Source organism: Saccostrea cucullata, unplaced genomic scaffold (assembly GCF_032062105.1).
Source record: "Saccostrea cucullata isolate Sc308-1 unplaced genomic scaffold, CSIRO_AGI_Scuc_v1 ctg1382, whole genome shotgun sequence".
Lineage (NCBI taxonomy): Eukaryota > Metazoa > Mollusca > Bivalvia > Ostreida > Ostreidae > Saccostrea > Saccostrea cuccullata.
In genome coordinates, this window is record NW_026931734.1 from 342,801 (window position 1) to 486,979 (window position 144,179).

Here is a 144,179-nt window from a genome sequence, read left to right on the forward strand (position 1 = left end):
ACAAATGATAGCTTAAAAATACTTACTTGAAGGACGAAGAGTGAAACATTCTTTATTTTCCTCAAGTCAGATTTCTGGAACAGGCTGAGACTTAACCATTCTTTGAAACTTTTTAAATCTCTATATATGCATCGAAATCATTTGAATTGGGAGGAACAAGACGAAGTCACGTGATAAAAAACAGAATGTTAATTGGTCAAGGCACAGGTAAACGCTTTTTGTTCGTCTCAATAATTAATGAAGTTAGTAAAAGTATTTTTAAGTTAATCAAGTTTTACTATTTTAGTTCATTTATTCGAAAATCTTTAGTAGTCTGAAACATTAAATGATATGAAAAACGTCTAGACTCCTTACTTATAAACCCAGTGCGAAGACGCTGTAATAAAAGACATGAAAAACGGAATATGATATCTTTGCTTTGTAAAGAAAGCGACGGGAGAAAATAATAGACATTTGATTAAATTAAATAAATACACCAATGCTTCACTAGGGTCTTTCGCTGGCTTTTATCCATCACGGTGGTATTCTCTTCTAAAACGGCGCGCTAATTTTCGTTTAAGGACGGGTTGAAGCGATGAGTAAATTGTATCAGTTATCCCCCCGTTGCGATAATTGTACAGCAAACTGAAAAAGGGAGAAAAAGTGCATTCATGACTCTGATATGAAAGCGGGGACATGGTTCCATGTGTCTTATAAAACGAGTTTCTGTAATGCAGGTGAGCAGCAGGAAGGAGAACACGTAAGGGCACTCTATCTCAATAAAACTTTCAATTTATTAAGTTATACGCTAATTATCTCGTGTTCTCCAGGGTTTACCAAAGTGATCAATATCAATTTCAATACTATAATTTAAAAGATATATCATCAACTTTGATTACCCATCATTCCATGCCACTCCCCTCTCAGCACGTGACTAGAGGGAGATGTGCACGCGCGTCGCTATGAATATTTTATTTCTGTGATTATGTTGTGATCTAACATGTAATAATTAATCAGTTCATGGCTTCCGCACATGTCCATAGCTATTTCTTGTTTGCGTTGACACCAAGCGGACAGCGGGAATCTTTTAAAAAGCCTCCCACCCCATCTGCCAAAGCCGCGCAGAGCTAAAGGATGACAAATATGTGATCTTTTTATTGCATCTGAAGCAAGCTAATGAAGTAGGGGTCATATCAGTTGAATGTAGATACATGTAACTTTGCATCAGTTAATGCGTTTGCATCGTTAGATTCAGTGCATATTGTTCAATATTAATTTTTAAAAAGTGAAAATCATGAATAGAGATCAATCTCAGAATTTATTTAACAGGAATACCTTAACGGTAGAAAAATTTGGATTTTTATATTTATAAACTTTTACAAATGTTATTTTTAAGTAATATTTATTAATTTTATTGCAAATATTGATGGGGGGAGTCAGAGTGCATCAGCTTTGAAATCCTCCTTTTGTAGAAAACTACCTGCGAGGGGTGATTGATTTAGCGGTGGTAGTCATGCAGATAACAAACAGGAATCAAAATCAAAAGTACATAGAAACAATAACAATTTAGAGTGGACAGACACGGTTCTCTAAAAACATCAGAGGTCGAATCAGGTGCCATGGGATAAGCCTTTCCCGGTCACACCCACCTTGTGCTCCTTTTAAGGATCGTAAAAATGGGAAAATCCGTAGATAATTCGGTGAAAAAAAAAGTTTCTCAGGTTGTATGAATAAATTAGTCAACATCTGACATAACGATACATTCTTTTTGCTGGCAATGTCATACCCGTAGTATCAACCACAGAACCTGTGAAATGATTGCTAATCAACGAGACTGTTAATAACATTTTCTTAAATTTCAATTTTAAAATACTTCTCTATACCATCAGAATGTTTTTACGAAATACTTTGCAAATATACCAATGACGAGGTTAATGAATTTACGAGTTTCATTTTTATTGAAAAAGCAGTTGCCTATGATCCCAAAAAGCCTGGCCTGTCGGCAGGGGATGCTCACTCCTCCGTGGCACCTAATCTCATCTCTGATGTTTTAAAGGTACGCGTTTGCTCTCCTCCTATTTTGTATTGTTTTATGGACTTTTGAGCTTGAATACGGTTCGTCAAAATATTTCATTCTTAATTTCTAAAAGTTACTTTGAGTTTTAAAGAATCCTCATCTAAATTACACTTCCTCCCCAGTGTAGTGTAACACAGCACTTCTAAAGGTTATCCTTCACTGCTGCCCTTAGTGAGGAGTAAAAATGAGGCTAAGTAGAACATTCACTGGAACCTGCTATGTAATTTTTTTTGTAATGTTTGGACTTAGGTATAAGACTGGCTATTTAAATTCATTTTAACTGTTGGGAATTTAAAAAATATTTAAAATTGACATAATAATAGAACTTCCTGCGTGGCAAGGGAGCTATGAAAAAAATTGAATTGCTACTTGAGGATTTAAATTTAAAATATAAATGAAAGTATGAGCCTAAGAAGCACAGACAATGTTGTTACATGTTTTTGTCGGTGTTGCTGTTGTTTTTTGTACCATTACATATTGGTCGTGTTATCTAATTCCTTTTTTTTACATCTCTGAATTACTAAAGACAGAAAAATAAATGTTTTTATATTGCCCTATAAATTCCATACACTAGTATTTGATATATTCAATCCAATCTGAGAAAGTGTCAACGTCTTCTCTCATATATTGTCTGTTGCCTGGTGAAAACATCCGCAGGATTTTTAACATTTTTGAAACTATGACATAAGTTGAAGGACTGAGGTTCCCTAAATTTTGGCTTTCTTAAAATAAAATCAAATTCATTTAAGGTCTTCAGGCGTTCGATTTTAGGTTTTGTAGAATATTTTGTAATTAAAAGGCTTGGTGGCAATAGTTGATGAATATTTGATAGAATTCAAACGGATGGAAAAAAAGAAAACACTCGCTGTGACCTTCAACTCGAGATTTAGATATATCGACGAAGTATTGACAATTTACAATGGTAATTTCCATTCTTATGTCGATACGATATATCCTAAGATAAACTTTATTTAAAGTCAATATGCTAGTTAAAAAATAACAAAAGCTCTAATGAGCTTTTGACTAACCTTGTTACTAGTAATATATATACATAACAGTAAAACAATGAAAATGTCTTTACACCTTTACAGACACGTGAGCTTGAGATAAAAGATACCACCGAGTGTGACATCTTTTTTCAAAATCGAATATTTTGATATTTTACTTGAAAAGACTTTAATAGTAATCTAACGACCAAGCTCTATGATTAATGTGGTGAATTTAACTTTTCTATCGTCAACTGCCCTTATTTATATAAAATTCATGTTTACTTGCTAAAAATTCATAGATCACTTGACTAGGTAACTATAAATACATTGGGTCATAATTCTTTATCGACTCTCGCTATAACCTCGATTCACGTATATTCACGCCAAATAATGAAATTTCACGAAAAAGATTTATTGTCTTCGAAATACTGATTTATGCATGTTTAGTTGACTGAAGAATATGTGTAAATAAATATCATAAATTTGATTGACAATTGATTAAAGGTTATAATTTAAAATGGTCTTTTTGTTATTACTTTAGAATTAATTTATATACGAACAAGAGCAATACACCTTCATCACCGCATACGCAGTTTGTATCTCTTACTTAATTTGATTTGATTTGATACGCAAAAGCATGCTCTACGTACGAACAATTTCTACAGCGATATTTATTGACAAACAAGTTGATTAAACAAGAATATCCACAGTCTCGTTTAAAGTCGTCATTTCGCACGTTCTAAATTCGATACAATGACCTTGTCAGCAAATGCAATTGATCATTGAGTCAAATGCTGACTGACATTTTTCATACTGTTTGTCCATTATTTATTCACTGAAATGAAGACGGATTTTTCCGTTATTTCCCGAACACGACAAGGAACACACGGCGGCAGTTACCGGTCGACAGGGAATGCTCATTCCTCCATGGCAGATGATCCCATCTCTGATGTTGTGGAGGTCCGTGTTTGTTCTCCTCCTAATTTGTTTAATAGACTTTTGATCTTGAATACTGTTCATTATCTCCATATGTTTCATAGACATAAGATATGGCGGAAAACATTGCTGAACCCTTTTGTGATTAAAAATACTAAAACTGTCAATTTCTTTTTTAGCCAATTGAGGTTAAAGTGTGGAAAATATTATTGTGCGAGTATACTGATTTATGTTCAAACTCCTTTCCTCATCAGTTTTTTTTCTAATATTACAGCCGAAATATGACAATAACTGTCGCAATAAGTGTAGGGATATTATACAAATTCCAACCACACCATAAGACTGAATCAGGAAACCCCTCAATCGCTTAGAATGGGAAACACATACAACGACTTTGGGTCATAACCTTTATAAATATACAGGGATAATGAGAAAACACGAACTTCATTTTTATGTATTTTGCAGGGCCTGTTGACATAAACTTACGTACCTGTCTCTTTGTGAGGAAAAGTTGACAAGTTATAGATTATCTTCGGAATAGAAAATATATTGCAAAAAAAAAATTAATTGGTAGCTCCTTGCTTCGGTAAATACGCTATTATTTGAAAATACAATTGATTTTAGTTTTACATGCAGAAATACGTACGTGTTCTTACTTTAAATTTTTCAATAAATGTTTTTTTTCCTATCTGTTTTAACTATGATTTAAAAAAATGTTATCTTCTGACGATTGATTTCAACAGGGTAAACTCTGTTATCGCAGACCTGATGAGGGCAATACCCATCTTTGCAAGTATTCACCATACAATATCGTGAGACTATGCGTGTTCAAAAGTCACATCTTTTCTGTTAATTCTTAGCGATGACCGATTAAACTGTCATCCTCGACATGCAGCTTTTATTTACGCGAAGTCAGAAGCGTGCACGGAGTTTTGTATTTGTGGTTGTACGCAGATACATGGCCGTCAAAATCAAATATTCATCCTGTATTGACGCATTAAATAGATAATAATGACTTTATTTGTAAACTCAATTATGTCTTTTCCGATTTACCGACCGGTTTCAATCAGTACTTGACAGTTCAGAAAAGAACGGGTTGTCCGCTGAGAAACTTGTGAAATACGATCGTCCGTCAGGCGAAGAGAAAAGGTAACACCGAAAGGTGCGAATACCCAAATAAATTTTTAATTCTTTAACGATAATTGAAAATCTTTCTTAACGTTTGGTGATTAAGATTAGGGATAAAGAAAGTACCCTAAAGTCGAAAGTAATCGACACTAATTACTGTTTATAGTAGTTTCAGTCTTCCCAAATAAAATCCGAAAACCGTATCGAATTTCATCAGTTACGTGCAAAAAAATGCAAAATTCATTATTAAGAGATTGAATAGGTTTGGCTTGTTTTTGCTTAGAGAACAATACACAGAGTTACACTGAAACATACTGTGGAATATATCAATAAAACTGACTTTATTTTCAACTAGTGTAAGAACAGCAATCAGTAAGTTAGTCTAGCATTGATATTCTACGTACTTCTACCAAACAGAGTAAGTTTATAGGTTTACGGTTCTTTTAAGTGAAATAAGATGCCGAGCAATTTAACAACTTCCTCTCGTCCATAGAATGACATGCTGCGATTTAGAACCATAAATAACACAAATTATTATTGACAAAGGATCTTGACATAGATATGTAGGGTATATGTTATCATGTCCCTTCCCCATGTTCCCTGGCACCAGATTTATTGCACGTTTGCGTAACATTATCTCTCGCCAATGCTACTCCCGACTGTTTGGTAATTTATATACGTATAAAATAAACGACAAAATGAATAATGTAAAAAAAGAGGGAACCAACAGAAACATATTTTATGTTATAAAATTATATCATTAACTCTACATTTTTGGAAGGAGGTTCTAATTTACTGCTTAAGATAGGTACAATGAACCAGTGTATCACAATCAAAGAAGACGGTACAGTTTGAGCTTTATTGTGCCCTAAAAATTTAATGTTATTAAAAAGTTATAAAATTGGCTTTAACAATAGTTGAGTAGATGAATATGATAAATCATTAAAGAATATGGCATGAAGAAGGGCCATTCTTAAAATATGACGTCATTAATTTGGTATATTTTTAAGTTTAATGCAGAAAAGCTTCAAAATGACTCGTTTTTTAGCTAATTTTCCTGTAGAAAATAGTGTCTGCCACCGTCGCCCGCTTTAATTTTTGGATATATTGTGCAAACTGCTATGAAAAATCACATATCTCAAAATCTTTCCGGGCCATTTCGGTGACAAATTAATGTTTTCTCATAAAAATTCCACTGAAAATTGATGTCTTCTGCAACTTTTTAAGAAAATACGGGAAAATGCACAAGTTAATGACGTCACAATTAGCATTCAGGAGGTCATATGAGAAAAAACATTTGTGTATTCTTACTGCAGAAAATTCCTATGATTCAGAAAGAATGAATTTTAATTTCTTATATCACTTAGATATTTTTGAAAAATATAGGGCATAATTTGTATTGAAACTGTACCTTCTTCTTTCTTTAATTGTTCAAAACAATGTCTGCCTAGTTTTGCAGAGGACTAGTTCTATTGCACATACAGCGTCACCTATTTTCATTGTTTTGTTTGCTTCACGTCCCTTCTAGAATTTTTCATTTATATTTGGGCGCCATCATTGCAGGTGAAAGAAAAAAAAATAATTTGAGGACATCGGCTTGGACGCTCTCATTCGAAAGCACATTCCTAACTCTCTCACTTAGGACAGCATCAATGGAGTTCCTGTCCCTGATTCTAGGACATGTCTGTTTATAACACTCCAGTTTCCTGTCTTATATGGTTTGATTCTTATTTCAACTTTTAAAATCATATTGCATATTATAAAGACTCTTTTAAAAACGTAAGTACAGTTATTCCAAAAATAAAAACTTTATTTCTTTGCTCTCACTCATTTTTTGTAATTTTTAGTTGTACAGTTTGCTAATGAGTTTTATGAAGAGACCTATACTTTACATTCGACAAGTGACATTAGCACTTAAGTAATTGGAGTTGGTCCATGTTTAAATTGTAAAAGTCAATCTTCGTTTGTAAAAGTAAATCTCTTCATAGAACTCCATTAATCGTACTCGGATCTTATTGCCTTCAGCCTAAATTTGTCTCTGATTTTAAAATATCTGTCTTGTGAATGTAGAAATTACTATAAAAGATAAATTGTTTTGTTAGATATATATGAAGATATGATATATATGATATATTTTTTTTTCTTCTCTAAAGAAATAAAATAATATAATTACTCTGATATGATTATAAAAATGGTTGTAATATATGTTATAATCTATGTCCAATCTGTTGTATATTGCATATGCGTTTGTTAAAAGTGTTGCAGGTCAATGTGAAGCGAAGTTTTCAATACATTATTTCCAGATCCTTTCTCCCTATCTCCCTGTCTCTCAATATTTCAACTCTATTTCTCTTCATATAAAAAATGTTCATTAATCAAAAAATTTTACTTCAAATATTTCTGAAATGCTATCAATATTTTTCCAAAACGATTAACGATATAAATTTGTTTATTTGTTTAGATTACGTGGTATTGCAAAAGAAGTATAAATAATTATTGCTTAAATCAACTGTATCTGCAGATGACCATCCTAGATTTTATCACCTTTTCCTCGTAAATCATCAATTATAAGGGGTTTTTTTATTTTCATTTCTTAATTAACACTTTAATATAAATCTGGAAAATATTTTTTTTTTAAACAGTAAGATGGCCCGTTCTTAAAAGTAACCAATTAAAAAAGAAAGTAATTGAAAATGCTTACAAAATAGTTAATGAATTCACTAAAATACAATTTTCTCAAAAGTTCATCATTTAAGGGAAAACTATCAATTCTCAAATATATGTATTTAAGGAAATTTGAATACTAGTAAGGACACCAATGAAGCATCTTTAATGTATTTTATTGACAAGTTCATTTCATAACATTTAGCCAAAAAAATATTTTTAAAAATTTATTCATGCCTCCGGAAAAAATTAAATGCTTTGTTTTATATTACTAGCCGTTATTAACATACCTAGTGTTGTATTCGTATGATGCAGAATTTTTTTTTTTAAAAACATCCTACTTGAAAAAGAAGGTTTTTGTTGTTGTTGTGGCTTTCAGTTCAACAAATGGATACATTTCTCGACGGTGCTTTTTTATCAATTAACAAAATTTATTTTTATATCTACGTTAATTCAATATATTCCTCTCAAAATAAAAGGACATCACAGCGTCTAATACATCTGTTTCATATTTATAGATGTTTTACTGGAAGAGTCGATAATGGTTATCTAACAACAAAACTTTCTTAAACGTGTTGACTTCAAATTTTCTATGGTCGTTTCCCTTTATAGTAGCAATATACCCGTATCATCTGGGAATGGAGTTTTTGTCTCTCAGTTTATTCAATACACAAGAAAATGCTCTATATACAAAGAATTTATAAAATTAAGCAAGATATTGACACACAAGTTAATGAGAGAATGAAATTATCGATTTCAATTTCAGTCATCATCATTTTGCACGTTCTATGGACGTTACAATAATATTTATGTATATAATAATATATATCATAATATATCAGCAAATACAATCCATCAATATGTCTAAGACTGACTGTTGGTTTCACACACTTATTCCTTTTGCTCACTCATGATAAGGAGCACACGGCGGTTGGGACCGGTCGACAGGGGATGCAACTGCTGATGTTTTAGAGGTCCGTGTTTGATCTGCTTCTGATCTGTATTGTATGAATGGACTTTTGAGCTTAAAAACTGTTCGTTAGGCCCTCGTTGGTAGCCTTCTCCAGATTGACTGAAAACGTGTCCGACTGAATCTTTTTTTTACATTCCGGAATAAATAATTTTTTTCCTTTTTATTCCTATTATTGCGTCAACAAATATATCAAAATTTCAGGAAAAAAGATTTCCCTACTTACCTTCCGACCCAATAATTTGATCCTGAATCTGAAGAGGTCATGAAAATATTCTTTTAAAGGTGGCCCTAATTAAACATCTAATTAGCTGCATTTACTCTTGTGTAATTGATATCATTGTCAACATAATACCATGAAATAATGTTTACCAATATTTTGAGATTCTGTGTTATTTTGCAATTTAGATTCTATATTGCATATAATGCTTAAAATTCATTCCATTTATCATGAATTTCGGGCGATTGGTACTCAAAGCATTATTGTCCAGAACTTGTGAGATCAACATTCTGTTCATGTTTAGCAGGTCTGAGCTGATTAAATCGGTCTGTGCAAATAATTACTTGCACACTGCAAGCTCTGTAACACGTCACGTTAATCACCACACGATCAGCGGCCATTGTCCGACAATGAGCTGCAGACAGACGGACATGTTCATGTCATCTTAAAGTTTCCTTGTACCTGTCAGGATGGCGCTGAAATTGTCAAGAGCCTAAGCGACGTGATTACTTCTCTTTGTTTCAGACGGAATATGATACTCGTAGGAAAGTGTCGAGGCCTGATATCTAAGGTAGCAATGTGTTTTCGAATTTATATTGATTCACTATTACAGTCACGGGCAGATTGCACCAAGGTGTGTCGGGAATACTGATTTTACATGTAACTGTCCGTGTGCTGACAGGTTCTGTTGTTTGATGTTCCAGTGAAAGGTTAACACCGATTGATCCAGCAAATCGATCGAAATATTTTAAATACCATGAATGATGTTTTGCAGTTTTTACTTTATGCTAACTAGATATTTATTTTCAGGGCAACAACAATTGAAATCCTGAAGACAGTTATTTTCAGAGAATATGTACAAGCAGTACCATAATGTTACAGACATGTGTCATTATAAGAAAATAAATATTCTTTCAACAGAAAATCGTTCTTCTGAGTATTAATGCAGTGAAAATGAATCTAGCGTTTTTGTATCATTTCAAGACAGATTATTCTCAGATGTCGTTTTCAATTGTCCCGCTTTCCATACTGTCTCTAGTTCTCACAAACATCTGTTTTATCTCAGTGGTCTAAGTATGGACACTGGCCATCCGTCTCTGGGAGATAATCTGATATAAAACGTTAGAGGCAATATTGATAGGACCATAGGAGATAAGCAATACCCCTCGTGAGAACGCCATACCCATGCAATAAGGCAAATTTCCTGGATATTGTCACCATAATTTACATATTAGGCCGTCATGCTGAAAAGTTTTTGTAGCCAAGTTGATTTTTTATTTCACTTAATTTAATATTTTACTGTATTGATTGATGATCGTTTTATTGAAGTGTGTCATTTTTGATGCAAACATAGCTGATAATATAACTTTATGGTCAATAGGTCATACTGTGTGGGTTCGTTTTACATTGTCATTGTTAGAAATGAACGAAATGTTTCCTCTTCGAATATTTACATTAGGACACTTATTTTAATCTATGCTATACGATATAACATAACTTTGGGCACTCTACGTTTTATAAACAGCAAAATTATATCACATCGTAGAACATAGCTTAAAATAAGCTTTAATCCTTCTAATTTAATTTCAGTGTAGACAATATTAATTTGATTTTGAAACACAAAGGAAAGAAGTCTTCGAACAATGATGGCAATTTTTTTTTGGGGGGGGGGAGGGGGGTGTGGAGTGGAGTGGGGGTCTCTTTTTTACCAGAACAGAATATAGTTGGTCAAACTGTCACATCAACTCCTTTTTATATGTATTTCCTTGTTATTTCGCAAAGTTTACTATCGCTTTCAGCGAAAAATGTTTATATAATGAATTGTACATTTTAGTTTATCAAGTTAAGAGGTATTAAAAAGCTTGATCAAGAAAAATATCCCTCCTTCTTCTAAATGTTATATGAATTTATTTTCAAGGAATATATATTTCTGTTATTCTTTAAGTGACCTTTGATCACAGAATAACAATCTAACAATGTTTCTGTTGCATTCGTTTAAAGCCAGTCACGCATGTACTTGATTGAACCTCTTTGTTGCTAAAAGTTGGGAAACATACAAGGTCTGAACATAATTTTGAAAGTGTCAGCTGTTGACTTTATCAAAAAAATATTTTCCGAAAGACATTTTTCATTACGTGGCAAAATAATAGTATTTAATTTTAATACCCGTGATTAAATTTTGAAATACAGTACGTTTTTCTTTATTATTAAAGAATACTAAAATGTGTTTTACAAATTAATTTATTATTTAAATCTCTTTCAGACAATTAGTGGCATATGTAAAATATTTTCTTACCATAAATAGCGAAGGAACGGAAAAGAAGACAAATTTATTATTTTTTACAATCTCTATATTTATCAACATATCAAACTGATATATTGTTTTCTTACTTTACATTCATTCTTTTGTCGATACGATATATCCCAGTGAGCTTGAAAGAAAAGATACGATAGAGTCTAATTCATCTGTTTCATTTTAGATATTTTACTTGAAAAAAGACGTTAATGGTAATTTAACAAGCTTTAATATAATAAACGCCTTGACTTTAACTTGTCTTTCGTCAACTTCCCTTACTTATACAGCAATATACCTTCATCACCTGCATACGGAGTTTATGTCTTTCAGTTGATTCGATGAGCATTAACATCCTCTATGAACAATTTTTAAAACTAGGTTAATCATTGACAAACAAGTTGGTGAAACAAGAATATCAGCAGATTTGTTTAACGTCATCATTTAGTCAGTTCTATGGTTGATACAATGTCCTTGTCAGCAAATACACTTTATTATTATGTCTATTGCTGACTGACTTTTATCATACTAACTGTAAGGCCATTATATATATACTGAGTTATCGACGAATAACAACATGACCGTAGTCACTCAAGTGAGTTTCACATCATCACTTAGGGCATTAAAATATTATGTGTCTTTATGATTATATCGCTTTTATAAAAAAAAAATTGTGCTCATTCATTTTTTATTTGCATAATTAATGCTAATTTATCAAAGATGAAATAACCCTAAAGCAGGGATTACTAGTTGAATTATTGTGTCAAACAACATAATTACAATAGTACTTAGTGATTAGTATTTTATTTGGCTGAATGGGCCACGGCCGCTTCTATGCAGGAGCGGAGGCATCAATATACTGCCTTTTGTAATGGCATCCTTAGAAAATGTGAACCCTTGGCACAGATGTCCACTGACTAGTCCATACTTAAAAAACATTTGTTAAAATGTTGAAAAGGAGTTCAATGAGCCTACTGGTAAGCCCAATATACGCATGCCTTGCGTGAACTGCTGATATGTAAGGTTGCTACAATCAGGCGGCCGTGACGAGGGGTCCCTTGTAATGATGCAGCTGGGCTTGAAAAATACAATCTGAAACGATAAAAAATACTCGGCAGGAAAAAGGAAAAGGAGAGACAAAAACTGTGAACAAATCTTCTGAGAAACCACACAAATGTGAAATATGTACGTCCAATTTATATTAAACTTTTAAGGTGTTTCCACCCTCACAATCTTAATGGTTCAAAGTACAAAAACTGGATTTATTTTCATTTAATATACTTCAAATTTTCAAATTATTGCAAAAATGTATAGATCACCATATTATTTAAGATGCGAAACATAATAAACAGAAGTGTATGTCAGCATTAAAAAAATCGCACATTTTTTGTAAACAGTGTTATGAAAAGTATGTAAAAACTGGTTAAAATACATAATTCTGATGCTGAATGTTCCTGAATACTAGTACTTCCTACTTATAAGATACTTTTGAATTGTGAATATCAGGGAAACTGGTTTACATTAGAAGTACAGTAAAGCAAATGCCTGAAAGAGGAGACCTTGGAATAGAAGGTGTTATTGCCCGTGTCAACATTTTATAAAGATTGAATAATTGATTAAATAAAGAAAATATGCATTTTTACAGTTCTTTTACTTGATAATATTTATCATTACACCTATTGTAAAGCATTCTTCTAAAAGATATTGTTCTATTAGGTATGAATTTAAATTGATTACAGTTTTTGCAAAAACCTATGACATCATAGGATGGTGGAATTACCTTAACACATAATTCTAGAAATCCTAGTCGACCTTTGTTTGATAGGGGTGGGAGAGTGGGTAAAAGTTTCAGCACAGACTGATGACGAATAAGTGACATGACGTCAGAGTTCCCTTGCTAGGTGCTACTAATAGAAATATATCCCCAAACTATCAATGGAATTGATAAATACCGTACAAATTGCCCAATGAACCCGATGCATTTTCGACCAAGCCAGACCACAAATATTTATTTCACTTTGATAAATAGATTTAAGCTTTAGTGGTTAAATCTCATTAATTCAGGCAAGTCTGAAAACTTATCGTTAAGGGAAAACAGTAAATATATTTACTGCGATATAGTTTTGTGTCCTTGAGAAATATATAAATATAAATATTCTATTATCTAAAGAAATTATATTTTTTTAACAAACAAATACAAAACTAGAAGTTTTATTTTATTAACAAACAAGTACAAAAATGTTTTTGAAATATCATTCACCTTACCCGTTCCATTTTTTCACCTCCATTTAACAGATTAACCCTAACCACACATTTCAAAATACATGTAGTAAGTTAAAAATATAAACTCGGATTCAGTAAATAAAACAAATAGAAGGTTCAATACACAAATTCAGAATTTTTTTTGTAGTCAGTGGAACAAATATTAGTATTTAAAAACAATAACTGTTCCTAGCTGTTTTAACCACAAAGATAAAAGAGGTATGCAATCACACAATTGATGTTAATGTCGAAGAAATACATGTATAACAATGTATATATTCCTCAAAAATCTTTTGAGGCACGTCTGGTTCTCCTTCACTGCGAACCTAATGACCTCTGACTAGTTCAAGAAAGACCACGTGATATAAATTTAAATATTTACACTAGCTGTGTTTTTCTGGTAAGCCAACTGTGAAATTGATTTGAATACCATTTTTGTGTATACTCATCCGAAGAAATATACACGGAGAAATGTATGCTAACTTGACGTCACAATGAGGCTAGCGCGCTTTGCCTACATGACAAGTCTGTGTGATTCACACACCAATATTTACATTTGCTGATGTCTTTCCTCATGCTAATAAAATGGAAATTCAATTTTCAATGACATGCAATTGGTCACATGATCAGACTCTCTTGAGTATGGAAAGCAAACTGCACGAGCCATTTGGAGAATTCCGATTGTGACGTCACATGACGTCGTAGATATGTTATGTTGCATTTCCAAAGCAAAGTCTAAATAATGCCTATATTTCTTTGTAACAGAACTAAAAACGTAAAATATAAATATAAGAAATAAAATATCATTTTTAGACTTTCATTGGGTATGACATGAAGTCGGTAAGTGATCAAATCTATTATAACGCCCTTAATTTTATTAACTCACACAAATCTTAAAAACATTCCTTGAATAACATTGGTAGGAATGGACTGCTTAAAGGAAAGTTCTGTTCCTACACTGATTTCTTTCACTAAACATAAGATAAATGAAAAATATACTCGGTATATAACTTTTAAGAGGTTAAGAAAAAAATTTAAAGAAATGTAAATGTTGCCAATACTCCAAATACAGTTTCAAAAATAATTCTTAAAGGGGTTCAGAGACGAGATATGAAATGTAATAACATGGAAAGCAAATCCTTACATTGAGAAGAAGATAGGCATACAAAAAATCCACAGAGAAACACAGCATAGCCTGCAAGAAAAAATGAAGAATTGTCTGTTGGTATCTGAAAAGAAACTAATGAACAAATGATTACTTAATTTGACAACAACAAATTTTACGATATAGTTATTGACTGTATTATTTTCACGAATTGTTATTATTATCTTGTGGTTATAATCTTTAGAAATACTGAATACTCGAGAATATAATTTTTTGCGAGCACATTGTCAAATATAAAGTAATTTACAATAGATAATACTCAGTACTGGTAATGGCATTTTCAAAAATGATACACTAAGTACGAAAAAATGTTATCATGTGGATAAAATGTAAGCATTTGTAACTCTTCTTTAATTTTCAACTGAAAATGCAAAGAAGACATGTCTATCTGATGAAGATGATATTGATTGAACTTGACTGCATGATACAGGTGATGACGCTTGTTGACCATGTTGGTTTCCATCTTGTCTGTATGCTTGGAATAACGGAGCGTTTCTATGATCTACTAATTCCTGCTTTAGTGAAATCTTACCAACAAATGAAAGATAAAATTATGTGTCTTACATATTCAGCGACACATTGTCTAAAAATCTTAAGGTAGATTCTGAATCCCGGAATATAGTTTCATTTTAGTGGTTCTCTTTCTCAGTAAATACTTATGGAATAAGAGAAACAACTCATCCTCAGAAAGCATAAAATACCATCTTCTTATAATATCAACAGGTGTGAGGATGTGGGTTACATAAATTACAAAATACTCCATCGGCTTTACTACGACTCTGCTTAAAATTTTTTGTAGTGAAATACTAACTTTTTTTCATTTTATTTAGAATTTGTCGATGAGAGAATCGTTAAATATGAAGGTGAAAAATTGACAATTAGGAGGGATGTTGGTGGTTTAGAGAATTACCACTTATTGGATTAACGATGATACAATCGAGACTACCATACATGAATTTCTCTAGAAGTTCTGTTTTTTCATCTCGATAATATGAGTACATCTTGCTCAATCCTCGTGACCAATTTAGAGTAGAAATACGTTGTATTCTCCTTGCAAAGTAGAGAAGAAATGTATTTAAGTTTTTGATACATTATTTTCAAACTAAATCACAATATTTCACGTTTTGTATGCACGAAACCCTATTAGTAATTGTCATTATCAGTCAAAGAGATACTTACCTGAATATCCAAGCACCACTAAAAATTCATGCACAGATTTAATAAAATAAAAGACCAGCTAATTAACATCTTTAGAATTATTTACATGTAAATATCTATTATCTAAATTGCGCGGCGGCAACAAAAGAAAACGTATAACCTTGGTATATTGCTAGTGTCAGTTTCCTTCTTGGTTTCACAATCGTTCTAACTCTAATTTTATTCAAACTTCAGCTAGTAGCTTTGTATTTTAGGTATCATTTTTATTACATTGTCCATTGTTTTAGATTGGTGTTATAATTAAAAATATATAACAAAAATAAGATTGAAAATGTATCAATATATAAAAATATAATTTTTTAAATATTTTGTTTTTAAAATGAAAATTTATTTTTGTTTTTCAGTTAGAAACAAAAATAACAATATCCAGTCCATATTGATTTTGACGATGATTATACAATAGTAGCATTACAATATCTTTAGTGTATAATTCATTCAAAATGTAAAGAGGATATTTATGACCTGTTGTGATTTTGTTTCCTAAAAAAAAATATAAGTATTTAGGTACTCCAATAATGAATGTTCTAAGTATTTCATTGGAGAATGTTATGAAACATTCTTTTAAAAATCAGCATAGGCCAGCATAGAGTTTAAGTTTAAAATAAACTTGTACATCGAATTATTTAGGACATAAGCGATCTCCATGTACCAATACACTATACAAGGGAACGGAGGGTAAAAAGGGGGAAAGTATAGAGAGATACACCCTCCCCGTTTTATCTCGGATTTAAATAACCAGAATTTTCCTTGCCATACCAAATAGCAGACAACTACAACTTTTTCTCTCATCTTTTTTAAAGTCATCATTTTGTTAGTTCTATGGTCGATACAATGACCTTGTCAGCAAATACAGTTTATCATAGAGTCAAATGTTGACTGACGTTTTTCTTACTAATTGTTAGTCCATTATTTATACACTGTATTGACTACGGATTTTTTCGTTATTTCCCGATAATGACAAGGAGCACACGGCGAGTGTGACCGGTCGGCAGGGGATGCTCACTCCTCCATGGCACCTGATCCCACCTCTAATGTTTTGGAGGTCTGTGTTTGCTCTGCTGCTGTTTCGTATTGTTTTATGGACTTTGATATTGAATACTGTTCGTTATGTCCATATATTTCATTCATTACTAACATTATAATATTATTTAGGCAGTTTTCAAACAAAAAAATGAAAATATAAATATAAAAGCAATTAGTTAATAAAATGAATGTGTCATGTTCGGCAAAAATATAATACTAAAGATTTCAAATGAAGTCATATCTCATTACGGATCTGATAAGCATTCAAGTAGGATGTTGCATCAAAACAATGATATTGTTTCGAGTATCTTTTGTCAAATTGTGAAAAACATTAAATTATACATTATTGCTACAGTAAATGTAATCAAATTTTCTTTGTAATAAACGTGATGACTTCAACTTTTCAATCGACAAATTCCCTCACTTATATATTTAGCAGTACATCCCTTTAACCTGCATATGACATTTATATCTCAGATGATACGCAACAGTATAATCTATGCACAAACAAGTTTTAAAAGCGAGACAAGCTATTCGTAAACAACATGAAGAAGCAACAATATCAACATTCTTTTTTATGATCATCATTTCGCAGGTTCTATGGTCGATACAATGACATAGTCAGCAAATGCAACCCATCATGTGTAGCAATTTACCCTATATTCCTGATGGTAGTACGCCTCTCTGTTGATTCGATACACAAGAGCATGCTCTACGTATAAACAATTTCTAAATCATTATTGAGAAACAAATGATGAAACAAGGATATCAAGAGTCTTCTTAAAGCCATCATTTCGCAACTCCTATCTTAGATACAAAGACTGTGTCCGAGACAAACAAATGTTGATATAATAATATCAAGAGTCTTCTAAAAGTCATCATTTTGCAACTCCTATCGTCGATACAAAAACTGTGTGCGATAGAACAATCTGTTGATAAGTCGAATGCTGTCTGACGTGATTCAAACTAATTGTTAGGCCATTAAACTGAATTGTCTACAGATTTCACCCGATCAAGACAAGGTGTAAACGGCGGCAGGGATGCTTACTCCTCCATGGCATCTAATCCAACCCCTGATGTTTTAGAGGTTCTGAAACAACAAGTACCAACTGGTGAAATCATTATAAGGTAAGGCTCTGGAAAATGCTATTATTTCATTTCAGCGGTTACAGATATAAGTAAGATGTCAAGATATCATACAGTCGTGACCGGATAACATTTTCAATTATAAATATTTTTAGGGTACCTGTAAAGTGCGAAACGAAATAGAAACGAAACGAAACGAACTGAAACGAAACGAAATCTGCCGAAACGAAACGAAATCTACCGAAACGAAACGAAACCTACCGAAACGAAACGAAATCAAGACGGAACGAAACGAAATCAAAACGAAACCTGCCGAAACGAAACGAAACAACACTATCAAAATGTTTTTTTAATCAAGGTACACGTATATAATTATAAATGTGTAACTACATGTGGACTTTTTTTTTTACTTCAAATAAAATTCATATACTTCAAGCACTTGTTAATATCAAATTTAATTACCGATAAATTATGCTCCTTTCTCAGTCTAATGATGCATTTACGTGTTTGCAAGCTGCAAATATGCACGAGCGTACTATGCATGTATAGTTTCAATATGTGCATTATTAAGTTTTATATCTTACTCTTATTTTCAGTCCTTATTTATCTAGATTCAACATATCTATCAAAATTGATGTGTTACATGTAAAGGCTCGTTTATGTACGGGTCGAAATAAAGTCACTGTACTGTTGTATTGCGAATGTCTTAAAACATAGGATAAACCAAAGACTTAGAGTATTTAGTATTCCATTCCAAAGTGTCAGGTTTTTTATACCCCCCGCTTGAAAAGCGGGAGGGTATATAGTATTCGTTAATTCCGTCCGTCCGTCCTTTTGTCTGTCCGTCCGTCCGTCTGTTACGCTTTGGGGTACCCATCTCTTATCCGCAACTCCTCTCATACCACTGAATGAAATTTGGTGAAACTTTCACAGAATCTTTATTACATGTTGCCATTGTGCACCTCCTATTTTACTTTTTGATCCAACACATATTCTGGTTTCCCATAGCAAAACGTGGACACTGCAATTATATTCATGTGGGAGGCGGGGGGTATCATTTAGTGAGCTCATTGCTCACAGTACCTCTAGTTTTGTTCAATTATACATGTAACTCCAACTGAAATCTTGTGTTTCCTTTCTACGTACATACGGTCCTGTTTTTATCGAGGTAATTTTGGAGGAAGAAAGGAGTGGTGTGCAATAAAGAGGCTTGACCATAGACGTCTTAAACTATTTAACTGACAAGTAAAAAGTCTCTCGAAGCGAACGATGTCATTTTTAAGTAGGTAAATTATTCAGTAAGATATTAAAAAAATATGACATAGGTGTCGGAAGCGGCGAGGAGGAGGGGTTAGCCTCCATCCCCACTTTCTTGCAAAGATATATATTACATAGGCATTGAAAACTGGAGTTTACCTTTTTGTTGGTTAAGCCCCCCCCCCCAATCTTTCAATTTCCTTCCGACGCATATGTAGGAACTTGAAGCGAAACAATCACCTGTGGTGCTTGAACTATATAAATTTCATATGAAGTAAAAAATAGACCATACAAACATTCTAAAAGTTTTGTTTCGTTTCGTTTCGGCAGGTTTCGTTTTGATTTAGTTTCGTTTCGTCTTGATTTCGTTTCGTTTCGGTAGGTTTCGTTTCGTTTCGGTAGATTTCGTTTCGTTTCGGCAGATTTCGTTTCGTTTCAGTTCGTTTCGTTTCGTTTCGTTTCTATTTCGTTTCGCACTTTACAGGTACCCATATTTTTAAGGATAATAGAGATGGATCGCGATTCTTTATTATGTTAAAGATAAAGGCGAAATACAATTTTATTATAAAATAATTACATCGAAACAATTAACGGAGTTATCGTCCCTTGAAAGTGCGTATTGTACTTGTATTGAAAATCTTATCACTTCTTTAAGTCTTGGCATACCGAGTGTATTAAAAATTAGAAATGTATTTATTGTCATAATATTTTCTTTAATTATTTAGCATTTAATAACAATATACCATAATTGCCTGTGTTCATTTGATTTCCTTAACACTATATTCATTTATCCCCCCCCCCCACGATATATTTAAGTCCGGGCTTTTGGACATAATGGACAGCAATTTTTTTTTTTAAAAAAAAAAGGTCTTCTTTAATTTACTTTTCTGGGTCATTTGCAACATTTTTGTTGTTGTTAAAAAGTATTTTGATTGTACGCTTTAGTTCTCTGAAGTTGAAATCAAAAACATGCATGCTTGAGTTTCTGATCGACAGTTTTTATGTAATATCAGTTGGAATTTCTATGAATACCAATTGCGACCATTATAGACAAAGCTATTTGGTCTGGGAATTCCAATTGATTGTTGGAAGATCAGGTCTCCAGAAACCCGCATGGATATTGTCAATCAGAAACTATAGCATGTTTTTCATATCACCTCATGAGTACGTCTATGTACAAACAATTTTTTTCACAAAATTTTGCAAATGACCAAAAACATTGTACATGTAAGTTAATTTTCGAGTTACACAGATATTTGTCTCATATTAGTGAATAAGTATCTAAAATTGGATAACAGCATACTTTTTTTATTTCAAAAGAGCTCTCCTTCTCTTTCATAGGAAAATTTAAAAAATATTAATTTGTCTTACACAATAGTGCGATCTTAATCTATGTGCATGAGCAGTCCAGAGCGTCCCCCACAGAAGATGATTATTATTCAATTCAATTCAATTTCTTTATTGATTCACCAAACATGTTGGCATACAACCATGTTACATATAAAAGACAAGTAATAAAATACATACATGCAAGTGTATGGATCAGTGAAGTCAACTATGCAGAGTATAACAACTTGAAGATTAAACATAATCATTATGCAAGCAGTATAATATGGACAGTGATGAGCTAATATATGCATTAAACATATATATTATAATTGTGCTTTATTTTTGGAACGCAATTCAAAACATTCATATAAAAATTCACACAGCCTTCTAGAATGAACTGCATTGTCAGGATTACATAATACTTTACAATGATTTTCTTTCAATATGTTATCGTTTAAATTACAGATGTTCAAAGAACAGTACTTTTTTCGCAAATCTATATATAAGGGACAGTCATATATGAAATGTATTTCACTTTCTACAATAGTTTTACAATAGTGACAAAAACGCGATTCTTTTGGGATACAAGGCTTTGAATATCTGCCTACTTCAATTTCCAAGGGATGTGCAGAAATTCTCAGTTTTGTTAATTTAGAACGTATAGCTTTATTTATTGGATATTTTAAGTAGTCTTGTAATTCATAATTCTTTCTAATTTGACTGAAAAATAATAATTTACCACATTTGGAGAATTCAATGTTCTGGAGTTGCAAATTAACATTTTTTATGTAAAAATTCTTCAAGCAGGTGCTGAATGTGTTATCAGTTATATCTAATGATGGAAGATTAAGTTTCTTTTTTAATTTTTCAATCTGACTTTGCCAATTATCCTTTACACCATTACTATATAAGTTGTCATCTTCTAAGGAAGCAGCAATAAGAATTTGATTTCTAGTGCTATTTTTATTCTTAACATTTTTTAGTCTCTTATAGTATTTAAACATTGAGATGATAGCTTTGCAACAAATAGGGACTGTTCCTAGCTCATATTTAATGGCTAAATTTGAAGCTTTTCTCTGTACACCCAAAATATCTTTAAATATCAAATGCTGTATCTTTTCAAAAGGTAGTTGATCACAATTGTTTATATTAATATTAAAGTCTGAAATCCATATTTCAGAACTATACAAAATGATAGGTTCAATAAGTGAAGTATATAATTTTAAAAGAGTTTTTACAGATAAGTTATTATGAAAAGGTAAAGAGCGTTTCATTGCATAAAAAGCTTTTCTTGCACGGTCAGCTAGTTGTTCAGCTGCATACTTAAGCTTACCATTATAAGTAAAAATAATTCCTAGATATTTATATTCATGTTCAAGATGAACTATTAAATGATTATAATAAAAACAATATTGAGTTGTGTCAATTTTCTTATTTGAGAAAATCATTGCTTTAGTTTTATCAGAGTTAACAGTCAATTTTGATTTTAGGCAATATTCTGAGAGACAGTCTAATGAGTTTTGGAGACCTTCTTTTGTAGTAGAGAGGAGAATTAGGTCATCTGCAAAGAATAAATGTCCAACTTCAATATTTTGTAATTCAGGAGGACTTGTGTTATAATTAATTAAGTGTGAGTAGAAGTCATCAATAAATATATTAAAAAGAATAGGGGAAAGATTATCTCCTTGTTTAACCCCACGTGTAGCTATAAAATGTTCACTATAGTAAGATTCATCTTTACAACAATATTTAGTATTTGAGTACATATTATTTATAATATTGTAAAATTTCCCACCTATGCCCTTTTGGTATAGTTTGTGTAACATTAAAGTACGATCAACTGTATCAAAGGCTTTAGTAAAATCCACAAAACATGCATAAATGTTTTGTTTCTTCCATTTTAAATATTTATTTATAAGGGTTTTTAAGATAAATATATTATCTGTGGTACGGTGGTTTCTTCTGAATCCAAATTGATAATTACTCAGTAGGTAATTTGTTTCCAAGTATGAATTTAGGCGGCATTGTATTATTATGATTGAATCAGCCAAATCATGCACTTTTTTCTGTTCCTCTTGCTTAGTTTTCTATGGATCTGTTAATATGAACATAATTTGTCCGTGTTCTTCTACAGGACTTAGTTATAAGGCACTATAAGTATTTGTGTAATCAAAACGGATATAAATTCAGTCTCACCACTCATTACAACAGAGTACTCCATTAGAAAGCTTCGGGAACTTTATCTACATATCGTTGGCTTATCAGGAGGTATGTTTGAACTAGTTTGTCTGTTATTTTGTATAACTATTGCTAAATTCACTATTATAAAGGAATGTGCATTTCATATTATCAACCGATGCACATTTTAGTCTCCGATTTCATTATCGGGTCAAGACTGGACTGATATTTTGGATATGATAAAGTAAGGAAGCAATTTAAAATGGTTTTATACCTATAGCAGAGCAAAACATGTTTGCGTTATGTTTGAGTTACTTTTTTCATGTTTATTGTCATTTATTTATTCACTTCCTATTTAGAATTACCTTTATTGGAGATACATGGATATTGAAAATTTAACATACTTTGTTTTGATATTCTTAAAGAATGAAGCCTATTTCAACTTTTGTTATATGATATAACATAACTTGGGCCCGGCAGTTTACGCTTGATCAACTGCGAAGTGGTTTATAAAGAAAAGCGTAAACTGCCCCAAGTTATGTTATATCGTATAACATAAGTTGAAGTAAGCTTCATTCTTTATAATTAAAATTCAGTGTAGACAATGAGGCTTTTTTTCCATTTTTACTCCAGAAAAAGGCTTCAAATTTAGCATATTTTGAAAATTAACGTCAAGCGGAGTAATACGTTTTTTACGTAACTCCTTGTGACTTAGACAAGTTATGTTATACAACATGGATTAAATCTTTTATCCAAACAAATGACGTGTTACAACTAAAATTTAATATTCGAAGAATAACACAAAAGTATCAAAACTGAGATAGTCCTTTTCCACATGTTCCAATACAATTTTTATAATTGTTATGTAATGCATTTATCATCTTTGAGTGCGCTTAATTTTCATCATTTAAGAATATAATTTATTTACATAAAGAAGTTGTATTCTGTAAACCTTTCTTTATTTATAAGCCTGGTAACTAAGGTCCCCTGGCCATGCTTTACTGGGCTATTACATCTATCCTCCTACCCGTGGTGTTCACTCTCTCCCCTGTGGGACAGAAATTCGTGGGAAAATGTCTCTATTATCAATCTAACCCTGAATCCACATCCTTTTACTGACGAGTAAGTTTGTTTGCTTGTATGTTTGTTTGTTTGTTTTCCTACAAAATTTAATCACTTTTAAACTATTATTTTTATTCATGAGACACTTTTTTACATTCTCTAATAAATTGATTGCGTATACCGGAATAGAAAGTAGACAGAACTCTTTTTCACTAGGTTGCATGATTGAAATCATGTTCTAAACAGACTTGTCTTGTTATACGAGGGTTGATCAAAAAGTAATGTCACAGTGACCATATCTTTCATATTTGGCGTCATATTATCAAATACTATATACCAAAATATGCACGTATACAAATTGAATTAACATTGAAATTTTGGTTTATTAATGTTATACATTGTATTAAATTCATTTTATAGTTGTTTTAAACATGAAGCATAGGGATAGTCGCCGCGTCACAGCTAAATGTCACGTTTTAAAGAGTACTTTCTTATGAAAAGGACAGACATATTAAAAAAAGCATATAAAAACAAGCCTTATCGCTTACTTATTTTTAAATATTTTGATAATAAACTTAATGTTTTACTCTAATGCTTTTAAGAAATGGAGGGTCGAAATGGGAAAAACGCCACAACAAGCTGCAAGGCATTTTGCATTTTTACTAAAAAAAAAAAGTGAGAAAATTGTCCATAGAGACAGTTACATTGATTAATCAGACTCACAGTAAAAAGAACGTAAATAAGAGTCTTGTTTATAGATGGTTTCAGCGATTTTTTTTAGAGGTTGATGGACCATTGATTGATTAGTAGAGGACAGGAGGTCGGACGAAAACGTCTAACTGGTGTCTGATGTGGTCAAAAGACATGCGTGTATCTGTTATATAGGGGAACATGAACACTTTGTCCTATGATATTGTTCAAAGAATTTCGACAGATGACTTAATTAGGAAAAAGGTGACTGTGCAATGGTTACCAAAAATTCCTGAAGAACAGAAATTTGTGAACGTCTTCGTGAATCTCAAGAGCATTTTTAATGGGAAACGCTTGAATGTATGACGGCGTGTATCTAAAACATGACTTTGTTTAGGTGTGGCGACTACCCAAATCGCACGTTGTATAAAATTTACTATTTTTAAAAGTGGAAATCATGTAGAATTGAAATTTTTAGGTCTGATTTGAAATAATTAAAACTTTCATCATTTATAATTTTGTTGTTTTAAGTCGACTTCTATCAATTATATCGAAGTTGTCACAATACTTTTGAATCAACCCTCGTAAATCATTTAATCAGTAAAGTATTAGATTAATGCCCTGGCAACAAGTAAACTCTTTTGTTACCCTAGATGGTGATTTTATAATTTAAACTTTTCTATTTTGAATTGATTTCTGGGTTTTTAGCTAATGTTGGTAGTGCAATGCAGGTTCTTGAAAAATATTAAATGCATAATTCAGCTTCGCCATACTTAACCTAGATAAACTAAAAAGCCTTTAATTATTACATATGATTAAGGTGTTTCGGCTCTGAATCTGACTTTGTTAATTGCCCGAGGAAAATAATTTCTCTCCATCTTGATTCAATTAAGCTCAACGTCCATTCTGACAATGTAAAAGATGGAGATAGCAAACAATAATCGATATCTTAAATCCAAAAATTAATATGAATCGTGAACAGGGCAAAAACACAGATCCCTGGATACACATAAGGTAGGATTAGGTGCTTGAAAGGACTAAGCATCCCCTGTCACATTCGCCGTAAGCCCTATGTATTGATCAATTACCATGCTACGTTTTGTTAAAATCATGGAGCTAAATGAATCTAAGGATTCTTCCAATGATTGAGCACGACAAATTGTCTGTATATAAAATATGCAAATAGTATTAAAATATAGATTTATATATCTTCTATATTAATATTCTAGAACAATCAAACTAAGTTTGTCTTTTACTCACAGTAAAATAAATTGTTCTTCGCTGTGGGAAAGCTTCCGTGATGCCGTTGCCTTCCAGTCACCCTGTCACGTGGATAGTCGGAGGTTTGACAAGTTCTGTAACGAGAGTAAGCACCACGTGCCAAAGAACAAGGTAAGACACTGATCACGTGAGCTCAATAAAAGTCTATTGGTCAAGTGAACTCGGTTAGCTATGAAGTCAAAAATTGATTCGTGGTAAACAACACACCAAATCGATTCGTCAACTAATAGTAAAGTGAGCTTTATGGATACATTTTAATATAAGTATTGTCTGAAATAAGTTTTTATAGTTTAATTGTGTTCTAGGAAAATGTATATGAGTTTGTCTTTTTATAAATGGTTTATATCTCTCAGTTGATTCGATACGCTTTACGTTCAACTGTAGATACAATGACCTTGTCAACAAAATACACTTTATCATTAAGTCAACCTGACCGACGTTTTTCATATTAATTGTTAGACCATTTTTTTTTCTTTATTTCCATGCTTTCAATACAACCATCAAATACATTTATCAAAATTGCACAGAAAATTTTTCACACCCACCCACTTTCGCACTTCACTCACACTTACATCAACAATACATCAATTTTTGCGAATTTTTACACACTTTATATGGATAAAAAAAGGAACAAAAGTATGCTACATTTGATCTAAATATGTTTTTGTTAGAGGATTACATTTCCAACATAATTTTCCAATGTGACCCTGCAGACTCAAAATTTTCTGCAGTTAGATTTTAACAGATATGTACTTTTCAACCTTATAATACATTTTTAAATGGGCAATCAGCCCATTTAAATTAGGCTTCTTTGCATTTTTTAAGCAGTGAAAAATGTACTGTTTAGCATATAAAATTACAAAATTTATGACATAGTTTGAATTTGACAAAGGTAACTCTCCAAAGATTACATTTTGAATAATAAAACCTACACGTTTTGATGTGTAATTGTAAATATGTAGACTAAGATAAGATCATTCCAAATATTCATTACATCTTTACACATGAACAGACTGTGCAATATGGTTTCACATTCATTGTTACAGAATGTACAAATATCATTTTTTATTTTAATTTTTTAAGGTAATAATTTAAGGTAGTATTCTATGCAAGATTCTAAATTGTAGCCACTGGACAGCTGAATTTGAAGACACCTTAAAGCACACATTAAAAACTTCTCTCAACTCCATTTCTTGAAATCCTTTAAGAAGCATTTCTGAATTCCATTTTGAAAAACCAGTTGGCTTTACATTCTTTGTGTTTAAATACTTTTATAAATATCATTTGAACATTTATCAATCAATATTAATCTTTTGTATAACAATGGCAAAAATGGACGCTGTAGCTTTGAGAAACCTACCCTAGAAAATTTTGTATCTTTTAAAAACTTTGAAATAGCACTTATAATGCTGTTATACTGCATAAAACATACATGATGAATGCTATGTTTTTCCACAAAATTCTCTCTAGATAAAAATGACCCATTGACATCTAAAAAAAACCCCATCAATATACACTTTGATACAAGAGTTTAGCCAAACTGGGGTTGATAAAATTTCAGACTGTGTAAAATTTGCCTTGTCAAAACAATTATCAGTGATGACGGATAACCAAGACTCTAAGACATCTTTCCAAAATTTGTTTTTTTTTTGTACATTTCAACATTTTCAACACAAAATCATCACCCAAATTCAAAATTTTTTCCACAACATCTTGTCCATAAACTATTTCAAAAATACTCAACCATGAATGACTTCCTTTAATAATTCTTTGAATCCATGAACATTTTAGAGACAGTATAAAATTTTTAAGATGTACAATGTTAGGCCTCTATTTTATCACTTTTTGACCCCCATACAAATCTAAACAACTGCTGTGTTAAATCATCTAAGATTTCTTCATTTGGATTTGGTAAGGCCATTTGGTTAGGCCATTACTGTATACAGGGAAATTTTCGCCCCCGTTTTATTTTCGCCCCTTTCGCCCTATTCATGATTGGGCGAATTTAAAACGGGGCGAATTCAAATTACACTGCATAATTTCTTAAACAGAACTATGACTGGGCGAATTTAAGGGGGATGTACAAGCCATATTGGATCTAGTCTGGTGTAAAATAAGAAATACCAAGAATGCGCTTAATACTCTACTAAACTAGCCCAAAGTTACTCAAAGTGCTAATGCACTAATAACCTACTGTTAGAGACCAAATTTAGTAAACAATTAAGTTTATTTTGTCTTAATTAGGAGGAAATTAATCATGTTAGAACTGCGCAGCTACAGCATTTACGAGATGATAAATGCATTGAAAATGGTGTTAGTTTGATTCATTGATAATATGGCTACAACCATTTGTTTCGCTTTTTTCTTGTTATTATCCATAATTCTTGAAAATTTTATTTTTCATATGGGTGTCTTCCTGAGGCAATGTGTTTATTTCGTCCGCCATTCCTCTGTCACACAGAGTTCGAATAACATTGATTTTAGAATAAATATGACCATAATAACATCAAGACAAGAAATTACTAAGTAATAATCATTAGGTTATATTACTTACTACTTATATTTGTTGTATCGCATTATCTGATTAATGAAAAAACGCGATTTTAACCCCACTCCAGCAAATCGGGAAAAACTTTTCTGTTTACAGTTCGAGTTTCCTTGTAAAAATTATTCCACTGAGCACGTGGTTGGCATGTTCAGATATCTGCTGTGGATAGATCCGTTTATTACCATGATTATATTTAATTTTTCATGGAACAAGTCTTGATAATTTGTTGGTTTCTTTAAAACTCAAGAAAAAAATATAAAAATGTCCTAAACATATGTGTTTACGTCGGGTCTTTTTTCTATGGCGATAGAAGTTATTTTGAAATGGGGCACTGCAAGAAGGATGCTTAGCATTTAATTTGAAAATGTTAAACGATATGCGGTGCATGAAAAACAAATTGCAATTACATGTCTTACATTCGAAAAGTTGGTACATATGTCTATTTTGTTTAGCAGTTAGATAGAAAAAAAAATAGGCAGTTATAGGATTTCCTTCAGGCACCTCACATAAATAGCTTGATTGTTTGCAATGACCAACACATTGTATGGAGTAATGTTTGGACATAAAAACGCATCATGTCGCATTATGTTGACTACTTTGTAAGCCCTCGCTCATTGAACATACGAAGCTTGATAAAATATATGGAGTTGTTTCTTTGAAATTTAGAAGCAATCACAATGTTTGCAAACAAAGGTCCATTGCATATGCTATGTCTATCATCGCAAAAAAATGAGAGACTACCCCCCCCCCCTTCCGAAAATCCTATGTTCTTTTTTCAAAATAGTGCCAAAGATTAAAAAATTTTGCATTACTAAGTATGTGATGGAACATGCACTACCCTTATAAGACCATTTGTTATAAAAATATTTGGTTGCCCTCTCTCCCGATCTACTGCCTAGAAATGGCCCGACTCAATTTTATTTTACATCCAATTACAGGATTTTTTTTTTCTTCCGTCAACAAATATGTTTAAATTTTAAGGAAATTTTTTTCTCACCTATAAATACGGACCCAATAATTTTCCCTGAGTTGGGAGGTCCACCAAACGTCATTTTAAAGATGGTATAAAATATTTAATTATGTTGATTTTTTTTCTTTACTCTGTAAAATTGTAATTTTGACAAAATGGGCAATTAGAAAAAAAAAATTATTCATTAAATCTCCTAACCCACTCTGAATAATTTTATTCCTTTTCAAACGTTGCTCCGCTGTAATGAAAATTGTAAATGTTTATTTGACAGAGTATACGGGGGGGGTGATCAAAAGTAAACGATATCTTAGGTATTTGATAGTACATTATAGTTGAAATATTCAAGTATTTTTCAAAGTGTAAATTGGAGATCTTTGATAGCATATTGCTTAATTAAAAACAAACCCCTTTTCAAACTTGCTTTCACCGGGCAACATAACAAGTATCATATTCAACCATCTGCCTTCCTTCACTAAAACGATCTATCCAATCATTGATTGAATTATTAGGAAGTCATTTGTCTTAATAAACTATGAACAAATTCTTATACGTTACTTCAAAGGCATTTTTAAGATATACCATAAATATTTTAGTCGTTTGTTGAATGAGTTCCACAGAGACAACCATTTTTCGTCACAAGTACCTGCATAATGACTTCATTTTCACATTGTGAGCAAAATTTTATTCAGCATATGGTATTTATAGAACTTGAGTGTGCACCAAATTTGTTTCTAATCTAAATTGTGGTTTTGTAGATATAGAGATAGTTCGAGAACTTTTTGATCACCCCTCGTACTAGTAGATACTAACACAAGGTTTTTCATATCGATTTTATGTGTTTAATTTCTTTGTGTTTCATTGGTGATAATTAAACTTTTGATAGATATTATAAGTTATCTGTGGCAAATTTACAAACTCTTAATTTTAAACTTTGATGGTGCTCATTTTTCCTTACCTGGAATCAAAGAGTTTATTTCAATACGTACACTATTTAACAACTGTTCGATAATAATACTAAATAAATTACTTCAAGCCACACTATAACACAATTCCTCTTTTAAAAGTTTTCATATTATTTGAAATATTTTGCAACTGTAATTCTCTTCTACATTTAAAGATTGTTATGTCCCTCCATATTAAGAAGAGGTCTGGAAAACAAACTTCTGTGCTAAAAATAGACCACGTGCTGCTATCAATGAACTACTTTCAGGGTTCTTTACACTCTTTTTGAAGACAACGATACCTTGTTTTGAACTAAAAATTATCATTTAAAAGTGCAAAATTTAGACATTTTCTCAACAAATGGTTGTAGAGAGAACATTAATGCACAGTTTGCGTATTTTTTTGGATTTTTTAAGGCTCTGCTGAATTCTGTAGCTGCGCAGTTCTAAGGAGCATATCAAAAGCATTTTTCTGCAAAAGTATAGATTATATATGCACAACATGCATTCAGTTATGCATATTTATTGTATCTTTATCATAAGGACTTAAAATTTGATCAAAATATAATGTATTTTAGCCATTTGAAGAAATGTTTACATTTTGTTCTCACTGCACTAAAGGTGGCCGGACATCCCCCTTAAAACGGGGCAAAATTGTTCTCAAGTGCAAAAGGGTGAAAAAAAATGGGGCGAAAAAAAGCCTGTATACAGTATTTACCAACTGAATTATCGACGAATTTTGCCATTATTTTCCGATCATAACAAAGAGCACAACTCAGGTGTGACCTGTCGGTAGAGGATGCTCATTCATCTATGGCATCTAGCTGTTCCATCTCTGAAATTTTGGAGCTCCATAATGCTCTGATCCTCTTTTGTATTGTTTAAAGGACTTTTGTTCGTTATCACAATATATTTTATAGTTTGTGTTTTGGAGCAGAGTGTACGAAACAGTGATGAGGTACAGCAACAGAGGGAAACGAACATTCTCCATCTCTGACACCCTTACAGGTAAATATTCTATCTGGAAGACATTTCACATTACACCTTACAGGTAATATTCCATCTGGAAGACATTTCACATAACACCTTACCAGTACATATTCTATCTGGAAGACATTTCACATATCACCTTACAGGTAAATATTCTATCTGTAGGACATTTCACATAAAACCTTACAAGTAAATATTCTATCTGGAAGACATTTTACATAACACCTTACAAGTAAATATTCTATCTGGAAAACATTTCACATAACACCTTACAGGTAAATGTTCTATCTGAAAGACATTTACATAACAACTTACAGGTTAAGATTCTTTTATGAGCACATTTCTCATTACTTGTTATAGACACAATACACTTTACACATTAATGGTAAAGATTCTATTACACTTTACAGATAAATATTCTTTCAGGAAGACATTTCACCATTACTCGTTATGGGTAAAGATTCCATATGGAAGACAATACACCATACACGTTACAGTTAAATATTTTCTCTGGAAGACATTTCAAATAACACATTACAGCGCACTCTAACTTGAAGACATTTCAAACCACACGTTACAGGTTAAGATTCTATCTGGAAGACATTCCCCATTACACTCTCATTTACACAATCTTTCTCGAAGGGCTAATTAATGCATATTAAATAAAAATTTTGTATTTCACACTATTTAAACCTGCCAGTTTTTTATAAGATAAAAGCAGATTGTCGAAAGACAATGAAATACAAACCAAAAGCTCGAACATGATGTTGAATGGGTTTTTTTAAAGAAAAAAGATATTTAAAGGCAGTAATTTATCATAAATAATACCAAAGCTATTGATATAATTGTCGAAGAAACCTTGTTTAATTTCGTGAGAATGTTCATAACCGTATCAGAAATCACCGGAACTGATCTTGTATATCAAATCAGTAAGACTTTTAACCACTGCTTCTAAATTCTCATTGTGATCGCCTTCGGTGAATTTAATGGCTAATTGCACCATAAAGAAGATGCGTGTGACAAAATTTGGTTACTGAAGCGGAATTAATTTAATCTACAATTTAACAGATGTAGGAAATTGGTATGCAAATAAGTGAAGTCTTATAAACTCTACTTCGTATTTGTTGAAATAGTACATAGTCGGATAACACCATTGTAAGCACATGTAGTGGATATTCTGCTGATTATCTTTTAAAGGTGTATCAGTCATTCATTTTTACGGAATCTTTGGTGTTTCATCCCTCAAAATAAGCAAATTATTTTAGCCTGCTATCCCTTTTTACAAGTTTTGTTTTTTTTTTTATTTCTACTTTTGATAGCCGTACGGAGGAATACAATTTACAGATTAAAGTTTGAAATTTTGAAAATTTTATAGACAAATATGTAAAATTTGCAGATTAGAGTGTAAAATAGATTAAAGCGTTGGGTTTATAGTTTAAAGAGTGAAAAATGTTAAATAAAAGTGTCACTAAGAAGATGGATATGGAGATAACGAACAGTAAAAGAATATCAAAGTCCATGAAACAGTGTAAACAATACAAAATAGGAGCAGAGCAAACACGGACCTCAGAAACATCATATGTGGGATCATTTGCCATGGAGGAGTGAGCATCCCCTGATGACCGGTCACATTTGCCGTGTGCTCCTTGTCATGATCGGGAAATAAGGGGAAAATCCGTCGTGCGTATAGTCAGTGTATAAATAACGGACTAACAATTAGTATGAAAAACGTCAGTCAGCATTTGACTAAATGATAAATTGTATTTGCTGACAAGGTCATTGTATCGACCATAAAACTTACGAAATGATGACTTTAAACGAGACTGCTGATATTCTTACATTTCCGTTATGGTCAAAAGCTATGAAGAGGTGTTAATAATTTATAATTATAATAAGACAATGAGTTTTGAGGAGTAAGAAACTGTGCATTAACTGTCAATGAAAAAATCCTCGGAAGTTTTTTTTTCCCACAATATGTTCAATTTATGTGTTCACTTATTCTTATATTTACTTTCAAATAATGAATACATGATAATAATGATACCAACAAGAGGCCCATGGGTCACATCGCTCACATGAATAGCTTTGACCATCCCGTTGTAATACCTTTTGTGACCCGATCCTATAGCCCACGGATCATAATAAGGACAATTTAAAATCTACACTACCACACGATACTTTTGCATAAGTTTCAGCGTTTCTGACCGAGTTGTTTTTGAGAAGATTTTTTTAAAAGATTTTTCCTTTATATTTCTATGTTAAACTTTATATTTCTATGTAACATTTCTATGTAAATCCTATTGTGGCCCCGCCCTACCCCCGTGGTCATGATTTGAAAAATTTTAAATCTACCCTACCCCTGCAGGCTTCAAAGTAACTTTCAGTTTTTGTGGTCAAGTGGTTCTTGAGAAGAAGTGTTTTAATGACCCCAACCTATTTTTGTCTTTTCTTGATTATCTCCCCTTGTGAGGGGACTTGATCCTTCACTTTTATAATCTAAACTCTCCTTCACCCAAAGATACTTTGTACTATGTTTGGATAAAATTGGCCCAATGGTTTTTGAGAAGTGTCAAAAATGTGAAAAGATTACAGACGAACAGACAGAGGGACAGCTATACAGATGGACGGACCGTTCAAACTATGTTGGTATGTCCCTAAATCTTACAGCCTTCTTTAAAGAACTAAAAGGAAAGAGTATATAAGATATGACGATGAATTATGCAGTAAATTTAGAATGTACCTAATTCCAGTATATGACAGTAATACATGTGCTGAGCTACAGGCAGGTATTATAAAGGTGATCATTTTTAATAAGGTTTCCTTGGGGACACAATATTTTGCGGAAGTAACAGTTCGTCTGACGGAGTAGAGCAGGACCGCAGTAAATGTCCTGGTTACTGGCAGACACCGGAGTGCCCCTGGTCAGCTGAAGCCGCCTTTCAACTGCCTCAGAACATGTATATAACATATTACACTTTCATATTATGTTCATGTACATCCCGATTATTGCTGCTTTATTATTTTCCTTTTTGGGAAAAAATGTGCATTAGTAGTAAGTATGATTTAAAAAAAGATTGAAATAATCATTTCAACAGCTTTCAAATTTAATATAGTTGCGAATTTTGTATTTTTTTTTTGGACTTTTAAGTTTGAAACTGTTCGTTATCTCTATATATTTTATAGATCTTAAGGTTTGTTTGTATAAATGATCATTATGATGTGAAATCTGTAAACTTAAGGTGCTTCTGGTTTCAGTACGCGAGATCAGCTCACGGGGAGGTGGAGATTATGCTGAATGCTATGTCATCTCCCTTATTTACGAATGAGTCGTAAGTTTTGTAACAGTTTCCTTTTTCTCACGATGAAATTTATGCCCTATTCACACGGAGAGTTTAATTCGAATTAAACGTAAAGTTACTGCGAATTAGCTTCGCTTAGCGTTCACATGGAGAATTTAATGCGAATTAGTTTAATTCGAATTAATTTACTGCGCATTAAATTACTTTGCGTTAGCTCCGTGTGAACGCTAAGCGAAGCTAATTCGAATTAAATCTTGACGCAAACGTAAGGCCAGAATTAAGTCACAGGACACGCGTTGGTGGTTATACATAGGTATTTGTGCTATATTTGGTTAAAAAATTAAGGGATAGTATGTTAATCACTTAAATCAATGAATACCTGTAGCCACTACATGATGTATCAAAGATGAATCTGCATACATGACGTGATTTACAAATGACGTCATAATAGATTTACTGACGCCTGACAATCTCCTATGCAGAGTTGTCGTTCGTTTCTCTCTCAGACACCTCTGCAATGGGCTCACGTCAAGATTTTTGACATAACGTATAAAAAGTAATATTTCCAGGTTTATTTCAAATTAAATTAATAGTTCTTGAACAATTTAGTAAATGTTTATCTGAAAAGTCAGACATAAACATATAAATTGAATTATAATGAATTTAAACAAACGCACTATTTCTTGTGTTTATCACTGTGAGTGTGATATACGCGAGCCAACGACAGAGGTGAATGTATGAGCCGATGGTAGAGAGTGGACGCCTGAATGTAGAAGAAAAATTTTAATTCGCATAAGTTTACTTTGCATTAGCTGTCATGTGAACGCAATTTAATTCGCATTAGTTTACATCGCATTAATTTACTGCGAATTAAACTCGTCGTGTGAACAGGGCATTAATTTTAAAAATTTGGTCAGCAGAGATAACTGAATTAATGTATCAAACAACAGAATAACAATAGTAATGAGTGATTACAAGTTTCTTTGGCTGAATGGGCCACGGTCGCTGAAATGAGGGAACCGAGGAATCAATATATTGCCTTGTAATGGCATACCTAGACATGTGAACCCTGGGTACAGATGTCCACTGACTAGTCCATACTTGAAAACATTTGTTAAAATGTTGAAAAAGATTTCAGTTATCCTACTGGTTAGCCCAATATCAGCATGCCTGGAGTCAATGCTTGTATGTATGGTTGATATAATCAGGCTTCCGTTCGAGGGGTTCCTTGTAATGATGTAACTGGGCTGGAAAATATAATCTGAAACGATAAAAATACTCGGCAGGAAAAAAGAAACAGGAGAGACAAAAACTGTGAACAAATCTTCGGAGAAACCAAATAAATGTGAACTATGCACGATCAATATATTGAACTTAACACACAATTCTAAAAATCCTATTCGACCACTGTTTGATAGGAATGGGAGGGTGGGTAAAAGTTTCCGCACAGACTGATGACGAAAAAGTGCCGTGACGTCAGAGTTCCGTTGCTAGATGCTATTAAACTACTAACATTTCCGCAGCTGACTGTGATAGGCTGGAGAAATAACAATTAGAAGCTGTGCGTATTGTCACTGGACTTCCTATTTGCGCTCGTCGGCAACGATGTCGATTTGAAACTAAATGCTATATCGCTTCGTAAATACGTATTTTATAAGGAGAATCTTAATTCGACGTAAAATGAGCTTTCTATTGCAGATATTTTATTCGATTTGAGCTGCCCAATCTTATGAGCCCAAGGGTGACTGCTGCCCACATTCTCTTAGCCCATAATTCTGCCTTGCCTCCGAGGTTTGCTATAATTTCGGCATCGTTGAGGAGTAAATGTAGTTTTACTATGATTAATGTTTTATCATGTTTAAAGATATAATTATCCGTCATCCTTTATGAATCAGGTAAACTAGATTTTTTAATATATATCCATTATTAATGAATATCATTTTACAGAGAAACTTGTACGGGACCATCGGTGGAATTTCTAAGAAGAAGATGTTACAAATGTAACTTGCACAATTAATCCAAGGTAAGTAACAACATACATAAAACATTATATCACCAACTGAGGTTTGAATGGTCAGTAAATAGCATGATTTTTTTCAGCCCCCTGAAGTTTCAGCTCTGTTCAGAGAATCCAACATTGCCATTTTGTTCTCTAGATTGTGACCCTAATGTTGCCTCACTCATTTACCACCAACAAGTGTTCTATATATGTTCTCTCCTGTTTACAATAACTATAAGTATGCTTTTCTATTAAATAAAATGCATTAGATAATTTGTGTATATAAATCAAAATGGGCTATGGTGAGATCCAAAGCGCGTTGTACTGAAGACGGTGAAAAAGCACTTCCTATTTTGTAAGACGAGAAAATAAACACCAATCACATAATGTCATAAATAAATTAAATATATATATGAAACAGAAAAAATTTTAAATACACTTCATTCTTACCATGAAAAACTATATTCATCTAGCAACAACAAAAAAAATAGCGATGTAAATAGATATTTAAAAGAAACGGAACTTACTAATTTCATATCTGATGAAGATAGAGAAAATTGCGATCAAGTTCTAACAATTTAAGAATGTGCAGAAGCTGTTTATAATACGAAATTAAACAAATCACCTGGATTAGACGGAATTCCCGTGGGATTTTATGAAATGTTTTGGAAATATGTAAATTTTTATTTATATGAAAGCCTAGTGAGATTATTTGAAGTAGGCAAATTATGATCGTCACAAAGATCTTCTGTTTTATCACTCATACATAAAAAAGGAGCTTGACAAATCTTGATAACTACCATCCCATTAGTTTAACAAATTGCAATTATAAGAATATAGCTATCGTATTTGCAAAAAGACTACAAATTATTATGGCGAAAATGCAAGATTAATACAAGATATATAAATTATTGAAGAGGAAATACTATTGTTTGCTGATTTTCAAAATGCCTTTGATTCAGTTGAAGGAACTTTCTTATTTCAAACTCTTAAAAAGTTTAACTTTGGAGAAAATGTCCTTAGATGAATCAAAATTTTGTACAAAAAAAACATTATTTTCATGTTAGAAATAATAACTGATTAACTAGAAAATGTACAATGTCAAGAGGCATTAGACAAGGATGTCCATTCTCTGCATTGTTTTTTATCATTGTAATCGAAATCCTGGTTAAAAAGAAATGCCTCTGAAAATACACATGCTTTTAAAATTGGACAATCAAATGAAATAAAATGCACATTGCCAATGAAAAATCCAGAATCCTTATATAAATTAAAGAGTCTATTGAAGTTATAAAATCTTTGGGGAAAATGTCTGGTACTAAGTTAAATTTAGAAAAAACAGAGGGCCACTTAAAACACGCGGGAAGATGTAGAAGGAAATAAAATATCAAATAAACCTATTAAATCATTGAATTTTCTAAGGAGACGACAAAGTATCAATTAATGAAAAACAGGAACAAACTTAAGGAATTTAAAAAATATATATATTATATTCATGGGGAACAAAAGTTTAACTTTTTTCGGAAAATGTACAGTAATTAATTCACTCATAGCATCTTAATTATTATATATATTCTTGAAAATCCAGATGTTGAATATATTAAGAGTTTTAAAAAAATTATATATAATTTTTTATGGAATAAAGAGAGAGCGAATTAAACGAAATTCACTCATAAGGCCAGTAAATGAGGTCTAATCGATATAGAATGCAAACTTAAAAGCGTAAAAGCCGGATCAAAAAACTACATTTAAAAAATTCCTCATTTAGAATTTTCCTAGATAACACATTAAAATTTTATGGAAAAAAAACTTTGAATATCTGGTATGTAGCAATATTAAAAATCCGACTGAATTCAATGTTGTAAATAAATTCACAAAATTTTATAAGGAAATCTTCTGTTTAAACGAGTGTAATTTGTTAACATCACCACGAAATAAAATTACAGAAAACTTATGGTTTACAACTGAAGGTATGAAAATGTTACGGAAGTAAAAGAGATCATTGAATCAAAGAGTAATTACTAATATGAATATTTAATCATGACAAAAGTGATTAAAAAGCTAAATGTAGATTACTGTAATGTTAAGAACACTAATATACGAAAATCGTACTTTTATTTTGAAAGGAAAAGGGAAAACCCAGAATTTGAAAAATCAGGATTTTATTTTTAAAATTTATTTTCTAAAAAGAAACAAAAACTAATAATGGAAACAAAATGGACAGTATAATTCATTATAATGAATGGTCAATGGATACAAAAATTATACATCTAAGATACTAAATATTTTTGATAAACAGATAGCAGAATTCAATTTTAAACTTTTACACAACCAACTTAATTGTAATTATCATGTACCGGTAAGTAAATGGAAAAAAATTGTACAACTTGCGGACAATTAGAATATATTAAACACTTAATTTTTGAATGTACAGAGAAAATAACTAAAGTATTGAATTGAATATTGAATATTTACTGGAACCCGCAATGTACTTGTATCTTTGTTTGTAATGATTCTTATGAAGTATCAGAATCCAATATTTATATGGTAGTTCAAATTCATTTTGGCTCTGTAGAACATTAAAAATATTCAAAACTGACATATGATTTTGAAGAATATATTAAACATGTACATGTACAGAACAAATATCTAGAGTATTGAAATTGAATATATCCTGGAGAAATATTGATCAATGACACAACAAGTGTTTTTAATAATGTCATATCAATTGATACAAAATATAAACAGTAAGTATAAAATGAAATATAGGTTGCAAAATGAAATAGTTAATACAAATGCAATGTTATCTTCTTGAAATCATCTTTGTATAAGTATTTTTAATAGCAAAGAGTGCAAAAAGTAATTATTCCAATTACCATCTTATTAATAAATGAGCAGACGAACTATTATTTATTTTCTATACACTTTGATCAGTATAAATACGTAATTAAATAGATATCTTATCTATACATTTATTTCAGATACAGTTTTTCAATGATATATTTTTGTATATGTGTGAAAATGAAATGTCAGCAATGATAAATAACCAAGTTTTTTCTATTGTATATACTTTTGAAATTAGATATTGAAAAATAATACCGGTCCAGGAAGCTCCTGGCACCCCAAGTGAGATATTAACTTAGGGCTTCTGCGGACGTTTTTCCTCAATATTTGTTGTATGTTATTGGAAATAAATGTATTTTTTAAAAAATAATGAAAGTAAACTGCATTTGCCTGTATATCATTCGGTTCTTGTTGTTTTTTTTTTAATTTAAGTTTGGTTGTGGTGTATTAAGTCATTCATTTTCATTGTCAACCAAATCTATCTATTTATAATATAACTGTACAAAATTCAAAGATACTCTTACGTCACATTCTCGAGTCATCGCTTCTTCTTTTTTACAGGCTAACAAATCTCATTTTGTACATAATTGGCAAAATATATGGAGATAACGAACAGTACTGAAGCTCAAAAGTCCATTTAACAATATAAAATAGGAGCAAGCAAACACTGACCTCAAAACCGTCAGAGGTGGGATCAGGTGTCATGAAGGAGTGAGCATTCCCTATCGACCGGTCACATCCGCCCTGTTCTGACTAGGGAATAATGGAAAATCCGTCGACGATTCAGTGTGTGAAATTTGATATAAGGAATTGTCGAATTTGTTATAATATCAAATTTAATTCATTATAACAATGTCTTTGAATTCGTTATAATGAATTTAATCTGTTATAACAAATTTGTTGAATTCATTATAACGAATTCTTTAATTTGTTATAATGAATTAAATTCGTTTAAACAAATTAAACAAATTCTAAAGTTTGTTATGACAAATAAAATTCGTTTAAATAAATTCCAAAATTTGTTATAACGAATAATTCGTTTAATTCAACTATCAGGGCCTATAGAAAAAATATATATGAATTCGATATAACGATTTATCGAATTCGTTTTAACGAATTTAATTTGTAATAACAAATTATAGAGTTTAAAATCAGTTAAAACGAGTTTAATAAGTATTAACAATTTTTTGAATTCGTTATAACAAATTCAACAAATTAGTTTTAACATATTAAATTCATTATAACGAATTCAAATGAATTGTTATAACAAATTAAATTCTTGATAACAAATTCGACAATACGTTATATCGGATTCAAAAATATTTTTCGATAGGTCCTAAATGGACTTCTGTAGTAAATGATATAAAAAGCTTGTATTTTTTATCGCGGGGAAAAGTTGTCTGTTCCTGTGTATTCCATGTGACAAGACCTTCTTTTGGAAACCAACAATTTTGACCGTGGTGTGTGGATACTTCTGAACGTTTGTCATATCTTTTGAACAGTTAGTACAAGGTTTTTTTTATTTCACAACTGAATTTCTTTTGCCAGTTAACATATACACCTTGTTATAAAAAGACATTCTTAGGATTAGAATCCTTACAAAGATACATTGCGGGTTCCAGTAAATGTTCGACCAAGCTTCTTTCTTTACTCCTCTCTAAGATATTGACAGTAGTGAAGGGAAAACGTCAAGAGTACTGTGCAACAATATTTTCAAGAAGTGGTGTGACTCAGGTGTGGAAACTGAAAAACTCCAAGGAACTTTCGGACAATTTGAAAGATTTTACCAAAATAAAGAGCTTAAAATTTTAAAGTCCAGGCTTTTTGATATCATTGACAGCTACTTTTAAAATAAAAATGGAACTCATAAATTTACTTACCTGGTCATTAGTCATTAGCAAAATTATTTTGTTATAAAACATTCTGATTGCACACACAAGTACTCTGAAGTTGACATCAAAAAGATGCTGGAGTTTCCGATTGGCAATATCTATGTGGTTTTTGGAGACCAGGTCTTCCAACAATCTATTGGAATTACCATGGGTACCGTAGCAGATCTATTTTGCATTCATACGAAGCAGAATTAGTGCAAAAGCTTATGCATTAAAAGAAAAAGACAACTTGCTGTGGCCTTCAACTCGACATTTAGATATATCGACGATATATCGATATCACCATTGAGTCAAATGCTGACTGACGTTTTTCATACTAAATGTTAGTCCATTATTTATACACTGAATTGACGACGGATTTTTCCGTTATTTTCCAATCATGTCAAGGAGCATACGGCGGGTGATACCTGTCGGCAGGGAATACTCAATCCTCCATGGTACCTGATCCCAGCCCTGATGTTTTGGAGGTCTGTGTTTGCTTTGTTCCTGTTTTGCATTGTTTAATGGACTTGATCTTGAATACTGGTCGTTATCTCCACATGTTTCCTTTCAAGAAATATAGGGCATATGTGAAAACTATGCCTCATTATGAAAGATATGGTTTCATTGTAGAAACTCTCGTGTTTAATGTTGTAGAATACGACAGGCAGTAAGATTTGTGCTGAAGATGGGCATCAAGGTTTAGGAATTTCGATTTTCACCCTTGGTCGACAATTTTGTACATTTTAGCCCTATATAGTTATCTAAATACGGAGGCCAAAAAAGTATTATTTACAAAACTCTACCCATATTTCATCCAGTCGCCAAACCAACTTCTGGAAGGTAATTAGTGGTTTTCCCTGTGGATGTCCAGTAAGGTTAAGGAGAAGTCACTTTCACCCTAGTGGCCAAATGAGGATTGCAAAAAGTCTTTTTTGTTTTACAAAAACCTTAATTTCCAAAACATCTCTCACATTTTACACAGTAACCATGTCATAATTTTCTAGATGATCGGGAATTGTCTTTGATTAGGATATGCTGCAAATGATATTTTCATTTTTATCCTTTGGGCTATTTCTAAGTATTCATTATTATAGAAAAAATACGAAGTAGACAAATATGTGTTAGTGAGCATAATTTTGAGAAATGAGACGTTTTAAAAAATATGGCGAGAAATCAGACTTCTTGGGATTTTTAATGGACAGTGAATGGGAATTTTTTTCTATAAAATTTATGATCGGGAATGAAACTTTTATTATTTTTTAATGCAAAAAAAAATACAAAGAATCAAAATGCAATTAAATAATGAGGGGTTAGTGGGCAAAACATTATGTATATTTTGATGAATAAAACTAGAGGGGTTTCAATAAAATGGCTGACACCTTAGCATGATCAGCAGAATGCAACTTGAACAAAACGTATACATAAAATAGGTAGTTTGTACCACGTTCAAAATGTTTTGTAACATCAGCGCTTTAAGAATAAGAAAGAGCAGTGCGTTCTTTGCAGAATAGCTTATTCATTTCAAACTTTAAATGACCTTCGAAGGTTGTTTTTACATTGCAACATGCATAAAAACTATAGTAGAGTAGAGGAAACTATAATTAACATTTATTTAACATTACTTCTGTAAATTTTAGCATGGAAATAAAGATAACAATGGACATAGTGTTTCTTCATTTTTAAAAGGCATGGGGAAAAGATTGTGTTTTCAGAGAGAGTGAAGAAAATTTGGTAAATTCCTGTAATATTTAAAGTAACCCATAAACAACTTGACTGATTTAGCCGATAGTTTGGTTTGTAGCTACTAAGAATCTAAGTAAGCTTGTAAAATTAGTCAGACTCTAGAAAATAATAGTTCTTTCCGATGCAAGCATGTTTGTCCCAAAGAAATATTATCACAAATGTAAATAAATCTCATATAAAAAGTTATTGATCAATGTCGTTTGAATGAATTCTAGTGTATGTCTCCCCTGGTTTTGTGAAGTGGTGGAAACTAAAACGGAACATAACTTTTCTGTTTACCCGTCCCCCTCGTGCTACAATCGCAACTTCTCGGGCCTTTCCGACTAGCGGTTGTTTTTCCGACCTCTGACGGAAAGACCCGAGATGATGCGATTGCCTCGTGCTCCTCACTTCCTAGCAACACTTCCAAACCTCTCGCTGTAACAGTCTCGCGATATCTCGCCAGAACTCCTCATGTGTTATAATTAGCTGAACACCAAAACAATAAAGTTTTCCGAACATATTTGTATGGTTGTGTTTAGTTACTCTTTGAATCTACTAAATACTACACAGCAGTATTTTATGAAACATTTTTATGATAAGCTGAATTATCGATTTTAATAATACGATCGTATCTATAAATTGTTAGGCTGATACATAGGGGGGAGGGGGTTCAAAATGTTTTGTACTTTTTCGAGTTCCAATTTCAAGTCGATAGACGGTCGGTCATCTTATCATGTCAGAAGTGATAATTTCTCAAAACAAAAGAGTAACAAAAGGTAACCTTAAAACATCTCAGGCGATAAAAAAAAAATAGTCGTACATTTACAATGAACCAGAAATCACCACTTTTTGACCGTGCAGAATTTTTTTTCAGATATTCCGAATAATTTAAAACAAATTTATAATTTTAATACGATATCTAATCTAACATAACTAGAACAGATTGGTAAGGACGTCAACTGTAATATATTTCATTAAAACCCTAACTGAATCATTTTTAGCAATAGCCCCAGGATTTTTTTAGCGATGTCAAATTTTGGTCGACGAAGGTCTTAATCTATTACTAGTATCTTTTTTTTATACATAAAATATTTTTGGCCTTTAAAATATCACGGAATAAGAATCCAAATATAAAATGAGATAGTCATCGGACCTGCAATGTTCGGCAACAATTTCATGCTTGGGAAATCATGGTATTCATATTCCATTACTATGGAACGCCTATAGAACGCCAAATTAACTGTAGAAGTACATTTTTTCGCGTGGTATTAATTTACGCTATGTACGCGGTCACAAATTTTCCGTGGAAATTTGTCCAAGCGTACTTAATATAAACGTGAGGCATATAGTGACATTCTAAGAAATCAGCGTCATTTTCTACCCGCGGATTAAACAGATATTGAGAATCCGTGGAATTATAACCCCGTGGAAAAAAGTACGTCTATAGTATTCAAATAATTGTACCTATCTTCTAATAATTGTACCTATCTTTAAATGAATTGTACTTATCTTCAGATGAATTGTACCTATCTTTAAATAAATTGTACCTATCTTCAAATGAATTAGAGAAAGGTACAATTCAATTATACCTATCTTTAATTCATTTGAAGATATGTACAACTGATTTGAAGATAAGTACAAAAGCAACAATGAATTAGAGATAGGTATAATTGATTTAAAGATAGGTACAATTCAATTGAACCTATCTTTAATTACTAAGATATTGGCAATAATAACTACTCCCTTTATCATACGTCATTTCTGGTTATGTCTTTGGGTTCGCTTTAGGTCTATGGTCTAACCGGATACATACGAGGGCTGTTCGGAAATTATTGAGACATTTTGTATATTTTTCTTTCTAATGAACTTTTTTCGGTGAAAATTTGCATATACGAGGGTTGATCCAAAAGTTCGTGGAATTTCTTCATATTTCATTTATTTTTCAGTGAAATCGGATGAAAATTACAAAAGAAAATATAGACACTTGATGAATATAGACACTTGATGAATATTTTAAATTAAAAAAAGATTTTAAATTTCTTTGATAGTAACTTCATGGCAGTTGCCATAGAAACGGTTGTTTCTTGCGGGGGAGACATTGTTTATTATCATTTCAATTCTTTATAAGTAAAATGAGAATAAAACCGCCCTATGTGGTATATAAAAGGAAAATTATGTCATTATTACGATTGCCTGATATTTTTTAAACCTTTGTGTGAGAGTTTTACTGATTTTACTGGATATTTAGTTTATAAGTTGATAATTTATTGCTCATCTTTAAGTTGTTAGTTAACGTCAAAATTTGGTCAAGTGACACGTTTTTTTGAAAGTCGTGGGAGGATCATTTTTAATCCTTAAGCGCCTTTATTATAGACATAGGCTTGGGAAAAATGCATCTAGTTACTGGTTTTCCAGTGGCATAAGAAATTTATAGAAAAATAGAACTTCCATGGACATTGATTAAAAAAGTCTGGTCGCTTTTTAGAGGCTCTGTTTCAATAGCAAGATATCCCCCTAGACAAATTTAAAGCCTTAATGGGCGTTGTCGGCTGCCGTTCTGATCTTGACATTGCTACTGAAATTGGAATCTCATATGGAAAGATGGGTAGTATTTTGAAATATGAGAAAAAAATGAAGATAATGTGTGGTGACCACAAGAGAGATCCAGGCTTATTATTGAGAAAAAAATGTGTGAAAAAGACAGCATTTTGTAGAATTACGTATGATAATTGGACATTTGGGCGACATGCTTCTATAACGTGACGTGACATCTCTAACTTGACGTTAGTGAAAATCTCCCCCGGGTTTCCCAAATCCAATTTTAGAAACTCGTGTGACCTTATTGGTGACTGAAAAAAGTGGTGAAATTTTCCAATATTGTTGCATTATGACTCTATATTATGAATATGCCTATTGACTGATTTCATCAAATCACGATAAAATTTTAGAAAGAAATTCCACGAACTTTTGGATCAACCCTCGTACGTTGGACAAACATTAAGAATTCATAAAAGCAAGACATATTTTACAAATATTAAATTTCTTTTCTTCAGTTGTATATAAATGTGTCAATGGTAGGGGTACCTGGCGCAGTCACGAAGTCAGGTTTTGAAAATATGTACATGTAACATCAACATTCAAACCCCCGATCACGATGTACCCATAATAAGAGCGAAAATAATTTAATTTAAGCATATAATTTTTCACTTGACTTCATGTTGTGAAGTTTGTCAAAATGGAAAATGAAATACGGAGAATATTAAGAAAATTAAGCACGGTAAAGAAATCTGATAACTACGACAAAATGGATTTTGACGTTAAGGCGGAGCAGCTAGTGACCTAAAATGTTGTGTAGCGTTATTTAGAACTCTTTTCCAGACTGGCCAACCTGCTAAAACAATAACAAGGAAAAAACACGTCTAAGGATTTGTTATCTCATTGATATCTATATATATATATTTTTTCTGATCAATAATTCAACCAGAGTAAAATCAAAAGCTCACTGCAGACGACCATCAATTTTTAACGTAACAGAATTCATAACGTTGACCTACATTGCAAAGAAATCGGCACTAGAAAATTTTACACTGGTGTAGCAACAGCACACATTTTTTGATTTAAATGATAACAATTGAAAAAAATAAAAACTTGAATTTTGTAACGACTTATATAAGGAAACACTGAAAAAAGGATTTAATGCTTTCTGATTGTTTCACATGGAAAAAGACTTTGCTGACTTATTTAAATATGAGGTCGTAATGCTGTTCCAGGTCGACAGACATATGCATCTTTAAAATTTCACTGAAACATTATAAATTGTCCTATGAGGATCATAGAAAACTTGCATAATTCTCTTTATTTGTTCTTTATAAAATATCTATAAACATTGACAATAAATTTAGCCCTGCTCGTTAAGAAGTTATAGTAAATGTCTCAATAATTTCCGAACAGCCCTCGTACATGTGTATTTTATTAAATATATAATGCCTTTTGCACAATTTGAATTTGGTATGACTAGAATTGAAAAACACAAAATAACTTTAATGTATAAGGCAAATTAAAAGGGGGTGTATCATTTGTCCTTTCATCCTCGTTGTCGTCGCTCTGTAGGTTCTGTTTCCCTTCGTGTTCAATATCGTCTCCAAGGGAGCGTTCATTATTTTCAACAACACAAAACGAATTGAATCTAGGTATGATTGAATTAGAACATAACCTACTTATTCAGCCAATCAAATGCTTCCATTTCTTGAAGAAGAATTGTTTTAAAAAGAATTTTTAATATTTTAAAATATTTAACAATGAAAAAATCATTGGTTCACTTGATAATTATATGGGTGTGTCTTCATTGAGTTTTGTTCAGCACACAAAAAGAAGCTATTCAAAACCCACGTGCTGTTTATAATGATATTTAAACTTTCAAATAATCTCGTGCTAACCTGAATGGGTTGGAGTCCATTCTGAATTCGCGTGTGTTCGCTATTGATTGCGAGCTCGATATGTACAACGAGCGATCAAGTTGAGCATTATATATGACACAGTCGTGGGAGGAGTTTATTTTTAATCCATTTATTTGATTGGCCGAGGTTCTGTTCTAAGTCAGTAAGATCATATGAAGAGAAATATTCGTCACGAAGTAACTCCAATAAAACATGATAAATTCATATTTATGTACAAATCCGTTGCAATACGTGTTTTATAGAAGCTGGAACTCTCTCTCTCTCTTAAATCTTTCTTATAACTTTACAAAATTTTGTAAAAACTCATTCGCTTGCACACAGAAGGTGTCCTAAATTGACATTACAAAAATATAAAGAATTGGGCGTGCCATTCTGTAATAATTGACGTTCAAAACAGTTCAAATGAATTTGAAGATGGGTACAATTATATGAAGATAAGTACAAATATTTGAATATATGTTAATTTGGCGTTCCATACATTGCGTCACAAATCTGCCATACGTTGCACTTTGTTATCGATCGACCTATATTTAAAAGTAGATATGTCTTATGAAGGATTTGAAACTGACGAGGAAACTTTAACTTGTGCCATATGTAACCAGTTATTAAGGGAACCAAAACTTCTACCTTGCCTTCATTCAATTTGTGCTTCGTGTACAGGGTCCATATTCAATGGTTATCGAAAAACCATATACTGCCCGATATGTAGCGAGGAGTATTTTGTGTCCGATTGTGAAAGTCTACCATTGAATTACTGGTTAAAGAATGTAATTGCTTTGGTCAATATAACAAAATTTTCTGAGGGAAAATTGTGTTCTTTTTGTGAATTTTTGAATGAGAGAAATGAGTCAATAGCAAGATGTTTGACCTGTGGTGACCTTTTGTGTAAACATTGCTGGGAACATCGTCACACGTACACCACCCAAACCAGAGATCATCAAGTAGTTTCCATAGAGGACATTAAAAGTGGGAAATATTACGAGAAAATTAGATCGCAACAGAATATAATGTGTCCTGACCACAAGAAAGAGTTCTTCAGGTATTATTGCAACACCTGTAATGAACTAGTGTGTAAAGACTGTATGGTCCTGCAGCATGCAAGCCATGACTTTATTGCTCCAAAAGAGGCTAGGGCACAGACTGAACAGGATTTAGAATCAACATTAACTGAAGTCAGTGAAAATCTGTTTTCACTAAAAACTCACTATTCTGAGATGAGTAACACCTCAAAAGAAATCAAAGAAAACGAAAAAACTTTAAGGTTAAAAATTGAAACAACCTGTAACAGTATGCTAAATAAGATAACAGCCAGAAGACGATCTTTAGAGAGGGAGCTGACAAAAGCACTCAAGCCCGCTAAATCAATCATAGAAAGAAAAAGTGAAAGTATTGAAAAAAGAGTGAATAGTTTGGAAAACAGCGTTACATTTTGCAAAAATATACTAAGATATGGAACAGATTTTGAAATTCTTTCCCTCCAAAGAGTGATAAAAGATAGATTGTCGAAAATTTCTTTAAAGAAAGATTATCCTGCCGTACAAGATTGTATGGACGCGATACCGAGCTTGGTTGCTTCTTGGAATGGACCAAACATGGAACTGATTTACGATACTAATAAAATATCAAAAGAGAATCCGGATTTTTCTAAATCTTACAGTGAATGTCCAAAAGTCAAAATGGAAAATGAAATAAGGAATATATCTCAGATAACAAAAATTCCCCTCAACGAAACCTCGGATAAAGAGACTCAGTGTGATTTAATGAAAACTACCATGGAAGGTGAATCTCTTGAATGCATTTTTCTGAAATACCGTTCCCTGATAGTACTAGTACATAGCAATTATCAGCGAGCAAAACTGACAAGTATTGCCTGGATTGATGGCGAGTCTTTTGTTGCTGTTGACGAACATAATGGGACGATACAATCTTGTCCACTGTCTGGTAGAAGTGGAATGATGGGGTTATTACAAAACTGCACTGCAGTTACAGTAACCACTTGGTGCGTGGCTGTCAAAACCAGTTCTTCTTCAATTGAATTGCTTGACCACAACTTGTGTTACAAATCTACAATTGGTAGTGCCTCTGTTGTCTTAGCATGTTCGCCACGTTCTCGCATTCTTGCATTGATTTCAAGATCTATGATAACAATTGTCAAATCAGAAAATGATCAAATCAGTATAAGACTTACTGATAAATGTGGAAATTCACTGAAACTTGGGCAGCCTCGATTTGCATGCCTTCTTTCTGATGGCAAGTTTGCAATATCTGATTGGGAAAAAGACTTTGTTTACTTATTTAATGATACTGGTCAGGTTTCTCGTGAAGAGTTTTGTTACCCAGGATCAATTACCACAGATACAAATGACTATCTATACATAGCAGACTTTTACGAACACATTATAAACGTGATCAATTTTGAAGGATCATCGAGAAGAACAATACATCTCTCTCCTCACTTGTCCCACCCAAGGAGCATATCTATAAACATTGACAATAAACTTGCGGTAGCATTTGAAAATCAAGTTGCATTATTTCAACTAAAGGCTATCACTTCTCACCTGGAAGAAGAAACACGAGACAATCGACCATGCTCAGAGTTTTCATATCATTATTAAAATGTGATGAACCATTGTCAAAACTTGGTATATATAATTCATTGTTCACCCAATTTTTTTACCGTACGGTTACCTGAGGAGTGGGAGTGGTCTTAGTAATGGTGGTGTTATCTACCTGGAGACTGCAGACCCCCAATACTCAAGATGTCAAAAATCTATATACACGTAGCATTACACAGGAAGTCTGTCTTTGATAATCAAAGGTCAACATTACGTGTTTCGTGTCTAATTTTGAGTAAAACTACTTGAAATTATTCAAATATTTCAATATAAAGTCTATTTTTGTAAACTTTAGTAAACGCTGTCATCGATATCTTTGAAGAAAAAAAATATTTTAAAAATAATTTTTAATATTTTAAAATTTGTAAAATTAAAGAAAAAATCACGAGTTTAAACTACAAATCAATCATATCTATATATTTTTCTAAATAAATGTGAATATTGAAATATAAAAATATGTAACAAATCTAAAATATTCCATTTACCTACCTACCTTTACTGCGATAGAAATATTTTTTTATGATCTGGTCAAAAATGGTGTCCAAAATATTCACCGACTCCATTTTAGTGTTCGTGTGTTTACAAATTTTCTATTGTTTGCAAGATTTCTTTCATGGATCGATCATTGTTCGTTGTCTTTACCTTTTCAAAACAAATATAGACGGATGTTAGAGGAAATTCGAACTCACCAAGAGCAGTGAAGGAAAAACTTCAAGAGTACTGTGCAACAATATATTCAAGAAGTGGCGTAAATCAGATGTGGATACTTAAAATTTCCAAGGAACTTTTGAAAATTTTGAAATCACAAGATTTCACCAAAATCAACAGCTTAAAAACTTACGAATTTTCAACTTTATACAAAACCATTCCCTACGATAAATAAAGTCCAGGCTTTTTGATATCATTGACAGCTGCTTTTCAATAAAAATAGAACTCGTAAATTTACTTACCTTGTCATTGGTTATTTGCAAACTTATTTTGTTAAAAACACATTCTGATTGCACACACAAGTACTCTAAAATTGACATAAAAAAGATGCTTTTGTTTCTGATTGACAATTATAATATATGTCGTTTTCGGAGACCAGGTCTTCCAACAATCTATTGGAATTTTAATGGGTACTAGTTGCACCCAATTATTAGCAGACCTATTTTTGTATTCACATAATGCAGAATTTGTTCAAAATCTTACGCCTGAAAAAGAAAACACTTGCTGTGTCCTTCAACTGGACATGTACATATATCGGCAAGGTACATGGATTGTCAGTTAACAATGGTGATTTCCATTCCTATATCGATAATACATATCCTGGTGAGCCTGAGATAAAAGATACCACAGAGTCTGAAAAATCTGTTTCATATTTGGATATTTTACTTCAAAGAGGCGTTAATGGTATTCTAACAACCCAGCTCTATGATAAACGTGATGACTTTAACTTTTCTATCGTCAGCTTCCCTTACTTATGCAGCTATATACCTTCATCGCCTGCACACGGAGTTATACCAATATCTCAGTTGATTTGATATGCAAGAGCAATGCTCTACGTATGAACAATTTCTAAAAAGAGGTAAATTATTTACCAACAAGTTGATGAAACTAGAATTTCTGCTGTCTCGTTTAAATTCATTAATTCGTAAGTACAATGGTCGATACAATGACCTTGTCAGCAAATACAATTCATCACTGAGCCAAATGCTGACTGACGTTTTTCATACTAATTGTTAGTCCACAATTTATACACCGAATTGACGACGGATTTTTTCGTTATTTCCCGATCAGGACAAGGAGCACGCGACGGGTGGGACCGGTCGGCAGGGGATGCTCACTACTCTATGGCACCTGATCCCACCTACGAGGATTTGCAGGTCCGTGTTTGCTCTGCTCCTATTTTGTATTGTTTTATGGGCTTTTGATCTTGAACACCGTTCGTTATCTCCATGTTTCATCGTTAGAAGTACCATGCAGCCGTGAAGATTAAAAACAAATCACGAAACCAATGTTTAATTATCTACTCTCAATTATTTTTTTAAATAATACATACCAACACAGTTGGTTTTTTAACCTGCGTGTACACATGGCCGATACATGAGTTTTTAAGGCGAGACCAGGCAATTGTATCCATAACATACAGATTATCAAGTAGCACAAATAGCTGTCCTGTCAATCAAATCAGAGGCTATTGTTTTTTTTCATGATTGGCAGGCAGTTAATTATTGTTCTTGAATCGGGTAGATATTGGGGGCGTTGACGTAAAATTGGGTGTTTAAGTAATAAACAAGCAACTGACATTTTTTAGTATTTACGATACCTTGTAACTTGATTACACAGATTAGTAACTAAAGTAAAACCACGACAACCCGTCCAAACCTAACCCTGGGGATGCATAATGAACACTTTGATGCCCAGACAGAAAAAATTTCAGAATAAAAATAACGAAGATGGGGTCTTTGAAAGTGTGGCAAAGTCACTTGCACATGACTGAGCAGCAGGTGAAAAACACGAAAAATATCGAGCGAGAAAAAATGAGTTAGGAAAAACATATTAAATCCTTCAAAGGGATTAAAACAAAAAGTCAAATAAAAGAAAACAAGAGGCCCGTGGACCACAACGCTCATCTGAGTGACTTTGATCCTGCTTTTTCTTCTTCATCTAATTTTCTTACTTCCATCTTTAGTTTCACAAAACAATTTAACTACATATTTTTGGCAAAATTTAGCCCTAAGGGAGTTATGGCTATTGCGGCCCTACACCATACCCCATGATCTGAACAAACTTTAATCTCTATTATCTTTGGAAATGCGAACATAAAATTGACTACGGGGGTAATCATTGTTTTGCTAATTTTAAGAAGATATTTTTAGTTTCCTGAACATTCCCAACTAAATGAAGGATATGGAGATAACGAAACAGTATTCAATATCAAAGTCCATAAAACAATACAATATAAGAGCAGAGCAAACACGGACTCCAAAGCATTAGAGGTGGGATCAGGTGCCATGGAAGAGTGAGCATCCCCTGCTGACTGGTCACACCCGCCGTGTGCTCCTTGTCATGGTCGGAAAATAACGGAAAAATCGGTCGTCAATTCAGTGTATAAATAATGGACTAACAATTTGTATGAAAAACGTCAGTCAGCATTTGACTCAACGACAGAGATCATCTAGTTTGCCACACAATTTAGTTCATAGTTCACATTAATCGTCTATAGTCAGAAAAACAATAAAATATGAAACAGACTCTGTGATGTCTTTTATTTCGAGTTCGTTGGGATATATCGAGCCAACGTATAAATGGAAGTAACTATTGTTAATTGATTGCACAGCGTTGATATATCTGAAAACTAATGGAGCCGGTAGGCGCCAGGTAGAAAAATATTTTATCTGTTTAAAGTCATCATTTTGCAACTTCTATGGTGAATTCAACGACCCTTTCAGCAAGGATAATTTCTCAATAGCGTCGATGACAAATAACACACGACCATCTTTAAAATAATGTTTGCTTGTCCTCTCCCGACTCGGGGTAAAATAATTGGGTCGGTAGGTAGGTGAGAAATCTTTTTTCCAGAAAGCTTTAACATTTTTGTTGACGGGAAAAGAATGATAAAAAGAAAAAAAATATTTCGTCCTGGAATGTAAAAAAAATTGAATCGGGTCATTGTAGTCAGTCGGTCGGACTAGGGTTGGCAAGGTCATGGTATCGACCATGGAACTTACGAACTGATAATCTTTTTTTTTTAGATTTTTAATTTTTTTTTAATCGGGCCTTTTTAAAAGAAGCGTTTTCCTTCTTGAATCAAGATTTATATTTTTAAAGACCATGTTACTTAGCAAGAGCTAGTGATTCCGAGGTTCCTAATTCGATTCCCGTAACGTTATATCATGTCTTTCATAATTGTAAAAGAAATACATTTAAAAAAATCATTTTTTCCCCTTGTATTGTTGCAACAAACATAAATAATTTGTCCATTCTATCCTAAGATTTTATTTACCAAAGCATAAAAATTGCTAGTTTTTCTTCATTCACAAGTACAAAGGTACGTATTTGCCTTATATCTTTAAATATGTTTATAATTCGGAAACAGCATCTTTTTAAATGACCCTCCTTTTCCGAAAATTGAAAAAAAAAGTATGGAATTGCTCAACATAATAGCGCTATCTTAATCTCTGTGCTTGAGCAATCCAGAGCTTCCCCCACAGAAAAGGAGTATTATAATTGAATCAGCCAAATCATGCACGCTTTTCTGTTCCTCTTGCTTAGTTTTCCATGGATCTGTAAATATGAACATTATTTTATCTGTGTTTTTCTACAGGACATGAGTAGACTGAAGTATTTGTGTAATCAACACGGATCTAAATTCAGTTTTACGACTTATTACAACAGAGTATACTCCCTTATAGAGCTTTGGAGACTTTATCTGGATATCGTTGGTTTATCAGAGGTATGTTTTGACTAGTTTGTCTGCTTTTTTGTATCATTGTTGCTAAATTCATAGTTATAAAGGAATGTGAATTTCATATTATCTACCGATGCATATTTTAGTCTTTTAGTAAGGTTTTGAAACTTGGATAGTCTTCTTTCAAAACAATTTTTTTAATAGTTATATAATGCATTTATCATCTTTGAGTATTGCTTATTTTTTATCAATAATGAATATAAAATATAATTCTGACCAAATAAAAGTAAATGTGAAAAGGTTTTGAATTCTAGTCCAGATACAATCGCCTACAACGACAAGAGTATGATTTATTTACATAGGGAACTTGTATTCTGTATACCTTTCTTTAGATAAGCCTGGCAGCGGAGAGCGCCTGAGGTCCCCTGGCCATGCTTCACTGGGTTATCACAGCTGTACTCCTACCCGGGGTGTTCACTCTCTCCCCCGTGGGACGGGAATTCGTGGGAAAATGTCTCTACTATCAATCTACCATTAACCCGCAGCCTTTTACTGACGAGTAAGTTTGGTTTTTTTTAATACTTTTACATAAAATAATCACATGATTACGATGAACACATTACACAATCACATTTAAACTACATACTTTTATTTATGAAACACTTCTTTTTTCATTCTCTGATCATATATTGCTTATATCGGAATAGAAAATAAACAGAACACTTTCTCACTCTGTTACATGATTAAATTCTTGTTCTATGTACTATAGACAGACTTATCTTATAAATCATTTAATAACTACAGCATTAGATTAATACCCTGACAACAAGTGAATTCGTTTTAAATACCTTACACAAGTTTGAATTATAAAGGTCAGAGCTGTATATAATCGTTTTTTTTTGGATTCCGTTACGTTTAAGTTTTGAATATTTTTAATAAACCTTTTTCAATATTCATTGCGTAAGGAGAGTTAAATCCGTCTTTTTGTTGTCAAATTTTAAAGTTTTGACCCAAAAAATTCCATTATCTTCATTTGTTACATCTCACAGTAGTGCAAAAGTTACTAGATATTCCATTTTTGTTTAGGGAATGCAAACAAGAAAGTGATGATAAACTCTCTACTTATATGCAGTCATAAAAACGAACAAATATTTGTATTCCTTTCTTAAAAATTATATAATTTTCAGTTGATAGATTCTAATCACAGAGCGTACGTATACTTACCATACTTGTGGAAATAACATTTTTTTCCAAATTAAAAATTGAACATTGACATTTCTCTAATAACGGTTTACCTTTACGACATTACTAGATCTTGACCTTAAATCCAGAAAATGATATAAATCGTCAACAGGGAAAAACTAGTACCCCCATGATCAGGTGTTAACAAGGAGTAAGCATCCCCTCCTGACCAGTCACAGCCCTATGTATTGATCAATTGCCATGATACCCATTGTTATAGTCATGGAGCTCAAGAAATCTAAGAATTCTTCAAATGATTGGGCATGACACATTTCTGCAAATAAAATATGCAAATATTATTATAATATATATTTTCATATTATTATTGTAGAGCAATCAAATTTAACAGGTTATCATTTTTATTCTGTTTTTACTCACAGTAAAATAAATTGTTCTTCGCTGTGGGAAAGCTTCCGTGATGCCGTTGCCTTCCAGTCTCCCTGTCACGTGGATAGTCGGAGGTTTGACAAGTTCTGTAACTCGAGTCAGCATCACTTGCCAAAGAACAAGGTAAGACACTGAACACGTGAGCTCAATGAGCCATGAAGTCAGAGTATTAAATACTAGAACGTCAAAATACATTAAATTCTACAATGTTTTGTGAAGGGGAAATTCGGGATTAAAAGATATATTGGTCAATTGAACTCAGTAAGCTATGAAATTAGAGGTACTATGAGCAATGAGCTCACTAAATGATACCCTTCCCCTGCCTCTCATTTGAATATAATGACAGTGTCCATGTTTTGCGATGGGAAACCCAAAATATGTGTCGGATCATATTAGGTGCAAAATGGTAATTTGTAATAAAGATTCTATGAAAGTCTCATCAAATTTCATTCAGTGGTATGAGAGGAGTTGCGGATAGGAGATGGGTACCCCAAAGCGTAACAGACGAACGGACGTACAGACGGACGGACGGACATACCGATTACTATATATACACTCCCACTTTTCAAGCGGGGGGATGTGGGGGATACGTATAAAAATAGAACGAAAGGTAAAGATGTACATAGTTTTCTGCATATTGTGTTTAGCAAAAATGTACTTCTCTTGAAAATTTGAGAAACATAATTCTATGAAAAAGATTTCAAAATATCTACAATGAGCAAGGCAATAACACATTGATTTTAAAAATTTCACTACATGTTGGAATATATTATTAATGAAACAAATCCGAAATGTGTTCTAGAAAAATGTAAATGACTTTTGTTTTTTTTCTTCATATCTTATAGTTTGTTTTCTGGATAATGGGTACGAGTTTGTTTTTTATAGTTTGTATTATGGAAAAATTTATATATGAGTTTGTTTTTTATACGGGGTAAATATCTCTCAGTTGATTCAATATGCAAGAGCATGTTCTACGTATGAAAATTTAAGGACAGATGAGACGTTCCTTAATAATAGATACTTTTTTTCTAGGAGTTTGTAATTGAAGTATTGCTACTTAAACATGTTTACTTAAAAACATTGAGGTACCTTACCAGGCATTTCTGCAAGATACCAGGGGTAGTTTTTCTTATATAATCCTTTGGGGAAAAAAATAATTTTCCAATTTCAAATGTTTAAGTGTTTGGATTCTTTAAAAACGTTTAGAAACTGGTTTAGAAATCAGAATTTTATTAAAATTTTGAATATTTTTCATACATTACGAAGATATACAAAACGTCTCGTCTGACATTAAGTAATTTAAATTTAATTAAACGAGGTAAGGTTTTAACAAGTTGAAACAAGAATATCAGCGGTCCTGTTAAATTGATCATTATGTACATGTATTACTAAGTTCTATGGTCGATACAATGACTTTGTCAGCAACATACATGTATATTTTGTCATTAGGTGAAATGCTGACTGACGTTTTTATATACTAATTGTTTGGCCGTTATTTATACATTGAATTGTCGGTCCGCTATTTTCCGATCATGATAAGGAGCACATGGCGGGTGTGACTTGTCGGCAGGGGATGCTCACTCCTCCATGGCACCTGATCCCACTTGCGATATTTTGGAGGTCCCTGATTGTTCTGCTTCACCTTTGTATTGTTTAAGGATTTTTTAGCTTGAATACTGTTTGTTATCTCCATATATTTCATAGTTTGTGTTTTGGGAAAGAGTGTACGAGACAGTAATGAGGTACAGCAACAGAGGAAAACGAACGTTCTCCATCTCTGACACCCTTACAGGTAAATACCGGTATTCTATCTGGAACACTGACAGGTAAAGATTGTAACTGGAAGACATTTCACATTACACTTTCAGGTAAATATTCTATCTGGAATACATTTCACATTACACCTTAAGGTAAATATTCTATCTGGAGGACATTTCACATTACACCTTAAGGTAAATATTCTATCTGGAATACATTTCACATTACACCTTAAGGTAAATATTCTATCTGGAGGACATTTCACATTACACCTTACAGGTAAATATTCTATCTGGAGGACATTTCACATTACACCTTACAAGTAAATATTCTATCTGGAGGACATTTCACATTACACCTTACAGGTAAATATTCTATCTGGAATACATTTCACATTACACCTTACAGGTAAATATTCTATCTGGAGGACATTTCACATTACACCTTACAGGTAAATATTCTATCTGGAGGACATTTCACATTACACTTTACAGGTAAAGACCTATTTTGTATATCATCAAACTATATCAACCTGCAAGACTTTAGGAGATTAAATCAGATTGTCAAGGGACAAATTTTCAATGAAATACAAACCAAAAACTGTATGTTGAATTGTTCTTTGTTTCTAACAGAAAAGATATAATCAAAGACAGTCATTTATTATCAATAATACCGAATTTATTGATATAAATGTTGGAGAAACCGTGTTTAATTTCGTCAGAATGTTCATAACCTAAACGTATCAGAAGCCTGCGGGTCTGATCTTGAATATCAAATCAGTAAAACATTTAACCATTGTTTCTAAGTCATCACTGTCTTCTTCTTTGGTGAATTTTAAGGCTAATTGCTCTATAAAGAAGATGGGTGTTACAAAATGTGGTTACTGTTAGCAATACGCGGAAGCGGAATTAAATTAATCTACAATATAACAGATATAGTAATTTATTATGCAAACATGTCCAGTCTTATGAACTCTACTTCCTATTTGGTAAAATAATACATCGTCGGATAACATCATTGTAAGCACATGTAGGCAATATTCTGCTGATTATGTTAAGTGCGTCAGCCATTCATTTTTATGGAATTTTTCGTGTTTTATTCATCAAAATAAGCAAAATATTTAAGCCTACTGTCCCTTTTTATCAAATTTTGTTTTCATTAGAACTACTTTAGATAGAACTAAAAGTACATTTTACAGAAAAGTACATTTTACAGATTAAAGTGTAAAATTTACAGATATATGTGTATATTTTACAGACAAATACGTAAAATTTACAGATTGAAATATAATTTATATATTTTAAAAAGTGTTGAATTTATAGTTTAAAGAGTGAAAAATGAAAAAAAAAAAAAAAAAAAAAAAAAAAAAAAAAAAAAAAAAAGGTCTCTTAGGCATTAATACGTTTCCGTTATAGTCTTCTCAAAAGCTATGAAGAAGTTTCTATAATTCTAGATCATAAGCTTTTAAAGGTAAGAAAATGTACATTTTGTGGCAATGAAAAAAAATCCTAGGAATTCCGTTTTCCCGCAATATTTTCCATGTAATTTTATTCCCACTTACTGTAATGCCTCGTATTTACTTTCAAATAATGAATACATGCTTTAAAATAACTCTCGTTGCTAGGAGGTTAAATGAACTTACAATTTAAACGTGAGTATACATGTACATTACCAAAAACAGTTCTAAAGCCAAATTCTACAAATAAGTCCTAATGACTTCCAAATTCTTAAATCGTTTACAGTCTTCTCAAAAGAACTAAGAGGAAAGAGTAAGATATGACGATGAAGTAAGGAGTAAATTTAGAATGTAAATACTTCCAGTATTTGATAGTAATACATGTGCTGAAGTACAAGCAAGTATTATAATGCTTGTTATTATTCCGTTATTTCCCAATCATGACAAGGAACACACGGCGGGTGTGACCAGTCGGCAGAGAATGCTCTCTCTCCTCCATGGCACCTGATCCCACCTCTGATGTTTTGGAGGTCCGTGTCTGCTCTGCTCTTGTTTTGTATTGCTTTACGGATTTTTGATCTTAAATACTGTTCGTTATCTTTATGTTTCATTTTATTAGGTTTCCTTGGGGACACAAAATTTTGCGGAAGTAACAGTTCGTCTGACGGAGTAGAACAGGACCGCAGTAAATGTCCTGGTTACGAGCAGACACCGGAGTGTCCCTGGTCCGCTGAAGCCGCTTTCTGGTCAGCTGCCTCTGAACATGTAAATAATACATTACACTTTTATAATATTTTCAAGTACACTCAGATTATTGCTGTTTTATTAGTTTCCTTTCGAAAAAAAATATGTATGAATAATATGTTATATATAAAAAAAGAATGTAATGTAATAATAATTTCAACGCTTGCAAATTTAATATGGTAACCAAGGCCGAACAACTATTGAGGCAAGTGAGGCAAATGCCTCACTAAAAATTTTTTGTAAAGTGAAACAGTCTTACTTTGAACTTCAATTAATCATGTGCGTCTTTGTACTAAATCAAAACTATCAACTTTTAGTTCAATTTCTGTAAATTGATTACCAGGTAGTTAATTATCTAGGAGCGTCTCGTCTGTCCTTAATGTATTAAAACCTTGGTTTCGAGACACTCCCTTCCCCAAGAACCCCCATCAGTAGTTCAGTACTCTACCCTAAACAAACTTGCATGGAGCTTGCATTGCCCCAAATCCCTGCCTCACTATAAATTTGAGCCTAGTTACGGCCTTGGTAACAAATAGATCTTAGAGTTAGTTTGTTTTAACTATTATTATTATGTGAAATCTGAAAACTTGACGTGCTTCTGGCTTCAGTACTCAAGATCAGCCCATGGTGAGGTGGAAATCATGCTGAATGCTGCGTCAAATCCTTTTTTTACCAATGAGTCGTAAGTTTTGTCACAGTTCTCTTTTCTCACGATGAAAAAATCTTAATTGCTTACTGTAATATTACAAAGTGTTTCCTAAGCTAACCTTATTATGAATTTGGTCGGTATGCAATACCGATTTTAAAAAGTTAATTTCATCGGTGGGTATTTTAAGTTGAATTTTGAGTTATAAAGAACTTATTTTAATGGATTGTATTTGGCGCCCATGTTATGTTCCTAGCAATTTTTTCCAGGCCAGTTTCTTTTTTGGAATCTGTCTATGACTATTTTGAGTGATATTATATTATACAAATGTTCTCCTGGGGTTTATGTCTCCCAGTTGATTAGATACGCAAGAGCATATTCTACGTTAGAACAATTTCTTAAACGAGTTAAATTATTGACAAACAATTTGATAAGACAAGAATGCCAACAGTCTCGTTTAATTTAAAATCATTTTGCAACTTCTATGGTCAAAACAATGACCTTGTGCGCAAATACCTTGACCTTGTTCACTTTGTCAAATGCTGATTTACGTTTTTTTATACTAATTATTAGGCGATTTTTGACACACTTAATTGTCTACAGATTTTTCCGTTTTTCCGTACATGCATGACAAGGAACACATTGCGGATGTGACCGGTAGACAGGGGATGCTTACTCCTCCATGATCCCGAACAATCGTTTTCTGCTTGTGGGGTTTATGTCTTCCTGTTGATATGATACGTAAGAGTATGTTATACGTAAGAACAATTTCTTAAACGATGCAAGATGTTGACAAACAATTTGATGAAACAAGAAACAAGAATACCAACAGTCTCGTTAAACTTTAAAGCCATTTTGCAAGGTAATGAACCTCTGGTGATTTTAGAGGCTTTCTTTAATCTTAACCTCATCCTTTTTTTCTATAGTTCTATAGTTTCAAGCACTTTTGAGCATGATAATTGTTCGTTATCTTCATATATCATTGTGAATACTGGGGTACCTTATTTCCCCCTCTCTGCAAAAGAATTTATTTAGGATATGTATATAAGAATTTTAGCAAAGTATTTTACGGTAATTTATAAGTTAGATCACAAATATATTCTTGAAAGCTATATTTCGTGAGAAGGGTCGTGTTCCGTCCTCGAACATCGGTATGTTCGATAGCTGGTTTGGACATGTTGTTGTGTTTATATATTTTAAGCCTATTTTTGTTTGGGCATTGTTTGTAAATTAGCAACATTGCCAAACTGAGTTGTAATATTCAAATTCAACGCATCAAATGCGAGCAAAATATCCAGATTTTTAACGAGAATTTCAATGGAAATCTTTAGCTTAAGATATTAGGGGGGAAAGTTCTAAATTAATATCAATATTGAGATTAAAAAGAGTATTCGTAAATAGATTATTCATGTATTAGTTGCTGATCATGCAATTGGTTTTTTTTCTTCTGTTTTATCATGTTTTCTGTTGTAGATATTTCATTCGATTTGAGTTACCCAATCTTAAGAGCCCCAGAGTGACTTCTGCCCATATTCTGTTAGCCCTTAATTCTGCCTTGCCTCCGAGGTTAGTAATTTTTCGATAATTTCGGCATCATTGAGGAGTGTATGTAGTTTTATCATGTATGAAGCTATTATTATCCATCATCCTTTATGAATCAGGTAGACTAGATTTTTTTCAATATATATCCATTATTAACGAATATCATTTTACAGGGAAACTTGTTCGGGACCATCGGTGGAATTTCTAAGAAGAAGATTATCTGCAAATGGTGTCACAAATGTAACTTGTACAATTAATCCAAGGTTAGTCAACTCATATATAAAATACTAGTATTAGCTTACAAACTGAAGATTGATTAGTCAGTAAATAACATTTGGTTTTTTTTTCAGCCCCCTGAAGTTTCAGCTATGTTCAGAGAATTCGACGTTGCCATTTTGTTCTCTAGATTGTGACCCTAATGGTGCCTCACTCATTTACCACCAACAAGTGTTCTATATATGTTCTCTCTTGTTTACAATAACTATGAGTACACTTTTATATTAAATAAAATGGCATTAGTTAATTTATATGCATATAAATCAAAAGAGGCAGTGGTGAGATCCAAAGCGCGTTGGATCGAAGATGGTTAGAAAAAATACACTTCCTATTTTGTAAGACTAGAAAATAACGCCAATCACATAATTTCATAATTAAATTATCGGTAGGAGATATCTGTGTACATGAAACTCAAGAAATTTTTAATGCACGAGGTTCATACTATGTAGAACTATATTCGTCTAGCAATATGAAGGATATGGAGATAACGAACAGTATTCAATATCAAAGTCCAAAAAACAGTACAAAATAGGAGCAGAGCAAACACGGACCTCTGAAACATCAGAGGTGGGATCAGGTGCCATAAAGGAGGGATCAATTAGCGATGAAAATAGATATTTACAAGAAACCGAACTTACTACATGGAATTACCTATCTGATGAAGATAAAGAAAATTAAGATAAAGTTCTAACAATTGAAGAATGTGCAAAAGCTGTTTATAATATGAAATTCAATAAATTATCAGGATTAGACGGAATTCCTGTGGAATTTTACAAAGCGTTTTGGAAATATGTAAAATTTTATTTATATGAAAGCCTAGTGAGATCATTTGAAGTAGGCAAATTATCATCTTCACAAAGACCTTCTGTTTTATCGCTCATACATAAAAATGTACTAGATAAATCTTGATAACTACCGTCCTATTAGTTTAACAAATTGCGATTATAAAATAATACCTTTTATATTTGCAAAAAGACTACAAATTATTATGGACAAAGTCATTGATGACAATGAAACTGAAGATTTATTAGTGAAAATGCAAGATTAATACAAGATATATGCGATTATTGTGAAGAAAATAATAAAGAAGAAATTCTGTTATTTGCTGATTTTCAGTTGAATGGACTTTATTGTTTCAAACTCTTAAAAAAGTTCCACTATGGAGAAAATTTCCTTAGATGGATCAAAACTTTATACACAAACCTTCTTTTCATGTTAATAATAATAACTGGTTAACAAGAAAATGTACGATGTCAAGAGGCATTAGACAAGGATGTCCCGTCTCAGCCTTGCTTCTTCTCTTTGTAATTGAAACCATGGTTAAAAATAAATGGTTCTGAAAATATACAAAGTTTCAAAATTGGACAATCAAATAAAATAAAATGCACATTGTCGATGAAAAATCCTGAATCCTTAAAAAAAGTATATTAAAGTAATAAAATCTTTTGGGGAAATGTCTGGTACTACGTTAAATTCAGAAAAACAGAGTAACACTTAAAAACACGCGAGATGTTGAAGGAATTAAAATGCCTAATAAATCTAATAAATCATTGAATTTTCTTCGGACAAAGATCAAAGGTCAAGGTCACAAATTCGCAAATTCTGTCTGTTATAACAATTTCGTTTCCGCGCGATATCTCAAGAACCCTTTCAGCTTTTGCAATAAAATTTTACATAACAACTCCCTGTGGCTTAAGGAAGACCCCTATTGATTTTGAGGTCAGGTCAAACTTCAGGGTCATAAATGTATACATTCTGTTTGTGTGTAACACTATCGTTTTCGGGCGATATTTCAAAAGGATCTCGAGCTTTTGAAATGTAATTTTATACCAAAAGTCCCTAGGACCTCTCTCACCCCTCTAAAAGTGTCCCGCCCCGTTTGTTTTATTAGTATTTATTGTATTACATGTCGCTTTTTTAGCACAGGGGCATGAAGGAAAGTTATCACGTATAAACCAGGTTCTCGGCAGACTTTATATTCTTATTACATCTATTAGAACTGTTTAATAAAGGTTAAATTAGACACCATGCATTATGTAAATTTTGACAATATATCGAACGTAAATATATACATGTATGTGACTTTTGTATATAATTTTCGCCATATACAAGAGGCTCCGTGGTATAGTGGTATGTCTCACGCTTCACATGTGAGAGGGCCAAGGTTCGCATCCCGGAGAATCCATTTTTTTTTTTCGAAATACTTTTTTATTTTACTAAATGATAGTATTCAGCATGTGAAATGAAAAGTTTATGAGGTCTGGCTTGCACGAACTCATAAAATCATCATTACAGTGTGATAAATATTCCATATAAAAAGGATCTTCTATACACATAATAAAGAATAAGCAATCAAATCTTTATATCCATATTGGCATATTTTATTTGCTTCAGTATACATGTATACATTTAATAATTCTACAAATTCAGTCAAGGGGATCCGACCCCCCCCCCCCCCCGACCCCCGAACTGCGCATGGTTTACTTTTTCAGTGGCGTAGCGCCCTTTACGCAAAAACGCAAATGAATACATAGATTTTTCACAAACAAAAAAATTAACAAGAAATAATGATAAAAAAGAAAGAAAAACAAATCAGAAGTACAATACAAGACTGAGTTAAAATAGGTTATTTTAAAGTAACTTAGATCTGTTTACCTCTACGTGCTAAATATGATAAAATACCGGTAATATATTATGCTTCTATCTTTGAAACAGAGTACATATCGTTTTAAAAAATCATTTTAGAATTTCAAGGGCGAATTGTAAAGTTGTGTCATTTCAAAGTAAAAGCAAATAAGTCAATTCATTTAATCCGTTTTATTCACCTATTCCCTTAATAAGTAACTGCAAACTTGTACTATTATTTAAAAACAATTAAATTTTTAACATGTAACAAATGGAGAATATTTTTTGGTGTGTGGATAAAGCGGTATATAGAATTCATATAAATTCATATAATTCATAGTAAATATGATTTTTATAAAAGCTATAACTTGTAAAATAAATTTCATAGCAACTACCGTGTAGAACATTGAATTTTCTGCCTATAAAGGTTTTACTGCCTATCATAATAAATTCTTTTTCGTCAGAAAATTTCAAAACAGTTTTGCGGTAATGTAATTATAAAGTTGCTACAATAAGGAAAAAATGTTTGAAAAATAACTAAACTGTGGCACTTATTATGATACATAATGTGAGTATATAGTATATACAGTGTTTGAGTATGAAAATTATCATTCAATTGATCAAATTAAGGCAGAGATGTTTTTTTCATGTGGTACTGTTCATTTTGATTGTTATTTTCACACTGCATCGGGAAAAAATTCTGAAAATATCAATTACCGGTATATCATCCTCATAAATTCAAGGTTCAGTTGTGATTTCGGAACTCAACACATATTGCAAGATTTCCACGGTTGAAAATGTTTTGCCTTATTTCAGGATTACATGAAATGCTTTTAAAAAATAGAATTTTGGGATTGTAAGTGTATCGTCAAAACTCGGCAATTTTTGTTAATATTTGGTAAAACTATGATTGTAAAAGTTAAACTTTTTAGGTAATTTTCTGATGTATAAAACCTTGAAAATCCATCAACTGGGCCCCCACCAGGGTCCTGCCCTGGACCCGCTGGAGGCCACAAGGCGGCCCCCAGACCCCTTGCCTTTTTGAATACAGAAATAAACTGTTTTTCCCTAAGCGGGGGACACAAATTCTCTGAATTAGCTTGTTTAAATCAGCATTGCATACTATTAGGTAAATTCATATAACGGTTAGCTCAGGAAACTCTTCGCAAAACTACAGTTTAGAGAATAAAGATTGAATATTCTTACGAGAAATAGAGAGCTGTAACAATACTCACGACTCATTCGTAAAAAAGGGAACTGATGTAGCATTAAGCATAATCTCCACCTCCCCATGAGCTGCTCTCGAGTACTGAAACAAGGAGCATGTAAAGTATCTAGTTATCACATCATTGACATTAATTAACTTTAGATCTAATTGTTCTACCATATCAAACTAGAAAGCGGTGAAATTATTATTTTCTAAATATATATACATATTGTTTATCCAAAGTCTCTTTTTGTCAATACAATAAAAAAAACTTTAAAACACTTTTCGAAACGACTGATGAAGGCCGGTAACACTGTTGAAATATTTCGAAAAGTGTTTTAAAATTTTTTTATCATATTGTTTATAATAAAAAAAAAATTTGTTTATGTTTTGGAAAGGGGAAATAATAAAACAGCAATAAACTGCATGTAAATGAAGATACTATAAAAGTTTTATTTATTATACATATTCTGAGGCCGTTAACCAAAAGGCGGCCCCTGTTGACCATGGACATTCCGGTGTCTGATCCCAGCCAGGACATTTACTGCGGTCCTGTTCTACTCCGTCAGACGAACTGTTACTTCCGCAAAAATTTGTATCACCAAGGAAACCTAATTAGTAACAAAGTAACAATCATTAAGGCCTAGAATACCTGTTTTTAGTTAATTGATTTTATTCCATGTATTCATTATTTGATTTAAGAGTCAGTGAGAATATTTTCAACATACACTGTAATTATACAAAAGATGAATAAAAGTCTGGTTTCCTGCAATATTTTACATTTTTATATGGCATACAGTAACCACATTTTGCAACACCCATCTTCTTTATGATGCAATTAACCAAAAAGTTCACAAATGAGATCGCTATGAGGATTTAGAAACAATGGTTAAATGTTTCGCTGATATACAAGATCAGTCCCAATGGCTTCTGATAGGATTATGAACATCCTGACAAGTTTAACACGGTTTCTCCAACACTGATATCAATAGCTTAAGCATTACATTGTATAGATGTAACTAACTATTGATGTAAGAAATAACTTTTCTGTCTTTAATTATCTCTTTTCTGTTAGAAACCAAGGATATTCATGCTTCAGCTTTTGATTTTTATGCAATGAAAATATTGTTCGAGGCATTCTGCTCTTATCTTCTGAGATGTAATGTGAAATGTCTTTCAGTTAGGAAATTTACACGTAAAGTGTAATGTGATCTTCCATTTTACTTGTAAGGTGTAAATTAAAATGTCTTTCAGATAGAGTATTACCTGTAAGGGTATCAGCGAAGGTGAAATCTCTTTTTCCCCTGTTGCTGTATCTCATCACTGTTTCGTACGCATGTTCCCAGAGCACAAACTATAAAAACAAAGCCGTACAGATTTTCCAAAAACAAAATCAATAAAATCAAACACAATATGTATAATTTAGCTTATTTTGATGTTCTAGTATTTCTAGATGAATCGATTTGGTGTCTTGTTTACCATTAATCATTTTCTGACTTTACTGCTCACTGAGGTCACTAATTGATCCATACGTTTTTTGAAACCTGATATCCTATTTCACAAATATCGTAGAATTTAATTTTTTCTGACGTTCTAGTATTCAAAAAATTGTTTTTAATGTTTTTGGTGACTTGTTCACTACCACGCTTTGGTTCATTGAGCTCACGTGATCAGTGTCTTACCTTGTTCTTTGGCACGTGGTGCTTACTCTCGTTACAGAACTTGTCAAACCTCCGACTATCCACGTGACAGGGTGACTGGAAGGCAACGGCATCACGGAAGCTTTCCCACAGCGAAGAACAATTTATTTTACTGTGAGTAAAAAGACAGTATAAAATTGATAACATGTTAAATTTGATTGCCCTAGACCCTAGTGAATATATATTAATGATTTAATAATATCTGGATATTTCATTTGCAGACAATGTCATTGTGGTCAATCATTTGAAGAATAGCTCCATGTCCATGTCATATGCAATATAGTTAGGGAAGTATTGTCCAATTTTCTATCTTTATCAGAAAAAAAGTAAAGTGTCAAAATGACTATTTGATAACAAATCAAAACTTACTGGTCCGTAAAGGACTGAGGGTTAAGGGTAGATTGATAGTAGAGACATTTTCCCACGAATTCCTGTCCTGGGAGAGAGTGAACACCACGGGTAGGAGGATAGGTGTAACATCCCTGTCATTGGATACTGTTGTATTCATACTAAATCTTGAAATCTTGAATTTTTTTGATATTTATTTTGAAACCTTTTCACGATTTCTTTTATTTGAACAGAATCCTAATTTTTGATATTCTTAATTGATAAAAATCAAGCGATATTCCAAGATGATAAATGTATTGTTAAACAATTAAAAATGTATTGAAAGACAATCCAAGATTTAAAACTTTTGTGCAATTCTCTCAGAATGCCAAAACAAAATTTACCTGCACATCAAATTTTAAAACTCCATGTCTTTTCCCCTTTAGTGAAGGTAAGTCCAACCTAAAGCGCTAAAATAAATGAACATTAACACGAAGGAAACATTAATACAAACATAATGCATACACAAAGTCTATAGTCTTAAAGCCCTTTGAAAATGCTTCCTTACCTTATATTTCGAAAATATCATGACAATCTTGACCCGATAAAGAAAACAGAGACTTGCATGCATATCTGCAGATAATACTGCATAAAAATTACATTCCTTTAAATCTACGATTTTAGTGACAATGGTACAGAAATCATGGACAGACTAGTGAAAACACAAACACACCTTTGATAAACCAACATTATCTAGATAAAGTCTCCAAAGCTCTATAAGGGAGTACTCTGCTGTAATAAGTAGTGAAATAGAAGTAAGAACGATTTGATTACACAAATTATTCAGCATAATCAAATCCCGTAGAAGGATGCAGATGAATTAATGTTTATATTTACAGAACCATGGAAAACTCAGCAAGAGGAACATTGCAGCATACATGACTTAGCTGATTCAATTACAATAATCCTCTTCTGAGGGTACGAGGGGGGAAGTCTGCACGCATGGATAGCTCAACCATAGAGGTTATTGGTAAGTTTTGTTCTACCTGTAATGCAATGCAATCCATTTCTTCCCTCTCTTAAAGAATTGTATCATTAAATCTATCTTTTACAATCAGCCCTTCATCAAATGAAAATTTCTCACAACTTATAAATACAAAGGGATTCTCACTTTGTCCTATGTTATATTTTAAAAGCAGTTCATAAAAATGATACATAATTAGTACACGTTTATTTTTAGCCAAAGGGGACTAGTGACATTTTTTTTTACATTTATATATCACAATTTTACATTCATCAATAACGACTTCTGTTAACAGAATTGAAAAGTTGCATTTCGTACCAAGTTCTTTGCTCCATGGATAATTTATAATAAAAACATCTTTCTTGCATAAGAATGCTAATTCAGCCAAAATAGTAGCATTTAACCTATTTCACCTTATAACGAAATGAAGTAAATACATGTGTATCTGTATTTATCATTAAATTAATATCTATTGAAATTTATATGTTACATCCTTTTCCTTCATTCTTGCGCAAAATATTTCGCACAGAACATAAACATAGTTATCGAATTAACATCTAATTTAGAAATACCATTATCTGAAGCTTCAAATTCTAATGATTTAAGATATTTTAACATCTGATCTTTTTGAGTTTTTTTTTTTTCATTTGAATTAATTTTTTTTCTGTATAGGGGATGTATCTTCTGCCAAAAGTTATCAAGAAAAGGAGACAATCAAAAACTGACTTTGCTAAAAAATTGGCATCTTCTGAAAACCTCTCACATTCTTCAACGATATCACGAATTTCTCTTTCTATATTCCATTAGCAGTTCTGCAAAACATATTTTTGTTTTTTGACTTCGAGATGAAATATCTAATATCACACAAAATCATCGGCTCATATTAATATTATTTTTTAAGACATCTGACACAAAACCTGAAACAGCTTTTCAATTACTTCACTAAATGTTGATTCAAATTTCTTTTCAGTCTCCCTTTTGGTCTTTTTTGAGTAACGAAGTCATGTTTGCATGTTGCGGGATACAAAACATAACCCAGTGAGCTTGAAAAACCCACAGAGACTGCTGCAACCGTTTCAAATTTTGATGTTTAATTGACTATAGACGATAAGGGTCAACTAACAACTAAACTGTATGACAAACCAGATGACTTCAGCTTTTTCATTGCTAACTTTCCTTATTATGTTCCCCAAACGAAGTTGGGGAACATATTGTTTTTACTCTGTTTCTTATTATTATTATTATTATTATTATTATTATTATTATTTTTCTTCTTCCTGGGAAAATTTTGTCCACGAGTGATCTTGTAAACTACACATCCGACTTAGGTGAAACCTTTTTAGGGTTAGTAGGCATGTTATGTAGAGTTGCCAAACAAAGGTCATTTTGCGCGCACGTGCTTGCAAGAGCGCGCACGTGCATTAGGTGAAATTACCAATATAATGGATATTGTCGTAACTTTTCTATTTTTTGATGAAATTTTTTGAAACTCATTATGTAAGGATACATTAGTGGTAGAGACAAGATAGCATGGTCAAAATAGCAAGATTTCACGCGCATGCACGTGCGCTTTGCTCTGATTGGCTGAAACTAAAGTATCAATAACTTTCTTGTTTCTTGTCATAATCCTTTGAAATTTTGAACATAGTCCTACATTATAATGATCTACCGCATGATATATAAGAATTTTCATGAAAGCATGCGCATGTGCGTGTGCTGCAAGCTGATTGGCTGAAACTTTAAATGGCTATATCTCCTTTGTTTTTTGAAGAAATTCTTTGAAATCATGCATTGGGATATCCTACAAAATGATATAGAAAAAAAAATCATGAAATCACGCGCATGCACGTGTGCCGCAATTTGATTGGCTGAAACTTTAAATTGCTATTTCTCCTTTGTTTTTTGACGAAATTCTTTGAAATTTAAAATATAGTCATGCATTAGGATATCCTACAAAATGATATAAAAAAAATCATGAAATTACGCGCATGCACGTGTGCTGCAATCTGATTGGCTGAAACTTTAAATGGCTATAACTCCCTTGTATTTCAACCAAACAGGATGGGATTTAGAACATAGATAGATGTAAGGGACTCCTACAAGAAGGTATGATCATCATGCACGTGCACGCACGTGCGTGCATTTGAAACGAGTATATTTAAAAATACTCTTGAAAGACAAGATGATATGGTCATAACGCACATGCATTCACATGCGCTTGGGTGCAATGCTAAAAATTGAATATAATTGGTATCCTTCTGGAAAAACGTTGTTAAAGTCAAAAATGCACAGAGTTTGTCTTATTTAATGAAGCTTACAGGGAATATGGCACCGAAAGGGAGTTGGGGAGCGTTTGGGGAACATCTGTAACGGTTCCCGTTACAATTAGCACTAGTTAATGTAATGATATTCCACTCTCACCTGCTTATGGTACCTATGTCTCCCAATTTATTCACTTATGAAGGGCTTGCTTTGAGTTCGATCAATTTTTATAGCGAGGCATGCTACCTACTGACCAGTTGATGTCATAGGATATACAACAACATCCTTTAAGTTCGGCTTTTTGTAAATTTTATGGTTATTATAATGACATTGTAAGCAAATATAACCTATCAGAGGGTTGTACTTAGACTGACTTGTTTCATACCAATTATAAAGGCTTTTCTTTTATACTGCATGTGACTACGGAAAGTTACGTCAACCTGTTCAATACGATATGGGGCACGGTGGGCGTGGCAGGTCAACAGGGGATGCTTACTCCTCCTAGTTATCTGATCCCACCTAGGGAATTTCTGGGGGGGGGGGGTCCGTGTTTTATGCCCTCTTCACATATTTGTATTGTTTATTATGCGCCCGAATTTTTTCGGGGCGCATATTGTTTTTGTCCTGTCTGTTTGTCTGTTTGTCTGTTTATCTGTTTGTCTGTTTGTCTGTTTGTCTGTCTGTCTGTTGTCAACTTTAACCTTCGCCAAAACTTTTAAACCGTAAGAGATAGAGACATCATATTTGGTATGCATACTCCACTAATAAAGTCCTTTCAAATGACATCAAGGTCAATGACCTTGTGACCTTGTCTGTGACCTATATGCTAAAAATAGCTTTTTCCACTGTTTGTAATAACTTTTTAACAATAGGAGATAGGGACTTCATATTTGGTATGCATACTCCACTAATAAAGTCCTTTCAAAGGACGACAAGGTCAATGATCTTGTGACCTTGACTGTGACCTATATGCTGAAAATAGCTTTTTACACTTTTTGCCATAACTTTTGAACAATAAGAGATAGAGACTTCATATTTGGTATGCCTACTCCACTAATAAAGTCCTTTCAAATGACATCAATGTCAATGACCTTGTGACCTTGTCTGTGACCTATATGCCAAAAATAGCTTTTTCCACTGTCTGTCATAACTTTTTAACAATAGGAGATAGGGACTTCATATTTGGTATGCATACTCCACTAATAAAGTCCTTTCAAAGGACGACAAGGTCAATGATCTTGTGACCTTGACTGTGACCTATATGCTGAAAATAGCTTTTTACACTTTTTGCCATAACTTTTGAACAGTAAGAGATAGAGACTTCATATTTGGTATGCGTACTCCACTAATAAAGTCCTTTCAAATGACACCAAGGTCAATGACCTTGTGACCTTGTCTGTGACCTATATGCTAAAAATAGCTTTTTCCACTGTCTGTCATAACTTTTTAACCATAGGAGTTAGGGACTTCATATTTGATATGCATATTCCACTAATAAAGTCCTTTCAAACGATGACAAGGTCAATGATCTTGTGACCTTGACTGTGACCTATATGCTGAAAATAGCTTTTTACACTTTTTGCCATAACTTTTGAACAATAAGAGATAGAGACTTCATATTTGGTATGCATACTCCACTAATAAAGTCCTTTCAAATGACACCAAGGTCAATGACCTTGTGACCTTGTCTGTGACCTATATGCTAAAAATAGCTTTTTCCACTGTCTGTCATAACTTTTTAACCATAGGAGATAGGGACTTCATATTTGATATGCATACTCCACTAATAGAGTCTTTTCAAACGACGACAAGGTCAATGATCTTGTGACCTTGACTGTGACCTATATGCTAAAAATAGCTTTTTACACTTTTTGCCATAACTTTTAAACCATAGGAGACAGGGACTTCATATTTGGGATGCATACTCCACCGATTAAGTCCTTTCAAATGACACCATGGTCAATGACCTTGTGACCTTGATTGTGACCAATATGCTAAAAATAGATTTTTTGAACTTTGTTGCCGCCGGGCGCATAGTGTTTCACAAACACATCTTGTTTTTTTTTTTTTTTGGATTAATCACTGTTCTTCATCTTTTAAAATTTGAAGTTTTGATTGACTTCTCTTAATGTTGGTTCTATATCTTTCAGTCTCCGTTCTGGTCTTCTTTTGATCACTGAAGTCATGTTTTGTATGTTGCAGGATCATACAGTCTTTCCATTCTGGTTCATTACAAGTGTTGCAATAATTCCTGAAGAATTCCTACTTGTGGTCAAGACACGATATATTCTGTTCAGATCTAATTTCTAATACTTTCTAATTTCAATATTCTCCCTTTAATGTCTTCTTTAGAAACTTGTCGATGATCTCTGGTTTGGGTGGTGTGACAATATTCCCAGAATTGTTTGAACAAATGATCACCACAGGTCAAATGAAATATGGAGATAACGGACAGTATTCAAGCCCAAAAGTCCACTCAAATCGAATTAGGAACAGAACAAACACGGACCTCAAAACATCAGAGGTTGTATCAGATGCCACGGAGAACATCCCCTTCCGAACGTTCACACCCGCGTTGTGCTACTTGTCATGATTGGTGAAAGACAGTACGTAAATAATGGCCTAAACGATTAAGATGAAAAATGTCAGTCAGCATTCGACTTATTGACAGATTGTACTTGCTGACAAGGTCATTGTATCGACCATAATAGTTGCGAAATGATGACTTTAAACAAGACCGTTAAGTGTTGATAATCTTGTTTAATAATAATAATAAATGCAAGCTATTTTTAGCATTTTGAAATATTTTACTAGGAGTTTAATATCCTGATTATCATTTCTTGTTTTGGACCATTATTCTATTTCTGTTTTATTCCTTTACAAAATTTTTATGTTTTCTGATGTGTAAAGATGTTCTCCGTCATTTTCTATGAATAGTTTCTTTCATTACATACCCATTATTAACGAATATTATTTTACAGAGAGACTTGTTCGGGGCCATCGGTGGAATTCCTAAGAAGAAAATTGTCTGACAATGGTGTCACAAATGTAACCTGTACAATTAATCCAAGGTTAGTCAACTCAAATATAAAATACAGTATAGTTCTAACTTACCAACTGAAGTCTGAATAGTCAGTAAATAACATTAAATATTTTTCAGCCCCCTGAGGTTTCAGTTGTGTTCCGAGAGTCCGACATTGCCATTTTGTTCTCTAGATTGTGACACTAATGGCGCCTCACTCATTTACCACCAACAAGTGTTCTATATATGTTCTCTCTTGTTTATAATAACTACATCTGTATTAGTACATTTTTATATTAAATAAAATATGTCATTCAGTTGTTGCTGTTGGTTTTGTTTTTCATTTATGTGTGGTTTTGAAAGTTTTCAGTCAAAGAACTATATGCGGTATTAACCAACATTTGCCCCCCAAAATCAAACTTTGATGGAGTAATATTTAATTAAGTCCTTAAACAGGGGAGTATATGCTGACTTCAAAGCACTGAATAATTTCATAAGTAATGACGTCATATGTACGTAATGACGTCACAAATATGACGTAAATTTCAGTTTTTTATGAATTTTGCAGAAAAATGTACATATTTCGTTGATATTTTAAATAAAAGTCACCGAGCGCATGTGTGTTCAGGATTAATATTTTGATATAATGTGTAGAATGATAATATCAATGAAATATGTCAATATTGTTCCTGAACACACATGCGCTCTATAAATTCTAAAGCTTAAATTGTTGAAATTTTGTCCATTTTGTCCTCTTTCTGAAAAAGGATATAAAATCGGACTAGTTTGTCACGTCATAAAAACAGAAATTGTGAATACACTGCTCTGGAACTATAATATTTTCTGTTAACTTATATTTCTCGTACAATTTATTGAATTCAGCACATTTCAGGAAGTTTTCAAAATTTGACTTTTGTGGGGGCAAACATATGCAATATACCGCATATAGTTCTTTTAAGTCATTTATTTTCAATGTCATACAAATAACATCATACAAAATTCAGACATATTCTTATGTCACAATCTCGAGTCATCGCTTCTTTTTCAGAGGCAAGCAAAAATATTATTTTTGTTTAAAAATGGCTTAGTCCCGTGGAGACGTAATAAGGTTTCAAAATGTCGGTTGCTGTTTTTTGAGGGTATGTTGTTCAAGATAAAAGCGCAACATATAATATTGTCATCTTCTAAATTTTGATTTTACTTGGTGAAAGTTAATACAATAACAATTACAGCTAGTTGTCATGTTCTAAATTTTGTATTGACTCCCACTCGGTAAATTCAAAAGTTATTAGTTGTCATGTTCTAAATTTTGTTTAATAAAAAACTCCAAACCGGTAAATTTAAAAGTTGTAAATTTTGTATTTACTCCCACCTGGTAAATTCAAAATTTACAACATGACAATACCCGAAAATGCCATATACACTGCCATTTCTAAAATACTTTTCTTCACCACAGCAGATTGTAGAGTTCCGTCAATGGAAATGAGTCTAAAAAATATAAGTATTGGATGTCTGACTTATTTTTATGCACCAGTAATCGAAGATTCGGGGGTATATAGTTTTTCTCGTATCCGTCCATCTGTCTGTCTGTTTGTCCGCAAAAACTTTACCTTGCTCATAACTTTTGATTTAGATCTAGTGGAGCTATGACTTTCATATATACGTGTGTATTTCTTGTGACAATATATTTCTTTTGGTACCACCAAATTTGACCTTTTGACCTTGACCTTGGAGTTTGATCCATTTTTTACACATATCGTATTGAAAATGAGCGAAATGTCCCCCCCCCCCTCGACCCTGAGAAGTAATTTTGCATTCAGGCGAATACATGTAGACTTGGGTGAAGGATGTCGAACCTTACATGTTTTTGTTGTTTTTTTTTAAACAGAAGTCTTTGATGAGACTATAGCTCTACTGTTCTGTACGTATAACAAAAGAAAAGTATATAGCTCTTGGATTTGAAATTTTGCAACAGGCAGCAATTATTTGAATTCTGTTCCTTAGTGTAGTCTACTTGAGTATCAATTTATGGTGAAATCAGATCAAAACTGTAGGGAGAGTAGAGTTTTCAAACTATTTTAAAGAATTTTCTATTTTTAGTTACCATGGTAACAAATAGAATGTCTACTTGTGTGCCAAATTATATTGAAATCAGACAAAAGCTGTAGGAGGAGTAGCATTGTAAAGGAATTTCACAGAAATGTCTATTTTTAGTAACCATGGCAACACCATTCTTCGGAATTAAAAACTGATGCACAAAATTTTGTATCTTAGTATATGTTCCAAGTTTATATATTGAATTCAAACCAAAACTTACGAGGACTAACATTTTGAAAGATTGTTTACAGACAGACGGACACACAGCTGTCAGCTAGACGGACGTACGGACGACGGACACCTTACTAAGTTTATAAAGTAATAAAAGATATAGAAAAATCTTAATTTTAGTTAGTCAAAAATACGCCGTATAAATATTACTGAAAAAAATATTTCGGAATTATTATGTCTTATCATGAAAATTTTAATATTTTATAATTAAAATTTGCATCACGTCAGCGTTTATCAGCAGGGGAAAACAAAATTTTGTGGTAAAAATGAGGATTGACATTGAAATGACATAATCTGGGAGAAGAGGGCGACTAAACTTAAAGAGGATTTCAAGAAAAACAGCTACAAGTTTATTGACAAACATATATTCAGTATGGTTAAATTTAAATTATTTTACTAGTAATTCAGATTTGTTGGATCAGAGATGGCTGCTTCATCAGAGGCAGAAAAAATGTCAAATTCTGTGTCATCTGATGAAAGACAGGAAAATACTAGTTCTTCAGATGATTTTACTGCAAATTCAAGTGTATATGACAAATTTCACGATGAAGGTAAATTGGATAAGTCGTCAAAGGACGGAGATTCCTCGGGGAGTGAGTATGAGTCAGCAGAAGAGGATCAGAACATTATTGATGATGAAGAAGAGGAGCTGGAAGAAATACTGACAGAGGAAGTCAAAAAGGTAACTTAACTTCTTAAGGGCGTTTACATGTATGATTCTTATCAACAAATAACAGGTAAGGGGCATTTACCTCAACAGAATCAAGGCTACTTGAGTAATATCACTTGTATTGTAACCAAATAATATAGACATATAGTTAGAATTACAAAGTTAGTAAATAACATTTACTTCTCTTTTTAAAAAAAATAGGAAGTCTGTATTTGCATGATGGTCATGTTGAATATATTCGCTATTTGCATGATAGTTGTGCTCATTATGTCCACTAATTGCAACAACGGCCGTGCCGATTATATCCACTATTAACATGAAACAGTCTGCACTATAAAAAAAGGAAATAACTACAACTCAGATCTGCTAAAATACCTAATAACGAGTAGTATACAGAGGTAACAGGTAGGTTCGCCCTAATGACATGTTTAGATAATCTCAGTTATTAGCGCGACTGTTATGCAGATAGCATAAGCCCCCAAAAAAATTTCTTGAAAAATTAAGCTTAACACATTATCTGAAAAGTAATCCATATTAGATAAGTATTATGTATTTTTTTTAATTCAATTACTAGTAGCTGTCATTCATTCAGAAACATCATTTGTCTTTAACACTATTAAAGAGTTTTTCTGTTTTTTTCCAAAGGAAAGAAGAAGTGAAGCACAGACACAGAAGGAGAAAGGAAATGAGTTTTTCAAGAAGCAGGAATATGAAAATGCTGTGAAGGCTTATACTAGAGCTCTTAGGTTGTGTCCGAAAGATTTTATCAAAGACAGGGCTATTCTATACTCTAACAGAGCAGCATGTAAAATGAAAGAGGTAAATGTTACAGGGGTCCTGTCCTTTGTTTAAAACAATCTTACCCTGTTAGTTATATATATTAATGATTTTAGCTTTGTTGAAATACATTGATACCTGCACCTTTTTCAAATTATTGTTTCAATCCTTCCTCCAGAGTCAGAACGAAGAAGCCATAATGGATAGTAACAAAGCTCTGGAGCTCCACCCCCAGTACCTGAAGGCATTGCTGCGACGTGCAGAGCTGTACGAAAAAGTGGACAAGTTGGAGGAGGCACTGACAGACTATCAGAAGGTGGTGGAGATGGACCCCGCTCAGCACTCCGCCAGGACCGCTTGTCTTGTAGGTCAAACAGATTAACAGAAATATTTTAAAAAAAGATACAGCCAAAAGATATGTGTGGAAATTGCTGGATACATAGGCCTAACAATTTACTGTAGAAACACAAGTTTTCATGGGAATCAAATTTCGTTGATTTGTTATCAATTTGTTATCAATTTGTTATCGTGGGCATTAAATTTCGTCGTTTCTGATTTAGTCCAATTCAATATATAGTCATATGGAAATTTCGTGTTGGATTTATTTCGTTGATAATCGTTAACAACGAAATAAACGAAATTTAATCCCCAACAAAATTTTCTGCTTTTACAGTATATTATTAAATCTTGAATATGACGCCAGTTGGTAGAAATAGTCAAATTTCATTTTTTCATAAACACAAATAACTTTCATGATATCCAAGGGTTTAAGATACCAAGGTTTGAATCGAAAAGAAAATGTGATTGCCATCACGGGGACTTTAAAATCACTTCCTCATATCCACAGTATTCAAGATATTTCAAGTTCAAAGTAATGAGGTTCAACTTTGTAAAATTTTTCACTTAGGGTTAGGACTCCATTGACTCAATTCAACAGATGATATCCCTGGCATATGATAGAACATTTTTATGTAGAAAATTCATTTTTAGTTGAAAACTTTGCCTAGAAATACACATCGTAATAGAGTGAATGTTGAAATTATTTATTTCATCAGTGTATTTACTTATTTTACAGAGATTACCAGACCAGATCAAAGAAAAAAATGAAAAGATGAAGGAGGAGATGATAGGTAGGAATCAGTCTAACAAACTTCAATGTTAGGTTTCAGATATAAAACAACAAAATACCCCTTTCAAAATAACCTAGACGTAGCATGTATTTAAGTATCACCTTTCATGCTTCATTTTAATTTTACATAGTAAATAAAACTTGGATAAATTAAGTGCTCATGAAGCCCAGCATCTTAAATAATGTGCAACAGTTATATTTTCACTATTTACTAATATTTTTGTTATAAAGCTTCAAGTTTACGCTTGCAACTCAAGTTCTAGGAGCATATGGAAAACTGATATTTAAATCAAGAAATTTAGGGAATTCACCTGCTAGACGTACCCTTACACATATGAAACCTCAACATCTCGTTTAACACATTTAACTTTTGAAGAAGTTACAAATGTTTAAAATTTGAGAGGTATCATAATTTTTGCCTGATAAAGAGACGAATTCTGAATTTGAATAAAGAACTTATTGAGTATGGTGGCCATGAATAGCTTGGCACAAAAAATGACAGTTTTAATATGGGACTTTGTGATAACACACAAAAAAGTTTTTTTTGTGGGGGGGAAACTAAAACTGCATATAGAACAGTTACTGGAGGGTATTTAAAAATTTATCTTGGTATTAACAATTGTATTTTTCTTTACATCCTCAGGGAAATTGAAAGAACTTGGTAACATGGTGCTGAAGCCATTTGGATTGTCAACAGAAAACTTCCAGCTGAATCAAGACCCAAACTCCGGGGGATACAACATCAGTTTCAAACAGGGCCCTCCCTCCTCCTGACAGTTGCTGGTCAACAGAAATCCCAAGGCAATGTTAGACATTTCTCTGCTGGCTCGTAGAGTTGTTTTATATGTTAATTTAATTGTGTATGGACTAGATATTGTCTTTACTTTCCATTTGAGTGCTCTTCATCATTGTTTATCATCTTTTTAAAAAAGGTGAAATCATTGGTTTTGTATGCATACATGTATGATTGTTGAAGAAGTGAGAGTCAATGTATATTGTAATGAAAAATAAATGGTATTTTTCTTTTTAACTGTTTAGATTTCTTGCTTTTTTAAGTAAAAGTGCATCTTTGAAACGAGCCTATGAAGAAAAAATTATTTGCAAAATTTGATAAGCATAAGGCAACAATTACTGTGTGGTTAAAAAAGACATTAACATTGCTAAAGCTTGGTCCTTTTCATTATGTGAGGATGGCAGCAAGTTTCTGAATTATTTGTGTCACATTCCAGCCAGTATTTACAAATCCTGCATTGTTGCTCATATAACTTTTGTTCAACTAGACACTGGAAGTTTTGATAACAAAAAAAATCATATTTCAGATATGGTAGTGATGCCGAAGGAATATGAGTACTTATTTTAGCAGGTTTAGCATTTTTTTATGAATAAAATGTTTATTTGTTAAATTAGTACATTAAACATTTAAGAATTACGTTGCAACTGTTCCAGAAAAAGTACGGCCCCCCACAAAAACTGGTAATAAATCATTTTTTTTATAATAAATCATTACCATATTACCCTATGTTGAAATTGAAAAACCTTGAAATTCAGTATTTAGACCCTACTAAAATATAATTTTCTCAGCGTCATAAAGCCAACATTAGTGCATGTATCTAGAGGGACCTTAAAATACAAAGAAAAAGGGCTTACAAGATGTGGACGATCCCCTGCTCCGAGATATGTTTCTCAATTTTCAAAATTCACGGAAAAGTTATATTTCTCTAAAATCATGTTCTCAGTAATGTCATCTTATTGTCATATTATTGACAAGCAAGTTGATGAAACAAGAATATCAAAAGTCTCATTTAAAGTCATCGTTTCGTAAGTTCTATGGTCGATACAATGACCTTGTCAGCAAATACAATTTATCATTGAGTCAAATGCTGACTGACGTTTTTCATACCAATTGTTAGTCCATTATTCATACACTGAATTGATGACGGATTTTTTCCATTATTTCCTGATCATGATAACGAGCACACGGCGGGTGTGACCGGTCGGCAGGGGATGCTCACTCCTCCATGGCACCTGATCCCACCTCTGATGTTTCGGAGGTCCGTGTTTGCTCTGCTCTTATTTTGTATATTGTTTAATGGACTTTGAGATTGAATACTGTTTGTTATCTCCATATCCTTCTTCAAAACATTTTATTTTTTTATTTTACTGAACGGCTTATTATTTGACAATCTTTTTTTCAAAGTTGACAGTTAAGCATATTTAGTGGAAAATGGGTTTAACAGAGCCGTGGGAAATGAATTTTAAGCATGAATGGGTCGTCTTCATTCTTCCTTAACACAGAAATGATGGAAACGTTAAAGTGAAATCATTTCATTTGTCCAAAAAATGGAATCTGAACCCATTCTATACGAAAATGGAACATTTCTGGAAAAAAATGTACTCTTCAACAATCCGGCTCATTTAAATCACACTGACAGTCATCGATAACTCATATACTTGTAGCTTAGTGGTTACATGTAACGCGTTTGGTCTTGTGCCAAACCCTGCACTATGGAGAGAGTTCGAATCATACAGGAAGCTTTTTTTTTTTGTTTTCACATATGTTAAAAACATGAGTGAAAAATAAATATTAATAAAATATTAAAACAATAAAATACAGAACTAAATGTGTAAAAGATGATATTAACCATATAACTTTTAAAAATATAACTTTTCATGAACGTTTAGAATCGAGAAATGTCTTTTCTCGGAGCGGGGGATTGTCCTTGCCTTGTACGCCTCCATTCTTTAATAGACAATTATGAAAGGACAATTATTTAAGATTATTTTGTGAAAAACAAGTCTTGATGTATTGGTTGACTGTAAAAATACAGTATATTCCTGCTATAGAAAGTTAAGATATTTTTAATGTCTGAAGAAGATTATTCATTGAAGAATGAATGCTTAAGTGGTTATGGATTTTACACTCATGCATTTTTTTCCTTCAGTCAATGATTTTTAATAATACAGTTAACTTAGGGATGCACTCAGAATATAATGAACAACAAAAGTCAGAAGTATTTCCCAGTTTTATTGTACTGGATATTTCAATATCACTCTGTAACCAAAGTAATGGCTGAATAAAAATAGACTCTCCCTTCATAACAAACTGTACTCATCAAGCATCTATCTGACTAGTGGAAAAGAAAAATCTCCTGGTGAACAAAGAAGATCCTTGGATTACAAATGTCTGTGAACAGTGAAACTCATGAGACAGAAAAACTTGCCCATACATAGACACTGCATCTGTACAAAAGATCCTACCACATGGAAACATGACAAAATACAAAATATATAAATTCAAGGGCACTTAGCAGTGAGATATGAGCAAGCTATGAGATAGAGGGTGATTGATATTACAGATTTCTATCTGTTGTAAAAAATGAATTTCATCAGAATGCTCAAAATTGATATCGTTAGTGGTACAGCATGAAAGACTATACAATGTACAATAAACAGGTGGTACCAAATCACATCTTCATTCTTACATGTATGTTTAATCTCACAGTACACAATGCCCTTCCATACCCGAGCATGCAATATGATCATATTATAACTTCATTCATACAAAAATATAACTTATCTTAGAAATTAACCATTCACTGTAGATTTGGAACAAATTTCATACTTGATAAATTCTCAATACTTCAACTTATTCTTATTTACATACCATGATTTTGCTTTAGAAAAAAAAATTAACATAAAAAGTACATGCAGTCCTAATATTATTCTTTGATTTCATGCTTGTAAAGAAAGTTATTATTAGTATATGACAAGTACTAGAATGAGAACTTACATGGCATTTTTTTATGTAAAAATTTTAAACAAGATAATATTTTTCTGTCTCTACATTAAAAAACAACATGCATTGTAATAATATTTAAAGTCAATTTAGATATGATTTGCATTGTATATGGTAAAGAGCCTGTCTGAGCTGTTTATACATTTATATCAAAAGGGTAAGTAATCACAAAAGTAGAAAGGACACACATGATGGAATGACAAAAAGACTGACAAGACAAGGGTGCATGGCAGAAAAATAAAATATACACATGTATATAGATTCATCATCCAAGAATATTTTGACACAATCAAAAATTTTAATACTGAAACTGACATGCATAAAAAAACATACGCCCAGCATGCACCAGATCATCATCTTTGGAATCTTGGCCCTGCCTCCATCAGCAGATTTTTAATTAAAATATTCTTCCCCATCTTTATATCTTTGATATGCAATAGACGGAAGTTGAGTTATTTAATCATAATCAAAATGTCAAGAATCTTTCACATCTTTTCTGACCCCCTGATTCTTGAGAAGACAATTTTTAAAAGATGCCACTAAATTTTCAATAATTCCAATTATCTCCCTTTGAAAATGGTTGAAGAAATTTGAATCCTCTATAACCAATAGATCTTTGTTGCATGATTGATGGAAAGTGACCCAATGGTTCTGGTAAGAAAGTTGACAGTGTTAAAAGTCTGTGCCAATTAACAAGGAAGACAACAGGAAATGAAAATCTTGATCAGAAAAGCTCACCTAGGACTCTTGTCAGACTTTTGCTCAGATGAGCTCAACAGTCAACACTTACTTTCAAATATAAAACATTTTATGAAAACCCTTCAAATGTAACTTTCTTACTATCAATTTACATGTGTATTGATTCAACAAAAATACTGGCCATAAAAGGATGAACAATTTTGCAATATTGCATTCCAAGTGTAATATTTAAGATTCAAATAGAATGATCACTCCAAACACAATCACTAAAGATACTTTTCAAATTCATAGCAACTCACATTACATATAATACTTTTGTCTTACTTCTAACAAAAATTGGAAAACACTGGCACCTTTCTACAAAGCATCAGCCCTTATAACACTGGAACATAACGATCATCTTAACATGGCTAGATAATGAATGAATTGCCCATAAAACTTGGTCCAACAAAAAAGCACATTCAGTCATCAAAACAAAAAACAACATACACCATGTATATCAATATAAAATGTTTCGATGACTCGGGAACAATTAAATGCTGAGGTATACATGTACAACTAACAAATAATGAAAATGGCACAATCATAATTAATGTTTACATTCTGGCAGCTTTACAAATGAAAATTCCCTTATGCATATTTCATATCTTCACTTGAAGGAAATCATAATTCATATTAACAATTTATCAGCAATTTATTAGCAAAAAACAAACTCCCAGTCTGGCTATAGACTGAAAATTTACTCAGTTAAGTGAAATCTGCTCGTGTGGGATTCCCTAGTGGACACTGGTATTAGATGTAGTCAGGTGAAATCTGTGTGTTAATGGACACTGGTATCAGGTGATGTGAGATAGCACTACGGATTGAGTAGGATGGAGACTCCTTAAGGCAGGATGTACTGATCAGGTGAGCTACAAAGACATAAAGGTAACTGGTTAAATACACATTAATTAATGGAAAAATTAATTATGCAATTTCCTATCTGAATGGTTTTTTTTTATTCTCTCAAAGGGAAAGACAAAATTATAATGTATTAATCTATTAAAGTTATACATGTTTTACCCTCTTGTCAATTGATCATTTTTTATACCATTCAAGAATACTAACTGATTGAAACATGGCAGCAGGCAAAGCCAATATTAACCATTTCTCATATTCAGTTTTTGATCATTTTGTGCATGATTTACTGTATTACAACATAATCAATAGGAATGATAAATCTTCAGTAGCATTTCCGTTCTACTAATGTAGATTTTTCAAGAACACAGAGGAAAAGCAGTACACATTTTGACACAGCTTTGTGTACAGAGATGTAATTCTACAGGTAAATGAAAATTTTTGCTTACATTTCTCATAGATGAGTAAAGTCACTGCTACAAATCAAACTCTTTGAAATCAATATGATGGGTATTTGTCACACTCTGTGCTGCTATTGTGGCTTGCTTGATGGCCACTTTATATGGCCCCCTCTTCTTTCGGTTATAGCGTAACTTAAAGTCTTCCAGAAATGGATAGAGGTCTGAGCACTGAATGTGTGACATAGTGGACGAACCAAACCACGACACATGTGCCAGTCTCCTAATCACGATTCCTCCATCTCTTTCACTCACACTTATGGACAAAACACGCCCAGGCCACCACGGGAAACCCTTAATTTTACCCCACACAATATCTCCCACATGAATTGTTCGGCCGTCCGTAGCCATACACTTTGGCACATCGCGAGTCCTAATTTTCATCATTAGCGTTCTGAACACATCGTCACTGGTGGGCGGGGCATCAGCTATATCTTCCCTCTCCTCCTCTTCTTCTATGACCGGTTCTTCCGTAGGTTCTGGTGGAGGTGGAGGAGATATCGGTTCCAGCTCGTGAGCATGAGAGACTGGATCTGGTTGGTGGGCAGGAGAAAATGGTTTTAAATGGTGGATAGGAGATGGAAGCATTACCACAGACGAAGACACAGCTTCTGGAGACATTGGAATATCCTCATCCTTGAAATCAAACTCTCGCTCCGACGCCGAAGATATCACAGAATACTTGTCTGTGTCAATTATCACATATTTATCATGTCCTTCGGAACTTGTGCTCATTATAGAGTTACTAAGACTGTTTGTACTATTCAAGGTCACAACATAATCATGATTTGCATGCAGATAATAGTCTGTATGTTTTTCATCAAGGTTATTATAGTACACAGGAGCACTGTCTGAAGCATCTATACAATCTAGAATGTCTCGAGATGTATCCTGATTTTCCATGTCTAAATCTGGCATCTGTTCTTCGCTGATGTTCACTTCAGACTCATTTTCATTGCCCACATCTCCGCAAGACACATCCTCTTCCTGAACTTTCTCCTCCGATTTCTTACTCTCCATGGAATCAACACTTAGTCGCTCTCGACTCCTTAGTTTATATTCCTTTTTCTGCACCAGTTCACTACTTTTAGATCGAACATTTCTTTTTGGTGAAAGATTTTCAGGGAAATTTTGCTTTCTGGAAATGTTTTTATTTACATTTTCAATATTGTCTGTCGTGTTTTCTCGCCTTGGTGAGAGGCCTTTATTCTGTCGCCATGTATACAGTAACCTTGGTCTTTGGGAAACACCATCGTTTTGATTTTCTATAGCACTTTCTAAATTCTCATCTACACCTTCAGAGGTTGTATTTTGATTTTTTTCTTCGCTGTCTCCATGTTTGTGTTTATGTTTACGTTTATGTTTTTTGTGATGACTAGTTACATTCTCATTTGTAGTTTCACTTTCTTTTTGAGGTTCCTCTTCCAAACGCTTTGCACGATCCTTAGTTTTGCGGAGATTCCTTTTACTGGTTCTCCTATTCTTGTCTTGCTCTGGAAAACTCTCCTCTTTCACAGTTTCTGTTTTAGTTTTTGATTTTGCAGTACTTCCATCCACCTCATCATGCAGACGGGGTGGAATTTTTAACACTGTTCCTTCACCAATAGATATCTTAATGAATGGACTAGATCGTGTAACAACCGAGTTTTTATTATTATCTGTCTGCTTGCTGTTATTTGGAGGATCTTTAGTTTGGACGGAACGCCTCCGCAGGCCTTCTCGTAGTGACTGCTGAGGTACTTGGTTCTTTTGTGTGTTCTGTTTCACAATTTGCTGAACAGGCATGATGCCTTTTTCTGTTTCCTGACACACGGACTTACATTTGCTACATAATGTAGATCTGGGACGCAGCCGGATGCTTCGTGCAGGCCGGTCTTTGCTGGAACGTAAGATAAAATTGTTTACATGTTCTTCATTTCCACGATTATAAGTGTGTCGGAAATTTGTTGCTGAAACTTCAACATCATGTGCATTATTGTTTACAGAATGTGCGTTAGGGTCATCTTTTGAACTGTCCCCGTTCGCAGAGAAAGGCATGCACACACCATGTGGCAGATTTCTATAATTAAAAGAAACAAAAATATGATATATAATGGTTGTTGTCACATAATTTAAGTACAATAATTGGAGGATTGTTCAGAAAACAACTATGTTGCATGAATATTTTACTCGTGTTTGTGACATTGTTTCTAGCTACCTTTTATTTATATCCAATAAAATACCCTTGAAAAGTTTAGCACCATGTTCAAGGCATACAACTAAGACGTCGTCAATGGCATCTTCAATTGTTATAGGCAGTTTCATGCCTTTTGAAATTGCCCCAGGTCTTCTTTTTAGCTCCGCCATTTTTAGGGGTCTCCATTAAGAATTTTAGCGCATGCGCATAACTTTTTTCACAGCTCGTTTTCACCTGTTAAAAGGCAGTATAAGTGAATTTTGGTCAAAATATTTGTTAAATGAATGTTAAAGTATAATCCTATTTACAAGAAAATCAATTTATGCAGAAGATAATGTATTTCCTTATAACCTAAATAACATGCACGACAAACCAAGAAAGATAACTCCTTCAACATTTAACAGATTCGTGTAGGTTTGCATGTGCACAAACAGCTGTAAAATAGTTTATCTTAGCAGTTATAAAGTACGACACATTTTCAACAATATGCTATGTATTTGAGTTTGGTATCCATTTTTTATAGTAATATATGATAAAATCTTAATCGAGTTCAAATAAATTTTAGAAAAACTGAAATTTCGTAAGCAGCCGTTTTTGTTTGCTTTTTTTTTTTGCCTTGTCCCAGATTAGATATTTTAATATTTTTCCTGATAAAATCAGCATTTAATTTCTGAAGTTGAAACCACCTTATTAAACCTTCTATCTATGCTCCTTCTTGTAACCATCAAAAGCAAAATGTCTAGCCGAAAGGAAAGGGATCACTGAAAATTTAATGCACATCATGTACATGGGACACATTGGTTATCGATGATATTAATGGATCGATTGGTTCAGTTCTATACATGTTCTAGGTAATTTAATTGTATTTAATAATTTATGCTTGTGGGGTCAATCTTGGGCTTAAAAAAATATTTGTTTGAGTCGGATAAAAATTAAAATTCGAGTATATTTAAGAGAAATTAGTTCAGCGCGGTATGTGAAATCTTTACATTTCAAGGGGTGTAAATGTGTTGATCTCAGCAAACCTGAAATTAACAGCGAATATTAATTCCCTTCGAAAAAACTACGATTTCATAGTAAATTTTGTATAATTTCCATAATTATATATGATAATAGAATTGTATAAAATATGTTAAAAATAACAACTCGATCGATAGTGGTGAAGAAGAAAATTTCTTCATTTCTGAGTGAGTTGTTTACTTGGGGATGACTTTGCGTAAGTAAAAAATATCATGTAGCCCTGTGGTGAAGATGTGTTGCTTAAATCGTGGGGTTTCAAATACATGTCATCAAAATTGATTCATACATGACGGAAAACATCCACAAACTGAGTAGTTACCACCAACATTTTACACCCATTTAATATTCGATATGGATGGTATTTTATCCTTGGAAACTTTTATGAACTTGAATGCACATAGAAGATTTCATTAATTATAAAATTATATAAGTTATTCATATTTTTAATTAATACAAGTGTCAAAATACAAGCATTAAATAGTTCAAGGGCATGCTCTACGTTTGAACAGTCTCGTTTAAAGTCATCATTTCGTAAGTTCTATGGTCGATACAATGACCTTGTCAGCAAATACAATTTATCATTAAGTCAAATGCTAACTGACGGTTTTCTATGGAACGCCGTCACTGCCTTATAGCAGAACACAACAACTGCATGATCAACCCACTCACACAACTATTACATTGTGAATTTGAACATGATATTAACTCATACTACTATAGCATTGTGTGAACTTTCCTTTACATTATGTGAACTCTTTATGACATTTAGTCACACTGCTATTGCATTGTGTGAACTTTCCTTTACATAACGTCAACTCCATATGACAGTTACTCACACTACTATTACACTTGTCATTATGTCAACTCTTCAAATACAATTTATCATTACATTATGTCAAATGCTAACGTTGTGACATTATAGTTTTCTTTATGACATTAATTATTAGTCCATTATATTATTGATGTATACACTGAGTTGTCAACACTTTATGACATTTACACATTCTTGCATTTCGTTATGTTTTGTTCATGACATGTAATTAAACAACAATTACATTGTGTTAACCTATCATTACATTATGTCAATTCTTTATGATATTAACTCACACTAAGGTGCACTATTACGGAACACGGGTGTGACCGGTGCACTAAATTGGCGGGAGAGAAAACTGTCGTAGAAGAAATCTCAGCGATTTGGGAATGGCATCTTTAAATAAAAATTTTAAGCGACAAAGGATTGACAATCTTGAAACGTGCAAAGTCTGCGACTGTGAATTAAAGTCACGTCGAAATTCAATGGCGTTTACTTTAATCTGATAATTAAATAAATCAAATATTATGGTGCAGCAATTTTTTTTTTCTTTTTATTTTGAATTGTTTGTTTGTTTGTTTGTTTTTTTTTTTTGCTAAAAGTCTTAACTTCTATTAAGAACATTGTAATAAGTTTTTTTTATGGAACTCCTTTTGTTTTAAAGTGTAAACACATCGTATAACACACGTGCACTGTTCGTGACCAAAATCTACATGTACATAAAATTAATAAATTTATTGTTTGTATCATTGCATTAGTTTCACAAACTATATATTATAAAATAATGAAATTGTCTCCAACCATAAACCGTCCCCCTTCAGGCTTGGACATTTTTTTTTTGTTCTCATATCCGTTAGTAAATGCTTACTAAGGCATATTCAACTGATTTTATTTGAAAACAAGTGCCCTGGAATGGTTGAAAAAATTACTTTTGACGTATCGTCTTTTTGAATCAGCCAGAAAAAAATGTTCGCCCCCCCAAAAAAACTTGAGAAGCCAAAAAAACAAATTGTCCACTCCAAGCCCGAAAATCCGTTATCTCCTAATTTTTTTATGTTTCATTGCTCTTAATTACCATTTTTTATAAGGATGTCAGAAATGTTTTCTAATAAAACCAGACTTTAAAACATTCATTTTATACCAGATATTTTTTAATATGTATTTTTACATCAGGTAATGCACTTTTGATGATAAAGAGTTAACCCCATAATGTGATAAAGTGTTGATATAACATAAAGAACCTTACACTTTTTACACCACGTAATAAAAACTTATGTGTAAAATTAAACAAATTAGATTGATAATGTTGATATATAGAAATTTCTAAAACATGTAATGATAAGTTTAATTATAAAACACAATTCACTTGACGTAAAATTTTGACCTCACATATTAAAGAAATGAAATGATGTAAAGAAACATTCATTTCACGTAATAAAGTTTTAACACAATGTAAACATATTATCACTTCACATAATGAATTTTCGACTTCAAGTTATGAAGTGCTGACATAATGAAAGGATGTATTTACTTCATGTAATGCAGCTTTGACATGATGTAAAGACATTTTTACATAACATAAAAAATTGACATTTTGTTCACATCACATAATGATAAATTGACATAATAAATGCATAGTTGTATGCTATAAGGCAGTGGGCGTTCCATAGTTTTCATACTAATTATTAGTCCATTATTTGTATACACTATGATACGGATTTTTCCGTTAAATCATGACAAAGCACACGGCGGGTGTGACCTTTTGGCACCTGATCCCACCTTGATGTTTTGGAGGTCTGTGTTTGCTCTGCTCCTATTTTGTATTTTTTTATGGACTTTTGATCTTGAATACTGTTCGTTATCTCCATTTGTTTCATAGACACAAACTATATATTATAAAATAATGAATTTGCAGCTCCTTTCTTTTGTAAATGCGCTATTATTTGAAAACAAGTGCCTGTACTTTTGATCTTGAATACTGGTATTTTGTATTTTTCCGTTATCTCCATATGTTTCATTGCTCTTAATTATCATTTTTTATAAGGATGTCAGAAATGTTTTCTAATAAAACCAGACTTTAAAACATCACCAGATTTTTTAATAATTCACGCATTTGAATAAATAACCCCCTAAACCTTTCCGTACGTTAAAACTTATATAAAATTAAACAAATTAGATTGATAAAGTACATGAAATTGGCAAAAGGATAACACTTTTCCTCCCCCCCCCCCCCCACCACAAGTGAAATATTATTATACACGCAACCAAACGCACCTTTTGGCTTGAGTTACTCTTCTTAGTGACGATGTTATCCGCGCGTGTGAGGTTGCCTTGGCGGGGGGGAGAGAACCAGACCAAGATGATGAAAGCGTTTGCATGATTGGGTAAAAAGTGTATCAGCTTCAGCTAGCTCTAGACAAAGACGCAAAGAAGTAAGTTGAGGTGTGTTTTATTTTAAATGTCAATATAATATATAAATATACTAAGATAATAGATTTTTAAGGCCCGGTGTTCTTTTTTTGTCTATTAGTCTTATAAGGGATCTATATATACTAGGCCTACTATATTTTTTTATATAAAACTTCCTGTACCTCAAGAATTTTTCTCCGGGGGGGGGGGGGGGGGGGGGGGGGGGGGGGGGGGGGGGCTAATAATCGAAAGTTCTCATTGCCAATTAACTGATGGTGTGGCTGAGACTGTTATGATAAAATCGCTATCGTAATATTAACAGTAGCATTAAATCTGTTTCCTGTCTTTTTCGGCCCAAGAGCGGGTCATTGATAGGACATACAGGTGTCTGTAAAAGTCTGGATTACAAGTCCCACGTGTTAACTGACCATCAATAAAACTTTTTATCGGGGATAATCTTACATGTTTAGTTACATAGATAAAACGTCTCTTTCTCATCTTATTCACAGTAAGTAAAATATAGCCCGTGGAAACCAGTTTGCTTTTACATCACCCTGAAGCCCTAGAAATCGAACAGAATGAATTGCACATTGAAAAAAGAGGAAATGTTTATAGTAGGAGTATATCTATAGGCTTATACATCGCGTTTATCATAAATTCACAGGCAAAGTTGATCACATTAAGTATTCCTCAATGTGTTGGTAAATTAAATTTTTTTGGATTCTAAGGTTAGTAAAATTAAAACAAGTTTATTTTTGCTATTTAGAATTGAATCAAAATTCATATTTTAAATGTCTTGAGTAAGTTTCTAAGAAAATACTGCAAACCCTTTTATCATTTTTAATTAACTTAATTAATACATTAATAAAATTCATATGTTCCAGTGAAAGGGAAATTTTGGAGATTTATATTCATTAGAGGATAGTTTTTAGTTCTTTTTTTTCTTTAAATGGATTTAAGTTTTGGTAACAATTTTACTCTGAAGTGTGAAAATCATTTGAGATTAGTCCACTGTATTATGCCCCCAGCTGGACACTGAGAAATAAAACTGGATTTAATTAGTGCTGATTTCAAAGGCCATTGAAGTTCAATTACTTTACCACTTCAGGATGTTTTTACAGCCGTGATCTAATTGTTGGTCATCTCCGAGTTTTCACAGACTTTGAGTTAATTAGCACAGACAGATTGCTTGTGGTGGCAGTCACTGGAATGGTTACTAAAAATCTGGAGGATCTGACAGCTTTTATACAAACACTGATAATTTTAAGCTGCTTATTTCAACAAATATTGAAGCTATAAAGAATGGTCTACACTCCTGAAGGAACTGACACTGTATTCAGCTCTGTCATGTTGTTCTTTGTCTAATATTGTGTTTTAGGAAAGGATTTTTATCAAATGCAACTTCCTCACAAATAACAGTGGAATTGAATTATTTAATACAGGAAGGATTTATTTATTTTTTCAGTGCCTCACCAACTCTGTCTTTGATATAACAGATGCTCCATATTGATTAAGAATAGTCTGCATGGAAACCGTGATTTGAAGGCAGACTTATTAGAAATGTAAAAGATGATGGAAGTAGAGTGGTGGAAAAACAAGATCTCTGGGGACATATTTGAAACATTACGTACAAAGGAACAACACCTGCCTCCTTACCATGGACACTCCCCACAGATGTGGTTCCGCCGCCACCTCGTGGACTGGCTTGCCATTGTGGTGGAGACATTTTATCTAGGTTCCACCTCACAACATTTAGCTGTCCACTTGCTGGACTTTTTCATGGATAAACTAGAGGTGGACCAGAGTCATCTTTATCTATTGGCAATGGCTTGTTTATCTATCTCAGGTAGGCTATCAATTGAACCTGAAGTAATTGTAACAGCTGATCAAATAAGTAACTAAGAGTAAGTAAGCTATAAGAGAGAGACACCTATTTCAATCATACAGAATTCTTCATATCTGCAATCACTGAGAAATTCAGAAATTTATCAATCTCAAGAAATAATGTGCTGTTAATGTCTGAAAAATATTTTATTAATTTTAGTATTTAATATTTTAAAATGATAATTGATCTGACTAGTTTTAAAATTCTTTTAATATAATCATGCATTTGAAGATGGAATGAAAATCTTTGTTTTATTTGACAGTGAAGTTTGAGGAGCACTGCGATAGGACAGTAAGATTGAGCAGTCTCAATCAGATGTTACCGTCTCACAGTCTCCTAGATGTCGGATACTCAGTCTCCGAGATAATGAACATGGAGATTACAGTGCTTAACTTTTTTGACTGGTCGCTATCCATCCCGACAGTAGCTCAGTTTGTGCCATATTTCCTAGTTGTCGCTGTGGATGACTGTGATTTAATTGACGGACTTCCTCTGTCGTCAAAGTCTGCTGTGGCAGAATGTCTTGAGAGACACACTAAGTACTTCATGGAGATCTCCTTACAAGGTAGGATTTCAATAAAATTATATTCAAGAGAGGTCTAGTAATTAATTCTTCATCAAAAAATGAATATACCACGGTACTGAAGGAGGAGCTGGGAAATGTATAATGATAACAACTTTAATTTTTTTTTAATATAAGTTTTAATGTTTTTGTCTGTAAATATTATCATAAGTACTATAATTATATAAAACAAAAGATTTACATTCAGGAAAAAAAAACTGCTTGTTCAAGTTTTTACCACATATGCACTTAATTTTGAGAAGTGCCGAAAAGTCTTAATTCAACCAATTTCTAAGTTCATTTGAATTTGACACAGCCATAGAAGATTTGTTTAGGATGTCATAGTAATCAATTCACTCAGATAACACCAGTTTTTAAAAAAAAATGTATATCATACTTCAAAATTATTGTCATAAATGTGCAAACCTTGATTTTTATAATTTTTTTTTTCAAACAGACCACATTTTCCAGGATTATATACCCTCTCTGAAAGCAGCCAGTTGTATTGCAGCATCACGAATTTCACTACGACTAACACCAACATGGCCCCAGCAGCTTCAGCTAATGACAGACTACTTCCTGGAGGAATTGTTACCCTGCGTCAATGTCATGCTCAGGTCAGTATAAGTGTTCCCCTTTGTTAATGTCATATGCTCGGGTCAGTGGAAGTTTTCCCCTTCATAAATGTCATGCCTGGGTCAATAGAAGTATTACCATGGGTCAATGTCATGCTCTTATAGTCAGTAGAAGTGTTACCCTGCGTCAGTGTCATGCTCAGGTCAATAGAACTCTTGAGCCTGTGTTAATGTCATGCTCTGCATCAGTAGAACTCTAACCCTGCATGCTCAAGTCAGTAGAATGTTTAGGGTGGTGTGAAACCCAGAGGGGAATACAGGCCACTTTTAGGAAATTTAGTTTGATCAATTTGGCCTGTGTGATCAGTATGGGTTATCATTTTATACTATAAAGGCGTTAAAAACTTTTATTTCTAAACTTTCAAAGAGTTCTTAGCTCAAGAGGCCTTGCATGCTCTTACAGCCTCACTGAAGTTTGTGTTTGATATGTTTTCTCTGTGTATAGCACCTGAAAGTTCTGTGCAGTCTTCGGAAATCAATCTGTACGATAATCTTGTAATTCTTCATTTTTCAGATTCCAGAAGAAAGACCGGCAGCTTTCTCAGTGTATGTCTGCTGTGGCCCCCCAGTTTACAATGGTGACCCCTCAGTATCTCTCAGACAATACTGCAGGTCACCACCGCAGTGCTCATTGTTACCCCACAACCTATGTTAACCCCCAAGTTATGGTATACCCAGAGAGGAAATCACAGCTCACCATGTGCAGGGGGTCCTGACAGAAGGTAATAATTAACACTTAATTAATAATTAACTGTAAAATTATTAGAGCAAATTTAATAATAATTAACCCTGAAACAGTAATCTGATGAACAAATGATACCAAACAATTGAGTGGCCAGTTGCTCAAGTATAGGTAGATGAGTGCTTCAGAATATCATTATATACAGGTAGTCTTATAAACTCAGCTGTCCAGGTAACTCATGCTTTGTGTGGAATGGGAATATACCTATATAGATCAATTTGGATATGAAATTTTGAGTTTTATCAGATGTTTGAAATTTGTTTGTGTCATAGAAATTACAACCAACAAAGACATGCTTAAGTAAAAAAATCTCTTATATGTTTGATCCATACATAGCATTTGCTTGTTTTAAGATATGTCCTCTTTTATTCTGTAGATGGATTTCAAATGTTACATTCCATAGTGCCATATTGGTTTCCCGCAGTGCTAGGATGGAGTAGCTTCCCTTGAGATTTGGTGCCATTTTTACCTGACTGTGTTCATGTTCCATACTTTGATACATTGATTTTACAGATTCTGAAGTATTGATATATTGTAACGCCATTTCACTCATGTTATTTACCGTTCATTTTCCTCTATTTTTTGGTGTGCAAATTTTACTCATCACTTTGTTGAGAAAGTGTGTGAATGAAATTAATTTAAAACATATATTTTGAAATGAAAGGTTGAATCGAATTAAATTTTGACAATTTAAACTGAATCATTGTCACAATATTGCTACATATATATATATATCTTTTAATTCGTATGCCTCAAATCTCTTCTGAATTGCAGTGGCAATGTCCTAATGCCTGAATGAATAAGTGAATCTTTTTCATGCAATTTCTGAAACTGTGTTTACAAACGCAGTGCGCTGAGACATTTCCTTGTCACTTTACTAATTATATTACAGTTTTTTGAGTATTAAAACTAATTAACACACCAAATATAAGCTTACACTATAAAATCAAAATGAAAATCCAAAACACAAACTCTGTCTTGAGATCCATGCAGGACTGACATTGTAAAAAATTGTATTCTGTCATATTCTTGTGTATATATGTTCAGTATTTTGTTTTACATGCTATATAATATATATTGGGTGGTAAAATCGCAGGCAACTGACATTACTTATTTTTCTCTTAATAAAGAAATATACCCCCTACTTAATAATTAGGTAGGGGGTATATTTTTTTATTAAAAGAAAAATAAGTAACGTCAGGTGCCTGTGGGTAAGATATATTATATAGCTGACATAATGTGTTCATGTTTAAATACAAGTAATACTGATCTTTGAATCATCCATTTTATTGTACAGCACTGATATCAATTACCTTGTGTGTACCATTGATTCTTAAGGAAAAGGTTCCCAGACTTCATGTTAATTCATACAAATATTGTCTGAAACTTTTTAAAAACAATGAATTTACAATACATAATTTTTGAAATGGAAGAGGGTATAACATATTGTCTTTTGTTTATGCTGTAATGAGATTTACCAGTACAAATTTAACTTCAGGGATAAGAAAAAATTCTGTGATCTTTTTTTCCATTTTGTGTCAATTTCTCATGATATTCAATTGTTGAAAGTGCCTTAAATGTTTGTTGAAATAAAATAACAGTTTTTAACCGAGATCTCTGGTTTGATGTTTGTTACCTTTCCATCTTAATATGTTTTGAGAGGATTATGTGTTTGGTAATTAGTTTTTTGCTGGATGAAATAGTTATAAGGAAGATGCATTCTTGAAAAAACACCCAAGATAAAATGTACAATTTATTAAGGTGCATTGACTCTCTGAAAAGAAAGATAACTCCTGCTGGAATTAAATGGTACCCTTAAAAATTGTCAAATTAAGGTACCATATTTGTAAAATTGTGAACTGAAGGGTATGCTTGAATTATTTGCATTTTAGTCATAACTTAGTTTTTTTTTGTTCAAAAAAATATTAATAATTTAGTTTTGGTTGGAATGTTGATTACATAAAAAAAAAAAAATTATTTTAAAGCTGTGTTGCCTCATCATAGTGATTTAATGTGTCCAAAAATATCAGTCCACTTGTCGTACTTTTAAATTACAGTTGTATTTTCAATTTGAATTAAGCCTTTGTTGAAGGACAAATTGTCCTATTTTCTACACTTAATAATGAAAAAATAGATTATAAGGAATAAATGTAATAGCTACCCAAGTTATACAGTATAACCTGGGTTGGAACATTTTTAAAATGATTTTTTATAAACCTGTTTCACTGATTGTGAAGCATTAGCTACTCCAACCAGGTTATACAGTGTAACTTGAATAGTTGTTTGCTGTAAATTCTAAGTAACTTTTTGTAACTTTTGTATTTGCTACCAGACACACCTGATTTATTGTAATTGAAAAATAACTTACACATTAGATATCTCAAGTACAGGATATCATTGTTAAGGAAATAGAATTTAGTACTTAAGGACGGGCAAGCGCCGTGGAGCAAATCTTAATGGGTAGGAAACACATATTACATCAATTCATAGAATTACATTATAAATAAAATTTATACAATTAAGTAGAGTACAGATTGTGTGCTCAAACAATTAAAACATTTTGAAATATGCCACAAAAGAATTGAGAATTTTAATATATTTTGAGTACATTGATATTTATATACCAATCATTGAAGCATTGATAGATTCGTCAGTCTACCAGTTCTTTGTAAATGTTATGGTCTTTATTCTTTTCATTAATTTTCTAAAACGCCCCCTATTTATATTTACAACATTCAATATCGAACTTTAAAACAGGTCAAAGGGAACTAAAAGTCTACCTGAGATTCCCTATTCATATTTAGTATTGCTGGTCCCCATGTGGGATTTCATGAGTAAATGCATTTTCTATTAATGCCACTGATACCAGGATTTAAACAACTTTGAAGCCACACTGGAGGTTTTCATCATAGATTGGAATGTTTCTCAGCCAAGGCACAAATAAATAAAATCTTTTTTTATCATTTCTTAGGGACTTGTTTAATACATGTGAAATAAGCCACAGTTCTGCATAGACTTGGAACATTCGATGTTAGAAATTAAGATGGGAAATTCTGCAGAGATTTAATTGAAACTGTCAACAGGTAAAAAACGTTACTCTTTTGTCTGCTATCTCAATTATTATTGTGCTTATCTGAAGATTTAAATAGATCATCATTGTTTTATGTATCTGATTTTTGGACAGGTAAATTTATATCGGATAATTCCTAAAAAGATGGTAATATCTATATTTAAATTTATATTGCTAAAATATTTTAATGTTATTTTGTACATTCTCCAGCAATCTGACGTCTTTAATACATTGCTTATTACATTGATGTTTTGTATTTTGCATAAAATTCATTGAGAGAGCATTTAAATTTTATTTCAATTATACTGGAAAAGAAAATTTTCAAAATCAATACCTGTACAACTTTCCAAGTATTTCAAATTGAGAACATATTCTATTGAGTATATCCTTTAGGACTTTTTAAGATGAACAAAAAATGCTGCTTGGTTCACACACCTATTTTTTTTTTCATTTTCAATTTAATTTATAGAATCAAATTCAAGGGAAAAAATTGCTTTTAAAATTATTTATGTTCCAACTGCTTGTACTGTAAAACATATATAAATACACAGTAAATTAAAATATTTATTTCTTCTCCTCCTCTTTTGATAAGAAAATAATTATGTTCAGGTAGGTTTCTGATTTCAGATACTCTGAAAGATATTATTCTATTTTTGATAGGTTAATATATGTGGGTTCATCAAATATTGAACACTTAATTTATACCTGATTGTCAAATAATAAACTTGTAGGAAAATATATGTCAAATTAACAGTTCAAATTTCTAGAAGTTATAAAAAGAAAATGAATTTAATTTGCTTTATTCACAGAATTTCCCTTTCATATGTCCCACATTTAATTGCTCCTGCCAAGGGTTTTTAAAAAAAATTAATTCATTTTTTAAAGTGTTACGCGTATAAATATATTTTTTTGTTGTTGAGTTTGATGCCAAAAAATTGAAAAATTCAATGAATTAAAAAATAGATTTCATAGGACCCATGAATCATAGAATTTTTTTTAAGATAAGTGTCTTGACCTTGAATCAACCACATTTTTGGGTTGGATGGATGGGAATTGCCAATTGAACAACAGGCCCTCTCTCTCTCTCTCTCTCTCTCTCTCTCTCTCTCTCTCTCTCTCTCTCTCTGTCTCTCTCTCTCTCTCTCTCTCTCTGTGTGTGTGTGTGTGAGGGGGAGGTGGTGTGTGTGGCTGTGTGTAACACTCAATTGATTTCTATAATAACCTCAAAAATTATATCTTTTGCTCCTCGTTTTGAAATTTTATATCAAAACCTTCCTTTAACAAAAAAGACCACTATTGATTTTGAGGTCAAAGTTCACAGTCAGAAAATCATATACATGTATTGCATGACGTCATTTCCAAATGATAACATATTTTAGCTTTGATAATTAATCTTTCGATGATGATTATAACTTAAAAGAGACCCATTTTAATTTTGAGACCAAAAGTTGAAAGGTCAAGGTCAAATCTAATTTACTTTTTTCGTCTGAATATTATTTGGTCTAAATTGAATCCACCCTTATTTTGTTTGTAAGAGGGGAACTTACCTGAATAACATTATCAGGAAAACTACTTTTAATTTATTTTAATTACTACAATTTGGCTCATGTTGATTATTAAATTTTCTTCTTAAAAACACGGTATCATAGAAATTTGTTGTTGATTACACTTCGTAACAGAGAAAGGAATGAAACAAAATCAACTGGGGATTTCCAGTGATACAGGGCCATGAATATAGTCACATTTATATGCAAGCATTGATCATCAAAACTGTTCAAATCATAGAACCCATGGTTTTGAACAGGATTCCTATTAATTTTTTATATTTGATTTGTAGATATGTCAGGACTGATGAGTCACAAGCTTGATGAGCTGTTCACTGCCCTGACCCAGAATACGCCAATAACAAACACCCTGATCAAGCAGGCCAAGCAGGAATACAGCAGGATAAGGGTAAGTATAGAAATCACGAACACCCTGATCCAGCAGGCCAGGCAGGAGTACAGCAGGATAAGGGTAAGACGTCGTCCTCCTCACGCAGAGCATAGAAAACACAAACCGTGCATTAGAGGAGTACAGAAATAAAATATCTGATAACCTATCTGGCCTTAAGCTGTAGGTCTGTAGGAAATCAATTTGACGATTTATTGGATTAAACAAGTGTGAGGTGCACAGGACAACGGAACATTTTATCTTTAAAGAGGATTTCTGAATAATCAATATTATATACCAAAACTGGGAACTCAACTATCAACTCTTAGTATGTTTGCAACTATTTGTGATTGCAAATATTCTGAAGCAAAAAAAAAGTTAATCAAAATGAGAAAAGTTTTGCTTCCCAAATTTTTGATAAAAAATATGTATGGATTCAGTTCAACACCAATACACACTTTCTGAATTAAATTCCAAAATTTTAATGTCTCTTTTAATATACAATGTCTCCTAAATGAGAAAAAATTTTAGGGCATGATTCTGTATATGTCTGACTAGCTCTGTCGTCAGTCTCCATGTCATGAAACCATGTCTACTGGACTTTAAAGCTGAACACAATTCATCAAAGGAATGTGTCTGCCATTTTTGACTGGATCCTGCTATATCTGAGGTCCCCTACATAAAGCGGCTGACTTAATTAGTTACTGCTCAGTGTAATCATGCAGTCATCAACAGTATTGACAGATGTATGCTACATAGCACTCAGTAGCAACAAATATAACTTTATACTTTTTCTTATGCAGGAAAGTAACATACCAGAGAAACTTACATTTGTTGCACAGGTCAATGCAGTATACAAATAAACACATGCAAATACACATAACTGCAATGAAAGGTAAACAAAGGAAATGCAAGGTAACCAGTACAAACACACGGGTCGCCATTCCATGCCAATACTTATAACAATAAAGCAGTCAGGTGTAACAAATGCAAGGAGTATACCCTGGTGCTGATACTGTAAATGGTATTAATATTGAAATGGCGTATGCTTATTTATGAGTCAAGTTCAGCTTTAACACTTTTCATTGAAAACAATTCAGATTTCAGTATATCGCCGCCCAAAACCTAAAGGTGTGCATGTATAATGATTGAGTCAAGGTATAATATCAAAGGTCAAGGTAATAAATTACCAATAAAAGATTCTTGGATATTAATCGGAATGTACCGGTACTCAAACTTGAGCCATGATCTTAAGCATCATAGACACAATAGCATGCTGTTACTAATGAATTAAAATGTCCATCACATGACCTTGACATTATTATCATAACTCAAAGGTCAAAGTAAAGTGCCATGACATCAAGGGCACATAGTGATGGCCAATTTTGGAAAAGAGGAGATATTTATTTTGTAGGGAAAATTTAAATTCTTATGCTTGAAAAATGAAATCTTTGAGGAACTATTGACCTACTATTTTTAGATTTTAACTACTTAATTAACTGATTTTTTTTTTCCGTGGTAACATACATCTCCACTTTCCTAAAATTGACCATCTCTTTTGATCTCTTCTTTACACTTTGAGATACTATATTCTCAAAAGACATTTCTCCAGTCAGACAATGCTATTTTATTTATAACTTTATTTGTATTAAATATTTCAAAATAATCATGTGACAGGATGTAGCTATCCGAGGGGAGCAGGGCAGGTCCTCAGCTGAGGTCATGAAATGTCCGCACTGTAAAAAGGACCTCCCACTACAGCGACAGACAAAACTGATCGATTCAGAAAACGAGATTACCAGACTCAGACAGGAACTTCAGCTCAAGATTAGCATGTGTCAAGATCTAGAGGACAAGATTCAGAGGTTACAGACAATGCAGAAGTATGATGTCTCTGTATCTTAACATCTGTCTGTCTTGCTCTCTATCTCACCGTCTGTCTAGCTTGTACTCTCTTTTACTATATTTGTCTGTCTGCCTTTCTCTCTCTCTTTCTCACTATCTGTGTGGCTTGCTCTCTCTCTCTCACTAACTGCCTTGTTCTCTCTCTCTTTCCTTGTCTCTATATCTTCCTGTTGTTCATTATTATTTACAGTAACTCCTTTTGATTTTCAACACTGTGATTACAGGAGGAGTAACTCAAACCTTGGAGGAGATACACTTCTTCAGATCAGTGAGATTTACTCAAGATTATTTGCGGAGCAGTGGCTACAGGCATACGAGTTCATGGACAACAATCTCAACCAAAGAGAGGACAAAGTATTAGACATCTTGCAAAGGATCCTTAGAGTAGGAATCACTCAAATTAACGATTACTAAAAAAATAAACTTAAAAATAACTACATTTATAGGTTACAGTGTTGAATTATCATCACATATTTTATTAGATGTGTGTCAAGGATTATTTGTAAAAGGATTAAGAAGCTCAATCTTAATTTAATGTTAATATTTATTGACTGATGATCTATTTTTTTATATTACTTTCCTGATCAGGCAGCCTATGAGTTTTGTAAAGACATTGCTGATGCTCAGATAAAGAATGTGGAGGGAGAAATCTATTGCCCCCTGTCTACAGTAAGCAGATTTATAATGATTAAACAAGTTTTAAGTGTGATTTATGTACAAAATAAACATTGCAGAAAAATAACAAAATAACATCATAAAACAAAAAATTAAGTTTGAAAAAAGCTTGAGATAAATGCAGAGGCTAACTCAAAATTGCCTTTTGTTTTAGTGGACAGAAGACAAGAGACTGGAATTTTCAGTCACTCCTCGATCTAAAACTTCCTCTATCAGCAGTCTGGCTAAACAATACAGAGACATGGCCTCATCAGAGTGTATCCCTATCCTACAGGAGGTAAGTATCTGACACAGTGTACAACAATACAGAGACATGGCCTCATCAGAGTGTATCCCTATCCTACAGGAGGTAAGTATCTGGTACAGAGTACAACAATACAGAGGCATGGCCTCATCAGAGTGTATCCCTATCCTACAGGATGTAAGTATCTGGTACAGTGTACCACAATACAGAGACATGGCCTCATCAGAGTGTATCCCTATCCTACAGGAGGTAAGTATCTGATACAGTGTACAACAATACAGAGACATGGCCTCATCAGAGTGTATCCCTATCCTACAGGAGGTAAGTATCTGTTACAGTGTACAACAATACAGAGACATGGCCTCATCAGAGTGTATCCCTATCCTACAGGAGGTCAGTATCTGATACAGTGTACAACAATACAGAGACATGGCCTCATCAGAGTGTATCCCTATCCTACAGGATGTAAGTATCTGATACAGTGTACAACAATACAGAGACATGGCCTCATCAGAGTGTATCCCTATCCTACAGGATGTAAGTATCTGATACAGTGTACAACAATACAGAGACATGGCCTCATCAGAGTGTATCCCTATCCTACTGGAGGTAAGTATCTGATACAGTGTACAACAGTACAGAGACATGGCCTCATCAGAGTGTATCCCTATCCTACAGGAGGTCAGTATCTGATACAGTGTACAACAGTACAGAGACATGGCCTCATCAGAGTGTATCCCTATCCTACAGGATGTAAGGTTCTGATACAGTGTACAACAATACAGAGACATGGCCTCATCAGAGTGTATCCCTATCCTACAGGATGTAAGTATCTGGTACAGTGTACATCAATACAGAGACATGGCCTCATCAGAGTGTATCCCTATCCTACAGGAGGTCAGTATCTGATACAGTGTACAACAATACAGAGACATGGCCTCATCAGAGTGTATCCCTATCCTACAGGAGGTAAGTATCTGATACAGTGTACAACAATACAGAGACATGGCCTCATCAGAGTGTATCCCTATCCTACAGGAGGTAAGTATCTGATACAGTGTACAACAATACAGAGACATGGCCTCATCAGAGTGTATCCCTATCCTACAGGAGGTAAGTATCTGGTACAGTGTACCACAATACAGGGACATGGCCTCATCAGAGTGTATCCCTATCCTACAGGAGGTAAGTATCTGATACAGTGTACAACAATACAGAGACATGGCCTCATCAGAGTGTATCCCTATCCTACAGGAGGTAAGTATCTGATACAGTGTACAATACAGAGACATGACCTCATCAGAGTGTATCCCTATCCTACAGGATGTAAGTATCTGATACAGAGTACAACAATACAGAGACTTGGCCTCATCAGAGTGTATCCCTATCCTACAGGAGGTAAGTATCTGATACAGTGTACAACAATACAGAGAAATGGCCTCATCAGAATGTATCCCTATCCTACAGGAGGTAAGTATCTGATACAGAGTACAACAATACAGAGACATGGCCTCATCAGAGTGCATCCCTATCCTACAGGAGGTAAGTATCTGATACAGTGTACAACAATACAGAGACATGGCCTCATCAGAGTGTATCCCTATCCTACAGGATGTAAGTATCTGACACAGTGTACAACAATACAGAGACATGGCCTCATCAGAGTGTATCCCTATCCTACAGGAGGTAAGTACAGAGACATGGCCTCTGATACAGTGTAAAACAAAACAGAGACATGGCCTCATCAGAGTGTATCCCTATCCTACAGGAGGTAAGTATCTAGTATAGTGTACAACAATACAGAGACATGACATCACCAGATTGTATCCCTATCCTACAGGAGGTAAGTATCTGATACAGTGTACAACAATACAGAGACATGGCCTCATCAGAGTATATCCCTATCCTACAGGAGGTAAGTATCTGATACAGTGTACAACAATACAGAGACATGGCCTCATCAGAGTGTATCCCTATCCTACAGGAGGTAAGTATCTGATACAGTGTACAACAATACAGAGACATGGCCTCATCAGAGTGTATCCCTATCCTACAGGAGGTAAGTATCTGATACAGTGTACAACAATACAGAGACATGGCCTCATCAGAGTGTATCCCTATCCTACAGGAGGTAAGTATCTGATACAGTGTACAACAATACAGAGACATGGCCTCATCAGAGTGTATCCCTATCCTACAGGATGTAAGTATCTGATACAGAGTACAACAATACAGAGACATGGCCTCATCAGAGTGTATCCCTATCCTACAGGAGGTAAGTATCTGGTACAGTGTACAACGATACAGAGACATGGCCTCATCAGAGTGTATCCCTATCCTACAGGAGGTAAGTATCTGGTACAGAGTACAACAATACAGAGACATGGCCTCATCAGAGTGTATTCCTATCCTACAGGAGGTCAGTATCTGATACAGTGTACAACAATACAGAGACATGGTCTCATCAGAATGTATCCCTATCCTACAGGAGGTAAGTATCTGATACAGTGTACAACAATACAGAGACATGGCCTCATCAGAGTGTATCCCTATCCTACAGGAGGTAAGTATCTGATACAGTGTACAACAATACAGAGACATGGCCTCATCAGAGTGTATCCCTATCCTACAGGATGTAAGTATCTGATACAGTGTATAACAATACAGAGACATGGCCTCATCAGAGTGTATCCCTATCCTACAGGAGGTAAGTATCTGTTACAACAATACAGAGACATGACCTCATCAGAGTGTATCCCTATCCTACAGGATGTAAGTATCTGATACATTGTACAACAATACAGAGACATGGCCTCATCAGAGTGTATCCCTATCCTACAGGAGGTAAGTATCTGTTACAGTGTACAACAATACAGAGACATGGCCTCATCAGATTTATCCCTATCCTACAGGATGTAAGTATCTGACACAGTGTACAACAATACAGAGACATGGCCTCATCAGAGTGTATCCCTATCCTACAGGAGGTCAGTATCTGATACAGTGTACAACAATACAGAGACATGGCCTCATCAGAGTGTATCCCTATCCTACAGGAGGTAAGTATCTAGTATAGTGTACAACAATACAGAGACATGACATCATCAGATTGTATCCCTATCCTACAGGATGTAAGTATCTGACACAGTGTACAACAATACAGAGACATGGCCTCATCAGAGTGTATCCCTATCCTACAGGATGTAAGTATCTGACACAGTGTACAACAATACAGAGACATGGCCTCATCAGAGTGTATCCCTATCCTACAGGAGGAAAGTATCTGATACAGTGTACAACAATACAGAGACATGGCCTCATCAGAGTGTATCCCTATCCTACAGGAGGTAAGTATCTGATACAGTGTACAACAATACAGAGACATGGCCTCATCAGAGTGTATCCCTATCCTACAGGAGGTAAGTATCTGTTACAACAATACAGAGACATGACCTCATCAGAATGTATCCCTATCCTACAGGATGTAAGTATCTGACACAGTGTACAACAATACAGAGACATGGCCTCATCAGAGTGTATCCCTATCCTACAGGATGTAAGTATCTGATACAGTGTACAACAATACAGAGACATGGCAGGCCTTTCAAAATATGCTGGTACCCGGTACTTTTACCCGGTTGGATTCATTCATGGTACCGGCCAAAATATTCAGTGGAGAAAAAAAAATCGCGTGAAAATACGATAGGCCCTACCATGTTTTACAAAAGTTGTGGTTACGTAGCTTTGTATTATTCTTTAGTCCGTAATGGTATCTAATAACGTTTTTGATTGGTTAGTCAAGAAGATCATTAAAGCGTTTGAATAAATGAAACAAAAGAGATTGCTGAACGCGTCTTAAAGATCTTGTCGAAAACGAAAGTAGATTTCGATATCAAATGCCTCCTTCACTGATTTTTACAAAAGCTAATTACTAGGAATATATTTTAAATAAATACGGTCAAAAAAATAAAAAAAAACAGGAATCCAAGTGTCAGAAATGAAAGTGTCAATTGAAAGCCATGGTAGTGATTTTCACAAATGATTTTAAGATAAGGAACTAGACCACGGAAAGTCTTCAAAACAATTGACCGATAGAGAGACGGACATGAACAGTAGATAGTTCTTTGACCACCTCTGTACATTTTAATAGCCTCAACTCTTCAAATTTAAGTGTCAAAATACGCAGCTGACGATATAAATTACTTACAGTCTTCAATATCTGCAACTTTCTGATGAAACAAACGGACACAAGACAGAAACTATTTCTTTTGCCACACATTTAATTCTTTGATTCAGCAGTTTTCTAGTGGTCAAGAGAATGATCTTGCGGACATTAACTTTCTTCCAAATATTGTAACCATATCCAGTAAAGTGAGGGAGTCATATCTAAATTTTTTTGTCTCAAGTCTTGATGTCATCTTTGTTTAATTTACACATGTATATTTTTTTTTATGTACATGTACCAGTGCATGAAAAATATGCTGAATTTATTGGTACATGCTATGCATCATGCAGTGCTTCTTCTACTGTAGAACAGAAATTAATTTAATTTAATGCAAATACAATTTCATTTCTCTTTTATTTCATTTAAATTTTGAATTTCCATTTCCTTTCGTGACTTAATAATTTTTTTTTATATTTAAAACATAACACTTACAACTAAAACCTTGCAAAAAATTTTTGAACACATTTATATAAACAAATATAGCATAGAACTTAGAAGTTTTACCTAAATCTTATTCTTACTCTGCTCAAATAACTAATTTTTTCTATGTAATTCCATCCATCCAGTGCTAAACTTCAAATGTAATGTGTATTGACCAAAAATAAACTTTAAAACATGGCATAAAAATAACACTGATAGCAGCATACTTCTATGTGTCTAGAAACCAGGAAATGCTGTCTGGTGGCTTCTAAATTTCAAAATTTTTCCGGGGGGGCATGCCCCCGGACCCCCCTAGCAGGCTCACGCCTTCGGCGTTCGGCAAGTGGTACCTCCAATATTGTATAAAGTACCACCTGGTTCAAAACTTTTTGAAAGCCCTGCATGGCCTCATCAGAGTGTATCCCTATCCTAGAGGAGGTAAGTATCTGATACAGTGTACAACAATACAGAGACATGGCCTCATCAGAGTGTATCCCTATCCTACAGGATGTAAGTATCTGATACAGAGTACAACAATACAGAGACATGGCCTCATCAGAGTGTATCCCTATCCTACAGGAGGTAAGTATCTGATACAGTGTACAACAATACAGAGACATGACCTCATCAGAGTGTATCCCTATCCTGCAGGATGTAAGTATCTGATACAGTGTACAACAATACAGAGACATGGCCTCATCAGAGTGTATCCCTATCCTACAGGAGGTAAGTATCTGATACAGAGTACAACAATACAGAGACATGGCCTCATCAGAGTGTATCCCTATCCTACAGGATGTAAGTATCTGATACAGAGTACAACAATACAGAGACATGGCCTCATCAGAGTGTATCCCTATCCTACAGGATGTAAGTATCTGATACAGTGTACAACAATACAGAGACATGGCCTCATCAGAGTGTATCCCTATCCTACAGGAGGTAAGTATCTGATACAGTGTACAATACAGAGACATGACCTCATCAGAGTGTATCCCTATCCTACAGGAGGTAAGTATCTGATACAGTGTACAACAATACAGAGACATGGCCTCATCAGAGTGTATACCTATCCTACAGGAGGTAAGTATCTGATACAGTGTACAACAATACAGAGACATGGCCTCATCAGAGTGTATCCCTATCCTACAGGAGGTAAGTATCTGATACAGTGTACAACAATACAGAGACATGGCCTTATCAGAGTGTATCCCTATCCTACAGGATGTAAGTATCTGATACAGAGTACAACAATACAGAGACATGGCCTCATCAGAGTGTATCCCTATCCTACAGGATGTAAGTATCTGATACAGTGTACAACAATACAGAGACATGACCTCATCAGAGTGTATCCCTATCCTACAGGAGGTAAGTATCTGATACAGTGTACAACAATACAGAGACATGGCCTCATCAGAGTGTATCCCTATCCTACAGGAGGTAAGTATCTGATACAGTGTACAACAATACAGAGACATGGCCTCATCAGAGTGTATCCCTATCCTACAGGAGGTAAGTATCTGATACAGTGTACAACAATACAGAGACATGGCCTCATCAGAGTGTATCCCTATCCTACAGGATGTAAGTATCTGATACAGAGTACAACAATACAGAGACATGGCCTCATCAGAGTGTATCCCTATCCTACAGGATGTAAGTATCTGATACAGTGTACAACAATACAGAGACATGGCCTCATCAGAGTGTATCCCTATCCTACAGGAGGTAAGTATCTGATACAGTGTACAATACAGAGACATGATCTCATCAGAGTGTATCCCTATCCTACAGGAGGTAAGTATCTGATACAGTGTACAACAATACAGAGACATGACCTCATCAGAGTGTATCCCTATCCTACAGGAGGTAAGTATCTGATACAGTGTACAACAATACAGAGACATGGCCTCATCAGAGTGTATCCCTATCCTACAGGAGGTAAGTATCTGATACAGTGTACAACAATACAGAGACATGGCCTCATCAGAGTGTATCCCTATCCTACAGGAGGTAAGTATCTGATACAGAGTACAACAATACAGAGACATGGCCTCATCAGAGTGTATCCCTATCCTACAGGAGGTCAGTATCTGATACAGTGTACAACAGTACAGAGACATGGCCTCATCAGAGTGTATCCCTATCCTACAGGAGGTAAGTATCTGGTACAGAGTACAACAATACAGAGACATGGCCTCATCAGAGTGTATCCCTATCCTACAGGAGGTCAGTATCTGATACAGAGTACAACAATACAGAGACATGGCCTCATCAGAGTGTATCCCTATCCTACAGGATGTAAGTATCTGATACAGTGTACAACAATACAGAGACATGGCCTCATCAGAGTGTATCCCTATCCTACAGGAGGTAAGTATCTGATACAGAGTACAACAATACAGAGACATGACCTCATCAGAGTGTATCCCTATCCTACAGGAGGAAAGTATCTGATACAGTGTACAACAATACAGAGACATGGCCTCATCAGAGTGTATACATATCCTACAGGAGGTAAGTATCTGATACAGAGTACAACAATACAGAGACATGGCCTCATCAGAGTGTATCCCTATCCTACAGGAGGTAAGTATCTGATACAGTGTACAACAATACAGAGAAATGGCCTCATCAGAATGTATCCCTATCCTACAGGAGGTCAGTATCTGATACAGTGTACAACAATACAGAGACATGGCCTCATCAGAGTGTATACATATCCTACAGGAGGTAAGTATCTGATACAGAGTACAACAATACAGAGACATGACCTCATCAGAGTGTATCCCTATCCTACAGGAGGTAAGTATCTGACACAGTGTACAACAATACAGAGACATGGCCTCATCAGAGTGTATCCCTATCCTACAGGAGGTAAGTATCTGATACAGTGTACAATACAGAGACATGGCCTCATCAGAGTGTATCCCTATCCTACAGGAGGTAAGTATCTGATACAGTGTACAACAATACAGAGACATGGCCTCATCAGAGTGTATCCCTATCCTACAGGAGGTAAATATCTGGTACAGTGTACCACAATACAGAGACATGGCCTCATCAGAGTGTATCCCTATCCTACAGGAGGTAAGTATCTGATACAGTGTACAACAATACAGAGACATGGCCTCATCAGAGTGTATCCCTATCCTACAGGAGGTAAGTATCTGATACAGTGTACAATACAGAGACATGGCCTCATCAGAGTGTATCCCTATCCTACAGGAGGTAAGTATCTGATACAGTGTACAACAATACAGAGACATGGCCTCATCAGAGTGTATCCCTATCCTACAGGAGGTAAATATCTGGTACAGTGTACCACAATACAGAGACATGGCCTCATCAGAGTGTATCCCTATCCTACAGGAGGTAAGTATCTGATACAGTGTACAACAATACAGAGACATGGCCTCATCAGAGTGTATCCCTATCCTACAGGAGGTAAGTATCTGATACAGAGTACAACAATACAGAGACATGGCCTTATCAGAGTGTATCCCTATCCTACAGGAGGTAAGTATCTGGTACAGTGTACAACAATACAGAGACTTGGCATCATCAGAGTGTATCCCTGTCCTACAGGAGGTTACAAAAATTTTACTGATAAATAAAATTGGAGAAACTAAGCCAATTGAAAACATTTTTATTTTCAGACTTTCCTTAAAGAAGTCTTGCCTGAATTCCTAGATGTGCAGTATGTAAATGAGCCAGTGGTAGTCAGATATACACAGAAATGTGTGGAAGTCACGTGGTACATGTGTATACAGTTGCCTCAATTGCACCTTGTCACCAAGGTCATAAGAAAGTCAACCTTTGACACCAAGTTGTTTAGTTATTACACAATGGCAGGAGATAAAATAGACTTTGTTGTCTGGCCAGCAGTGATTCAAGGGGAAAATGAAAGAATTGTCTCCAAAGGAGTTGCCCAGGCCTTGGATAATAATAGGTCCCATTCCTCCGTAAAGGCCTCAATATATTCTCATCAAACTGAAAAATCCCCACAACCCCAGGAGCATGTGACACCACAGCAACAAGGCCACATCTCTCCTGCTGGTTCTCTCAACAATCCAGCTCTAAGAGGTACACCATGGGGCTCACAGTTTTATGGCTCCAATAGAGGTACCCCTTCAGTAGACCTACCTCCAACTCCTACAGAGGACCCTCCTTCCAGTCCTAAGGGTGTGACAAAAGTAGGTTCCAGAGTTAGTGTGGCTGTACCTGAGAAAAGTGAATCTGAGGCAGCAAGGTCCAAGATGGGAAAGAGCTCAGTAAAACCCCAAAATTCTGATACAGAGCAGGCCAAAAGTAGGAGAGCTTCTATAGATAAACAGAGAGGGACAGTGAATGGGAATCCAAAAAGCCCAAAGACGGTGCTGGAAAGTCCAGTTCCACAGTCCAAGAGAGGTACTGCACAGAGGGACTCCAGATACAGCCCCCCTCTGGAAACCATGTCACTGACCACAGCCTGGAGGGAATCTCGAGCTCAGCCAATGAGTAAGCCTGGAAAATCATAGGAAAGTCATATTAACCAATGAGAAAGCCTGGAAAATCATAGGAAAGTCATGTGAACCAATGAGAGATTCAGGAAAATCATAGCCAAATCATATCAACCAATGAGATATTCAGGAAAATCATAGCCAAATCATATCAACCAATGAGAGATTCAGGAAAATCATAGCCAAGTCATACATGTCGTTAGCAAAATTATTGAGCGTCATGTTTTTAATTCTTTTTATGAATATTTATCAAAGAACAAACTAATAACTGAAAATCAATCAGGTTTTAGGCCAGGTCACTCATGTGAAACAGCACTAGACAATCTAACAGATAAATGGTTTAAAAACATGGAGGACGGTAAACTTACTGGAGTTCTGTTTATTGACCTGCGTAAGGCCTTTGATACAGTCAATCATACAGTTCTTTTACATAAGCTGAGGTCATTTGGAATCTGTGAAAATACTTTTAAATTTTTTCAATCTTATCTTTTAAATCGTAAGCAGTGTGTCAGTTGGCGAGGTGCTCTGTCTCGAGAAAAAGAAATATCTTTAGGTGTCCCTCAAGGGTCAATTTTAGGACCGTTATTTTTTATTTTATATATCAATGACTACTCAAAATGTCTTAAACACTCGTCAGTCACAATGTACGCAGACGACACCTCGCAGGATGTAAGCGATAAATGCATAGACGTTATTGAGAGAAAACTTCAAGAAGATTTAGAGTTAGGAATTCAATGGATGATTAAAAATAAGCTCAGTATAAATCTCCAAAAAACGCAGTGCATGCTTATTGGCACATCCAAAAGGTTACAAAAATGTAGAAATCTTATCATAAATTTTTATGATGTTCAAATTGAATTTGTGAAGCAGGCCAAATTACTTGGTGTTTATATTGATAATACTTTATCTTGGGATGTTCATATTGACTTTATTTCAAAGAAAATTTTAAGAAAACTTGCTGTGCTTAAGAGAGTGAGTCATTTTATGCCACCGAATGCTTTAATTAAGGTTTTTAATAGTATTGTATTTCCGCATTTTACTTACTGTTCCACTGTTTGGTGCAATGTGAAAAATCAAATGTTTTTAGAAAAGTTGTACAAACTTCAAAAGAGGGCAGCTAGGATACTCTTAAACATTCGAGATGTTTTAACTCCTACTACCTTTTTATTTTCCTGTTTAAACTGGATGCCAATCAAGGATTATTTTATGTTTAGACAGGTCACTTTTCTATTTAAGGTTTTAAACAATCAAATGCCAGATTATTTGAATGTGTTTCAATATACAAGAGATGTCAATTGTCGCCAAACCAGGTCGAATGATTTTATGTCGAACATATTGTATTTACCACGAGCCAAAACAGAAAATTACAAACGTTCTTTTAGATATTCATCTGCATTTTTATGGAACAAACTGTCACAAAATGTTCGAAATTCTAGGTCAGTGGATATTTTTAAATCTGTGTATCTCGCTGAGTATTTTAACAAACTCAATACTTAAAATGGATTTTTCCCCAATGTCTAAGTGTATAAAAGATATGCTTCTTCATGTTTATATATGTATGTGTTGTATTTTTATAGCTTGTGGTTATATTAAGATGTTAATTTTGTATATCCTTATGTGATTGTAAATATGTTTTAATGCAGGACCACAATGAAAACTAGCTTTATGCTAATTGTGTTATCCTGGATAAATAAAGGTTATTATTATTATTATTATTATTATTATTATTATTACATGTATCAACCAATGAAAGATTCAGGAAAATCATAGCCTTATCTTATCAACAAATGAGAGATTCAGCAAAATCATAGCCAAATCATATCAACCAATAAGAGATTCAGGAAAATCATAGCCAAATCATATCAACTAATGAGAAAGCCTTGAAAACCATAGCAAAATCCTATCAACCAATGAGAGCGAGAGCCTGGAAAACCATAGAAAAACCATATCAACCAATGAGAAACCCTTAAAAATCATACACAAATCAATATGAAAGCCTGGAAAAACAAATCTAAATCATGTCCACCAATACAAAAAAAGCCTGGAAATTCATAGTAGACACATAATGATCAGTTTATGAGCCAATCAATAGTCAATATTAAATGTTTTAAAAATCTACAATAAACCGGTAGAAGAATGGAATGTGTGTTTAACATTTTATCTTTGGTGACGTGACTGCTGTGGTTTGCAATAAACATTTACTTCATGAATTGTATACATTTGTATTATAACATACATCATCTGATATATAAAACACCTTTCCTATTTTAGACAAGATGTATATGGTGTGTGTTAAATACTACCTGTATATATATGAACATGTTAAACAGAATGTATTATTCTAATACTTTTTACATTTTTCATCATTGGTTGTTTTTCTTTTAATGTGTTGTTTTTACAATATAGATTGATATATTTATTGTTTGTTTTAATTAAATATTTGAATATAATTCAATGGAAGCATATTAAGACTTTATTTCAAGTTTTTGTTTTTTTTTGTTGCTAATTATAGTTCCTGGATCTGGCATTATTCTTAAAACTACTGGTATTCTACAGCATTTTTTTTTTCTTTTTTTATCACATAAATTATAATTATGTTTTTATAAATAAAAGTAGAATTTCTAAAGATTTAGAAACTACATATGTAAATGTATACATTCATTGACAAAAGCAAAATATGCAAATTAAAGAATTTAACTACTGTATAGCATGTTAAACTCGTGGTCGGAAAAGATTGCGATTTGTTCAATTTCAGCAAATTGTGGTCATTTGAATTTGCGGAAAGGTAAATCATACATCTTTTTAACAGTACTTGCAAGCATTTTTCTTTAGATATATATTGTGTAGACTGATATTTCCTCTCTCTATCTATTATTGAGAGCAGATGAAATTTTTGCAATGACTGAACCTAATGGGTCACTGGTTGCCGTTAGAATCTCCTCTTCTTTATTATTTTGTTGGAAAAATACTGGTACATGTACTTTCAATAGAAGCCATTAAGTTATTGAAAATTCTAAAAGTTAAATGCCTTAATTTGTCACCAGGATCTTCTCAAGGACACAAATGTTCAGAGAGAATTCTTACTCCTATGACAATTTGACTATCTAAAGAATTACTTTGAATGTTCAGCTGATATTAAAACCTTTCTTAAAGAATTATCTAAATCCGGTGATTAAAGACCTTGATACACTAGCATCTATTAACAACATTTGAAACAAAAATTGGACAAATCTGACTGAATTGAGGACTTTTACCTCCGATGGGACATATTAAAACTGTGTATGGTAAATTTTGAACCCAAGATCTTAAAAATCCTTAGTATGACATTTTGTATTTCTGTGACAATCATGTAATCTTATGTCAGGTTAATCATCCTTCAGTTGTATCCAGTTTCTTTCAAACATGATCCAATTGAAAGGTTTTTCAATTCAAACATTGATCTTTCAAAAACTTTTAGACCTTAAAATTTCAGTGACCTTGATCCAGTTATACTCAATTACCAGTCCTTCATGTCAAATTTCATCTAATCTTCATACATATTTTTTCCTACCCCTGTAAGCTTAATTAACCTTACCAATGACCTTTAGTCAGGACTACGTGCCCTGATCATAAGCTATCTTTGTGTCAAGTTTGAGTTTCCTTACGGTAATTGTTCTCCATCACTAAACTCATGCATTTTGTAATATTTCAGAATATTTTTCCTTCTCACTTGTTCAGATACACTTGGCTAAACATCCACTTTCAATAAAGCAAGGATCTGATTCAAAGCCAAGTTTCCAAGTTGTTTACTTCAAAGGTTATGTGTGCAGAAACAAGAGTCAGAGACCAAAATTAATAAGCTCCTGGAATTTTAATTTCATAGGGAAAAAAATGAAGCAGGGTCTAGTTCTCCAAAAACTAATTACCTAATTTTGCTTCATTCTCATCTTCATCATGAAAATAGGCCCCATGTATTTTTTTTTCATATGAAAACATAATGGATATTTAATTTAATGTCAAAAAATTTAATTAAAACACATAATTCAATCTCTTAACATAATTATGAATGAGCTTCCTATGTGGTAAAATGTGGGTTCAATGCCCACTAAATGTGTAGGTGTAATAGTACGGGTATACAATCAACTTTTACACTTTTTTATGCATATTTTTAAATAAATTATATGAATCATTAGTTCTTGCACATGACACCAATATCTTATAAATTCTGGGCCAAGGTTCCTTGTATGAAGACACCATCAATCTCCCCCCTTGTTATAATATCCGGTGTGCATGCACTAACTTCTCTTCCTAGTAGCATGTTTAAAATGTCCATCTTATAACTGTATTGACAATTTAAATGAATAGGTTTTTTTATTTTAAATTTTTTTTATAACAACCTTGTCAGATATGTATTGACAGAATTTTACATTTATGATACAATAGAAGCATAATGATAACTTATTGTAACAAATGTCGTGCCACACAGATGTGTGTTCATCATTTTAAAATTATCAAACAAAAGGCTCTCTCCTGGTGAAATGAAAATAAAAATAAGAAACATGCATCCTATTGTTGAAACCAAAGTCAAATAATTTTCTGTTTACAGACACATTTGAAACATTTAATGGAACAATGGATTAGTCTTCTTCATGTTTGTTGTCTCTAGTTTAATAGAAGGGTGAAATTCCTTTCTTTCATACTATATTGATTTCTCTATAACTCGCTAGTATTGAAACTGAAGGAGGAATGGGGGATCTTATAATTCATAACACAGTCCACAGTGAAAAAATATTTAAAACAAGTCAAGCCATTAACGGCAAAATAAAAGCAGAATTTAAAAATAATATCTTAGCATCAGCATGAATTACATGTACACTGTACCTATAATTATATGTATAAGAAATACAAACATGTAGTGAGGTATGCTCCAATAAATCCTGTATTATAGGAGGGTGAAATAATTGTTAAATCTAAGAATGGATAAGGTTTAATTAAGTACTGCTTATTGGGTATATTCTATTTAAATCCACCAAGTAATACCATGATTGCATAGGTTAGACTTTGAAAGCTACATTTATTTTTTGACAGTCATTGACATTTGCACATACATCACTGTATATGTTAAAAATATGTTTCTTCAAACTTCCCCTGCACAGTAATGCCTAAAAGCTCTCGATTTACAGCAGAAGGCAACATATCTACCATAGACTAGATGAATTACAGTGCACTAAATACCAGTAATAGTCACTTTTAAACTCACCATTTGTGAAAAAGCAAGAATAATTTCTTGACATTCAAAGCTAAAAAAATGTGAGCTGAATATTTTTGGATTTATTTCAGTGATACATACACAGTAAAAAAAATTATTTTTTTTTTAGTGAGAACTTCATTTTTGTGCTACATATATTATACAAGACTGTCAAAATATCTTGAATATATGCCGTATTAATGCAGGCAGCATTAAAGATTACTGGTATATAGAGCAATGACCAAATTTTTGTGAAAATTTTGTCTTATTTATTAATATCGAATAAAAATCTCACATAAAAATTGATATAATAAGTAATGCTATTCAAGGCCACAAATCAGTGGAATAGGGAGATAGCACTACAGTTTGAGTCTGCTAATTATTATTTGTTTAACAGTATCTACCATTGACTTGATTAAGGATTATACTCTGAAATATCTATATGAGTGTAATACTATGTGTATACTGATATAACTGAGCTTTTGGCAAGAAAACATCCCAAAATTTGGTACAATAAAGCTGAAGGGGATAGGGTTATTTCACACATTGACAAAAGTCTGTTAAAATGCATTGCTTAATATTTTGAATGTGATCCTTTTCTCTTGGTGTCAGTTGGAAAGAATAATAATCTTCTTAGAAATAGGGGGTTCTTTTTGAAGTATTCGCAGTTAATTCTGAGCCTCTCTCTATTAAACATTCCCGTTTCCCTTATACCACCCATATCATCCCTTTCCTCAGTCAGACTTCCTTGAAATATTCTTTCATGTTCAAGAAACTAAGGATTTAAAAGTTGAATTATGCTAAATAAAGGTGCTTTATAAAAAATTATTGCCTTCTCACAATGCCCTTTTTTCCATGCAAATTATTGTTTAAGTTTGTATATTGTGAGCCTCATTATCTTTATATTGCTTTCACTTTGATATCACAGGATCTTCTCAGAATGTACAGTTACTAATTCCGGCTAGGTCAGAGAAGAGAACATGGGTATATCGTCCTCCTCATAGTCCCGTATCACTCGCCTGGCCTGCCTGATGTACTGCTGTTGTTTGTAATACATTTTAATGGCTCCTTTGAATGCTATGAAAGATATTCCTCCCTGAAACAGTGGAATGAAAATTGTCAAGACTAAAATTATAATTGCAAATTTTCATTCTACACTGGAAGCTTCTTCAGAAATGACTGTTGTACCCCAAAATTAAATAAAAACATAAACAAAACTAAAATTTTCATTTCATAAAAAAGTAAGAAAAGCAGGTATATTCCTACCATCATAGTTCTCTGCATGTTGGAGCGAACAGATCTGAACAAGAGATTTCCACACAAGACAGCACAGCTGGGTAGAACCAGAGCCCCACAGACAATGCGTGTCGCTGACACAGGATCCACTATACGTGTTGTGTCAGCAGGAAACCTAGGCAAGACTGCCCTTTCTATTGAAGTAAATGTTTTGTCATTAATTTTATGTAAAATTCAGTATGATTGGAATCAATCCCCCCACCTTGGCCATTTTCTCAACAGGAAAGATTTGGGATTGTTTTCATCAGTCTGCACTGAAAATTTACCGAAATACATATTTTTTAATTTCAATTCCCAGAGCACCATTGCAAAAAAAAAGTCATGACCCTCATAAGCCAAAAGAATATTACATTGTTATTCTAACAAGAAAAAAAGGACCGCTTGGATCATATAAAGTGTAAATCAGGTACAAACCATTGGTGAAGAATTTGGTGAGGAACCTGGGGGCATGTCTCCTCCAGAGCTTGAGGAGGACGTCCTCCCACTGAATCATCCTCCCGAGGATGAGGACGACAGGGATAAGCGGCATGCTGATCAGGAGTAACATCTTATTCTCTACCTCCTCCATAAACGTGTACCCCTCCTCTGTACCCATCACCTGGAATACATGTCCCAATAGAAATATAAAGGAAATCCAAGCACATAAATTCATAAACAGAGTGTGTTTTCATTTTTTCTATTTTAGTTCTGCTCATCTTAGTTTTTATTTATTTATTTATTTGTTTTTTTGCCATTTTATGGGACACACACTGTTCTTACATATCAAGAAAGGTAACTCTCATATTTTTTAAAGATAACACAAGATACAATTTACCACTATTAGAACTTGTCTAATGTATGATTTCTAAATTTCAAAAGATTTATCAGAAATTAACAGAACATATTTCTGTTTATTGCTTTATATGCAAGTAAGATAAATATATTAAAAAAGAACCTTACCTGACAAAGTATGTATGTATGTACAGCTTATTTTCATGTTTAAAAAAGCATCAAGATTTTATTGGAAAACCAAGAATCTTACCTGTAAAACTACTATAAATCCATAGGTAAATGCACTCCAGTATACACCAGCACAGAACAGCATACCGACACCAAAGGGACTAATGTGTTGAATCATTTTATCAATGGTATCCACACATTTTAAAAAGGAACCTGAAATTGATTACCGGTATTCTTGATATCGTCTGTTTTTCTATAAAATGTCTTAAAAATAGAAGAGTATATGATCATGCTGCAGTGTTCACTTTCCTATTTCATTGGGGACATAAATTTGTGTCTCTTCATACCATGAAAACAACAAATCTAAATCTGGAAACATAGGTAATCAAAGATTACGAAGCTCACCTCGACGAATGTTATCAGTGTAAGTAATGCAAATCTCACATCACATTTTCTAAATATCTAGTATTTATCCCAACAACAATATTCTTGCAAGTTGTGTTTAACCCCTTACAGGGCATATACATATTTCTACGCATGTAGTGTGAAAAACATGTATAGTGCAAACAAATATTCATAAATTTGTTAATACTGCAGATATCAAGGACTTCAAGTTCAATGGAATTAATCTGTTCCCAAAACTTTAACCTGGTCTCTTGTTTGGAAAATATAGGTCAGATTCAGCATCCAAAGCAAGTCTGGAAGTGTTGATCCCTAGATGCATCATCCATGCCAGTTTGGTTCAGGTAGGGCTTATAGTTACTTGGGAATGAAAATATAGGTCAGATCCAGCATCTGAAGCAAGTCTGGTAGTGTCAATCCCTAGATGCATCATCCATGCAAGTTTGGTTCAGGTAGGGCTTATATTTACTTGGGAATGTAAATGTAGGTCAAATCCAGCATCCGAAGCAAGTCTTGTAGTGTCCATCCCTAGATGCATCATCCATGCAAGTCTGGTTCAGGTAGGTCTTATAGTTACTTGGGAATGAAAATGTAAGTCAGATCTAGCATCTGAAGCAAGTCTGGTAGTGTCCATCCCTAGATGCATCATCCATGCAAGTTTGGTACGGGTAGGGCTTTTACTTACTTGGGAATGGACCTGCTCCAAAAACTTTAACCTGGTCTCTTGTTTGGAAAATATAGGTCTGATTCAGCATCCGAAGCAAGTCTGGTAGTGTCAATCCCTAGATGCATATTCCATGCCAGTTTGGTTCAGGTAGGGTTTATAGTTACTTGGGAATGTAAAGGTAGGTCAGATCCAGCATCTGAAGCATGTCTTGTAGTGTCCATCCCTAGATGCATCATCCATGCAAGTCTGGTTCAGGTAGGGTTTATAGTTACTTGGGAATGAAAATATAGGTCAAATCCAGCATCTGAAGCAAGTCTGGTAGTGTCCATCCCTAGATGCATCATCTATGCAATTTTGGTTCAGGTAGGGCTTATACTGTATAGCAGGTTAAAATCGCGGTCGGAAAAGATCGCGATTTGTTCAATTTTCAGCAAATCGCGGTCGTTTGAATTCGCGGAAAGGAAAAAAACCATACATTTTTTAAATAGTACTTGCAAGCATTTTTCTTTAGGTATATATTGTGTGAACCTTTATTTTCAGTCTCTATATATCTTACGAAAGCCTGTTCTTGTATATCGCGCATATCAGACAGGAGAGGCAAGTCTATATACATGTAGTGTGTGTCAATTTTGAGCCCGATTAAATAATAACGAAACACCGGACTGATCCCGATTTGAAGTCAAAATAATGTTACGCATTCAGAATATTTTTTTCATTTCCGAGGCCAAATAAAAAAAAATATAGTAGTCAAATTGTTGAACTTTTAATCATATAATTGAAATTAATTAATTGTCTTTATAATTACCCTGTTTACTTCGCAAGTGCCTTGATTAAAGGTAATGACTGAGTGATACACACAGGTGAAATTATACAATCTTGTTTAATTAAATAATTACATTGCATGTCTACTAGATGGCAACTACCGTAATCGTTAGCTATAGAAATTAATTTAACAATTAATAAGCTTTACAAAACACCAACAACTACATGTCTGTATACACTCTCATAATTATAATGACAGTCTACATCTACATGTAATCACAGATGATGATAAAATTTCAGTTTACCCTTATAAATCTTTTCAAGAATTATTCACTATATGTTGAATTCGCGGAATTTCTTTTTCCGCGAATATAGCGAATATTAACTCCGCGAGTTAATTTCCTGCTGTACAGTAGTTACTTGAGAATGAAAATGTAGGTCAAATCCAGCATCCGAAGCAAGTCTTGTAGTGTCCATCCCTAGATGCATCATCCATGCAAATTTGGTCCGGGTAGGGCTTACAGTTACTTGGGAATGAAAATGTACGTCAGATCCAGCATTCGAAGCAAGTCTGGTAGTGTCCATCCCTAGATGCATCATCCATGCAAGTTTGGTCCGGGTAGGGCTTATAGTTACTTGGGAATAGACCTGCTCCAAAAACTTTAACCTGGTCACACATCTGGAAAATGTAGGTCAGATTCAGCATCCGAAGCAAGTCTGGTAGTGTCCATCCCTAGATGCATCATCCATGCAAGTTTGGTCCGGGTAGGGCTTATAGTTACTTGGGAATGGACCTGCTCCAAAAACTTTAACCTGGTCACTCATCTAGAAAATGTAGGTCCGATCCAGCATCCGAAGCAAGTCTGGTAGTGTACATCCCTAGATGCATCATCCATGCAAGTTTGGTTCAGGTAGAGCTTATAGTTACTTGGCAATGGACTTGCTCCTAAAACTTTAACCTGGGACGCCGACGCTAACCCCGACGCCAACGCCGACGCCAGGGGTAGAGCATAAGCTCATCTCGACTTCGTCTAGGTGAGCTTAAAAAACATTTCGCTAAATTTGCTGACAGAAGGCCTACCAAATTCTGGAACAATCATGTTCCAAAATCTATACGCAGGATGTAAGACGACATGTTCTGGAAATATAACGCCATAATGAAGACAGAGGACTTTACCAAACTGGGATACTAGTCTGTGATAGATTTTGTTTTATGACATTAGTAACTGTAACTGAGCATGTTTGAACAGTTTCATACTAACAAGACAGAGAAAACACGATGAACTTATTCAACTATTGAATTTGAGGAAAAGTTTTTAGGTCCAGAGTTTGAATTCCTGATGGGAGACCTACCAAACTCTGGGAACACTATGATGTATCTAGTTCCACACTGTGGACAGAAAACCTCCGCTGAGCTGTTCCCTTTCTGTTTCTCGTCCACCCACCGCTGGAGACAGCTCTGGTGGACCCACTTGGTGGTTCCCCGGCACCTGCAGGGCTTCACCCACTTAGCTTCCCAGTCATCCTCTACTGTAGCAAAACAAACCCAGCAACACTTCCTACAGCATCAAAAATATTCTGTGGTAATCAGTGATGGACAGTCTGCATGGTAAATCTGCATGTCTGTTAGAGCACACATAACGACATTTGCACAGCTCATTTGCAAGAAGCATTTTGCTAACAATGTATAGTATAACCATCAAGAACTCAACAGTTCAATCAAATAAAATATATTTCATTTTTCAGGATTCATGTTCATGGTTATTCAATCGGGCGAAGCTACTAAAACATCATTTGCAGATAACATACCGCTCGTCCTCGGAGGACAGACGACTGTAGGCCATTCTCTCTTACACTTAATCAGACTTTTTCAGAAATGCATCGCCCATATTTCATCATTCTGTCGTCCGACGATTAACAATTTCTCCAGGCTGTACCTTACAAAACATCGGAAGTGAAACTTGCACAATAAAAGAAAGATTCTTCCAATCCGGAAAACTAGAGGGTTATTTTCATTTTTCGTACTAAAAATGAATTGGAATCAAGAGACAAAGAATAGGCTGAACGAAAAGGTTGCACAGAATGTACAAGACGTAGGGTCCCTTGTAAGACATGTGGTAAAAACGTCAAAATCCAACGAGGTAGGAACGCCCACTCTTGTTTCTTGATATAGCCAGAATTTCCTCGAAGTAGTTAGATCAGAAACATTAAGATATTGATATGTAAAGACAATGATGACATGTGCTGATTTTTAAAAATATATATTTTATCTAGCTTCTGGCACAAGCAGCAAAGAATTTTTCCTGTCAGGAGAACGTCATCCATAATTCATCAGAGGTAACTACATCTCTCTCTATCTCTTTCTCTCTCTCTCTTTCCGAAAATATACTGTAATATTTACAAATCTTTTTTTTTTTTACAGTCATTGAAGAAAATGATAACAATAAAAACTCAGCTAGAATATCAGTAAGTATCATGCAGTGATTTGCTCATTCTAAATGTATTTACCCTTACCAAAATACTCACCTTCTGGCAACATCTTCTGGCATTATTGCCGCAATATTGCAGCAACATTCTGGCAATACATTGCAGCAATATTGCGGCAATATCGTTTTTCATATGTAAATTAGATTTGCGACAATATTGCCAGAAAAGTGTTGCGGAAATATTGCGGCAATATAGCAACATTCTGGCAGTATATTGCAGCAATATTGCGGCAATATCGTTTTTCGTATGTAAATTAGATTTGCGGCAATATTGCCAGAAAGGTGTTGCAGCAATGTTGCTGCAAAGCAATTGCAGTACATGTATTATTTCAGGTTTTGCTGCAGCAATATTGGGACACTGCAGTACTATATATACCTATATAAATTGGTATTTAATAGAAAAAATGATCTATCAGTCTAACAATTGACAAATTGTGCTGAGGAACATAAAAATCAATAGCTTAATAAGCTTAGCAGAGTCAGTAAGAAATAGCTACTTAAGCTTATGCTATTATTTAAAAAGATAGAAAAATTTTGTTGAAAAAAGATGTGTTTTTGAAACACTATATGCCCCAAGCGGCAACAAAGTTTGAAAAACCATTTTTAGAATATAGGTCACTGAGTCAAAGTCACAAGGTCATTGATCTTGGTGTCATTTGAAAGAACTTAACTAGTGGAATATGCATCCTAAATATGAAGTCTCTATCTCTTATGGTTCAAAATTTAAGGTTTAGGTCATTGACCTTGGTGTCATTTGAAAGAGCATAATTAATGGAGAATGCATACCAAATATAAGGTTGCCATCTTTCATGGTTCAAAAGTTATGTCGAAGGTTCAAAAAATCTATTTTAAGCATATGGGTCACAGCCAAGGTTACTAAATATATAGTCTCTATTTCTCATGGTTTTTAAATTATGGTGAATATTCAATAAAAAAAAAGCTATTTTTAACATATAGATCACAGTCAAGGTCACAAGGTCATTGACCTTGGTGTCATTTGAAAGGACTTAATAAGTGGAGTATGCATACCAAATATGAAATCTCTATCTCTCATTGGTTCAAAAGTTATCACTTATGGTGAAGGTTAAAGTTTACAAACAGACAGGACAAAAACAATATGCGCCCCCAATCTATCAATCCAGGCACATAAAAAATGTGTATATAAAAAATATTACCTAATATGCCACTATGAAAATGTCCAGCAACTCTGCATCATTTTTCAAATAACCTTATAATTAGCTGCCCATCACATATTCGCCAATGCCAATTAATCAGTATAATGTATAATATATAGCTTGTTTGTAATTTCCAACATATAATAGAATCATTATTTTCTTGCAGGTATTCAAATTTATGCAATAAATTATATATATGTTCATGCATTTAATTGATAACATGCATTCATCTTTTCCTGCAACAATGGTATGATATATATATTAGACATACAAGTATAGTATACATGCATCACAAGCACTAGTTGAAATACATATAATTTTTCTTATTTTATCTCCATAGAATCATTCATCTAAAAAAGAATATGGTTTTGACTTACCAAGTTTGATATATTTACACCTGTACCATGAAAACAGAGTTAGACATTCCTATAATTCTTTCAAAAGGCCATGCCATGGAAACTGCTGAAATTCTTTTTTTCTGGCTATTCCACATTATTCAGTCTTACTAGTCATCATGTCTAATCCTATTGTACACAATTAACAACTCCAATTAACTTGATACCATTCAATAATGAAGCAACACATGCTTGCCTTTGAATTCCCTCCATTTTATTTAAAAAGAGGAAGTAAATGACTGAGCATGCTCACAAATGCCTAATGGGTAATCCTAGATCTTCTGGCGACATTCTGGCAATACTGCCAGAAAGTTTTTTTTCTGGCAGTATTGCCAGAATGTCACCAGAAGTTGTTGCTGCTAGCGGTGATATTTCACTAACCCAAAAAGCTTGTTTCTGCATGGTGACAAAAATGTGTTGCTGCAATGTTGCCGCAATATAGCGGCAATATTGCTGCAATAATTTTACTTTGGTAAGGGTAGTCCTAACATGTAAAAATTAATTATATAAATGAAGAAAGAAGAAAGGTTGTAGTACATGTATTAATTTATAAAAATAGGAAAAAAGTTTTTTATTTTATTTAATACAATATCTAGAACTAAACATGTATTTGTACTTTCTTTTGTTAGAGAGTCAGCTATAGAAAGAAGGTAATATTTTTGGGGTTTTTTTTATATATTTATTAAAAATTTATGAGATTTCAATATAGTAAACTTCGAAGCTAAACATTGCGAAGTACTTTTCAATATATATTCATTTTATAATTTAATTCCTTTTTCTGCGATTGACGATTTTGAGAAAAGTTATGAATCTTTTAAGTCTGATGTTTGTACTCATGTATTAGTAATTTAATATTAATCACTAGCATTTTGAAATATAAAATTGAACTTGTATACAGACTGAGCCTATTCATTTTCTTAAAAATGCTTACAATTATAATGTAAAGAATTTTTCTTTTGCAGCATGAGTACTCTTTCTGATATTCAAGAACAGCTCAACTCCATTAATAGATGACCATGAAGGATCTTTTTTAATCAAAACCATGTGACCATTATATCATCAGAGTTCTTGGAATCAGTCTGAAACCAGTGTGTTCAGTGAACCTGTGACCAGGGCTCCCACTGGACCTAAAATATTTTTCGCCACTTTTCGCGACACAAGCTTTAAGGAAAGGCATACTTACATCTGATTTCTCGACAATGCAATGCACTTTTTGTTATTCATTTTTTTTTATTATGTTTATCTGACATAGACATTGTTTTAAAATTGTAATGTTTAAAGCTTATGGTAGTATCCATTTAAAATAAGAAAAATTAATAATGTTTGAATTACACAATTAATTTGATATTGTATTGATATCAGCCAACTCTTGACAGAAAAGTCCTCTTGTTTATTTTCTTTTTTTCACATGGGAAGGAGAAGGGGGGGGGGGGGCTACAGGCCTAGTAAAAATATGACATTTTTAAAATTCGAAATTTTCATCATTTCATTAATTAATTATTGTGAAAAGAAGTAAATTAAAAAGTAATGAAAATTAGGTTTGAAACTTAACTTTATTTTAACAACTTGGAGACTCCAGGGTTTAATATGCAAGCTCATGTTATTATACATAATTCAGTGTAATTTACTAACTAAAGATAATTCTGTTTCCAAACCAATTTCTTTTTCAATCTCTGTCAGTTAATGGTATCTAATATACACATTTTTTAATTTTCAGTAGGTAAAATTTGAAGCCATTAATTAATATTTTACAATTTTTGTCATGTTTCCCTACTTTCGGTTTTAAAGAAACGATCTACATAGATCCAGATTTTGTTGATAAAAGTCTTTTATTTACTAACTTCATCCCCCAATAACACTTTATCCCCCCCTTGTTTAATCCAAATTATATTATTTCAAGAAACTTTGTAACCCTTTATTGCTCCAGGCTAGTTACCTAGTCAGCTCTGTTTGTTCAAGCGAGACGTGATTTCCTACATGTAGCGCTGCATTTCATTTCCGGAAATCTGCAAAGCATTTCCGACATTTATTTATTTCATTTCCGACATTTTTTAATTTCATTTCCGACATAATTTTGTTTTCATTTCCGGAATTTACCTGTGCGGCAATTTAATATTTTCCTTAATATGTAGTCAGTAAAAATGAAATTTCAAAAGTATTTAATGCAAAATATTGGTATAAACTAAATATAATATAATTATAAAAGAAAAAGAAAATGCAGTTTCTAAATTTCACTAAAATATCAGTGACAGCATATCAGTGACAGCACCATTTTTATTATTCTTTATTTGCTTAATACATACGCATTATCACAAGTATACAATGTAGTTATGAAGAAAGTTTTTACTTCGGTTGATAACGCATTTATTATACTGCTCTACACAGAAATTTATTTTTTTTTCTGCTTTACATCTGCACAGAGTAAACATTGAGTCAATCACTCGAACTTTAATTTAGGAAGATGCCTGCATTTTCCATTTTCACAGTCGTTTCATTGATAAATTTATAAAAAATCAGAACTTGGATTTCAATGATATATTGATGATTTGTATTCTTTAATTTTTTTTATAGGTAAAGTCTTCAAATCTGTAACTAAAGGTATCCTATCTGAAAAATGTCAGAAATGAAAACAAAAATATGTCGGAAATGAAAACTAAAAAATGTCGGAAATGAAAAGTTGATAATTGCTCAAAATTCCGGAAATGAAATGCAGCCACATGTAGGTTTCTGTTTTCACACCTCTGCTGCATTAAGTAAACAAAGGGACTTATCTGTGTACATTGAATAAACAAAGGAGCTAACCAGGACTACACAAATTCTGTACATGGTACATCTAAAAAAATTCATTTTCGCCACTTATGAATTTCTTTTCGCCACTTTTGAAAAAAATTCGCAATTGGCGACAATGGCGAATCACAGCTCGAGCCCTGCCTGTGACCTTCAACATTATCAATTAGTGCACACTTGAGGATATTCTGTGTGTGAATATTTTATTCTAACATCCAAGACAAATTACTTGTACATGTAATTGTATCATGTAACGTTATCATCAAAGACAATAATCCAGATGATCAAATACTGAAGAGTTTTCTCCCTTTTCACTCCTTTTATTGTTATACATGTATGTAAATGTTATTAAAATATGTGCTATATTTCATTGTATTGATTTTCCGTAGTTAGTGGCATTGGACAGGTGATCTTTTGCTATCAATGATTGTCTGGAATCAAACATTTATTTCAACTTCTCTTCTGAAAGTACATACATGCCCCGTATATTAGCTGCAGCTGTAGCTCTCCGAAAAATAAACATCTGTATATCGAAAGACCGGAGAGCTACAGTGCCCCCCATTGAAATTGTATTACTATCCTACATTTTTTTTTAATGGGTGGCACTGTAGCTCTCCTGTCTATTAATATATTTTTTCAGAGAGCTACAGTTCTGAAGCTAATAGCCCATTTGATCCAATTTGAAAACGTTTTTATAGTTAAAAGAAATGTATGGCGATAACAAACAATATTCAAGCTCAGAAGTTCATTCAGATAATACAATCAGGAGTAGAGCAAACAATTGGACCTCTAAAAAAGCATCAGGTGCCATGGAGGACTATCCCCGGTCAACTGGTCACAACTGCCATGTGCAAGTATTTTGAATTTCCTGTGGGTTTAGAATAGAGAGAATGATCTAATTGTCAAAATGAAAAGTACTGTTGACCTGTATCAATGTGATGAGGGCATGATCTGAACCACAGATTTTTTTTATCCCCTCACAATGCATTAAAGAGGATAGTAATTCAATCATGTGTGTTTATGACCATGCAAGTTAATACTGTATGAAATGGAAATGATGTAATTTGCTTCGAGATCAATGTCCAATGCTGCCTTGATTTAATAAATATGTATGCTCTTTGCTAGCAGATGCTCCACCTTGTGGAGTCCTTCTTTGGCTAGGCTTATACCACAGGGTTGGACTAAACTCTGTACAAACTTGAATTCTTTTCATTTATAAAAATCTTTATTATCAATTTGTGAAACCAACTGAGCAAGCAGTAAATTGGAGAGTTTAAAAACTATAGGGCAGGGTTGTACTGTATTGTTACACCTAAGGGTTTTTTTTTGTTTGTTGTATAACATCCCTCTTGAGAATTTCTCACCTATACGGAGATACATGTATATATATGCCACCATGCACTTGCCAGTCAAGAGTTGCATACGGTATTAAGATCTATGATCCGAGTCAATTGAGCAATGAGGGATCTTTTTCATCCTAAAACCTAGGTTTCTATAGTCTCTTTCAAAGGACCAGTCTCCAGGTCCCATGGCAGGATTCAAATCTGCTACATAATTAAAGATCAATTCCTTATTCCATCACTCTAGAGCAAACAATCTAACCACTGTACATTCAACCTTCTATATGATACCTAGAGTCAAGAATTACAACTCTTTAACAGATATTCTGAGTAGACCTTCATATATCTGATCACAAAGTAAAAATAAACAAGTTCCACAATGAACATGCTTTTTTTTATTAATAACCAAAAAAGTCCAACATATCTTTTTTTTTTATTAATATAACCAAAGTTATTTTTTATAAAGAGTTTATTTTGCAGTGAGAAATTTTGATTACATGTAAATATAGACCAGTTAATATAATACAATTGAAATAAATGGAGTACAACAGAGAATGTTAATATAAATGAATGAAAAAAACACAAGAATGTGGGTGAATGCTCACTACTCACAATTTAATTTATACCCCTGCTCTGATGAGGATACACTCTCTCATGTTGACATCAAATTTATACTAAATGAATTCCATCATATGAAATGCCTTAAGAAAAAGTGTGCTAAAATTTCAAGCATCTGTAATGAGCAGTTGTTGAAAAAACTGCAACCAAAATTTAGGGACACACAAACAGACACACAAGGGTAAATACCTCCCTCTCCTTTGGGTATAATAAAATGTTATTTCAGAACAATAAATTCACAGTACACTATATGAACATCTATGTTCGGAAAAAAAATATTTTTAAATGTTAGTTCATAAAATAGTGGATCATGGACATGAATGAACCTCCACAGATAACAAGAATTGCAACAAATATTAATGTTTTACTGTACATGCTGTATGCCCATGTTAAAGACTTCTGGAATGATTGAAGTACATGTATTGGAAATGGTTATGTAGGATCCATGACTTCCAAACAAGATGGTTATTCATCAAATTCAACAAATATTTTCTCTACAACAGCATTTTGGATTTCAAAAATATATACTGCAGTACCTGTATACATTTCTGTTGAACAGATTTTTACAGGAGCCCGATGGTTTTATGCCATTATACAGTATATGCTTTGAGGAGATTTATAAAACTACATACACTAACATTAATAAAATAAATATTTAAAAAATTATTAATATTATAAATACATGTATACAACACAAATTGCTCACACAGAGAAGTAAAGAAACACTTGGAGAAAAGTCAACAAGCAATTTTGGCAGATACATGTCCATGTAGATAAATTATTTTTTTAAGAATCACTTGCTGAAATCAAAACATTGAAGCTGGATGCTTGCAAAAGGCAGTAATTTTTACCATTTCAAGATATCCCACTGTACAATTACATATAGATGTAGAAAAAAATGAGTAACATAAATTATAAGGGCTGGGATGATATACATGTACAGAAATTGTGATTCTGTGCAAGGTCAAAATGCATATTAATTTGTGTTAAGAAATATTAATTCACACTCAAAATAATTACTGTGGAATCATCAATGTTTGTGGTTGACCAATGTACACGGATTTTACAGGTCATCCTTATGCAAGAATTCACATCCTCACGAAGAAGTATCTTGTTAACATACATACTAATACATAGAATCTTCTGTATGTTTTTACGAGTTACCCACAAAATTACATCCCAAAGAACCAATAAAATGTTATTTGCCCAGGAATAATGACCCCCACAAATTAAAATGATTCCACAATACAGTTGTATCTTTGTTTTTACCCCATGCTTGAATTTTATACATAAAATGAATAATAAATAATAAATTCCAAATATTTTACCAAACACATGATATTTAATACACTTTTCCATGTCTTGTTATAAAATTTTATTTTACCTCACATATAAAGCTACTAAAAAAATTTGTCAATAAATATATTGATTATGCAACACAGAATGAAAATTTCAAAACAATTACCAGTATGAGTACAATGTCAGGATATCGTGGCATAAATATTGTGATATGTATTAGTACAGAGTTCTAGTACTGAGTGAAGTGCATAATCCCAGCCCTTTAAATATTTTAACAAATAAACGAGATTCCCACTAATTACATCATCATACTCCTTCCCAGGAAATAAAGCTCAATATCCTCTAAGGACTTCCCCTTGGTTTCTGGTAGGTACTTAGACACAAACATAACACCACAAAGACAGCAGACACCAAAGATCCAAAAGGTACCTGCTTGTCCAAACAGTTCTTGCAATAAAATGAATTCCTTGGTAATCAGGAAAGCACAAAACCAGTTTGCAAACACTGCAATACCACTAGCTGCACCCCTTGCTGGGGCTGGGAAAAGTTCCGACATCACTAACATGGGGATTGGGCCCCAGCCCAAGGAAAAGCCTATGATGTAGATGACAAGGCTTGTGATAGCGAGCCAACTGATGTCTGCGTGAGTTCCACTACTGATGCGAAAGTAATAATATCCAAATGTTGTGCAAGTCAGTGCCATTACAGAACCTGCTATTATTAGCAATTTCTTTCGTCCAACTTTGTCCATTAAGAAGCAAGCTACAAGTGTTGCGATTACCTGAACAACGCCAATAACAACAGTAGCAAGCTCACTGTTCTTATACCCAGCACTCTGAAATATGGACACTGTGTAAAACATGACTGCATTGATCCCACTGAACTGTTGAAAAACCATGATCATGACGGAGATGAACAAGGGACGAGACAGCTCTGGTTTTTTAAACTCAGAATAGGAGAAAGAGGATCCTGCTTCCTGCATAAATCCCTCTTCTATGTCTCGACATTCATCCTCCACGTCTGTATGAGGCCCCCTCAGAGCTGCCAATGCTAGCAATGCATCCTTTCTCCTGTTCTTCAGAATAAGATATCTGGGTGTCTCTGGAATACAGAAGAGTAGCAATATCGCCAATGCTGCAGGCAATGCACCAAAGAATGCTAACATAGACCAGGAACATGCCATTCCTATGGCATATGCTGCAACAATGCCAACGGTTATTGACAATTGCATACTTGCTCCGAGAAATCCTCGCAGTGTCTTTGTGGAAATTTCAGCAAAGTAGACAGGGGCAGCTACTGTTATTAGACCACTTGCAAATCCACACAAAGTTCTACCAATTAGTAGGCTTTGAATACCTGACGCCAATCCCGTCATAAGCCATCCCACAAAGAATATCCCGGAAGCTATTGTCAACGTTTGTTTTCTGCCATATTTCTCGATTAACTTGCCTCCACAAGGACCACCGAAAATGGCACCGACTGTCATCATAGCACCAAACCATCCTGTTAAACTTTTCCCATCAAGAAGCTTTTCTTGCTCTAGTTTAGGAATTGCAGGCGAGCTGTAACCAATTGTAAACCCGAATGTGAAGGGGCCAAGACTTGCACAGAGAGCTGTCAGGAATAGACGAGATGGAGAACCCTCAAATTTTGTTGATTTCCGAAGAGGAGAAGCAGTTGGACTCTCGAGAGACATGATGATGACAAGTTGAATCAATGTCAAGTTGATGTATTGAAGATAATACTTGTTTAGAACTGCAACAAACATTTAAATGACGAAGATGAAATAAAAACCTTGTACGAGGAAATAAAAATTCCGGTTAAGTCAACAACAACAACGTTCATATCCAGACATCTTGTCAGTCTAGACGAACTCCAAAAACGGCGTGAACTCCAAAAAAGAAGTCTTTGGCTCCGTCATGCATTGCGGCAAAGAGCAGAGATATTAACAGGTTCGATTTGAGAAGACTTTTTTACCGTAATTTTAAACATGTTAAAAGAATGATTTTTTTTAAGTTCTTAAACTCATAGATTATAATTCTAAAAATGTTTTCATGATTATATCTATTCATATGTGAAAACATTAGGTATATATATAGCGATGGTGATAACTAACGCTCTCAATATTCAGATGTCATACAGAATTCTATGACGAAATAATATTACAAATAGGTAAAAATTCGGTCAATGTTTAACAGTTACAACATATATATTACATGTTCAATTTTACATATTTTCCCCTTTTATTATATATTTAATTCCCAAACGTTTATTTTTCTTTGTATTTGATCTAACTTGAAACGTGAACTTTCTTCAAAAAAGCCTCGGAGGAAATGTGGAAACTGATTGGATTCTCATGTAACTGTCACCTGATCGACTCTTATTTATGATTAAAACCATCAATTCAGTACTTTTTTAATTATTGGTAAGATGTATTTACAATGCAGTTGCTCATTGCTGATCTAAACATCCTGAAATTCATTCGTACACGATAGACATGAAAGACAGAGGAAATTCGAACTGAAAATTCGCTAGCGTTCCTTACTTACAAAAAAAACTTCTAAAATCAGTAAAAGTAGTTCTAAAATGACTAACTTAGTCACTACAAACAAATTATCAACCACAGAGATGTTTTCATAGGATTACGACTGTTTAATTTGTATTTTGTATCCTACTTGTACGATGTCTGGCTGAACCTCGAAGTTGGTCAACTTTGACTTGAAATTAAAAACTATTTGCACATGAAATCAAAATTCTAACAAATACGTTCTCTAAAACCATTTATTATTAATCATTTCTGAGTACTTACATTATTGTAAGGTAATCCAATTTTTTGCAAAAACACTTTTTATAAGAGCCCACTTTTCACGATTTTTCACCGTTTTTTATATAACTGCGCATGCGTTGGACTCGTTTTTTGGAGTCTTTTCTGGACTGAAATTCTCACTTCCGTTAACGCCGTTTATGGAGTTCGTCTAGACTGTCTTGTAGATGGTATATTGGTGGTGTTTTCTTGGTAAGTTACATACATGTTTTTGATTATTTACTTAATTTTAAAAAATGTAAATGCATAAATGGTAATGATGTGTTTTGTGTTAATCAATCATCTTTTATATAAATGATCCACGTGTCTTTGGAATGAAAATCTGAGATATCAACAACAGAACAATTTTAATCAGTGTTAATGAGAATATAACTATACATTAAATTAAAAACATTTATCTGTATATTAACATGAGATTTCAATGATTTATCCATTAATTACCACTACTTTTGATTTTATTCCCATACTTATGCTTGAATGTTTTGAAAACGTTGCTTTCTTATCTTGGAGCTAAATCTTTTGCAGATTTTTCATCTTTTGAATAAGAATGCCTCTGAAAAGGAAAGTGGTAGCAAGAAAACGCCAATCTGTTCAGATCAGAGGAACCAAAGAAACTTCCCTTAGCCCAAACACGAGTCAAGAAATAGAAACATGTCCAGTATGTAATAAAGAGAAGCTGGAAGTTCATCCAATCGAAAGCAATAAACTACTGGAAATCAGAGGATGTGATTTTTGTGGACTGCGATATCTGCATATGAAGCACTCTAAGGCAGGATCTAATATACATTGTATTTACTGTTACAAGACTTTCAATGATACTAAAATCTTTCAAACCCATCTTCAGGATCATAGCAAATTTTTTAGGACTTCATCACTTCACACAACAAGTTCCTCATCCCCGAGCTTGACTACACATCCTCAGGAGGTCAACCCAAAAAAGAGGAAAAGAATCACACCACAGCCCAGAGAAGATTCCGAAGGATTCCAGGTCAAAGGTCAGGATATTCCAGAGACTTCAATAGAGGATGTAGCTGGAGCGATCCTGACTCTCGGTTCATCTCTAAGAATATCAAACAAAGACATACAAAGCGTGGAAAACTGGACCCTAAGGTCATCGAAAACTGCCAGCATGAACAAGACTTCCAAGTTATCAAGAAGTGCTAGTGAAAATCAGAAATTTAGATTATCTAGAGCTGACACTGTATTGATAGGTGATTCTAATGCTAACAGTAATAAGAACCTTGGGATATCTAGATCTGCAAGTGAAAACAAGGCATATAGTTTATCCAGAGCTGACACCATAGTGATAGAGCCACAGATTCAGATTAGTGACCAAAGCCAGTATAGTCAAACAGGGTGCAGTGTGAACAAGGAGAGTACCACTAGAATGACCAGAGCTGCTGCTCTAGCATCAGGCAACACTGTAGACCTTTTATCTTTTCTGCTCCCTGATACTCGACCTACCAGACAAGATTCTAATGCCAGCGATTCCACCACCATCTTGTCTGATGAAGAAACTTCAGCTGGACAGACCAGTCTGAAAAAAGATGATACCTTCATATTGGAGGTGTCAGATAATGAAGGGAATGTTTCTAGTCAGTTCTTGATGACATTACCTTCCTTCGAGAAAATGTCGGATCTAGATTTAAATAAACTGTACCAAGATGTTCTAAACACCAAAACGTCTTCTGTTGGGAGGTTAGCCAGTGATGACACAATTGATCGTATCTTGCCTGGATTTAGCAAATCCATCATCAGCCTCCTTCAGGAAGATGAAATGGTTGTTGTTAGTGACCAAAACCAAGGAAAGTCATTTCAGATCCGTAGAATTCCCAGTGGTTCTAGTCCAGCTAATGACTCGTGCATCACTCAGGAACTACCAGTGAACAGTGAACAAGACACTGAAGATAACTCAGCAAAACCTATAAAGAAGATACCAGAACAAGTTAAACAATTAGATTCTGGAAAATTAACTAGACAGAGGAAGAATCGTCAAAAAAATAAATCACAGAGGAAAGAGGGGCCAGGCGTTAGAAAGCGAGGTAGACATGTAGAAAGAGAAACCCACACTTGCTCTGAATGTGGCAAGGTGTTTAGCCGGCGATATAATTTGAAAGTTCACAAATACATCCATACAGAGCAAAAGAACTTGGAGTGTCAGTTCTGTCATCAACAGTTTAAACATGACAGTCTCTTGCGTAATCATATACGCATCAAGCACACAGGTAACAAGCCTTTTACGTGCGAGACTTGTGGCCAGGGCTTTATTCACAATAACTATCTACAGCGACACATGCTGCTTCATGCTGGGGACGTCTGTAAATGCTGTGATGAAAAATTTGAGTCGCGTCGCCAATTCAATGTTCATGTGAAAAACATTCATGTGGAACCTGATTCTACCAAACGCTGCCAGAAGTGCAAACTGGACTTTGTTTCTTTGTTAGAGCTCACTAGACACTTACTAGGAATGAAAGATACTGCATGATGTTGTACCTGGTACTTCAAATCTGAAAGTATAGTTGGAACAATACATTTACACGTATGATTTCAGATCTATAGGGGTAAATGGGTACTTTTTCAGTGCACAGACTGAAAAGGTGAATTTTTTATTCACATGTACAATACCTCTGTGTTCTTGACTTCGCAATTCAGATTACCACATGTTATCCATGTTTACTTTAATTAAAATACAATGTTAGAGAAATGTTGGAAGCATTTTTTAAATGAATTACAGGTTGTGAAAGATACCTGTAGTTATTATATTCTGCGTTTTGCAAGAATCCCAGGCACAAATTCAGTGATGATATTTCTGAGAATAGCCTTGATTATTATGATGTACCGGTATACATGCATCCTTTACCAAATTTCAAAAGAAAAAAAAATTGAATCAATTTTTATCATTTTTGCTAGGTACGATTTTATCACTTACATCTATTTTAAAACTTATATAATTTATGTACACATCAATTTTATTTATAGGTCTACTGGTCATTTTTTCTACAGTTTGTGTATTTTATGTAAATTAGTTTGAAATATCTGACATTTTCCTGGCTTTTCGCTACTTTGATATTTTACGTTCCAGGAAAACCGACACGTAGAATATCAAAATCGTGAACAAGCCAGGAAAACGTCAGATATTTCGGACTCTATGTTGAAGTATTAAAATGTGCATTGTATTACAAAATTGATAAGGCATATATGTATTTACATGTGGAAACATGGCCTACTTGGTATTTATTTTTAAATTGTTTCCAATGATTACTAACTAAAATGCTTTACACAAAATATGTGTTCATGTCAGTCAATAGATATCATCAATAGATTCGATTACTTGATATCCCGATTACTTTACTTAGCGGAACTCTTTCTCGATGGAGGTAGGAAACGTCTGTTGGATGGGGGCAAATGTGCTATTGAATACAATGCAAGATCAATCATTGTAGAATTTATAAGGACAGATAAGTTAAACATCCTGGTGGAATACCTTAATTGATAAACAATTGCTGAACAAGCCTAATAAATTTTTTAGGGATCAAATCCTAAAATGTTACATTTCTTACAATATTTTTAACTAAGGGACTCTTCTTATTACATTTTCAATGAAATTCCTCACATTTTAAGGCTGAAAAAAATATTCTAAACTTTCCTTATAAAATGACAATCTACTATTTGGAGTTCAATCCTTGGGAATACATTGTATTTTTGTCATAAAATTGTTCGAATCTGACATTCGATTGCCACTGTGCCCCGGAAATCTTGCCAGATTTAGAGCTTTCTTGATTTTTCTGCAAAAGAGCTGTAGTAAGTTAGATAAATGCGAGGTACTCATGATATCATGTATTCGTGAAAGGAAAGTATGTGTATTTTGTATATGGGGGAATAAATTAAAATTTCCATTTAATGTGCATACTTCAACATTTATGGTACCTTTGGAACCTTTTTTTTTTTTAAGATAAAGAATATAACACCAGTACCTATGGTTGTTTCTGTTTAAATAAGTCTGATCATGACTTTCAGGTTCTTGGATTTTTCCCATGCAAAACCAAGACTAACTATTGTAGCCTAGATACTATGTTCCATCGTTAAAATATTGTCCTACGGACCCGGTTGTGCTGAGGGCTTGTCCCAAGACACAGATTATTCTAAATGAAGCCCCACCCTGCCTCAGGGGTCATGATCAGAGTCAACATTACCTTAGGGTTTCCATATAAATAATGGCAGCTCAGGGCTTTGCTGTTATTTGAGAAAAAGATTTTTCTAATGTAAAATTGGAAATACATGTATGAAGTACAATTCATACAATTCCAAACTGGAATAGATCATGACTTTATACTTTTAAATTGCACTCAGTTGGCTTCTTTACAGAAGTGGTAATAGAAGCATGTTTCATAAGAACAAATATGACCCTTACAAACTTGGATTCCACCATGAGTCTTCTGGGGGTTTTTTTCAGTTGCCAGTGGTTCTCTACATATTTTCCATCAACTGTTATGTGAACCAAGATTCTCAATCGATTCTGATAGAAACATGAAGTCTGTAATAACTGATGATGCTAGGCTTTGCATTCTGCAGAGCACCAAGCTTTCCACTGCAATCTCATTTTGAGTCAATTATTCCACTGCAATCTCATTTTGAGACAATTAGGATGAAGTGACCTTGAAACATTCTTTGCTCTGGATATCTATCCTTTTTTATTTGAACTTAATTGAAGTGTATCATATTCTAAAGTATTCTCTACTTTTAAGCTTCAGAATTTTTACACAAATGCAAGTTGTCATAAAATGTGTCCAAGCAAAGTTTTGGCCCTTTATTAAGATCTAGACATTGCTTCTAACATCAGTCATAAGCAAAAAATCTTAAATTTTCATTTCTTTTATTGTGATGAATAAAGACTATATTGAAAATAAATAATGGTTTAAAAAAGGATCTGCAAAGAAAAAGACCAGATTGAAGGAAATCAGAAGACGAGAGAAAAGTGTGAAATGACATTTAAAGGAAAACAAAAAATAGTTACAATCAAATATAAATTTTCTGACTTTTACATCCGGGTCTCAGACTATTTTGTACAATTTAACTAGAAAACTGACCAGTCAGCAAGGGCCCCGCCATGGGGTAGAATTAAAAGGGTGCAGCTTACAGAATGATTAATAAATGTACAAAGAAAAAGCAACAGCAACTGTATTCTTAAAATTTCAACATAATTCCTGAATATTCAAAAATCTGAAAATAATATTCTTGTATTTACATTAGGCAGTAAAGAACAACTTAACATTGAATTTATATTTAAACAATTATGAATCTTGTGTTATATTAAATACCAGCCTTCAATGAATGCAAATATGATGAAGGCTTGACCTTAACTTCAAACAAACAGCAGTTGCAGACAAAGGTTTTCATTAATCTTAAAGTGACAGATAAAGAGAAGCCTACTAAATTTTCTGCAGCAGGCTAGATAATTAATCCCAAGGGATTAATTGTACCTCTCTCATCATTTTCTTCTAAAGTTACAATAAGAACTTTTTTTCAGTATTAATGATAGAATGGGGTTTTTATACAACTACATTAAAAATTAAAAACATTCTTGAATTAATATATATTTTAAAAAAAAAAGGAAAAAAGGGGAAAAAAAAGTACCCTGGTAAATCAAAAAATCTTCTTTAATATATTTATTTTTTTAGGATTCAATGAAATCATAACTATCAAACAAAAATAAATAATAAAAATTTATATTTAAATCCACATTTCAGAGTATTTCATAGCATTCCAAATTGATTTAACTTCAAAACAAACTTCATTTGCAGACAGAGGTGGTAATTAATCTCAATGTGACAGATAAAGATAATGCTCTGGATTTTCTTCAGGAGGAAAGCTAATTAATCTCATGGGACTCGATCCTAGCAGCATTCAGTTTACTGAATGGGAACATCTTCAGCAGTTATCTCTCTTTGCCAATGCATTCTTATATAAAGTTAAGGAATCTACCCCACCACCCCAGCTCCAAACCAAGGGACATAGAGAACCAAACTTAGCATTAAAATATGTATTTTTGCCTACTGAATATACCAAATTTGATCTAATTGGGCAACCATAAAAAAAGTTTTAAATTCTTATGCAGAGTTTAGGAATCTACCCCACCACCCCAGCTCCAAACTAAAAGACATACAGAATCAAACTTAGCATCAAAATATGTCTTTCTGCCTATTAAACTACCATACCAAATTTAAACTTGATTGGGCACCCATAAAAAAAGTTATTAGAAAAAACAGAAAATTTGTGGACGGAAGAGTGACAGACGGACAGACAGACAGACAGACGGACGGACAGACAGAGTGATTACTATAGGGCACCCGCAAATCCTTGCGGGGCCCTAATTAAGAATATATATTATAGTCTTGGTGCTAAAAATGTATGCAAAATCAATGATGAACACATTTGTGGTAAATGGAGGGAACAGTGGTTCTTATAAAAATCTCAGTTCAGCTTATTTTGTTAAAAATGATCTTATGTACATCTGCTTATCTATTATTTATTTTTTCCATTCCACCGCCAGGAAAAGTAACTTCTTTACAAGATATATGCTTTCTATCTTGCAATCTAGTCTCTTGAGACCAATGTCTTATTGTCACCACTGACAGGGGCCCCTGTTGATCGACCCCCACAGAGAAGAATCTGCCCCTCAGCCATTGGCGTTCACCTCCTGGAGGGGCAGAACCAGGTTATTTGGGTTGACAGTCACAGACTTGGTACAATTGTCCGTCTTGTATATTCCCACCAGTCTGTCGGCCAACTCAAACATGTTGTTTCTCAGGGAGATAATTATAAACTGGGCATTCCTTGTCCTCTCCTAAAAAAAAAAACATCAATGCTCAATTTAAAGATATGACTAAAACACCAAGAATTTTAAACTAATTGTTGGCAATTGTGCATGAGTTTTGCACATCATTTCAATTTTATAGCATTGATTAAGCTTAAACTTTCAAAAGGTCATCTAACATCTAAAAATGTTCCAAACTTCCTAAAACTTTTTTTTCTCTCAGAATATTCAATTTCATCATTCTAATTGATAAACAACCTTTCCATAATAAACACTTGTATCTTTAAATTAACTATCATGGAACTATACTGAAACGTAACAATACCGATAGTGTACCTTGATATAATTAGCGACGATGGATACGTTTTTGAAGTCAAGGGCAGCATCAATCTCGTCCATGACGTACAGGGGGGTGGGTTTATAGTGATGGAGGGCGAACACCAGGGCCAAGGAACTCAGGGTCTTCTCTCCCCCCGACAGGTTAGAGATGTTCTTCCACGACTTCTTAGGAGGACGAACACTGAAACAAAAGCTACCTGCATTACATTTATGAGTAAATAAAACTTACACAATTTTGAAATGTCCCCCTTACTTTTTCTATCTTGTTTCTTACACATTTCTGATAACTGTGCTTTAGTTTCTTACGAAGCCCCTAATTAACTTTTGTGAAATAGATTGGTACATAGCTTACCTGAACACAATTCCCTCTGAGAAAGGATCGAGTGAGTCCACGAGCTCCAGCTCGGCGTCTCCCCCGAGTGTGATCATCTGGTACATCTCCTTGAGTTTGTTGGTGATGACCGAGAATCCTGCCATGAATTCATCCAGCCTCTGCTTACGTAGCTCCTCAAAGTACTTTCTTTGATGGTCCCTGAGTTCTGTTATCTTGTCTAGTTCCCCTACCCTCTGTAGGTACAACTCTTCCTGTAAAATATCAAGGTGTCAGCAAAATTGTCAATTAGGTCCAATAAAATTGACATTAGAAAGCAAGACAATTATTTTACTTTTTCAATCGATGTCTAAATTTTTAAGTGACCGGTTCATCTATAGTTATTTACTTGCACAGTAGAACTTGTTAATTACAAACACTGATATTGCAAAATCATGGATATAGCGAAGTTATCTTGTATCCCTAGCTATATAAATTTAATGAATTCCTTATATGGATGCATCAAATTACTAATATAGCAAAATAATTTCATAGGTCCAAGTGACTTCGTTATAACCGAGTTTCACTGTATATGCTTAGTACATATTTCCTAAAAACTTGGAAATAGTTCCTGAACTAAATTTTCCAAAAGGAAAATTATCTTAAGCATTTAAAATGCTCTTCTAGTGTTTTATATTCTTGTCATATTTCTCATTTCAAGATATCAAACCTGAGTTATTTTCATGAAATAGGTAACTAAAGAATGCTTTACATTGTAAAGCTTGATTTAATAAAGTGCCACGCCACAGCATGATACGCCCGTCAAAAAATTACAATTACAATGTATCTTAAACAGTTAAAAGTGCAGGAAAATCATGTCAACCTTGATTTTAAGATTTCAATGATTTTTACACACCTTAAAAAAATTTGTTTATCCATCTCCTGTGGTGTATGCATTAATTATAACAAATATTGCACCATTCATAGATTTCTATACCTTGCCAAATGCCTATCATATTAAACAATATCAAATTACACAACTTAATCAATACCTAATTAACTTTGGAAATAAAAGGCTGGCCATCAAATATAAACTGACCAACAGTTCCTCTGTCTAATTCCCATAAGACCATGCTCTGAAGAAATGAAAGAGACATGCAGCTAGCCTTCCTACATTGAACACATTAATTAATCTTTAACTGGATGCTTGTCTACTCATTACTCCCGAAAGATTATTGGATCTGCACTATCTACCATAAAACATTTTTAAAACATACAAAACATCAATGATTTTTTTTTTAGATTTAATGTCAGACAGTTAATTGTTAATATGCAATTCATATGGGCATGCAGATTCCACCCCTACCCCCATAAAATTAATTTTTAAGTTCATAATATTATGTAATATCAAAATAGTTTAATTTGCAATATCAAATTAGTTTTAATTCTTCTCATCAAATTCATTTTAAAACTTCGGCTAGACAACTGAAGCTATTTTTAATCCAACAGGCTTACCCATTTGGCCCAATACTCAAGGGATATAGATAGCACCGATGCTCTTACAGCTACTCCTCACACTAAACTCATTAATTTCTCTCTCTAATTTGACATGCAATTTTCTGTTATCAAAATTTTTCTTGACCAGTGCTTGATAATTAGACTCATGGGAGTGGTGGAATTTCTCTAACATACATTATATTTGTTATAGATTGCTGTCAAGTATATGCTAAAAACAATAAGTATTTTCTTGATTTAACATTTTTCTAATAAGGTTAGTGCAATAGTTTTACATTTTTTTGAATGTGTAAATGAATAGAAAAAAAGACATCTTTTTTTTTAAATTCCACTT

At 33.5% G+C, this 144,179-nt stretch overlaps 12 protein-coding genes and 1 pseudogene across 12 annotated transcripts in view; 8 read left to right on the forward strand and 5 right to left on the reverse strand.

Annotated features, from left to right (window-relative positions):
* The first annotated feature begins 23,744 nt into the window (after window positions 1-23,744).
* LOC134233393 (ADP-ribosyl cyclase/cyclic ADP-ribose hydrolase-like) lies at window positions 23,745-36,809 on the forward strand (annotated as a pseudogene).
* An 11,178-nt stretch (window positions 36,810-47,987) lies between these two features.
* LOC134233417 (E3 ubiquitin-protein ligase TRIM56-like) lies at window positions 47,988-50,287 on the forward strand. Its single transcript, XM_062715383.1, has one exon. The coding sequence runs from the start codon at window positions 47,997-47,999 to the stop codon at window positions 50,067-50,069; it is 2,073 nt and encodes a 690-aa protein (XP_062571367.1). The 5' UTR covers window positions 47,988-47,996; the 3' UTR covers window positions 50,070-50,287.
* Window positions 50,288-54,859: 4,572 nt separating this feature from the next.
* On the forward strand, window positions 54,860-76,799 carry LOC134233394 (ADP-ribosyl cyclase/cyclic ADP-ribose hydrolase-like). The gene is made up of 9 exons (XM_062715355.1): window positions 54,860-55,021; window positions 56,085-56,214; window positions 57,796-57,883; window positions 59,925-60,070; window positions 60,658-60,731; window positions 62,169-62,261; window positions 62,411-62,500; window positions 74,819-74,917; window positions 76,781-76,799. The coding sequence occupies exons 1-9, from the start codon at window positions 54,894-54,896 to the stop codon at window positions 76,797-76,799; spliced, it is 867 nt and encodes a 288-aa protein (XP_062571339.1). The 5' UTR covers window positions 54,860-54,893.
* LOC134233410 (ADP-ribosyl cyclase/cyclic ADP-ribose hydrolase-like) lies at window positions 66,370-69,901 on the reverse strand. Its single transcript, XM_062715376.1, has 6 exons — window positions 69,887-69,901; window positions 68,415-68,527; window positions 68,028-68,157; window positions 67,612-67,699; window positions 66,811-66,956; window positions 66,370-66,447 (listed from the first exon to the last, which is right to left on the reverse strand). Exons 1-6 carry the CDS (start codon window positions 69,899-69,901, stop codon window positions 66,370-66,372), a joined length of 570 nt encoding a protein of 189 aa, XP_062571360.1.
* Window positions 76,800-77,359: 560 nt separating the features above from the next.
* On the forward strand, window positions 77,360-80,614 carry LOC134233418 (tetratricopeptide repeat protein 1-like). Its single transcript, XM_062715384.1, has 5 exons — window positions 77,360-77,690; window positions 78,324-78,497; window positions 78,634-78,819; window positions 79,531-79,585; window positions 80,228-80,614. Exons 1-5 carry the CDS (start codon window positions 77,433-77,435, stop codon window positions 80,356-80,358), a joined length of 804 nt encoding a protein of 267 aa, XP_062571368.1. The 5' UTR covers window positions 77,360-77,432; the 3' UTR covers window positions 80,359-80,614.
* Window positions 80,615-85,449: 4,835 nt separating this feature from the next.
* LOC134233403 (PWWP domain-containing protein 2A-like) lies at window positions 85,450-88,008 on the reverse strand. Its single transcript, XM_062715368.1, has 2 exons — window positions 87,632-88,008; window positions 85,450-87,493 (listed from the first exon to the last, which is right to left on the reverse strand). Exons 1-2 carry the CDS (start codon window positions 87,778-87,780, stop codon window positions 85,453-85,455), a joined length of 2,190 nt encoding a protein of 729 aa, XP_062571352.1. The 5' UTR covers window positions 87,781-88,008; the 3' UTR covers window positions 85,450-85,452.
* A 4,848-nt stretch (window positions 88,009-92,856) lies between these two features.
* Window positions 92,857-97,547, forward strand: LOC134233404 (cyclin-J-like). Its single transcript, XM_062715370.1, has 6 exons — window positions 92,857-93,182; window positions 93,316-93,696; window positions 93,998-94,300; window positions 94,755-94,914; window positions 95,447-95,654; window positions 96,051-97,547. The coding sequence occupies exons 2-5, from the start codon at window positions 93,420-93,422 to the stop codon at window positions 95,646-95,648; spliced, it is 942 nt and encodes a 313-aa protein (XP_062571354.1). The 5' UTR covers window positions 92,857-93,182; window positions 93,316-93,419; the 3' UTR covers window positions 95,649-95,654; window positions 96,051-97,547.
* A 786-nt stretch (window positions 97,548-98,333) lies between these two features.
* On the forward strand, window positions 98,334-112,837 carry LOC134233419 (uncharacterized). Its single transcript, XM_062715385.1, has 7 exons — window positions 98,334-98,757; window positions 100,582-100,697; window positions 102,354-102,559; window positions 102,806-102,965; window positions 103,170-103,250; window positions 103,411-103,533; window positions 111,808-112,837. The coding sequence occupies exons 2-7, from the start codon at window positions 100,584-100,586 to the stop codon at window positions 112,666-112,668; spliced, it is 1,545 nt and encodes a 514-aa protein (XP_062571369.1). The 5' UTR covers window positions 98,334-98,757; window positions 100,582-100,583; the 3' UTR covers window positions 112,669-112,837.
* Window positions 112,838-116,981: 4,144 nt separating this feature from the next.
* Window positions 116,982-123,917, reverse strand: LOC134233405 (E3 ubiquitin-protein ligase MARCHF5-like). Its single transcript, XM_062715371.1, has 6 exons — window positions 123,753-123,917; window positions 123,297-123,502; window positions 120,195-120,325; window positions 119,588-119,771; window positions 119,144-119,307; window positions 116,982-118,973 (listed from the first exon to the last, which is right to left on the reverse strand). Exons 1-6 carry the CDS (start codon window positions 123,785-123,787, stop codon window positions 118,839-118,841), a joined length of 855 nt encoding a protein of 284 aa, XP_062571355.1. The 5' UTR covers window positions 123,788-123,917; the 3' UTR covers window positions 116,982-118,838.
* Window positions 123,906-127,100, forward strand: LOC134233406 (BLOC-1-related complex subunit 7-like). Its single transcript, XM_062715372.1, has 5 exons — window positions 123,906-124,084; window positions 124,218-124,280; window positions 124,366-124,409; window positions 126,629-126,649; window positions 126,962-127,100. The coding sequence occupies exons 1-5, from the start codon at window positions 123,974-123,976 to the stop codon at window positions 127,011-127,013; spliced, it is 291 nt and encodes a 96-aa protein (XP_062571356.1). The 5' UTR covers window positions 123,906-123,973; the 3' UTR covers window positions 127,014-127,100.
* Window positions 127,101-130,577: 3,477 nt separating this feature from the next.
* On the reverse strand, window positions 130,578-133,830 carry LOC134233408 (solute carrier family 2, facilitated glucose transporter member 8-like). Its single transcript, XM_062715374.1, has one exon. It carries the CDS (start codon window positions 133,809-133,811, stop codon window positions 132,342-132,344), a length of 1,470 nt encoding a protein of 489 aa, XP_062571358.1. The 5' UTR covers window positions 133,812-133,830; the 3' UTR covers window positions 130,578-132,341.
* Window positions 133,831-137,860, forward strand: LOC134233407 (zinc finger protein 37-like). Its single transcript, XM_062715373.1, has 3 exons — window positions 133,831-133,905; window positions 135,035-135,059; window positions 135,393-137,860. Exon 3 carries the CDS (start codon window positions 135,415-135,417, stop codon window positions 137,350-137,352), a length of 1,938 nt encoding a protein of 645 aa, XP_062571357.1. The 5' UTR covers window positions 133,831-133,905; window positions 135,035-135,059; window positions 135,393-135,414; the 3' UTR covers window positions 137,353-137,860.
* A 3,381-nt stretch (window positions 137,861-141,241) lies between these two features.
* Window positions 141,242-144,179, reverse strand: part of LOC134233409 (structural maintenance of chromosomes protein 4-like) — an 18,631-nt gene continuing 15,693 nt past the window's right edge. The window contains exons 4-6 of the mRNA XM_062715375.1: window positions 142,373-142,605; window positions 142,018-142,201; window positions 141,242-141,711 (exon numbers count right to left, since the gene is read on the reverse strand). Coding sequence (XP_062571359.1) covers window positions 141,544-141,711; window positions 142,018-142,201; window positions 142,373-142,605 — 585 coding nt within the window. The 3' untranslated portion in view covers window positions 141,242-141,543. The remainder of the gene's footprint in view (window positions 141,712-142,017; window positions 142,202-142,372; window positions 142,606-144,179) is intronic.

Coding starts and splice junctions, on each gene's coding strand:
- LOC134233417 (XM_062715383.1), top strand. CDS start 47,997: ATGTCTTATGAAGGATTTGAAACTGACGAGGAAACTTTAACTTGTGCC.
- LOC134233394 (XM_062715355.1), top strand. CDS start 54,894: ATGCTTCACTGGGTTATCACAGCTGTACTCCTACCCGGGGTGTTCACT. Junction 56,215..57,795: donor ATCACTTGCCAAAGAACAAG/GTAAGACACTGA, acceptor TATATTTCATAG/TTTGTGTTTTGGGAAAGAGT. Junction 62,262..62,410: donor AATTCTGCCTTGCCTCCGAG/GTTAGTAATTTT, acceptor ATCATTTTACAG/GGAAACTTGTTCGGGACCAT.
- LOC134233410 (XM_062715376.1), bottom strand. Junction 68,158..68,414: donor CCTCAGTCCTTTACGGACCA/GTAAGTTTTGAT, acceptor TTTTACTCACAG/TAAAATAAATTGTTCTTCGC. Junction 67,700..68,027: donor ACCACGTGCCAAAGAACAAG/GTAAGACACTGA, acceptor TTGTTTTTATAG/TTTGTGCTCTGGGAACATGC.
- LOC134233418 (XM_062715384.1), top strand. CDS start 77,433: ATGGCTGCTTCATCAGAGGCAGAAAAAATGTCAAATTCTGTGTCATCT. Junction 78,820..79,530: donor CCGCCAGGACCGCTTGTCTT/GTAGGTCAAACA, acceptor CTTATTTTACAG/AGATTACCAGACCAGATCAA. Junction 79,586..80,227: donor GATGAAGGAGGAGATGATAG/GTAGGAATCAGT, acceptor TTACATCCTCAG/GGAAATTGAAAGAACTTGGT.
- LOC134233403 (XM_062715368.1), bottom strand. CDS start 87,780: ATGGCGGAGCTAAAAAGAAGACCTGGGGCAATTTCAAAAGGCATGAAA. Junction 87,494..87,631: donor TTATTGGATATAAATAAAAG/GTAGCTAGAAAC, acceptor TTTTAATTATAG/AAATCTGCCACATGGTGTGT.
- LOC134233404 (XM_062715370.1), top strand. CDS start 93,420: ATGATGGAAGTAGAGTGGTGGAAAAACAAGATCTCTGGGGACATATTT. Junction 93,697..93,997: donor GGCTTGTTTATCTATCTCAG/GTAGGCTATCAA, acceptor TTTATTTGACAG/TGAAGTTTGAGGAGCACTGC. Junction 94,915..95,446: donor TGCGTCAATGTCATGCTCAG/GTCAGTATAAGT, acceptor TTCATTTTTCAG/ATTCCAGAAGAAAGACCGGC.
- LOC134233419 (XM_062715385.1), top strand. CDS start 100,584: ATGTCAGGACTGATGAGTCACAAGCTTGATGAGCTGTTCACTGCCCTG. Junction 102,966..103,169: donor TCTTGCAAAGGATCCTTAGA/GTAGGAATCACT, acceptor TTTCCTGATCAG/GCAGCCTATGAGTTTTGTAA. Junction 103,251..103,410: donor TCTATTGCCCCCTGTCTACA/GTAAGCAGATTT, acceptor CTTTTGTTTTAG/TGGACAGAAGACAAGAGACT.
- LOC134233405 (XM_062715371.1), bottom strand. CDS start 123,787: ATGGCCTACAGTCGTCTGTCCTCCGAGGACGAGCG. Junction 120,326..123,296: donor CATAGTGTTCCCAGAGTTTG/GTAGGTCTCCCA, acceptor AATCAATTTCAG/GTTCCTTTTTAAAATGTGTG. Junction 119,772..120,194: donor GATTTATAGTAGTTTTACAG/GTAAGATTCTTG, acceptor CATGTATTCCAG/GTGATGGGTACAGAGGAGGG.
- LOC134233406 (XM_062715372.1), top strand. CDS start 123,974: ATGAATTGGAATCAAGAGACAAAGAATAGGCTGAACGAAAAGGTTGCA. Junction 124,085..124,217: donor AAACGTCAAAATCCAACGAG/GTAGGAACGCCC, acceptor TATTTTATCTAG/CTTCTGGCACAAGCAGCAAA. Junction 126,650..126,961: donor GAGTCAGCTATAGAAAGAAG/GTAATATTTTTG, acceptor TTTCTTTTGCAG/CATGAGTACTCTTTCTGATA.
- LOC134233408 (XM_062715374.1), bottom strand. CDS start 133,811: ATGTTTGTTGCAGTTCTAAACAAGTATTATCTTCAATACATCAACTTG.
- LOC134233407 (XM_062715373.1), top strand. CDS start 135,415: ATGCCTCTGAAAAGGAAAGTGGTAGCAAGAAAACGCCAATCTGTTCAG.